Raw genomic sequence first — 122,488 nt, 5'->3', positions numbered from 1 at the left:
AGAGTAATGTGTTGAGTGCCATAGAAATGACTACAAACCAAATTCCAACTGAGGGTCTTAAAGTGCTTTGGAGGCCTAAATGAATGAAGCGTCACACCATCCGTGTGGGACAGGTAAGTGTCATGCTCATTTTACAGATGGGGGACTGAGGTATAGAGAGGCCAAGTAATTTGAGACCACACACTAATTTACTGGGAGAGCTAATATTAGGGCGTAGGAGTTCCTGACTCCCAACCCCTTGCTCCGTTCACGAGATTCTGCTGGCCCTCCTGCTGAATTTGTGTGAGCACCTACTGATTTTTCTTGAACGAACTTCTACCAGCGGCAGGTGATCAAGGCAGTCACCTTGCACACCAACATATGGGGGTGCACTTGGGTGCTCCGTTCTCCCCCCCCCCTTTTTTTTTTTTTATTCCTTCAACCAGTCAGGGCGCACCAAAAACATTTTCTGCCTAGGGTTTGGTCCTGCTTTCCATAGTCAGGTGAAAGGGACCTGCAGAGGCTTTTTACCTGCCAAGATCTGAATTTAGGGCTCTAAATGTTGTTTTTCCAAGAGCTGACAATGCCAGGCATTTTAAACAGTGTATGAGAGCTGTTCACAGGGGCAAACTGCTTCCAGCTGCATAGCGCATCCTGCAGGAGTGGACCCTGGCATTTCTGCCGGGGCAGGAGTGGGTTGCCAGGAGCTTGTGTGGTTCATTGCACGCTGCCTCACAGGTGGGATTCGGGGAAAGGGTAGGACATGGGAGCTCTCAGGGCAGAGCTAGTAGTTCTTTGACTGTGCAAATCTGCCATTCTTCCCATAGTGGCTACGGCATCCGTGGCCAGCTCCATGGTCCCAGGGACACGGATTCCTCCCAGTCCCACTCCCGAAGAGATCCCCAGCACATAGCCCCTTACCCAGACTTTGTGGTCCGTGACAGGCTTTGCTGCCTCCTAGGTCTCGGTGTTAGTGAAGTGATCGACTTTTGAAGAAGAAACAAACGCATCACCAGCTTCCTTCTTCTTGTCTTTTTAGGCCCCTGCACTCAACCAATTCAATTTCCCACAAAGGCTCCTCTGTTTCCTTCTCACTCAAGTACTTCTGTACCTTCACTCTACACTGGCAACATCCTTCCTGACCTATACACCATGTTACCACCCTCTCCTTCAGGCCCTGCCTTTAAACCCACCTGTCATTACATTCCTTCAAATACCTCCCCCAGAGGGACAGATAAAAAATGGAACCAACTCAAGGCACCATGTGTCACCTTAGCAACCAGCTACCCTTATTTTATGGGCTCTTACCCTCTCCCATGCTAGGGTGCTGTCCTGTCACTGTCATTTGATCTTAAAGCCTAACTTTGCAGATGCTGGTCCAGCTTCTCAGGTGGTGTAAATTGGTGAAAATCAATTACACCTGCTCAGTGGCGCTGGAGGGGTGCTGCCACACCTTCTAGCTTTGAAGTAGTAATAACAAACACCAAATACGTGGTTTCCGTGGTTTCCCTGCATCAGCACCCCCACTATAAAAATTGCCCCTGCACCTGCTGTGAATCTGGCCTAGAGTCTTACTACCAAGTCCAGCGTTTACCACTGTAAGCAATTAAATCAGTCACAGGAGTAAGCGCTACACCTGGTAGTAAGTGTGTGGGTCTTACAGTCTGACCCAGCACCAGTGAGGGGGGACCTTCCACTGAAGTAGTATGCAGGCCCTGAGTCTGCCAGCAACTCGGCAAGGGCAGACTCCCTGCACACACATGCAGTCCCACTGAAGTCAATGATGCACCATTGAGAAGCAGGGGAATCACCCCAGAGATTCTCATTGCAGGATCAGAGCTGTAGATGCTGGAGCATCCAGCACACCTAGTCTGCAGCGTCCAACATGCCCGTGGACTAAGATAGGAAAGTTAACTAAAAGAAGGATTTGAATGGCAAATACCCCATTAATCTGACAGGTAACTCTAGCTGGAGTTTACATGTAAAAAATTAACGTTTTAATAAATTGCAGTTTACCTACAAAATTCCTTTCCCTAAATTTCCATCCTCCCCCTAGTTGATTTTGCCAAGATCTTTGGCCTAGATTCTCAAAGGTACTGAAGAGCCATTGATTTTAATGGTTGCTGAGCATTTCAATGCCTCTGAGGATCTGGGACCTTGTGTTTGCGAAAAGGGCCCCGGTACCTGCTTGTTGTTGTTAGTACACGTGTCAAATCTGCCAGCTGCCCGGCCCACTATTTTCAGGGATATCACAGTCCAAAGTTGTGATATTATCCTTCCCGCTCATGGAACCACATCTCAGGAATGGTGAAATTTACCAAGCTGAAATTTACCTATATCTTCTCCATCAATAAGGAGAGGCCAGGGAAATACCCAGAGAGGACAGAGCAGTTTAAAGGACTTGTGTGTTTTTCTTTGTTTCCCCCCCAATGTTCAAAATACATTTGACTCACTGTACTAACCAGTGAGGAATTTGAGACAGAAATCTCTTTCCTGACCCAATTATACTGGCCTCCCCCCCACACACATTGATTGGCTATTGTAAAGTTGCTCGTCAGGAGTAGCCTGCCTGCTGCTATTTCCTGTAACAGCGCTGAATATAACTAAACAGAGATGTGTTGTCCCCAGAACTGCATGGACTTTGCAAACACACAGTGAAAATAATTGACTTAAGATGAAAAGAGCCTGCGGTGACTCAGATACTATGGTTGATGGGAATTGATATAATCATGAGGAGGACAATAGAAATACACAGACAGATAGATAGGAATTTTACCAGGTGTCATCTAGTGGGTACATTCCATTGGACTCTCAGCTCTTGTTCAGGCTGGGGGAGAAGGTGTTCTTTGGCAACATTTTGATCCAACTTACCCAGAGTTGGCTTTGCCCAACTTTTTCTTTCTGTAACTCGGTAATAGCCAATCAATGTGTGTGTGTGTGGGGGAGGCCAGTATAATTGGGTCAGGAAAGAGATTTCTGTCTCAAATTCCTCACTGGTTAGTACAGTGAGTCAAATGTATTTTAAACTTTGGGGGGAACAAAGAAAAACACATCTCAATTTACGCTCAAAAAATTGTTTCTGTACGATCTGGAGTTTCCTGCTTTGCTAACATTTGCTGTGGTTCTAAATATGACCATTTTTTCTACATCTTAAAGGTCAGATTCTTGTGAACAAATAGGCATGATTATTCTCTTTGCACAGTCATTCATCTCCTTCCTCCCCCCCCATAAAATATAATGCCTCTCCTATTCAGATCAGAAACAGGCCTCATACTTTCGGTCTCTGATGCGCTATCCTCTTTTCCAGCACATAACTCCCATTCATCTTGAAGGTAAAGAGAAAAAGCTCATATTCCAAATCAATAAAAACCAGCTCCAATCTTATACCTCATACGTTGAGATAACAAGCATGGGAGGGGCATAGGACTTGCGCTGGCCTCCTGAAGAGGGGTGACTGTAATGCAATTTATGCTGCATTGGTTGGTTACATTAGTCATCCAATCCGGGAAGAGAAACCAGGCCATGTGGCTGATGTAAGTAGCCAACACAGCACTGTTTATGAGTGTTCACGCTGAATTGTTAGTGAAGAATTATTTGGTGAAGAGGTACAGAATAATTCCAAATAATGAACAAATCAGAGAATTTTGTGATGTGTTCAACCTCACCAAAAAAGGAGGGGTGGGGGGGGTGACTGTCAAATAATGGTTGCTTGAGTGTCTAGGCAGCTGAATAAGATGGGGTATAACCAGTTGATTGTTGGCTGAGATTGTACACAGATTCAGCAGATACTCATTCAGTCAGCCTGTCTTTGATTAACAAAGCTATGTAACAGGGTAATAAAAGTTTGATTAGTGTGTTACTATTTGTATTACAGTAGCACCTAGAGATCAGAGCATTATTGTGTGAGGTGCTGTACATACACATAAGAAGAGACAGTCCCTGTCTTAAAGAGTTCACGCCCTAAACACGGAAGACATACTAAGTATGGGAGAAAGGAAGGATTACCCCCGTTTTAGAGATAGGAGGCTGAAGCATAGAGAGATTATGTGAATTGCCCAAAGTCACACAGGAAATTTGTAGCTGAGCCAGGACTGCAGAGTGAAGTTGATTTAATTTAAATCAGCCTTCACCCGCTGAGCTGCAGAAATCGGAGGAGCGTGATCACACCACGTGCATTGCATTGGTGGTTTGCGTCCCCACCAGCCGCTCTTGCATCGATAATCAAAGCAGTGCACCATGGGTAGCTATCCCACAGTGCAACTACCTGCAGTGCCTTTTGGAAAGGTTGCCATCCTCCCATGATGCAATGTGCACTCTCCCCCCTCCCCTATCCAAAACAAACAGACGAACGTTTTTTTGTGTGCCATTTTTCCAAACCCGTCTCTGCCACATGCACGCCATTGCCGGAGAGGCATGGAGCCTGCTCAGCTGTGCACTATCATTGTGAGCAAAACAAATACCTCATGCCTTATCCTGCAGAATTTTGAAGGCTAAGACAGGAGCCGCAGCGCAGAAAATTGCGATGAAGCTGCCCTGCTACAAGCCATAGAGCGAAACAATTCCCGTTTGCTGCAGGCTGTCACACAACATCTTCAGTCAGTGGTGTGCCGGTTCTGGTCCCAGGAAACAAGCACAGGCTGGTGGGATCACATCGTTATGAAGGTGTGGGATGACGATCAGTGGCTGCAGAACTTTCATATGCGAAAGGCCACTTTCACTGAACTTTGCTCAGAGCTGTCCCCAGCCCTGAAGCACTTGAATATTCGCTTGAGACCTGCTCTGACAGTGGAGAAGTGAGTGGCCATCGATCTATGGAAGCTAGCAACCCCAGACTGCTACCGGTCAGTTAGGAATCAGTTTGGAGTTGGTAAATCCACCGTGGGAGCTGCTATGATGCAAGTGTGCTGGGCCATTAATAGACTTCTGCTAAGAAGGATAGTGACTTTGGGAAACATGCAGGACATAGTGAATGGGTTTGCTGCAATGGGGTTCCCAAACTGTAGCGGGGCGATACATGGCATGCATATCCCTATCTTAGCACCGGACCACCTAGCCACAGAGCACATAAACTGAAGGGGATACTTCTCAGGGGTGTTGTAGGCCCTTGTGGATCACAGGGGATGTTTCACCAACATCAGTGTGGGATGGTCAGGAAAGGTGCATGACACGCACATCTTTAGAAATTCAGGTCTGTTAAAAAAGATGCAGGCGGGTACTTTTTTCCCTGACCAAAAAATAAGTATTGGCAATGTTGAAATGCCAATAGTAATCCTGGGAGATCCTGCCTACTCCTTGCTCCCCTGGCTAATGAAGCCCTACACCGGGCACCTGGACAGCGAGAAGGAGCATTTCAGTAATAGGCTCAGCAAGTACAGAATGGTGGTGGAATGTGCATTTGGCTGCTTAAAGGCAAGATGGTGCAGTTTGCTCACTAGGTTAGCCCTCAGTGAATGCAACATCCCAATTGTTATTTCTGCCTGCTGTGTGCTCCATAATGTGTGTGAAATAAAGGGGGGAAAGTTCTCGCAGGGTTGGGTCGTGGAGACTGATTGGCTGGGCCCCAAATTTTGAGCAGCCAAAGATTTCAGCGTTATGCTGACAACCAACCACGGAGCACTGCGCCTCAGGGAAACATTGAAAACCTGGTTTTGCAATGAACCGCAGTAATGTACATCTCTGTCAGTATTGTGCCTTCCCTTCTCTTTCCCACCCTCACACCATCAGGCCCCTCCTCTTCTTTCCCTGCCAACAATCCCCAAGCTCTCAATGAATAAAGAGTAATGTTTTTTAAAGCAGTATAGTTTTATTGGTGACCCATTACAGTGGGGGGAAAGGAAGATAATTTAACATTCCCCTAAGGCTGCTTGGCCATCCAGGGCAAAGTGTGACTGTGCAAACAGCAAAGCACGCACATTTCCAGTTCTTAAAGGGGCTGTCGCCGCTGTCTGCTCCCCTCCACCGCTGTGGAGTGGAGCACGTACTGCACCCTGCTTAACTTCCTCCTACAGTGATTGGGGGTGGAGCCTGGTAAGAAACAGCTTGTTGGTTGAGCATTTTGGAGGGGCTGCAGAGGGAATCTTTCCTGCTGCTGCTCTTCCTAGAGCTCTACCAGATGCCTCAGCATGTCAGACTGATCCCTCATAATACGCAACATCTCCTGTTGCGTTGCATGCTCCTGTGCTGATTTTCTGTTTTCCATGTCCATGTTCAGTTTTTCTGACAATGACATCCTCCAGGCTCTGAGCTCTGTGTCAGCAGCTGCAGAGGCATTCATTAGTTCATTGAACATGTCATCCCAAGGTTTGTTGTTTTTTTTTTTGCTTTCTAATTTGGGAAAGGCGCTTTGCAGGAGTAGAAGCTGGGGTGAAGGCCGAGGTGTCCACTGTAGGGCAAGCAAAGCACAGTGTTGCCATTGTTAGCTGGCCCCATGGGCAAAAAGAAATGTTACAATGTAAAAAGAACTCCCTTTCATATTCACAAGGCAAAGCCAGACCCACATACCAATCAGTAACTATTGCACAGGTCGGAGTGGCGTTCCAGCCATGGTAAGTAAGGGGCCCTTGCATCCATTATAGGGAAGTCTCTGTAGCACTAAGTTCCCCAGTCCACACTTAACCAAGGAGAAGGATCATTGGGATCCCCTTTGCCATCCAAAAGACCGGTTTGGGAGGAGGTGGTCCAAAGGGATTGGAGGAGGGTATGGGTGAAGTGTCGCTGGAGAAAACATAGGGGCACCCATTCCCGGCCCCTAACACCCATGCCAACAATATCATAGCTAGGAATTGTCTGTTTTGGAGCTCAGGACACCATCCACAGCAGGGGAATAACACACAGTGACTATATTGGTCGGATACTGTAAACTTGAGCCATCATCCCTAGGTGACCATGTGTGATATCAGTTTCCTGAGGGTAACGCAGATGGAAAGGGAAGATTTGCTGCAAGTGGCTGGATACAGGCCTGGCCCTTATGCTGCTATGCTGTGTTCCACAATGATGCCTCCTCATTTAATAGCAGAATGGTAGGGGAAAGTGTCCTACCACAGAGGAAGAAATAAGGCTGCCCTCCCCAGAAACCTTCTGCAAAGGATTGAAGAGTACCTACATGAAAGTTTCCTGGAGATATTCATGAAGGATTCTTGTAGCATCCCTGTGCACATAAATAGTCTGTTCCGGGGGTAACCCTCTGCTGAAGTGTACCAACACCCAGGAAGCCCACCCCCACAAAAACACAAACTCCTTTTTTCCCCGCAAATAAGAAGCGGGACTCGGGACATAACCACAGAAATGCAGTTTGCTATACACACTCACCAGATGTGCCTTCCCCAGCACCTCGGTCAGTAATGCTGTCCTGTGTCTGGCTGGGCTGCTCTGGGGTAACGAACAGGTCCTGGATCTCAGGGAGAATGGATACCCCGCTCATCTGCCCCGTGTTCTCCTCATCCTACTCCTCCTCGTCTACAGAGTCCTCATTCATCCTGGACTGGGATTCTTCGGAGATATCAATGCTGCATGATGGCACTGTGGTGGGGTCACCGCCGAGGATCGCATGTAGCTCCTCATAAAAGCGGCATACCTTTGGTGACAAGCCAGAACAACTGTTCGCCTCCCTAGTTTTCTGATATGCCTGCCTCAGTTCTTTGATTTTAATGCACTGCTGTGCGTCCCTGTTGTGGCCCTTCTCCACCATACCACGTGGTATCTTCTCGTAGATATCCAAATTTCTTTTGTTGGCTTGGAGGTGAGCCAGAACAGACCCTTCGCCTCATGGGCTGAGATCCTAGGTCGACTCTAGGCTGGTGCGTGTAGTCGCCATGATCAGTTGTGCTGGCAAGCTCTCGTCCCGTTGACCTAACAGGAAATAGGGAATTCAAAATTTCCCAGAGCTTCAGGGGAGGGGCTGTTTCCTCTGCATGTGGCCATGGTGCAGCAGAGTGCGACTGTCCAGAGCGCTCACAACAGAGCATTATGGGATACCTCCCGGAGGCCAATGACATCGATTTACCTTGCACTCTGCCTACACTGACGCTCATTCGAGCCATAGAATTCGATTTCAGCACAACGCCACTTGCGGAGGTGGTTTTATTAAGTCAATTTTTACCGTGATTAGGTCGGTGGAACTGACATGCTAGTGGAGACGCATACTTTATGTGGTCGACGTAAGCCGCATTATCTCGACCTACATTGTCAGTGTAGCCCAGGCCTTAGTGAGAGGACCAGAATTCCCCTTTGTGACCACGCAGTCCTCCCCCGAGGGTGACAAGCTGTAGCCAGAACTAGTTTTTATTCCTCCACCAAAACCACACTTGGTTTTCCAAAACTTTCTGGCAAATTGTGGATTGTGGCCTGATTTACCCATGAACCCTGATAAAAGCAAGGCAAGGAAGCTATAGGGAAGGCTGCTGAGAATTACTGGGCCAGATACTGATCTCAGTCACACCAGTGAGAATCCAGAATAACCACACTGCGGTCAGTGGACTCTAGATTTCCACCAATGTGACTGAGATAAGAATCTGGCCCCTGATCTCTAGCCCTCCCCCCTCCCCTAATGCTGCAAGGAGATTGTTGTGGGTAGTTCCCAGCTCCTATGCAAAAATCTCACTGAAGTCATTGCATGCCTATGTGGAGCCGCTTGCTCCACATGTATGTGGCCCACAACCTATAAAAGTGGGCTCAGAGCAATGTTTAGCCCGGGACAAGTTGGTAACACACCCCATCATTATCGGTTCCCAGGGGGGTAAAAAAATAGCTCGCAATAGCCCAACGGGCAATTGAGAAGTAAGTTTATTACACGGATGCCATCAGGCACCCAGCTGCTTCTGGGCTCAGTTGCCTAGCAATCCTATGAGCTCAAGGGGGGCAATAAACCCTCATTAGGGCCAGGTCTACACTAAAAAGTTAGGTTGGCCCAGCTACGTTGCTCAGAGGTGTGAAAAATGCACACCCCTGAGCATCACAGTTAAGCTGACCTCACGCCCCCAGCGACAACAGTGCTAGGTCCATGGAAGAATTTTTCCATCTACCTAGCTACTGCCTCTCTGGGAGGTGGATTAACGACAGTGATGGGAGAACCCTTCTGTTGCTGTAGTGAGTGTCTACACTGAAGCAGCTGCAGCCGTGCCCCTGTGGCGGTTTAAGTGTAGACATAGCCTACGTGGCTCCCTGACTGGTCGGAAGAGCCAGGAGATCACCAGGTAAGCCCTGTAACAACAGCAGCACAGTGGATGCTCAATGTGTTCCATGACTGGAATTGTGCCATGCCTGCCCCTGCCTACCTCTGAACTCCTAATTCCTGGCGCTGACCACTGCCTTGTCTCCTGACCACGACTCCGGCACTGCCATTGGGTTCTGTTCCGGTTCCCAATTCTGACCATTGGCTTGCCTCCGGACCACGCCTCTGGTTCTGCACGCAGCTCCTGCTCTGACCACTAGGTCACATTGCCTACACCTGCGTGTGTGTCAGACACACTTCACAACCTTCCTTCCACCTATCCTCCTTCCACATATTGGGCTAGTAAAAGAAAGGCAACAAGGTATTGATGGTTATGTCAGTTCCCCTAAATAACAACAACAACACAACAAAAGTCCTGCCAACAGGCCATTGTGGTGATCTAGAAGGTCTGAGGCATATGGGATACACAGGCTCTGCCACCTTGGGATATATAGAATAACCTGTCCTTTTTTCCTAGTATTTAGCATTGGCCAGATTCTCTACTTACTCTCACCAGTGTAAATCAGGAGTAATTCTATGGCAGTCAGTGACCTTATACTGGTGCCAAACTGGTGTAAGTGTAAGAAGAACTAGTTCTCTTGTCTTTATATTGCTAACACCAGCCTGTCTATTGTCCAAAATGTTATTAAAACAAGGATGTTTAAAATAAGTATCTCAAGGCAACAGAAGGAATTTCTGGTCAGGTTGTACATCAGTAAGTGTATTGATTTTGATCTGCTTAGCCAAGGTTTTGACTGCTGCGTCAGCCTTCCTAGGATAAAACTGTATCTCAAAGTCATACGTAGCTGTAGCAGTTCCACCCAGCTGGCCTGGCTCTCAGCGGGATTTATTTTAGTTTGTAAGGAGGAGTAATCCGTTCAAACTGTAGAATGCCTCTTCGAGGCATTTTGGGTTCCTTACGTGCATTACAAATGACTGTACAAAGGTCAGTCATTCCTGTTCAGGAGTAGCATACATTTGTTCAGCCAGTGTAAGCTGTCCAAACTCAGAAACCACTGGTTCTACTGCAGTTGGAGTCAACTCAAACCAGCTCTCTCTGCCTTAGCAGCAGCATCTGTCAGTCTACATAAAGCAAATGTGGGGAATCACAAAGAATAGCTTATTTTTGGTGTACAACAAAAAGCATTTGCTTTTTACTTACCCTCAAAAAGTGCATTTATCTTGAACTAGAGACAGCCCCCCGGCATGAAGTTCCAGATCTGGACCAGAACTTTCCTCAAGTTCAGTGGTGTTCGGACCCTGGAGGTTCCAGTTCAGGTCCTTTATGGAGATGGGTCTAATCCATGAAGCCTGGATCCAAATTTTCTCAAGCTTGAGGAGGTTTGTATGATGTATTGAGGACTGTGTTGGAAATGCACGCTGTCACTTTAAGGGGGGCTGGAAGGGAAAGAGTTCCTGGTCCTGCTTGCAGGCTAGATGACTCTGTGGGGAAGCCTGTGACCTAGGAGGTGCAGCAGAGCAAGTAGTAGTAGTCAGTCTGCAGACAGACAGCACAGCAGGAAGATAGGGTAAGTTGTGCCTCTCTGGTTTTTGGGTGATATTGTTCTGAATTCTAAGAAATAATGCAGCATTACATTGCAACCTTCCAACGAGAGTATTTTATGTTTTCATTTAACTTTCCTGTGTGCATGCCATGAACATAACAGTTTGGATCTGGGGTTCTGGTTCAGGTGCATTTCTGCTTTTAAACAGTTTGAGTAAGAGAGAGGCAATTTAGGGAAAATCTTGCAACACATTTGCTGTAGTATCTTGCAAGTCGAAGGAGAGTTCTCACACCTACAATGCAAGTTAAATGTGCTGTCTCACTGTTAGATACACCTCTATGGGACACAATAAACCTTAGTATCTATACTGGATTTCCTGTACAGATTTGTTTGTAGAAGGATATACCAGGCTGCCTTTAACTGTTGTTTATGATTTGCCTATTTCTTACCTGTAAACTGACTTCCAATGCTGTTTATTAAATGTTGTTTATGATCTGCCAATGTTTTATTTGCAAACCAACAGATCATCTAGGTAGACAATAAATATCTGAGGGCCTCTTGAGTCTTGAAATACGCCATTCACTACATTAATAAAAGCAGCCAGTGTATTAGCCTGTCCAAAATGAAACACATTCATATAATGCATACTTGGATCTAAAAGCTGTTTTCAACCCATCCCCTCTTTGACTGGGCATGCAGCACACAACAGCTTTGGAAAATATGTTAGTCCTCTGCACCCAAACAAGTCATGCATCAGTTGTTGGGGCAGGGGATGCTTGTCTTTAACAGCTCTGTAGTTCACACACCTTCAGAATGGCCCAGGCTCCTCATTAATAGCAGGCAAGAGGAGTGCAGCAAAGTGGTGACCTTGTTTTAAAGGATGTGATTTGCCCCAGGTCACAGCACAGGTCCCTGGCTGAGCTACAACTACATTTCAGAGCTCTTGCCCCCAAGCCAGTGTTCTGCCTGCTGGACTAAACTGATAAATAGGGTGAGTTTTGATGCTGGTTCTAGTTCAGTAGCAATGTCTATTGGGTGACGCGGGGGGATCTGCAGGAATGACATCTGTGTTCAACAGAATCGCACTGAATTTATGTTTTGAGCACATACTGAGGTCCCTATGACGTGGAACAGACCTTGCAATAGGACTGAGGAGCTGTTCATAGGTTTTTTTTTTTTTTCCGTGCATAGACAAAACAGTGTCTGGCTTGTTGGACGAGGGCACAAGTCATTGGTGTAATCAACCTTAGTCTCAGGTGCACACCTGGGCAGCATTAGACAGCTAGCCTGTTTTTGCTTGATGTTGTATTAGCCAGAACTGACCAGCGTTCCAATGTGGGTCCAATCTTTCTCCCATTAAAGCAGTGGTAAAAGTCCCAGGGGTTTCAGTAGAGACAGCGTCAGACTCCATACATCCTAGGTGTCACTAGGAAAAGATTCCCCAGTTCCATTACATTGCTTGGTCTGCATGGGTCTTACTTTTGCATGCCACGGTAGGCTCCTTAATCAATTTTGCTTGTTTACCCGTGTTCACCATCTCCACTGTCAGGTGAGAGAGGCCAGCAAAATCATCAGCCATTAAGTGATTTGTAGCTCCACTGTCTGAAAGAAGCTGAGCTTCTCGGTCAGATTATTTATTGACCAGTTTACTGACCTTTTGAAATCTCAGATCTTCAGTGGCATGAACAATATTAGCAAGGTCAAAAGTGAGTAAAGTTTCCATGGGTAATTTTGATAGAGTGCTTAGAATCTAACCTTGACCTGGGCAGGAAGGGATTGATTAACAGATTGTCCTGAATCCAAGGCACTAATTAAGACAACTATGCAAAACCTGTGGTGGAAGAAGGACCTTTTGGCTGTAATCAATAACCAGTGGAAGGGCAGGTAATTAAAAGGTAGAGGCAAGGTATGGGCTGCTGTTTCAGGCAGAGAGAAGAAACTGTGGTGCTCTGGTGGGGGGAGACTGATCCCAGTCTATTGACTCTTTGTATGTGTGGTGGGTGTTTGGTGTATCATGTGCTGGGTCTCCAGGCTTGTCAAACTAAGCTGGCTCTTTATTAAGAGAATTATTTACAGCAATGCTGTAACTGCAGCACATGTTCTAGCCAGGTGAAGGCAGATTGAGTTCCTTTGCCTCCTGCACCCGGTGTCCCACCCTCCAAGTTCCATGCTGGTTGCTACAGCGGGTAAAGAAGGGACCATTCAGGGATCTCTGGGGTAAGGGGCTTGTGTGCAGGCTGCCCATTGTTTAACACAAGGACTCTGTTCATTTGACTGTTTCCTAATTGGTTGCTTGATGAAAATCCTAGATGAGACTAGAGTGTCCCCTTACAGTTCCTCCAACCTAACCCCTGTGTCTTCATTCGTGAGGCCCTGGCGGTAGCTGTGTGATATGTGGCTCAATCCAAGGCATTAATCTGAAGTGAGAGTCTCCGCTTCCCTTGCTGCGAGGGGAGATGGAGTTATGACCGAAGCCTTAGGAATGATCATGAATGGCTTCCCCTCTGTGGGAAGAGAGAAGGAGCCAGTGAAGGGACTTAGCTAGGCAGTCAGTGACACAGATCAAGTTAGCTGCTGAACGTTCAGTAGATCGAAGGGGGGGGGGAGGTGGGAAACTGGGGGGTTAGAAAGAAGGGGATTCTGTTGGTCCAGGTTAAAGAGAAGCACAGGCCTTGCAGAGCGCATGGAGAGGAAAGGGGCAGATTTTAGAAGTTTTATCAGGCAGAATTTGGCAAGATCCTGGATGTGAGAAAGGAAGGGAGGCATCAAAGATAAACTAAGGCTGAGTGCTGTGTGGGGGAGTGGAGTGAAAGGGGAGCATGTAGAAGAGGGAAAATGAGATGATCTGCTTAATCCTGGGCTGGTTTAAGGACGTGGTGTGACATTGACAAGTAGGTGTATTGAAGAGACAGGAAGAGAAATGAGCTGGGGTAGGGAGGAAGATCCAAGAGTCACTGACACAGAGGTGATAAGAGAGCTCATGAGGTCACGAGGAAAAGGGTGGGAAAGGAGATGTCCAAGGACAGAGACGTCGGCACAGAAGGGAACCTGGGGAGGAGTAAGAGGACTTGCTGAAATTGCAGTCAGTGTGGCAGGAGGAGATCCAGGAAAGGACAGAGTCATAGAAACCCAATGGCAATTTCAATCAGCACAAGATAAAGAGGAAGGTCGTGGGAGAGGCTCCTGGTAGACAGAGATGGAAAAGAGCTACTGAAGTAGATAGCTAAGCCCATCCGTCTTGTAAGAGCAGCAAATAGGCTCCCGACAGAGGACGTTTCAGATATACCGCTGATAGGGTGTGTGATCTTAGCCAGAAGACCATCTGGAAAGCTTTAGCTCCTAAAGAAGAGAGCTCAGGTCTGAGACAATGAAGGAAGGGTGCTCTGGGATAAAGTGTCTGCCAAGGCAGTGTATGCCAGTCACCACTGAAGGGTTGGTAGAGGAAACTGACCGTGCATTAGATGTACTGACATAGAGCCAAATGCTGATCACCTTACTCACTGGTGTGCTCCTGTTGACCTCAGTGGAGGCAGCAGGGTCTACTAGACTTGAGATATCTGAACTTCTCCCCAGCTCTGCCACTGACCTGTTGTGTGACCTTGGGCAAGTCACTTCACTGCTCTCTGCCTCAATTTCCCCATCACTAAAATGACAGTAATGCTATTTACCTTCCTGTGTGAAGTGCTTTGAGATCCTTGGATGCAAATAACTAAATATTTATCTGTACAGAAGAATTGCCCAGCACTTCTCTCAAGCATCAGGTTCCCTTTACATGTAAACAATTTTAAACTAAACCAGTGTAAACTAAAATTAAATGTGAAGGCCTGATTCTGTGCTCCATAGGCATTGATGCAATGGGGGGGATTTTGTGTGGCTGAGGAGTGCGGGATCGGGGCCTAACAGATCATTCTGCATTGCCCCTGGAAACTCCGTCCTTAGAAATCACTAAACAATAACAGCCTAACCGCCTAACTTAAAAGAGTATTTTATTGGGCAGCCGAAGGTCCTATCATGCTGTTAATAGAACTCACTGCTCACTCCAGTGAGGGGTTCTTGGCCAGCGTTTCCCTACAGCCGTCATCTGCCACTCTGGGCAGGCCGGATGCTGTGCTGTTTTGCCCTCCCGTGTGTCCACTTCATGAGGACGCAGCAGCAGCTGTATCATTATTAAGCTGTGTGATGTCAGCAACTAATTCTTTACACCTACTGCTGCTTCCCTGCAGTGAGAGCAGCTGAGTGAGGGTCAGAACAGATTTTAAAGCAGGGGATGCAGTGGAGAGTACGGACGCGCTAGCAAGATTACAGTTCTTGGCAATCTGCAGTAACAGCCTTTTTTCTCTTCCCCCTCACCCAGTTTAATGAATACTCTGGCTTCATAAGCTACTAGATGAATAGGCTTAGTGCTCCAGTTCCCCAGGTCTTGCACAACAGATGCAGAGTCAGTCTAAACACTGCCTGTCTCTCTTCCATTTTTCACCCCCCTACAAGCTGGAGACATTGAGCCTTGTACATTGGCCCAGCTATATCTGTCTTGACTTTGTTTTGGCTGTCAGTGTTTGGCCTGCCGAGATACAGTATTTACATTCTGCAAGCAACACTCTGAAAGGGGGGGGGGGAAAGAGACATAGAATCAGATCCTCCCGGAGCAATATTGTTGAACAGCACTCGTCCACTGCGGCACTGCACCATAAAATACTACGCTGCAGTACGACACCATAAAACACCAATTCTGGGCATAATGACTGGTGTTTTATGGATCTTTGCGGGTGTAACTCTGAATTATTGTCTGTTGTAAAATCCTGCAGTCTGTTCAATGGTATTCATTCTAATGAAATGTGCGGCTTGCTTTCTACTCTGCGACCATGTTTATACTTCGCTGGGGTTTTCTTTGTACAGAAGGGAGGATGAAGATGGATCCTGATGAAGATGGATCACTTCTGGGGTTTGAACCTGATAACACTGAGGGTTGTGCAGATCCAGGGTGTTTAGTTCACTCCAGCTGTGAAATTCGGATCCAGGTTTGGATTCTGACCCTCTTTGCCCAAAATTCAGGTAGGTCTGGGATATGGAGTTTTGGATCAGATCATCTCTAGCTGCATGGGTCTGATCCTTCAGGCTTCTCCTAGCCCTGCTCCTGCAACTTGCTCTGCACAGCTGGATTTCATTGATTTCAGTGGGGCTTGAGAGGCAGGGATCTGCCCCTGCGGATGTTTACAAATTGGAACAAAAGCAAAGTCCTGGTTAGACCCTGCAGTTGGTGTGTCTCTCTGGCTCCATAACCTACTGTTTCAGTTTAGCCTCCCAAAATGTCAGGGGCCTTTTCAGACAGCAGACTACTAGCAACCTTAGGGGTGTCAGTCACAGAAAAGAAAATCGTAATTTACCAGTTCATAGGCTGCCATTTCTTTTGGTGGTGATGTCAATTGCCAGTTACATCTTCTGGCAAATTTAGTTTTGCTTTTATCCCCTAAAATCTACCAAGTTTTATTTTGGAAAAAAACAGGCATAAAATGTGGCTTAAGTTTGAACATTTGGCCTTTAACATGTAATTTGCTCAAATCTAACTTTGCCCCCCCCCCAACCCCCCCAGGCTACAGTTGCTTGGACTCACTATCAGGCTCAGAGCTGGGTGAATGGTTGCAAAGAATTCACACATGCATGTGAAATCTGAATTGTGATTTGATCCATCTGTGCTGTCTCCTTTTCTGCAAACTTTCACAGGGCAGTTTTCTGTCTGCACTAATATTTACAGATGAGCTTTTGTGTGTGCAGATATGGGTATTTGTGCCGGAAATACGTGCCAGCCGTTCTCTATATAAATGCAATCACTTGGCGTGCCAAGAGAATAAACGTGATACAAAGACCCATTGTAGCGTTCAGCTACCAGAAACGCAGAACACCATATAACTGAATGTACAACCTTCATACAACCTTTGATCTCTTATAATTTTTTATAAGGGGATCAAGAGTGAGAGGTAGCTAACCCATGAAATAATATGGCACTCAACAGATATAAAAACAAGGAGGCATAGGATTGCTGGAAAGTAAAATATAAGCCCTTAATCCAGCAGTGGGCTCTGGGTGCCCAGATTCCCCCATTGACATCATTGGGACTCCATGCAAATGCAGGGGGACTGTTCATCCAGACCTCCTGCAGGATCAGGGCATAAGATCCTGCAGTGGGCGTATCAACATGGGGAGAAGGCAGTGGGTGGAGCAGAGAAATTGTTGCTTGTAAAACTAACATGCAAGCTGCAGGGAAAAATAAAGTGAACTAAAATAAAATAAAGTGCTCACATGGCCAATCCTGCAATCTGCATGGGAACAAAACTCCTGGTGGTAGTTTCCGATCCCCACAGGTGTCTTGCTTGTGCATGAACTGCCGTGTCAGGCATTGAATCAGTGTTGTCAGTTCTTGGATGTGATTGCTAGTCTCATTTTTGGGGTGTTTTTCTTAAAGCCCCAGCTCCTGGAATCATGTGAATATGTGAGACACTCAGCTTCCATTTAAAAAAAAAAAAGAATAAGGTAAATTTCTAACCTCCATAGCTTCAGAAAAAAAGCTTGAAAATGAGATCTGAGTGTACCCCAAAGGTTCAAAAACCAGAAGGCAAGTAAAAGGAACCCCAGAGTTATTGTTTTTGTAATATCTTATTTTTGAGTGCCTGATTCATGGTTTTGTGGTTGGCAATGCTGAGTATGTTCTTTAAAAGAGAATCAAAAGCAATTGTTTGAACTGAAACACATCCAGCATTTTGTATGTTTAGAGCTTTGGGTGTTTGCACTAATTTGCTAATCCTTCAGAGAAACAGGAAGTTAAATGAAAATAATATAGATCCTGTGGAGCAGAGAAAAGCCACCAGTAGTTTCATTCATTACTGAATATACATGTTCGGGCAATGCGAGCATTTATCTGATTTCACACATACCTCTCTGATTTAGTATTTGCAGCAATTGTGACATCAATTTAAAGAAAATTCATGGGATCCTCCATTAATTTGCATTGCAGGATTAATTTATTTCTAGCATTTTTAAATATGGTTCTGCTCTCCAACATTTGTATATGAAAATATGTCAGAACGAAGATATTTAAAAAGTGGCATCATCTCTCCATGGAATCTTGTTCCGGACCTGATACTCAGAGAGTTTGGGGAGAAATGTGTTTGTATGTATGGGAACTCCATGAAGCATTAAGGGGGTAGCTGAGGATAAATAATAATAATCTCACATTTATATAGTATCTTTCCTGCCAAAGTGCTTTAAAGCCTCTATACATAGAGCACCAATGAAATGCAGCCACTTCTAGGGGAGAGCCTGACAACCACTTCACAGTACAGTGCAAAACAAGGAGATAGGTGGGGAAATGACACTTTAAAAAAGAGCCACTGATTTATCATGTCCATTCAGAACAGATAGTGTCTATGGGTTGGATCCACAAAGGGATTTAGGCATTGCAACACTAAGTGAAAAAAACACACCCCTGAGCTCCAGTAAGTTACACCAACAGAGGCGCCGGTTTGGGCAGCGCTAGATCGGCGGGGGGACGACTCGTGGAGCTAGTTTTATTATGCTGATGGGAAAGCTCTCCTGTCGGCATAGAGCAGCTACACGAGCGATCTTACAGCGGTGCAGCTGCATCGGTACAGCTGTGCCAGTGCACGCTCTCTGGGGTAGAGATGCAGCCTAAGTGTCGGGGTGCCTAACGTTTAGGCGGAGGAACACACCACGATCCCCAAAGCCAAGTTAGGTGCCTAGGGAGAGAGAAGCGCCTTAGAATGGGAACCACAAAAGCCAGCACGCTAGGGGAGGAGCCAGCTAAGTTACCCAAGGGGCGATGCTGACATGAGGGGTATGTGTGAAACCTTGCCTCTCTCAGAGACAGGCGCCTAAATCCGGGCTGCAGGGAGGTACCTCTCCCTGCTAGCCAATCATCCATGAACTGGAACCAGCTGCCTGGAGTTAGGCAGCATAAGGGCACCTAAGCAACTGGAGGAGGTGATGGTGCTGCTGCCACTGGTATTCACCTTATAACTTTTTGAGGTGGTTATGCTTCTGTAATCCACTGGTTAGGGCAACCCCTGGGGAGACAGGAGACCCTGGGCCCAGGCCGCCTGCTCCATTGTGGAACAGCTTAAACAGGAGCGATTGTGGGAGCCCCACCTCAGAATTTCCCATCGCTTGGGGGATGGAACACTCTCCCCAGAGGTGGGAGACCCCTGTTCAAATCCTTTCTCTCCTCTGCGAAGGATAAGTACTCGAACCGGGGGACTGAAAGTTATACGGTGCGTGGCAGCAGCTTCTCCTCTGGCTGGCTTTTTGGCTAGGCCCCGATCCCATGGGCGGCCCCTGCGCATGCTGGCCGGCTCGGACCAGGCATGTGACTTTTGGGCATTCGTCTGCCTGTCTTCCTCCGCTTGGTGACTCGCAGGTGGGGACAGGCGGCTGGGTGTCGAGAGAGGGGCCGTGTCTGTCTGGCCCTAGCAGGGTACCACGGGCCCGATCCCCAGGGCAAGCCGGGGCCAGGAACAACGGGCCAGGCCGGGGCCCAAGTTCTGTCTCCGCCTGAGAAAATAACCCAGACACATCGGGCCCCTCCCCAGGGCGTTCCCAGAACGGCCCCGATCCCGCCCAGTGACCTCCCCGCCGGGGCCGCTCCCGGCTCTGCCCCGCTCCGCGGCAGCCAGGTGAGCTGAGCTCCAGCTGCCGCCGGCTGCCTCCCCTCCGCCCCCCCCCGGAGCCGAGCCGGGCCGGGCCGGGCCGTGACAGCCGCAGCCTCCATTGGCTGGCGAGCCGCCGCTCACGTCAGGCAGCGCCCAGCCCCCCCTGTGCCAAGCTGCTGCCGCCGGCGCAGGGGGAGAGGCGGCGGCGACGGCTGCGGGCAGGGGCTGCCTCCCTCCCTCCCTCCAGCAGCATCCTCAGCCCCTGGTGAGCCGCAGTGCTCCGGGAGCCAGCCAGCCAGCCAGCCCCCGGCCCGGCCCGGCCCGGCCCCCCAGCTCCGGCGAGGAAGGGATGGGGGGGCGAGCGGCGGCGGCTCCTGCCCCTTGCTCGGCAGCGACGGGCGAGTCACTGCGGCAGCCTCCCCAGTGAAGGAGCGGCGGGCCACGCCGGCGCCGCTGGCTGAGGACGCGGGGAGGCTGCCCCCAGCCCCTCTCGCTTGCATTGCCGGCCTGCCCGCCCAGGCATCCCCTTGGGACGAGGGCAAGCCAGGCACCCCCCAGCGGCACCTGCCTGCAGCGATCCCGGCGCCCCCCCTGCAGCCCTTCCCCCCAGCAGTGATCCAGGCGCCCCCACCCCCGCAGTTACCCCCAGCCTCTGGATCCCCTCTGCAAGGCTGGGCCATGGGGGCGCTGACCAGCCGGCAGAACGCAGGGGTGGAGGAGGTGGACATCCCTTCTAATTCCGTCTACAGATATCCTCCTAAATCCGGTAAGACTTAAAGGGGGGAGAGAAGCAATTACGTGACCCCTGCATGCTCGGAGAGAAATCCAACTCCAACCTGTCCTGAGCTAGCGTCGCGATCAGTTTATTCCGTCTTGCAAGAGGAAAAAAAAGGCTGGTCTGGTCCTTCGGCTGGGTGGGAGGCGATGCGGTAGTTTCTGAAGTTGATGAGTTTTCGTGGAGTTTGTTTCGGGAAGAATGAGCTCCCAAGCAAAGCTGCTCACAGGTCTGGACGCCTTAAACCCTCTTTTATCTTGCTTGCCTGCTGATCCTTTGTAAGGCTGCAATATTTTGACAGGGCGTCTGAATTGTATCGGTGACATTCCTGGCACGGGGTTCCTGGGGGAAGACATGACCTTTCTATTCAATTTGCTTTATGAATTGTATATAGTATGGATGTAGCTATACTATGGGGCTAGATCCAGAGAATTTACCTGAGTTTTACTCAGTCTTTGCACAGGCAAAATTCCCTTTGAAGTCCCTAGTAAAAACTGAATTGAGACCTCAGAGTCCCACATACCCAACTTTGTGTGTGTATGTGTGTGTGCATGTAATGCACGTTAACTATAAATGTGGTGTCTTGCCTATGTTCACCTATGTTGGAATGTTTGCATGTGTGTTCCTTGCATTTTAACAGATGACCTGCATAAATGCTGGGTTTTCAGTAAAATGCTGGCCTATTACACAAAGCTGTTCTGTCAGTCGTTCTTGTGCATTGGTTGTGTGGCACAGAAAGGAATGGGTTAGGAACATTGCAATGGTAAGGAAAGAACTTTGGGTTCTGATAAGAACTTCAGTAAGTACAGGTCAATTTCCCAGTCTGCCAGCTTAATGATTCCCTTTTAAATAGCAGGTTGCATTGATAAATTGTCCTTAAACCGTGCGAACAATGGTTGGGCTTTAAAAACTCAGCCAAGTCATGTTCCATTTACTTTCTTTTTTAATCATGTGTTTTGAAGAATAATTCCTAGTGTGCCAAAATAACTCAGAGCACCTGGGACTTGTACTCCTAGATATTCACCAGTCCATTGCTGCATGTTATTTTTAAAACCACTGTTTAAATTCCCATCGGGTTCCTTGTTGAGCAATCTGAGACCAACCCTTCTCGCAAGGATTTAATTAGTGTGGTTTCTTAACCATTCTCCTAGCTGCTGAACCTGTGTGCTTCTTACATGATGGTGCGGACAGAATGCATGGTCTGGTTGAAACAACACAGCACTGAAAGGCAGTTCTGGTTCCAGCTCATCCTCATGGAAGAGTGACCTTGACAAACCACTGACTCCCTCTTCACATCTGTGCCGGGGAATACCAATCCTCTATCTTATGAGAGGCTTAATTCAGTAATAATTGTGAAATGTGTTGTGATCCTTGGATGGTAGGTGTTACAGATGTGCAGAGGGGGTGCGTATTTTGAAGATGTCTCGATCCACTGTGCATTTGTACTTGGATTGCAAAATGAGCTTTGCACTGTATGTAAGTAAGTATTTTAGCAGTTAAGTTAATGGGTTAATGTTAAATGCTAAGGGTGATCAGTGCTATAAGAAACCACTTCCTAATTACTAGCCAGGACCATTTTAGAAAGAATGACTTCCAACATAAACTGTGTTTCTGTCCTGAAAAATATGTGCTTGCCTTTGTAGCGGCCAGCACAGCTGGAATTGGTCTGCTGAAACATCTGTCTGGTTATTGGCATTTACGGATTTCTTTTCTGCCAATCACAGTACAAGGCGTGTGCTGGTGGGCTCATAATTTTAAACAGGTGATGCCTGCTGGTTTTAATCTCCCCTTGATGCACACATTAGAGTTCAGTGGTTTACATCAAGGGGCAGTCTGCGAGTCCCTGAGTACTGCAGTGGATACTGGGGGCTTGGCAAGGGCTGGGACTGCTGTAGATGATTCTCTTTTCCACTTTCCCATGAGCCCCTTTAAATGCTGTCATTTTTTGTTGCATCCTTTTATTTTGCCCTACTTAACTGTAACTAAGCTTTGCACTGGGAGCTGATGGAAAATCTTTGGGGGGAAGCAAGTGACATTTATAGAAGGTATCTAAAGTTGAGAAGGACAGCTGTGAAGAGGAGGAATCGTAGCTTTGTAGTTAAGGCATTGGACAAGTACTTGACAGATGTGAATTTAATTCCTGGTGCTGACACAGACTCCCTGTGTGACCTTGAGAAAGTCACTTACTCTCTGTGCCTCAGATCACCATCTGTAACAAGGAAAAAGATGGTGTTAACAGCACCTTCCCACCTCACAGGGGAGCAGCTGTGAGGATAAATTCAGGAATGATTGTGAGGTGTTCAGACACTAAGGTAACGAAGGTGCCATATAAGGACTTGAGAAGAAGACAAATGTCTTTACTCATGTGGGAGAATGGCAAGGTGGGTGAAGTAATATCATTTATTGGACCAACTTGGTCTCTTGGGTCTAAAATACAGGACTGGGGGTTGAGTTTGGGGTTTTCTTCCTGACTCTGTCATCCCAGGCAAGTCATTTAACCTTTCTGAGCCTCAGTTTCCCTACCTGTAAAATGGGGGTGATAATACTTCCCTCATCAGGATGTGAGATGCGTGATTCATCAATGTCTGTAAAGTGCTTTGCAGTCCTCAGATGGAAGGTGCTGAGGAAGGGCAATGGATTAGTTTAGTATTATCATGATGTGATGTACTCAAAATGTCAAGGACTGAATAGGCTGGAGTATGCAGTGCTGAGGATATCTTTATCCCGCTTCTAAAAGGAATGCCTTCTGCAAGAATGAGAAGGACTTTCTCATGTTCAGTTCAGGTGTTTGGGGACAGAGTTGTCTTGGCTGAGCATCTGCAAAGCTCAGTTCAGCTGCTAGGTGTTTTAGATTATTGGTTGGGTCTAGGTTATCAGTGGAGAAGTCAGCATTAATAGAGACACTTATACATGCTGTATCAAATCTGGTACTGGAGCACTCTGTTTCCAAGCCAAGTGCAGCATGGTGCAGTAGGGCAGGTCCCGGCACTGTCTGGCTTACACTGAGAAATCATCTGGGGAATCTCGGGTCTGAAGCTGTGAGGCTGCACCAGGGGCTGTAGTAGTAATTCACCAAGTCAGTTGTTGTATTAGGAGCAAATACAATTATCTGTACCTAAGATGAACATGGATAGTGACCAAGAGAGATTACAATTGTTCTGCCTGTAGTCTTAAGTGTGATTTTTCTTTCAATTTTGTGGGACAGCTGAGTTGGAAGACCAGTTCTGGGAGGGGCTCAGAGAGGTGTTCTTGGTGCTGATTTCTACAACTGCAATGCATCATTTGTGTTAAGTATAAACGAGGGCTGCCAATTAATCGCAGTTAATTTGCTTTGTGTTAATCACATGCGTTAACTAGATTAAAAAAATAATTGTGAATAATTGCACTGTAAAAAAGATAAACGAAAGAAATAGTATTTTTCAATTCACCGCATACAAGTCCACTCAGTCCTACTTCTTGTTCAGCCAATCGCTAAAACAAACAAGTTTGTTTATATTTACGGGAGATAACGCTGCCCACTTCTTATTTACAATGTCACCTGAAAGTGAGAACAGATGTTCACATGGCACTGTTGAAGCCAGTGTCGCAAGGTGTTTGCATGGCAGATATGCTAAATGTTCGTATGTCCCTTTATGCTTTGACTTGTAGGCTCAAAAATTTTACGTTGTTTTGATTTTGAGTGCAGTTATGTTAAAACAATTTTGTTTTTCTTCGTTTGCAAGTTGCACTTTCATGATAAAGAGAGTGCTTTCCGGCGCTTGCATGAAGTGAACTGAAAAATACTATTTCTTTTGTGTATCTTTTTTGCAGTGCAAATATTTGTAATACAGATAATATAAAGTGAGCACTGTACACTTTGTGTTCTGTGTTGTAATTGAAATCAATATATTTGAAAATGTAGAAAAACATCCAAAAATATTTATAATAAATTTAAATTGGCATTCTATTATTAACAGCGCGATTAAAACAGCGCTTAATCTCGACTATTTTTTAAAATCTCCTGATTAATTGCGATTATTTTTTAAAATTATTTGACAGCCCGAGTGTGTAAACATTTTCTACAATGCAAAATTTGGGACTGTAGATTTAGAAATGGGTGTGTTGTTAAAAGTAACCTTCTCCAGAGGTGGGGGAACAAGATAGCTATAGCAAAGAGGGAATGGCGGAGCTCAGAACGTATGCATTGTTCTTGGTTCTCTGCTTCAGAGATGCTGAGGTTTTGCAGCTCCCATTGCTTTCTCTTATAGTTTTGGGGGTTCAGGTCCTAACTGATCAATCTGGAGCGTGGTGCTAGTCAGCTGCCTTGTCTCTCCCTGGGTAAGTGTCGTCTTCTACCCAGCCATAGCTATTTCCTTGTTGACAGTCTGAGATGCCGCTTTGGCCAAAGTCATGGTTTTGCTGACTCAGGTGCCTTACTCATGCATGCAAATCGTCAGACCCGTGCAGCCATATGAATGAAATATGGCCATGTCCTCTTGCTTCTCATTAAACTGGCTCGGGGAGGTTATGCGAAGGACTGAAATGCACTATTCTTTACTGTGTGGAAAAAGATGACTCCCTGTCCCTACTCCCAGTTGCATCTAGTCTCTGCTGGCGATGCAAGTAACTCAGCTTGCCCCCCAGGTGTAAAGGTGAAATTTGCTCCAACTCCCACTCTGTGCTGGTGAAATGTGCAGGGGGCTTGGAGGGGGAGATGCACCCCCAAGGGATGGCTAACTTGCGATTCTGTAGCTCCTTTCCCTGCATTCCAGAGGCTGGCATAGTGGCTGTAGCTCCTCTTGCATCACTTGCGTCAGATGTTTAGAGCCAATGAACAGATGCAACTGTGGATTCTGTGCCTGTCTCCTCTAATTCACCTCTGCCATAGACCAACAGGGAGAGCACCACCACACAGCGTGAGTTCATAGACCTCCTGTGTGGCAGTTCTGTTGGCATCTGCTCGTGTGGAGACCCACCCCGGGACGTTCGCGGTGTAAAAGCCAATTTGAAGGCTGTATGAACTGGGGTAAGTGTATCCAGAACCCCAGTTTACACAACTGAAATCAAGTTGCATTTAAGAATGAGGGTACCACTGTTTGAACAGATCACCAAGGGATGTGGAGTCTTTAAATCAAATCAAGTCTGATGTCTTTCTAAAAGGGGCCGCGGTTTAGCCTCAGCTTGGTGGGCTAGGGTGTATCTACACTGCAGTCAAAGACCTGTGGCTGGCTCAAGTCCGCTGGCCTCGGGCCAGCCAAAGCTGTGCTGCCGGCCTTTTATCACAGGGAATTGTTGGGTGAAAGGAGTCAGGTCAGGCTAGATGATCCTAATGAACTCTCTCTCTTCCAGCCTTAAAATCTATGAAAGCTGCCACAAGCAGTGCAGAGATCTGCCTTCACGTCGGGTCTGAGAGTTGAGTGGTCACTATCAAACTGGGCCTCGCCCATTATGGAATCTGCTTCTGAAACCATTTGTCTGTCAAGGAGGCTTGTTTATCTTTACAAGCTGATTTCTCCCCGCCCCCTCTGGTTTTTATTGAAATGCATGGGCTGAGTCTTAGGTGTTCTGGTCATATGGGGTGGCTCTGACATGACAAGCAGTGAGGCATCTAATCAACTAGTGACGTGCAAACCAAATATTGGGGTTTGATGCTACCATTAAGGTGCAGATGTGCTGAGTTATGCTGGCGCTCTGATGGAATTAAGCATTCCATCCAGGAGAAATCAAGAGAAGAGGAGGTGTCATGGTACGGTCCAGGGGACTGGGTTAGGAACTGAGGTGTCTGGGCTCTGCTCCTGCCTTTGCCAATCCTTCCTGTATGCCATGGCCAAGTCACATAACCTCTCTGTGCCTTTGCTTTGCCTCCCACCCATTGTCGACCGTATCTAGTGAAACGGAAGATCTTCGGGGCAGTAACTTTCTCTCATTGTGCATTTGTCCAGCACACTGTGCAATGGGCCCTGTACTTGACTGCAGTCCTTAGGTGCTATTGGAATACAAATAACAAGAGCGGGTTCCACTGTTTCTGTTACCAGAGGTTGTGCCAGGGATGCCATGACTCCATATCTTTTTGCTTGTGGCTGCTTCTTTATTTATTTATTTTTAAAAAAGGATGACAGTGCAGACAGCTTTCTCCTGTTTTGGCTTTGTCTTCATTGTGCTTGCTCCTGAGTGCTTCTGTCTGGCTTATAGCACTAATCTAAATGAGCCATAACACACTGGTCTACAGGGTGGCTTTGAACCACTTCCCCCTGTAGGGATTGCAGCACTGCACCGTGCCAGAGGCAGCTCTTGGAACAGGGGTGACACCTCCAAAATCACTTGCATCGGTTGCACCTGACAGTGACCTGCTTCAGGTGCTTCTAAAATTTCTGCCCGGTCAAAAGATGGGGTGGAAGGATCCTAGTGCCTGAGCTCCTCCCCCTTCTACCCCTCTTCCTTGCATGTCTGCACAAGGTTGGACAATTATCTAACCTTAAGTTTGCAGTTAAAACACTGCTGACATTCTTCTCCACAGAAAAAAAGTCAGTCATGGGCGCAGGTTGATTACACACAATTTATGCAGGTGTGTGTGCCGGGGGCCGGGGCGGGTGTGGGCATTGCCGGTGACTGCTAGGGATTCCCTGCTACAGCCTAAATTACTCTGGCTAGGAAATCTTGCAGGGACTGAGATTTTGCCAGCTGTTTACGCAGGTGTGGAGAGCAGGTGGTCATAAGCAAAAGCTTCATTGTATAGTCAGAGAAGAATCCCTTATGTGTGTTTCTAACAACAGCTTAGATGATCCAGTCTGCATTAAACAAAACTAATTGATTTATCCCCATTTATCCTTTTTGCTCCACTTGGATCAGGTTGGACAGGGGCAGCAGCCTGGTCAGTTTCCCCTCTTTTTAATCAATTTCCCATTAGTACTGTAATGCACTAGCACAATCTACTTGTGTTTGGGGGTCCCAGTGTGATTATTTATGCATCACCAACAGAGTGTTAAGTGCTTCAAGACAAAGTATGAATCTGCCCCCTAAGGAACTCTCCTGTTTTCATTGTTCTTTTCATTTCAAACCCTTTTGTAAAAGTTGTCACTCTCTCGTCAGCCCTGTACAACTGGGCCTAAACTGCCCTGTGGTGTACCTTTCAACTGTAAAGTGGTTTCAGTCGTTTGTTCTTAAGGGATGGGGCGTAAAAAATGAGTAATCCAGAGTATGAAGTGTAATGAATGGTGTGTCTTGCAGGGAATGTTGTATAGCCGATTTGGAGCTGAAATCCAGTGCAAAGCTGCAGCCTCAGATGATCGTCAGCCGTAGATTCTAGAAAACCTGCAAAACTGGCTTTATGTGCATGAGTTCTCAAGATAGGCACACAGCTGCAGGGTGGGATTTGGGAACACGTACCTCAGCCCACTTGCTGAGGGAGCTGTGTAGGGTGTCAGTTGACTCCTGCTTAAACTGCACTGTTTTCTATAGAGCTGGATGGGTCATTATCATTCCTCACCCACCCCCTCCTCCTAAGCAAATTCTTCCTAATCAGCAAAATGGAAACAGAGTCGCAGCGCTTGGACACTTGCAAAGGGAGCGTTATTTGTGCACTTAAGTTGATTATCCCGGCTGCCATTAGCCTTGCATCGCACTGTGATGTGATGTACTCAGCAACTGGAAAAAGCTGCCTGCTGCTTGCCAGCTTCTTAGCCTTGTACTTGTCTGTACTGCACGGTGCAGTTCTTTGTCTCTGAGTATGCAGTATTGCAAAGGGACCCCTAATTAGATTTCTTTCTGGAACAGGACGAACCTAAGATTCCTTCTCTACCACAGTTCACCTGCACCGAAAAGGAGCCCCACAGCATCATTTGGATGAAATAAGTGCATTGTGTGCATCTGTGACTTCTCTTACATGAATGCATTGGCAGGCAGGGGGGATGTTGATACGTGAGGCCTGCCTCAATTTACAGGTGACATCGTGAGGCCTTGTTCAAACTTCTGTTGCCTGTTTCAAATAGTGCAGTTCCCTTTATACTGTATTCTTAATGTGTTCCTTGGGATCTCGGAAGTTTTAGATCTCATTAGAGCTTGGCTCTCCCTCAAATAATGTAATGGTCCTTGACAGGCTTTTAATCCTCTCAAGGCAGGTGTAGGTTAAAGAATTATAATTAGCCAATAATAGGAGGCTCTTTTCTCCCCTCCCCCTCCTTCCTGGCTCAAGGGTTGATCTCTGGTGTAATGGTCAAAGCAAGCTCTTCACCAGAGGTGGGACCAGAGCCTGGTTCGCAGGATTTCCTGCACCTGGGTGCCAGTGTTCCATGAATCTCTAGTCTTGTTGCTCGTGGCCTACATGCAGGCATGCATGAGTGACATAAAGAAGCAATGTGTTAATACTTCAGACCAGACGGTAAACTGGCGATGGAGGCTCAGCGTGGTAGAAACAGTCAGTGTTTCTGGAATCTGATGACATGTCGTGACATCATCATTTAACGAAGATCTCACCCGGCTGAAGTCATTTACTATGCACTCATTACAGGCTGATGGGGAGCCAGCCCTTCTGAGTAGAGACAGTGAGCTGCCTGCAACAATGGATTGATTTTTCTTGCTCCTCCCCCTTTTGCACCTAATTGGGTGGGGAGCATTGGACCAGCAGAGCCCGTTTGCTTTCTCCTTCTCCTCTGTCATGTTAATGAGACACAATTGTCAATTTACCACCTCTCTCTTTAATCTCCTCTGCCACGCCTGACGGCCATTCTGCAGGGCCTATGGAAAATGTATAAGGCTTTCTGCTCAATTATCGCTTGAAAAGCAAAGCGTTTTGTAGATGAGCAGTAGCGGGGTTTTGATATGCAAAAGAGGATTCAAGTATAGCTAGAGCCGAGACATCTTGCTGTTATCCAGGTAACCTGGAGAAAAATCCAAAGGCATGCATTGTTAGCTGCTTGCATCCAAATGACTGCACGGTAACTGGAGTGGAAGATACTGTGTTTTATATAGAACTTTTCCCTCTGGTGAGGAGCTGTTTATAGATCTTTTCCCCTGATAACAGAAAAACAAACAAGTCCTGGAAATGCTTTTATTTATTTTTTTTCCTTTTAATGCTTTTTCTTGTTCCATTTGCCAACTTATTTTCCGTGCCCTGATTTCTTTTGTCAATACCAATCGAAGTGACCCTGGATCAGTGACGGTGAAAGGAGAAGGGGTATTTTCACTCGGTTGTGAGCATAATGAAATCTGTCTGTCACATGCCCCCCAATACCATGGCATATGGTGTATTTATCCAGGTGGGGTACGTCAGTGTTATCCCCATTTTATAATTGGTGAACCGAGGCATAGAGCGACTAAGTGCACAAGGTGTCACAGGAAATCTGTGGCAGAGATGGGAATTGAACCAGGGTCTAGCACCATAACCACTGGGCAACTCTTCCCCTTCACTCCTTCTCCTACATCCCTCTTATACGTTTGGGTTGGGGGCAGGAGGCTTAGCAAACACCAAGGCTCACTTGACTGAGTTGTGTAGCTATTGATCAGTATTGTGGTGGTGCTTAGACGGCCCAGCTGAGACCAGGGCCGCCTTGTGCTCAGTGCTGTACAGATGCATTGCAAGGGACAGTCTCTGCCCAGAAGAGCTTACATTCTAACTAGATAAGAGAGGGGCCAGGTGTGGAACCCCTCTGTCAGGTACTGTCAGCAGCAACAAGGGCCTGGTTCAATACCTAGGGGCTTCTGCTTCCAATTATAAAACAAAAGCAGCTTGAGCCCCCACCCAGAAACCTGGGAAACCTAATACCTTCCTTGGGCACCCTTAATAGGCAACATCTCCCCTCTGGCAAGCACCGAGTCTGTCTAAAACAAAGACAATGGTTGTTAAGGGGAGAGGGAATGCAGCGTGAATTGGGGAACAAGCTGCAGCAATGACTCACCAGCGTGCGAGTGATAAGCTGCACCCCCATCCTCACACACTGTACGTCCATTTCACAGATGAGAAAATGAGGCCCGGGGAGATAATTTGATTTGCACAAGGTCATACGGGCCATCTGGCAGATCTGAAGACAATCGAGGGCTCCTGAGTCCCAGAGCCAGCTTCTTGGCCGTAAGACAACCCTTTGTCCCCACAGAGGGGGTTTAATGCTGAAGGTGGAGTGGCTTGGGCCAGCCACAGAGGAGACCGGTAGTATGATCTCCAAATCCCTCTGATCCCAGGTAAAAGACGGTCCAAGCCTGCACAAGGAGCTTTTCCAGCATTATTGCTCCCTTGGGAGAAATGCTGCCGTTGACTCCTCTGCCCATCCATGTGCACAGGGGGAGTAGGAGCGAGTGCTTGTCGCATTGACTGCTGTGTTGAGATCCACTGGGCTCTGACGAGAGCAAGCAGTGAAAAGTGGCTTCTCCTTCATTCCCCTTCCACAGAGTTGCAGTCCTGCAAAGGGGTTTCCACGTGCTACCCCATCTACACTAGCTTTTGCTTTCCTCTGCCTCACAGGTGGAGGGGACATTCTACTTCTTTGGACCTTCACCTTGAACTTCAGTTGCTCAGGAAAGCGGGAGGCTGCGGGGCACCGTCTAGAACCAGGCATTGTCGAGGCAGCTGCAACGCCAGCTTCCTCACACCGCTCTGCCTGTGCTCTGTCTGGAGTGCTGTGATACACCTCGCCTCTGATCTGCAGTACCAGCTCTGCAGAGAGCCCTCTGTCGCTTGTCAGGCTTAGTCACGTGTGGGGCGCGTGCTCACTGGGAAGTCAATGGAGACCATCGTTTTCCCTGTGGTCTAAGTACCCAGGCCAGTGGCGGCCTTTTCACCAAGCGTAGTGGGAAGGGGATCTGGTGTTAAAACAGGATTTGAACCCAGGGCTCCAGGATTGTAGAGCAGATGCGATAAATGACACTGCTGCTTACTGTAGACTGTCCCCTTTTAAACTTTCTTAGATGCCTAGGAAACACCCCTGAGAAGGTTTCATGGCACTTCTACGATTTACTCTTCTGCCCAAGTCACGTCAGCTGTCCAAGTAAAACCATGTGTCCTCACCTCTCCTCTTCCCCAGACATGTGCCCATAGCAGTTGTAGGAGAGGTTGAGTGAGGGCAGCTCACTGTTGGGTTCTTTCAGATGGCTGCTTTCTCTCTGTGAAACTATCTTACCTATAAATTATGCACATGGAAAACGGGGCCAGAAAGCAGCAGGCATCAATAATTGATAGTCGAGCCTTCCTCAGCTATGAGCCACATCTTTGTATCCACTTAGGTGTCCGGTGTCTGTCTTCTTTTAAACTGCACAGTGTAACTTTTTAGCTTCTGTTCGGAACTATGTCAAATGTTACCTCCCTTTCCCCCCCGCTCTGAAGGCTCTGATCCAGCATAGGTAGCCCCCTGTATCTGTATGGAGTCCAGGGGTGCCAAAGATTGCAAAGCATGCAAATGTTAGGACATGCAAGTTAAGGTTAATTAATTAATTAAAACAACTGTATTATTGTGTGTCATGGTAGTGCCTAGAAGGGCCAGTTTCAGGTGTGGCCCCATTGCATCAACCGTGAGAACCAGGCTTTGTGCCAAAGTGTTGACAGGCCAATAGACAAGACAGATGACGGGAAGCACAGCGAGGCGAAGTGACTTGCCTAAGGTCACACAGCAGTTCAGTGGCAGAGCTGGGAATAGAACACTGGTTTCCTAAGTCCTAGGCCAGTGCCCGACCTACTACACCATGTAATTATGCCACCTTGCACTCATGCTTCTGCAGTAGATGATTGCCCACATAGTATTTCTCAAATGAGATACCGTTTGACAGCCCTAGGTATATTTGTGTCTGTGTAACCTGTGATCAAGATTGCAATGTCTACATGCAAGAGTTTAAGAGTAGGGTTAAGATTGTGTGTCCCAATTTGATTTTTCATCTTTCCTGACTTTTTGCAGCTTAACTTTGCTCCCTTAGTACTGCGTTACTCTAGTTTTTGGCAGTTAATTTCTTAGTTTTTGATTTAAGGCTAATAGGCCGAGGTCAGCATAGGCAAATTTATGCCTGTACATGATACTAGTAAACTGAATGCTTGCAGGCATAGGGGGATATTTTCAAAGACCATTAGGTGTCCAACTCTCATTGCAAAGAAATTCGGTGGCTCCCACGTGTGCTTCTGAAAAATCTCTTCCGTAGTCAAAATATTGATCAGTGTCCATTTATTACAGGGCAAATGCATATTTCCATATCTGTGCCTATATATCCTAAATAAGTGGGTATGAGATAAGGTGATTCCAGGGCTTGCTGAATTTAGATGTTCAGAACTTTAAAACTTCTAAATGGATATTCTTCAAACTTGGCTTGATTTTTTTAGGTCTCGGATCTACGAAACAAGCCAAGTTGGGGTGGAGGAAACAGTATAGCAGTTCTAAATTTACAATTGCTTAATGTCAGAAAATCAGCCTTGAAATGTGTGCGTGTTTCTAACAGCTCATTGTATACACAGTTGTATTTAAGTGTGCATCTACATGCTTAGTGAATAAGTACCGTGTGCGCTCAAACCCACAACTTTCAAATAAGAAAAAAATGGTGAATTTATGAACATATTTTTTAAAGCAAAAGCATTAGTCCTCATTGAAAGCTATTCCACGGCAAGTACTGTCTTAGGCTGCAATTCTGCAACTTGTTCAGGACACCGATACCCCCACTGACTTTGCTGAATCAGCACTAGGGTTTGTCTTGTGGAACAGGTTTCAGGACTGGTGCTGTAGATCCCTGGCAGAACTCCTGTTGAGATCAATAAAAGTCAAATGTTTGGATGAAAATCAAATTTAGCCTTTAGTTTCTATCTACACTTGAACTCTCTAAGTACAGAATATTACTGGCTGAGAACAGGCAAAACTCAGTTCAGCTGGATGCTACCTAGCATATCATTTGTAAAGCTGGGGGTTGTAGGCAGTCACTGTTTTAACTGAACAGATATATTGAGAGACACAGGTTCTGAGTCTGATCCCACACCAGTTTTTAACTCGGTTGGCTACACCAGATTCATTCCTGAGCTAAACCGGAGTTAGTGAGAGCAGAAATGGGCCCAGTGTTTCTAGTGTGTTTCAGTATGTCATCAGTGCCCTCACTATTCCAACAGTGTTTACTGGCTCAGCAGAGCTAGACTGAGTCAGAGTCTGATCTTTAGCTGCTCCCTTTCCTCCAGTTCCCAGGGCTTTTGGAGACATCCCTGCATTCTGGCATGGCAATACTGGGGGGAATGCAGGGGAGAGAGGTTACTGCCACTGTATTCTCTAGCAATCCTAGAAATTAAATCAAGTCTATTAAAAGGATTAATACCTCTGTTTCTAATCCCCAACATTTATCTGGTCTCTCTCCATTTGTGACACTGAAGAATCATTGGAGAACAATCCTCCCTCTTTTATCTCTTGCAAGTCAGAGGCTATCCATTACTGCTGGTATAGCTGGGATTAAGGCGAGATCCTTGAAAGTTGTTTTGACCTTTTACTGTTAAATCTATGAGAGTTGGGCTAGAGTTGTTTAGAGGGCGAAGGGGCAGGTGTCAGGGGTCTGGGAAATGTTAATGCATCACATACTAACGCTGGGGATCTGCTCTTCCCCAGAGGCAAGTACATAGCTTCCATGAACAGTTGGTGTGCATGCTCTGAAGAGGGAATGCGCCGTGGGTCATAATGAGAAGTAAACCTTAATTGTACTTTTCACTAAGGTACCTGTACAGGTGGTGTCGATGAAAACTGACCTTAAGGTTTGGCCAGCACACTTAAGTCCTTATGCAAGCAGAGTCCCGTTGTCTCTATGGGGATTTTGCCTGAGACAAAAAAGTTACCCTCAGTACAATCTGCGTAAGAATCTCAAGATCTGACCTGTGGAGAGGGTTTTTTAGTTTAATAAAGGAGGGCTACCATGTAATACAACCTCTGTAACCAGTTGCAAAGAGAAGCAGGCTAAAACCTGAGAGGCATTTTTAAAAATCAGGCTAACATTTGGACAGGAAGCTGCCATAATGCTGCTCTGAGGTTACAAAACGGACCAAAGGGATTAGGTTTGCCATGAGAGAGCCTTAAATGTGGAGTTCTCTCCTTCCTACGATGTAATAATGGCTGCTACTAGGGTGGAATTCCTTGAGTTGAACTGAGTCCTCTTTTCAGAGGGCGAATCCAAGGTTTAAGTAAGTTCCCTGGGGGCTTAAGTGACACCTGCACCTTGTGCTGGCCCGTGGGACAAGGTTAATTTCTTTGTGGTGCATCTGATTCAACCACTGCTAATGCTTTATTTCACTGCGCATGTAATGGGCACGGTTCTAAATTTTCAAGATCCTGATGATTTTTTTCTCTGTCTATTGCTTGTCCAATTTCCCTTAGTGCAATTTAAATAACTAAAACTAGATTAAACAAAGCCGAAGGGAGTGATGTTGTAGATCCGCTTCTAAGAGGTGGTAAAGTCACTTCTGTCACTTAAAAACACCAGGGAGTTGAGAGGAGAGGTTTCCTCGGGTGAAATGACTTACACACTTTGTAGCAACTTAGTCACTGTCTGATTTCCAATGGAGAAGCTGATCCTTTCAGTCCAACCTTGAGCAGTTAAAAGGGGCCCGTCCAGGCTGTCAGTATTTGCCAGAAATAACCCACCCCGTGACCTGATGGTGATCCTGCTGGGGAAGCCATTTAGCCTTTTGCTAACTCCTGGGTGTAGCTACCTTGTATCCCCAGTAAGGGAACAAGGGACATGGGGACGGTAGGCATCCCGGGCAGAGAGAGCATGTCCATGCTGAGCAGGGGAGCGCACAGGTCCTGACGGAAAGAACCGTCTGAGCAGCACCACCTGGGCAGAAGACTTAGGCTGGGGTTTTGCGGAGAGTTATTTTGGAAGTTCATGGCTCACAAACCAGACTCTGGGATGGGGCGGCTTTTGACTCTGCAGTTCTTTTTTCAGTTAGACAGGAGCACTGTGCCCTGATGGGTCCCATTTGGGGGTGTGTCATTAAAATGGTCCCCTCCTCTGAGCTAAATAAGAGGAGATGCTGACACCAGGACAGGTATCTTTTAAAAGCTGCCTTAAATTCTCCTCTCTACCGTGACTCTGTCTGTCTAATCACCAAAATCTGATAACAGAACAGCTCCCTGGGGTTTTCCGTTCCGAATAGAGAGTTACCATGGATGGTGTGCTGACCCCAAGCAGAAGGACTGTATCGGTTACTCAGACAGCGTGAAGAATAGGGCTCCAGCTCCTAGAGACCTTGGATCATCCCTGCACGATGTCGCAGTTTTAAACAGGTCTCTCATCAGTTGCGGCTGTTTTTTGGTGGCTTCAGCCACCGCGGTTTAAGTGAAGCACTTTCACGGACAAAGCAAAATCTGTGTGCATTGATTAAATGCATCCATGGCGGCGGCTCTGCCCAAGCGATGTGTCATTGCCTCATTCCAGCACGGGACTGAGCTGGAAATCACTGTGACAATTTTGTTGCTCAGCAGTTTATTGAACCCGCTTTCCAGCATTGTTCCGTGCATTTGATAGCTCCTATTTTTTTTCTGTCCCTTTTCAGGGAGCTACTTTGCCAGCCATTTCATCATGGGAGGTGAGAAGTTCGATTCCACGCACCCGGAGGGCTACCTCTTTGGAGAGAACAGCGACCTCAACTTCCTGGGAAACAGACCTGTCGTGGTAGAGTGACATTAATTCCGCTGGGTTTGCCGTTAGAGTGGTGTAATCTGATATTGTGAGGCATGGGTCTTGAATTGCCAGCTGAACAGAGTAATCTGTTATGTTTAGGTTCTTATCCCATGCCCATCACCATGGTATCTGGGCCTGAGCTGCAAAACTCAGATCCCTAAATAAAAGCTTCCCTAAAGTTTGGGGAGGTGTTTGGATCAGCCCATTCTCGATACAGGTGTGGAAGGGACAGCTGTGAATTTTAGATGCACTTCTTCCAGGTTGGGTGGTTTCAGGCACATCCCTGCGATTAGAAAATGTCGAATTGATGCCCTGCTTCCTGGGTGAAATCCCACTGGCTTCAGCAGGGCCAGAGTTTTACCTTTGAAATCTGTGGATGACTCTAGTGCTCATGAAATGGAGATGCTGATTGCCCCGGTGCAGGCAGGGGCTCAGCAAGCTTCTCAAGGCAGCCGTGCCAGCAACTCACAGCTGGTTTGCAAGGTCCCTGGCCCTCCCACTGCTGGCTTTCTTGAGAACACACACTGCTAGTTGTGCTGAGCTGTGAGATGTACAAATGAGGCCATGGGCCAGAGACCACCCAGCTCACACTCACTTGTGATGTGAGTGTGTGTTTGAGCCCAGGCCTCAAAGACAGGAAAGACTGGTGCATGCACCCGTGCCACCTACCACAACTTCCCCCTGCCCTATCTTTAATTCCCCCCTGACACGTGACGAGGCCCGGACCTGACTGCGCAGCAGCCTTTGGTTTGTCCACGTACATCTGCACAAGCGTCCCTGCTGAGACCTGCACTCTGCGCACGGGAGGCTCCATTTCCAGACACTGGGCCCTAACTAGGCCATCCATGTTCCACATCTCAGTGCTCTAGCCGGGTCACCAGCTGGGTCCATAAACGTCCGTTTTCCCTGTGATTCTGCGTCCTCTGCACGCCCATCCAGATGCAGGATTTTTGATGTCTTCTCAGGCCCCTGTATTCAAAACTCAGACTCCTTGTGCATTGGGTGCAGGATATGGGGGTGGAGGATGGGTGCTGTACCTCCCTCCACCCCGAGAAGTGTGTGTAAAGCAGACACTCTTTCCCAGTGGCACGAGTGTGGTGGTTGTCACCCAACATCTTTTGCTGATAACGTCATTCTTCAGTGGCGGCTGATTTTTACAGCTTAATCAGCCCTATTTGCCAAAGTCAAAGGTTCTTAACTAGGGGTTAATGACCACCCTGCTCCTCTGTACAGTTAACAAGGGGGGGGGGGGCCTGGCCAAGGGGATCGCAGCATGGGAAAGGTTGAGAACCAAGTGTCACACGAGTGTTAAATATAAATATCGACATTAAAGACCACACCCACAACCCAGCTGCTGCTGTTTTACACTGGAGTTGCATGTGCTAATTGGCTGTGTGTGAATTTTATCTTTTTGGCATGCCCAAGTGACGTATGCACACTTAGAAAACTTGATTGCAGGTTGACTGACAAACTGTTGCCTTTCTGTGTTTCCCTTTGTCTTCCTCCTGGAGATATACCAAAATGTTAGAGGGCGAAGGGGGGCCCATAAAGCACCAGCTTGGATCAACATGTTTGAATGGGATTGTAAAGGGTGGAGCAAAAGGTTTGCTTTGTATGATAACGTCCCTTTATAATAGTTGAAAATCAAATACAGTCTCAGAACTTTTTAACTTATAAAATTGACTTGGAAATGAGAGAAAAAGAGAGAGAAATATTTTCCAAATAGGAAAGAGGAAGAATCTTGACCACATTGACTCTTATTGTAGGCATGTGTTAATTTCTGACTGTGTCATCTCTGTGAATCACCACTGCTGTGTCCTGTTGCTTTGCCGTGGCCATTCTTGCTTTAACAATTGGAGTGGAAAGTTCTGCGATCAGAGATTCCATCAGCCCCGTCTTGCTTTGTGAGCTGCCTTCACTTCCTGCCCACCTTTGGCACGTGATGAGTTTCTGCATGTCATACAAATTCTGGCAGCGCAGCTTTTCATCTCTGTCACTCCAAAAGGTGGGGGCTCTTTTTTCCCACGGTCATGGTTTTCTTCTTACTGACCCCACTTTTGGCTTCAGTGGCTTTCCTCCTGACTTACACCGGCATAACTCTGTGGTAAATCAAGCGCTGTGAATTTGCTTGTGTCCACCCGAAATACTGTATTTAAGTTAGTTCCTATCCATCTGAGCGCATATTCTGGTGGGGTTCATGTACAGCTGTGTGCAGTATTCCTCCATGCCAGAAATTATTCTTAATAATGGCAAAGTGGCTGGAGGTCTATTTGCCTTCTGCTTATGAAGGCCCCTCAATATGCTGTGTGCACAGTATGCGCTGTGCGAGTGAATGGAGAAGCTGAGCAAAGACACTTTCAGTTAAAAAAAAAAAATATTTATAATTTATAAAGCCACAAACGTGTCTTTCTCCCTGTTTTGAATTCACGGAAACAAAATGTGGATCTGAGCCTTGAGACGTTTGTTTCTTTATTTGATCACTTGCACATTCTGTAAGTGGAAGAGAAACTCATGAATGGTGTGCTGCTAATACTGGTTTGTTGTGGTTGGGTTGCTTGTGAGTGCTGGGTGTTAATTCCTTGTTTTTTATTCTATTTAAAGAGAGTTGAAACTTTTGATTTAAAGAGAGAAACGCCATTTAAGAACTACGTGGCTCTCACAGTTAGAGCTAAAAATGTTTGCTAGATATTTGGGTTCTTTGCATTGAGTGCCTTTTATTATTATTATTATTTATTTGTATTATCATAGCATCCAGGTGCCCTAGTCATGGACCAAACCCCACTGTGCTAGGTGCTGTACAAACACGGAACAAAGAGATGGTCCCTGTCTCAGAAAGCTTACAATACTGTCTCTTTTCATTTAAGCACGTAAAAATAATATGGATTGGAAATACTTTGTTCATGGCTAAATGAACCTATTAGGTGGAGGGAAAGCATGCCTGTCATGCCGTGCTGCATCACTTTGAGGTGTCACGATACCAATGCAATGCAGCAACGAGGGAGTTAAGGGTTGCACAACAATTTAGCTGCCTATTAAAATCAGTGGGAGTCACACAGATAACCCCCTCTCCTCCCGAATGAAAATTCAGTCTTAATCCCAGTGTATTTTTTCTCCAGCAGTGATTGCAAGAAATCCTCCCGATTACAGTAAAAGCCTATAAACTGCCCAACAGACGCGATTCCTTATACCAGGGTCCCTGACATCAGATAGTCTCTACAGTATTTGAGAGGGTAAACGACCAGCTTGGAAAGAATTAATGCAGCATTTCCAACTAAAGGAATTATATTATTTGCTCTTAATTAATGATGGACCGAGCTGCAGAGCGGTTTTTAAGAGCTGTGTTTCTCCAGGATTCGAGTGATTGGAGTGGGGTTCTGGTTTGACCTATTCGAGAGCCGCAAGCTAGTCACAAAGTTTGGCTCTAGGTGTGAGTTTCCCTGAGGTTGTGTGGGGTGTTCGGCTCAGGGAATTTGGTTCTATCCACTCTTTGGCTCAGATAGTTATTTTGTAGGACATTTTCAGAACACAGGCTATTGTCTCCCCGAACGTTTTTTGCAGAGCTCTGCTGAATGAATGCAGGCGCAGAGGAGAAGAGGTGCTCTGAGATGGGATTTTGAAATAAGACGGCACCATCTAGGAAGGCACTTCCTGGTGGCAGGAGATTCAGAGAAGAAGGCTCCTGCACTGAGGGTCTGTCTACACAGCAAAAGCCGTGCATGGGCTCGCTTGAATCCAGCTAGTGTGGGTAACAGTAAGCAGTGAAGTCAACACAGTGTGGGCTTCAGAGTAGGCTGGCAAGCCAAGTACATATCCAGGTTCTGTGTTGGGCTTGCACTGCCCGTGCTGAGCTGTCTTCGCTGCTATTGTAGCTGGATTCAAGCTAGTTCAGGTAGACTAGCCCGTGCACAACTGTTGCTGTGTAGACAGACACAAAGCATGGCGAGCCTGGGCGGTAGGAGAGAGGGCAGGTGTGTGACAGGCTGGCCTAGTGGGTAGATCACAGGATTGGGTTTGATTCTGAGGCTCAGCCCCAAACTTCCAGTGTGACCTTGGGCAAGTGGTTTAATGTGCTGGGTGCCCCAGTTCCCCCATCTGTAAAATGGGGTCGATAATCTCTCCCTCTTTCACGGTGGTGTCAGTAATTGTGAGGCACGTGGCTGATATGGCGATGATGCTCCTTAGGCAGATAGGGCTGAGCAAGTTCCATGCAGGATTTTAAAAACAAGGAGGGTGGTTTTGAACTGGATCCTGAAATGAATGGGGGTGGGGGGTGGGGTGATATCGCTGAGTTCCTTTGTCCATGAAATCCACAGTCCATCTGATGACCAGGAGGGGCCGTGTGCTTATTTGGTTCACTCTGATGGCGTACGCACCACTGACATTGAGCGACCCTGCCATTTTGCAGTTGAACATGCTCCACACCATCCAAAAAGCCAGGCACAGGATGCATTGCTGCAGTGTTCCTCTGAAGGCTTTACAGATCGCTTCTCTGGACCCTGTGAGTGGCTTACAGTAGAAATCCATATACATCACATCTCCACCTGGGTCCTGGCAGCGCTGTGGTGAATGTAGCTGAGATCTAAATCCCGACCTCCTGTGCAGACTGGACCTAGGATTCAGGTTTGTGCCCGCAGAACTCATGTTCAACGGTATCTGTTGGACGCTGTCATGAACTCGTTTCTACACTGACAGGATAAATAGTTCATCCTTAACATGGAAGCAGGAAGGAGGCTAACAAAGAAGCCTGACAACTTGATGCAGATTAGTCTAGACAAGCTTTTGCTTTCCCCTCCTCCCCCTCTGCCTCCGTCTTTCCTTTGACTCTGTGTGTCTGGGTTTATTTATTTCAAGACCAGCCATGTTCTGTGATCCTCTCCGAAGGCTCTCGGAAGCGTTGCCAGTTTGCTCAGCAGAGCGTTAAAGGTCACACGCTATTGCGAGCCTCCTGGACTTGCGAGACACGAGTTGTGGGCAGTGTTGTTGGGTTGGGTTTTTTTTCCTTGCATGCAGAATGTTGTGTGCTTTCTGGAGTGACTGAATGAAAGGTGAGTTGTAGTGGTGGCCTAAAATGAGAGGAGGTGAGGGCAGAGAAGAATCCCTAGGTGGGATGTTAGTGGGGACAAGCGGATGTTGGGAGGAAACTGGCGGGCAATAGTTGCTCTTTAAATGGTGCATGAATGTAGGTGGGGTTCTTAAAGAAATTTTGGCCCAAGGAGTGGTTGGGGAAAGGTGCTGGTGAAAAGCTGAGTGGTCTCTCTGCTGCCATCATTTCCACTGCCTGATGGAGGCGCCTTATTGGCGGCCTGCTTAGACTCACAGACTGTAAGGCCAAAAGGGACCATCACAGTCCTCTAGTCCCTTCACCTCTGGCTGGGTTATTGACGTCCTTAAATCTTGATTTAAAGACTAAGTTACAGGGAATCCCCCATTTACTCTAATTCAAAGCAGCATGTGACCATGGGCCCCATGCTGCAGAGGAAGGTGAAAAACCGCACGGTCTCTGCCCATCTGATCTGAGGGGAAATTCCTTCCTGACCCCATGTAGTTGATGCTTTGCTCGTCTTGTCATTAGTGCGTAAGGTGATAAGGAAGTTGAGGAAATGGAAGATGTCTTACTAAGAAAATGCTGAACTAGAAATCTAAGACTGCGGAGAGTACAGTGACAAAATAGGAAATATATTGTTAAAGAAGATGTGCAACATTTTTGCAGTAAAACTGAGAACAGTCAGGATGTGCGTGTCTCTGCGTTCCACTGCAAAATCAGAAGCTGGTCTATTTTTGCACACACAACATTTATCGAAGGTTTTGTATGTTTTTCTTTGATGGTCACCTGTTTCAGGAGGCTATTTCTGGGACCAAAAAAAACCAGGCAAAGTTTCAAGTGAAGTTATGCTTTTGTTAGCAGAAGTGGCTCTGAAAATAATAATTTAAAAAACCCTGTGAAAAGCCCCCTTTTGACATGCAAATGTAGGTTGTAAAATTTCATGAAAAGTCCAGCTATTGGGTGTGTGAAACTGCAAACACTTTCACAAAGCAGCTCGCCCACAAAGCTTCCTCATTTCATCCACTCTGAAGTGCTAGCATCCTTCCTGTTATAACGAGTGCCTCTGAAATTCACAGTTGCTGGACAAATCACTGTCCAATTCTCTTTAGCATTTAGATAAGTTCATGGTGGATAGGTCCATCGGTGGCTATCAGCCAGGATGGGCAGGGATGCAAAGCCACGCTCTGAAGTGTCCCTAGCCTCTGTTTGCCAGAAGCTGGGAATGGACAACAGGGGATGGATCACTTGATGATTACCTGTTCTGTTCATCCCCTCTGAAGCACCTGGCGTTGGCCACTGTCGGAAGACAGGATACCAGGCTAGATGGATCATTGGTCTGACTCAGTCTGGCTGTTCTTATGTTCTTATTAGCCCTTCAGCTGGGAGAATGGTGACGCTGTCTTACAATGCGTAAGAGAGAACCATGTAACTTTCAGAGATGAACCCACACCTAAGCCCGATCCAGATCTGCAGTTTGCTGGCACCAGTGTCCTATAATGGACTGATCCGAACACCCCTGAAATCAGAGATTTCACACCCGGAGCTGAATTTTGTGGCTCAAATCCAGCTCTGTTGAGGTGGGACTTGAATGTGTCTCTGTTCTGCATGTTCCCATGATACCTTGCCAAGGGTATCCCTGCTCTGCAATCAGAGGTGTGACTGCAGCACATGTAGACACACCTGATCTAGCTTTGATCTAGTTGGCTTGAATGACAACAGCATTGAAGCTGTAACAGCATTGAAGCCGTGGCAGCACGAGCTAGCCACTCTCACACATACCCAGGCTCCCTTGCACTGCCTGTGTACAAGGGCTCGTACAGTCCGTAGTACTGCAGCTCACTGCTGTTGTGATTTGAGGTAGCTAGATCACAGCTAGCTTGGGTGTGCGTACAACATGCTGGAGTTGCCTCTTGGATTGCAGTAGAAACGTGCTAGTGCTAGAAAACAACATCCCTGCAGCTTCCTCTTGCTCCAGTTCCGTACGTAACATTGATTCCCCGTGTCTCCTTTTTGTGACGTTGACTGTGACTGGCTGCCCTGACCCAAAAGCATGCGCTGACTCCTGGACCTGAGACAGACTGAAAATGTGCTTCCCAGCTTGGAGAAGGGCGCGCTCTCTTCCTCTATACATTGGAGATGAAAAAAAATCCTGGGGGTCTGCCGTCCGCCAGACATTGCTTTATCGTTTGTATTCACCTCTGTTTGTTCACTCACTAATCAGATAGTTCTTGGCAGCAGGAAGTTCGGGCCGGATAATTGCTCACTTTCCTACAAAAGAGGCCACTTGGTGTCATTTGTCAACTCCTCGCTTGTTGCAGCTTTTTGTCTCAGCGCTGCCTGAGGGCGTCAGATGGATGGCGCGCTCTTCTCAATGGCCCTGCCTGGGCCATGTCAGCAGCGCCAACCATCCAAGCTTTGTCCTTACAGCTGTGTGTGGGAAACCCTCCTTGACTTGGCAGCTTGTCACCTATCTCTGTACCCAGGCGTTCTGCATGGTAATGTGAGCAGTTCTTCCCAGGGATTCTTAAAGTTGACCGGTCTTACCTCACTGCCGTCCGCTTTGGGTCCAGTGCGGTAGAAGGAAATCCTGCAGGGCACTGGTCTACCTGCAGATCAGGTAGTCTTGGAGTAAGCAGAGGTAGCTCCCACCCTCTGAGCAGAACACAGCCACTCTGTGTATAGTCCAATTCTACCTGCATTTGTAGGGGTTTGGCTTTTTTGATAACTCCTCTAATATCACCAAACAAAACTCAGCCTAAGCTTTCCTCTCAAGCTTGGTTGATCGTAGGCTTTTCCATGCATGGCCTCTCTGTCCCAGATCCGAGCTCCTACCTAGAGAGAGAGACTGGGGTTAACAAGATTCACCAGCTAATGCTTCCGAAGGGAAGAGGCTGGATAGGTTCTGGACAGGGATGCAGGAGACCAGCGTTGGATCCCTGACTCTGCCACAGACTCCCTTCGGAACTTTCGGCAAGTCACTTCATCCACCCGGTGCCTCAGTTCTGCATCTGTAAAATGGGACTAATACACCTGTCTGAGAGGGTGGTGTGAGAATAAAATCCGTGCATGACTTGGTGGCTCTGAGCTACGACAGTGCTGTGGGCGTTGCAGGTTCCTAGCCAGCTAGGAGTAATTATACTCTGCCTTCCTGCAGAGCCCTAGCACCAACCTCAGGGTGGCTCTGGAGAGTCATAGATTCTAAGGCAGTGGGTCTCAACCTGCGGGCAGCTTGGGGCCCATTTCACATCCTCAGGGACATACAGGTAGTAGATGTATTGTGTGGATGGGGCCCTCATGACACAGAGAGAGCTGCATATGTGGCCCACAATGGTAAATAGGTTGAGAACCACTGCTCTAAGGCCAGAGGGGATCATTGTGATCATCTGGTCTGACTACCTCTATAACGCAGGCCAGAGAGCGACCCCCACATTCCTGGGCCGTGTCTCTTAGGAAAAACATCCAGTCTTGATTTAAAAATGGTCCGTGGGAGAGAATCCACCCCAGCCCTTGGTACATGGTTCCAGGGGTTAGTTACTCTCGCTGTTAGAAATGTATGCCTTATTTCCCATCTGAACTTGCTTTGTGCCATTGGGCTGTGTTAGGCCTTTCTCTGCTAGATGGAAGAGCCCACTGTTAAATATTTCTTCCCTGCGTAGGTATTCTAGACTGTACTCAAGTCACCTCGTAACCTGCTCTTTGTTCAGCTAAATAGAGCGCGTCTTGGGGTCTGTCTACACAGCGAGCAGGCTGACCAGGCATGCTTGAATCCAGCTCGCAGTGAAGACAGCCCAGCGTGGGCAGTCCAAGCCCAGCACAGGCTCTGGGTACATAACGTGCTCGGCTCTGAAGGTTTCCCAAGTGGTGTGTGCGGGCCATGAAACTATACACTAGCTGAATGGATCTGAAACATGCTGTACTTGAAACCCTGGTCTTGCTCATGGGTATCCTTGGCCAGCTTAGACCAAGCCAGACTGTCCTCTAAACCATTTGACAAGCCATGGTCTAAACTAGATAGGGGACGTAGGGCCCAACCCTGCAAGATACTGAGCGTCTCCTGACGAGTGCTGAGTTCCCTCCGTCCCACTGATGTCCATAGATGCTAGAAGTCCATAGCCATTTTGTCACCACCTGTGTCCTTGCAGATCTGTGGCTGCTCGTATGTGGTACCAAAGACCTGGTCTGCCCGGCTAGGGATGAATTGAGCCCCTCCCTTTTGCTGTTCCACATCCCCATGTTACGTTTGTACGAAGGGCCCCTGAATGCTTGCTGTTGGGATGGGAGATCACTACAGATTTCCAAGGCTTTGTCCATGCAGCCAGACTAGCAAGTGATAAACACAGACCGTTTGCAGGAGGGCCCGAAGGGTGGAGACAGGCTGTCACAGTACATCAGCACAGGGGTGGGTGTTGAGCGGTAGCTGAAATCCGACTGTTACATTGGTGTAGGTTGGAGTAACTCGACTGACTGCAGAGCTGTATGCATCTCAATCGGTGGACTTTCCTCCCTCCTTCCGTGGGATCTGACTGCAATCCAGGCCGCAGGGACAAGAGGCCCTTTATTTGTGTGGGAGGAGCCCATTCCAAGGTGTGGGGGAGGAGTGGGATTCGGGGTGTCAGTGAGGGTGCTTTTGTCCGTTGGGCTCAGGCAGGGATAGTCTTACCTTTGATTTAAAATCACTCCCTGGGATTACCCAGGGCTTAGAGAGGTGCTTGGAGGTATTCTTGGTGCTCCGTATGCCTGCGGACTGGCAATTTATGGCTCTGCAGAGCTTCTCCAGGCGCCCTTAGCTACACAGCTTCTATTCGACCTGGAGTCCTGGATGTTGTGTGAGTAGACCTGGGTTATGTGGACACCAGCTTAGGAAGCCTCATTTGTTAGGGAAGTGAAAAGGGGACGGTGATAATCCAAAACCTTGGCTCCAAACTCCTATGAGCGCTGTGGATTTTTTTTCCAGAATCCAAACCCTGATCCAAATGTTCAGTCTCCTCTTTCTACAATGGGTCAAAACCAAATCTCGGGATCCAAAGCCTCCTGAATTTTGTGTGGCCAGCTTCAGAATCTGAACCCAGATTCAAACTTTGTAGCCTGGGCCCATCTCTAAGGATGACAAACTCAGTGCGTGTCGTGTGTCTGTGTTTGAATGCGACTCCATCCTCCGGAGCTGGCGTGTTCACAGCACACCTCTGCAAGGCGTACTGGACCTGTTCCAAGTCAAGGAAGCGAGAGGCTGAAACCAGCTCTGTGGCCTGAAATCATCCATCATGGGACAGTTTTTTCTGCTGTTCAATTGAGGGAGATGCTCCATGGACCATGTTCTGAGAGGTGCTGAGCATGCACGACTCCCACTGAAACGAACAAGGTCACGGTAGGGAAAAGGGTGCGGGGGAGGAGGGGCTAAGCACTGAAATGGCCCCTTTGTTTCCACGTTAAACATCCTGACTAATAAAATATATTGGGAGGGGTGCACAGACTAGGTGCACTCACGCGAGTGATCGTCTCTAGAGAACATGTTAAAATCTTCTAGAAAGATGTTTCAACAGCTCTTTAAATGCAGCCACTGCTCCTGCAGATCTGCTTTTTCCTATAGGAAGCTCCTGTGTGGATCTGGTGGCTGCAAAGCCCCCTCCAATCAAAAGCTTCCCTGCCGACAAAGCTAATTACCAACGAGTGTGAAAAAGGCCCTGTTGAGACTAGCCAGGGGAGCTGCATTAGCGACCTCCCTGGAGGAAAGGTGACTGGCCAGAGACTTGCTACCCTGGATTCAAACACACTGGGGGAAGGGGGAGGTTGGATCCAGATCTGTGGTGTGGGGTAGGGTTTGAGCCGGACTCTACACTAATAGGCTGACATGGCAGCTCCTTTTTTCTAGAAGGCTGTCCTTCCTGGGTTAGAAATGTAACACGCTGTCTCAGGTGTTGATGAATTGGTAGTTACAAAAGGTAGGAATGCAGACCACACAAAGGGATTGAAATTGCTTGAGGATTTGCTTTACGGGCCATGATCCCGTTGCACCTGGGCTGGTCTCGCTAAATTGCCTACCCTGCCCCAGGGCTAGAGAGGAGTTTCCTCAAGACCTGTTCATGAAGGCGTTGAAACCAAGCGTACAGCTCCAGTCACATGCTTGTTTCCTGTCCTGATCGCCCACATGCTTGTTACGAGAAGACTGTATTTAGTTGCTGTGCCCTCGGAGTAAAGCTGACAACTTCTTCCAGACTCCGAACATTCATGCAGCTTTGTCTAGTGCTGGGCTGGCTTTTCAGATGTTACAAACATTGATGTTTGTCTTTAAAGTCGCAGGGCTATTATTTTGATTTGCTGAGTAATTATTATACCACGTGACTAAACTGATTAAATAACCAAAGCTGCCTGTTCTTAGGACATTAGACGAATTTGTGAGCACAGAGACATGCTATTTAACAAAAAGGAGAACAAACCCAAGATCTCCTTTTTTTGTTCAAAAAAAAGTAACAAATCCATGATAATTTAGGTATTCTGTGTCGTCCCTGTGCTGTAGTTCATGACCACTTGGAACTTCCTAGTGATGCAAGGGAGAGAACTGCAATCCCACTCCAAAAGAATAGGCCCTTGGCACTTGAGCTAACGGAGATCCTTCATTAGCTGTTAGCAGTACAGGGCCTTTGAAACACTGTTGAGTGGTTCTGATAAGGGCTCATCAAAAATCTTCCTTTACTTTTTTTTTTTTTTTTTTTTTTTTTTTTTTTAATAGAAACTTGGGTTTCTGACTAAACACATTTTTGGTGTGAAAAGCAGCTGCTGCCTGGGAAATTTTGATAGTTTGGTTTTTGATATTTTTCTGAAAAATCAGTATTTTCTGAGAAAAACTTTGATAGACATGGTCAAAATCTTCTGGGGGAAACTCCCCCCTAGTTTCCAGCCAGTTCTAGTTCAGGTTCTATCTGGTAATACAGTCACCGTAGCTAGTTCAGTACACAATGGTAACTTACACTGCTCCTGGCCTTTTTAAAAACCTTCATCATAAGTAGAGCTGGTCACACAATTTTGGGCAGAACAATTTTCTGTCAGCAAATGAGGTGTCCTCAAAATCAGGGAGTTGGGAGCTGTGTTGGTAGTTGTGAAATAGCTACCCAGGGGTCTGTGCGGCTGTAGTGCTGTAGCATTAGCATAGGTGAAGGGAAAAACTGTAATGATGATGGAGCTGTCTCCCCCTGTTGAATGAGGGGCGCTGGGCTGTGAGGGGGCCGGGTGGCGGTGGGGTCCCCGGCGCCTCACACGGGCAGCCCCAGGCAGGTGTTGGGGGAGCCTGAGGAAAGGAGCGGAGGCGGGGGGAGAGGCTGCTGCGGGCGGGGGGCCCAGCACTGCTGGCAAAGCAGGGGACAGAGCTGGTCCAACTCCGCGCTTTGCACAACTGCTTCCGTCTCCAGTCGGAGTGCTGTGCCCAGCAGCTCCCCCGCCGCTGCTTCGAGAGATCACCTAGCGTGCGTCAGGCGCAGCGCAGCTTCGGCACCGCTCTCCGGGTTTCCTTGAAGCCGAGCCGTGAGAGAACCGAACAGATGTCCAACAGCGCTGTTAAATCACCTGCAGTGCACTCGTTCCAGCCAGGGCGCCCAGGGACTTTTATATTCATAGCCGGGAAGCCAGGGGCACCAGTCAGGCAGCACAGATTTCTCTCTTGTATACCGTTTTGTTCCAGCTAAAATTAACAATTCTGCAGGGTTTCCATTTAGTTCTCATGACTCATTAAAAAGCTCATTAGCTTGAAGTTAATGATTCAGCAAGCTTTTGCCTCCTTAAGGCTGTGTGTGTGGGGAAGGTGGGGGTGGTGGAATGTGAAGATGTCAGATTCTAAAAAAAAAAATAATAATAGTTTGCTGACATTGTCATTGGCTCGGAGCCCTGCCGTCTCGTTGGCTCCCGGGCCGTCTGCCCTAAAGAGTGCCTGAGCGCTGATACTTTATCACCTCCGACTAGATCTGATTCTGAAGTCTCTACTTCCATTTTGTGCTGATCATCGTGAACACGTTTCCCGTTTACGGCGGCAAATCATTTACCAGCTGAACAGAAAAAAAACTTTTAATGCTCTCTCCCCTGCCTCCCACAACCATCACCCCCACCTCTCGACATAGCTGTGTTAGCACAGAGCGGATTTAATGCAACAGATTAAAGGACTGGATTCTGCTTTGTTACGGTGGTGAAAATCTTCATGGAGATCAGTGACCTTACATTAGTGGGAATCTTTCGTAAGGGTGGCCAAAATCAACCCCAGATGGTATTGACTGTGGAACATGCAAGCTGTCAAACTGTAATACTTACTCTTGTCTACCGCACCATCAGACTTCTGTGGAAGCCATTTAGTTCTGGAGTCGCTGTAGCCTGTTCGAGGAGATGCGCAAGCTATGTTTCTCTCAGGCTGGCTCTATGGCTCTTCTTCCTCTGTGCTGGTTCAATCTAAGATGAAAGCTAGTTTAGCCTACCTACACAAATCTGCCTGGTTATGGATTGGGGGTAGCTCTGCAGAAGTCAGAGGAATTGGAAAGTGTAACACTGAGGTCAAGATCAGACCTGAAGCAGGAAGTTGCTCTTTGGATATGGGGGGAAGGCATGAACTAAATAGGGCTGCATGATGATTGCTTTCCAGGTGAAACCATGTTTCAGAATGTGGAGGAAGTAACGGGGGACAGCCATTTTAGACTTGATTCTCACCAGGAGGGAGGAATCGGTAGTGAATCTAAAGTTAGAAGGCAATTTGGGTGAAAGTGATCACAGAATGGTAGATTTCACGATTCTAAGGAAAGAAAGGAATGGGAGGGGCAAAATAAGGACAATGGACTTCAAAAAATCATAAGAACAGGCCACACTGGGTCAGACCAATGATCCATCTAGCCCGCTATCCTGTCCTCCGACAGTGGCCAATGCCAGGTGCTTCAGAGGGAATGAACAGAACAGGCAATCATCAAATCCAATCCCATCATCTACTACCAGCTTCTGACACATACAGGCTAGGGATACTCAGAGCATGGGGTTGCATTCCTGCCCATCCTGGCTACTAGCCATGAACAGATCTATCCTCCATGAATGTATCTAGTCCTTTTTTTTTTTTTTTAAACCCTGTGTATAGTTTTGGCCTTCACTACATCCCATAACAATGAGTTCCACAGGTTGACTGTGCGTTGTGTGACGAGGTACTTCCTTTTATTTGTTTTAAACGTGCTGCCTATTAATTTCATTGGGTGATTCCTAGTTCTTGTGTTACGTGAAGGAGTAAATAACATTTCCTTAGTCACTTTCTGCACACCAGTCAAGATTTTGTAGATCTCTATCATATCCCCTTTCTTTTCCAAATTGAAGAGTCCCAGTCTTTTTAATCTCTCCTTGTAGGGAAGCTGTTCTATACCCCTAATCATTTTTGTTGCCATTCTCTGAACCTTTTCCAATTCTAATATACCTTTTTTGAAGCAGACTTTCATAAACTCAGAAAGCTGGTAGGTAAGGGAAACAAAACTTAAGGGAAAAAAAGAGTTCAGTAAAGCTGGCAGTTTCTCAAGGAGACGTTATTAAAGGCACACCTGCAACTTTTGTGATGTGAAGGAAAGATAGGAATAATAGGAAGACACAGTATGACTCCACGAGGAGCAATTTAATGACCTCAAAATCAAAAAGAAATCCTAAAACAGTAGAAACCGTAGACAAATTACTACAGAGAGTAAAAGACTAGCACAAGCACGTAGGGACAAAATCAGAAAAGCTAAGGCACAAAATCAGTTGCACCTAGCAAGGGAGTAAAAGGCAATAAGAAGTTCTTTAAATACAGTAGGAGCAAAAGAGAGACAAAGGGAAGCCTAGGTTCTCGACTTAGCAGGGAAGGAGAGCTAATAACATCAGGAAGGCTGAGGTGTTTAATATCTGTTTTACTCAGTCTTCACCAAAAAGGTTAATGGTGACCAGATGCTCACTGTAATTAACATTAATACCAAGGGGGAAGGAATGTAAGCCAGAGAATGGGAAGAGCAGGATAAAGAATATTTAGATAAATTGGATATATTCAAGTCAGCAGGGCCTGATGAAAGTCACCCTAGGGTACTTAAGGAACTAGCCGAAGCAATCTTGGAACTGTTAGCAATTATCTTTGAGAATTCATGGTGGATGTGTGCGGTCTGAGGACTGGAGAATAGCAAGCATAGTCAGAGCCGTCCGGAGGGTAGGGCGAATGGGGGCGACCACCCTGGGGCCCATGTTTTGGGGGGGCCCCGCGCTGGACCAGGCGGGTGGCTGCAGCCCGCCTCCTAGCTGTGTGCTGGGACTGGGCGGGAGGTGGGCGGCAGCCGCCAGGGTCCTGACTTTGTGCCAGGACCACGCAGAGGGCCCACACTCTTCTAGGGATGGCCCTGAGCAGAGTACTTATCTTTAAAAAGGAGAACAAAGAAGATCCACGGAATTATAGATTGATCAGCTTAATCTGATATCTGGAAAGATACTGGAACAAATTAATATGTACGGACATAGAGGGTAATAGGGTTAAGAAATAGCAACATGAGCTTGTAAGAACAAACCATGCCAAACCAACCTCATTTCCTTTTTTGATAGGATTTACTGGCCTGATGGATAGGGAGGAAGCAGTAGAGGTACTGTATCTAATTTGTAGTAAGGCTTTTGACACAACCCTACAAGACATTCTCATAAGCAAACAAGGGAAATGTGGCCTAGGTGAAATTGCTATAATGTAGCTGAACAACTGGTTGAAAGACTGTAAAAGAGTAGTTATAAATGGTTCGCTGTCTAACTGGGAGGGTGTATCTAGTGGGGTCCCGCAGGGGTCAGTCCTAGGTCCGGTGCTATTCAGTATCTTCATCAGTGACTTGGATAATGGAGTGGAGAGTGTGCTTCTAAAATTTGCATGTGACGCCAAGCTGCGAGGGGTTGCCAGCGCTTTGGAGGTCAGGATTAGAATTCAAAATGACCTGGACAAATTGGAGAATTGGGTCTGAATTCAACAAGATGAAATTCAGTAAAGATAAGGGCAAAGTTTTTTGTGTAGGAAGGAAAAATCAAATGCACAGCTACAAAACGGGGAATAACTGGCTAGGCGGTAGTACTGCTGAAAAGGATCCGGGGGGTGTACTGGATCACAAATTGGATGAGAGTCAATAATGTGATGCAGTTGCCAAAAAGGCTAATATCATTCTGGAGAGTCTTAAGAGGAGTGTCCTATGCAAAACAAGGACGGTAATTGTCCTGCTTTACTCTGCACTGGTGAGGTCTCAGCTGGAATGCTGTGTCCTGTTCTGGGTGCTGCACTTTAGGACAGATGTGAATAAATTTGAGAGAGTCCAGAGGAGAGCAACAAAAATGATAAAAGGTTTAGAAAATCTGATCTATGAGGAAAGGTTTAAAACTGGGCCCGTTTAGTCTTGAGGAGATAACGAAGGGGAAGTTGATAAGTCTTCAAGTATGTTTAGGGCTGTTATAAAGAGGATAGGGATCAATTGTTCTTCATATCCGCTGAAGATAGGACAAGAAGTATTGGGCTTAATCTGCAGCAAGGGAGTTTGAGCTTGCATATTAGGAAAATCTTTCGAACTCTAAGAGTAGGTAAGCTCTGGAACAGGCTGCCAAGGAAGGCTTTGAAGAATAGGTTGGACAAACACTTGTCAGGGTTGGTCTAGGTTTACTTGGTCCTTCTTCAGCACAGGGGGCTGGATTTGATGACTTCCCAAGGTCCATTCCAGCCCTATATTTTTCTGATTGTGTGAACAAATTTGGAACCACTCCACATAAAGGTTAAAGGGGCATAGCCAGATCTCAGACCTCCATTTAGATACTCCCCTTTCGTTGGATTACAGCTGTGAAGGATTCCAGGGCATGATGGATCCTTTTGTAGCAGCGAATAATTCTGAATAGAAGAACATTTTCAGGGCAGACCGTTTGTTTTGATTCTGATTTGCCTTGAAAGTGTCCCATTAAATGAAGCAAGAATAGAGTTTTAGGCCAAAGCTACATTGATGTGTAACAGCAGCCTGCTATCCCAGCAAGGTTTGCCAAAGAGGCCTAATGCCCCTTCGTGCCCGTCCCATTGCAGCTTCATGGCATCAGTCAAATTCTGCACCTCTTGGACTGGCTGGTGAAGGGTCAGAGCCCTTTAGTCGGTTAAACTGAGTGGCAGAAGGTGGAACGCCACTGACTTCAGCTGGATCTGTCCCACTGCCTGTCGCACCAGCCCTGTTGTAAAAGATGTCATGCCCGATTGGTGCTGTTGTGTGGCTGATTTAAGGTAACAATGCAATTTCACCACTTGATGGCGCCAAAATATTTCAAATAAGGAGGTGGTTTGCACCATGCTCCAGGCTCTCTCTCTTGGCCTGGGAACATTGCCCCCGCAGGCTTGTCTGAAGATCAAGCCCTGCTGATGCCGTTCCTCACTTTAAACATTCCCAGGGGAGAGTGAGTCTGTGCAAAGGAAAAGCTCTCGGGCTTGGGATCCCACAGTCCGAAAGCTTGGGATATTTTGCCAGCAGGATCAGGCTCTGATACATCCTGTTAGTCTCACCAAGGAGGGGAAAGAGGATCCATGCTTGGTTCAGGAGTTTATAAAAAAAGAGGGGATTTTTCAAAGGTACAAATGGGAGGAATTAAGTGCCTGTCTCCCATTGACTTGCACTGAGAGTTGGGTGTCAAATTTACACTTAACGGCTTTGAAAATTCTCCACTGAAGTTAGCAGTGTGACACTCGCTGCTTTGAACTGGCGGCAAGCGATGGCTGGGAAGAGTTAAACTCCTCCAATTGTAAGCACTCCAGGGCGAGGACTCTCTGGTATGTGTGTGCAATACCTGGCACAATGGAGCACCCATCCCTTAAAGGAGCCTCTGACTCTCTCACCAAATCAGTAGCAAAGAAGAAGAAAGGCCTCTCTCTCCAAGTTCGTTAACTCTGTGTTTCCCCAAGCGGGCGTGTCCCCTGAATATAGCGCTCCCACTGCAGTGCAGGGAACATCAGGCCCTAGCCGGGGTGTTTAGCAACCACAACTGTATGTGTCTGCTGCGTGTACCTGCTCTGTTGCTCAGTGGTGCAGTTCTTGATGGAAGCTGAAAGGTGAATGTGGAGCATGGTCTCTGGTTTCCTTTTGAACAGCGTCACAGTCAGAACAAACAGAGCACTGTAAAAAGCCTCTTGCAGCATGTGAGCTGGCATGATCTGTCTTCCAGAACAAAAGGGAAAGTGGGTGCGTGCGTGTGAGACACGGAGAGAGAGGATAGTGCAAATCTTTGAACTATTCAGGGGGCTGATTCTGTTCTCACTTACCCCAGTTTCACAGTGGAGTTACTCCTGATTTACACCAGTAGGTGTGATCAGAATGGGCCCCATTTTTTCCAAGATTTTTTTTTTTATCCGAGAATTGAAATCAATCCAGAACTGTCTGCAATGGTTTCAAAACCACCAAGAGCATCCCTGGGTCAAACTGTTCGGTTTGTGACTCCCGCCAGCCCTTGTCTATGGTGTTTTGATGCATGTCTGAGTGTGCTGCCAGAGAGCTGGCTTTCTAGGAGAGAAACAGATATATTGGCAATATTAAAAGAGCGACCGCAGGGTCTGTTAGGACCCCGGAAACAAGATTAGGATGTTGCAGCTGCATGGCACAGGTGTGCTCGGTGGAGCTACTGAATGGCCGCAGCCCTGGCTATGGGTAAGGCCTGGCTTTGCTTCCCTACAGGATACAAAATCGGTGTAAATTACACTCCTGTTGTGTCCCCACTGTGCGCCAGCTTGGTGCATCGTACACTGCTTTGCCCCCTTGATTTGTTTTTTGATTACACCTCTCGGCTGGCCTGGGTAGGGGAAGCTGCAGGAGGGATTGTGCTAGAAGATAGTCTTCTCCAGAGTTGCTGGCTACACTGAGGGTGGCCGTTGCTCCAATGCACAGGATGGTGTAGCATGTGCCCCACTCTGCATCGAGCCAGTCCTGCAGAGGGGAGCTGGACCATGACCTCGGCTAACCCTTGTACCTTTTGGAGTGGCTTGTGCCCCAAGGGGCGGTGAGGAGAAGCAGACCTCTCAGGGGAGTGCATGGCAGAGCTGCCCAAGGAACAATGCAATCGGCTTCCAAGATACACTAGCATCTCTGGCATCATTTTCACCCCAGTGGCTGCTCCCTGGTGATCTGAGACCTAGACGAACTGTCCTGACCCGTGGTAGTCTCTGCAAATGGTCCCCAGCATGGCATCAGGCAGCCAGCCTGAGCACACAGCTTGTGTGCTCAAGGTCACCTCCAAGCACGGTGGTGATGTCTGCTGTCCCCCCAAGCATTGATTCTGTGTGAATCCGGGTTGCCGTCGTGGCCCCTGCTCTTCCTGCATCAAACGTCTTCCCGAGGGGGTAGAGCACTTTCTCGTCACCTTGCAGTGTGGCTAATAGAGATCAGATGCCACTTCTTCCGACAGCCACAATCCCATTATCTCGGGGGTGCAGCTGATTAAATGGGCAAATTTGTATTCATTCCATAGCAGTCAGGCAGAGAATAAGCTCTGTCCCCCCGATCCTCATTAGAGTGTGTGTTCCACAGCATCAGCAGTCTAAAAATACCCACCATTAGCAGGTTGGACACATTAGACTCCAGCAAAGGGCCGCGTGGTGGCGGGGGAGGGGAAGCGAGGGGACAAGGATCTCAAAGGTGCTTTATCGCCCCATCCAAAGAAGCTGGAAATCAAATGCAGACCCCAACCCGCCTTCATGGAACTTTATGACCAAACCAGCGGCTCATTTGAATGCAAAATCTCAATGTCCTGGTTTCCCGGGCGGCTGTAACCAGCTGTGCTGGGCATGTGGGGCACTGAGGGCTGCTGGTTGGAGGGATCGCATTCCTCCATGAACACGTGACCGAGGAGTGGGAGATGTTAGGGACGGGGATGGCTTGTGGGGGTCGTTCGCACTGTTCCGTCGCAGCCGGGGCATGCGCTGTGTTGCAGTGGCTGCTGTGGGAGCCTGTGATTCCAGTGATGTCAATTCAGAGCTGCAGTGCTAAAGTCAGCAGAGTTAGGGCCCGGTCCTGATCCAGGTAGCGTCAGAGGCAAAACTGCTGCTGAATTCACTGAGGCCAGGATTTGGCCCTTGCTCTGGATTTATGCCAGTTTAACTGAGATCAAAATCTGGTGCAGTGTGCACGCTCCTCGGTAACTTCAGATGACAAATGCTCTGGGACAGAGATGTCATTTCGTTCTTTGGGTGTAGTTCCAAGCAGTAAAGCGCCATGGGCCTGATCCAAAGCCCAGACTCCCCTTGACTTCTGTGGGCTTTGAATCTGGCCCCATGGGTGCCTCTGGCCCTGTGTTCCTGCCCTGGCGGGTGCCAAACACCCATGGCCCCCACTGACTGTGCTCTCTGCTCTCTATGGGAAGCAGGTTCATTTCATTGGGGGTGGTGAGTTCCTGGCACTATGACCCATTTTCAAAGGCTGTGTGGCCTGGGGAATTAGGTGCCTAATTCCCCTCAGTGGGATTTGGGTGCATCGCTCCCTTAGAGTCTTTGGAAAAGTCTAATCTAGACCAATAGCAGCTGATAATCTCAGTGCTCTTCAGTCCACCCAGAGAGCTCCCCACTGTGCGAGCAGGGCATGCTGGAGTTAAGCCTGTCCGACTTCTTTGCTCCTCGGCCCAAACATAATGGAACAAGTATCCCTCCCTGCGGCTGGCGATACCCACGGGCCCCTTTTTGGAGTCCTGCGAGTGCACTGGAAATAGTTGACGCAGCCTGGATTTCACTTTCATTCCCCTCCTCCTCACCCCCCACCGGCTAGTACAGGTTCCTGACTGGAATTCGACTCGGTGTTCTCGCTCCCCTGGGGGCAGAGAACGAGTCTGAGAAATGTAAACCCAAAGGAGCATGTTTCTGGAACGCTGCAAGTGTCATACTAGAACCGCAGCCTCTCCTTGGCAATAGCTCTAAGCAGAGAGCTGCAGCCGCTCTGCTGCTGTCAGTCCAGAGACAGATGGGCCATTATCTGATGCCCACAGGTGCAGTGACATGGGATTGTCAGCACTTAACAGCACTGTCAGGCGAGAGAACTCCGGCTGGATTCTGATCTCAGTTACACCCATGTAAACCTGGAGTAACCCACTGACTCCTAGCTGCAAGCTGATGTTGCCGTGCAGCCTCGAAGCCCATAGCACGGATCCTCTTGCACCCTGCACCCCCCGGTTGGTGAGACTGTACGGGCAGGTTGAGCGGTGATGGATGTGACGTTGTCTCTTCTCCCCCTGTCTTACTCTCCCAGGCCTTGAAGATCTTCAGGGTTCTGTACTTCCAGGCCAGGCCGGCTGCCTGGAGGAAAGGCCATCCTTCCTCCTCCCGTTCTGGGTGGGCTGGTGTGAAAGGAGAACGTGCACATGTATTGCAAGGAATTTGGTAGCTTTGGTCAAAATCCATAACCAAAGCCACCCTACAACATGGTGCCGAAGCCCAGATCTGGGCGGGCTCTGTTGGCAGTAGACTGGCGGAGCCGTGTGCGGGAAGGATGCACGCTGCCTGTGCGCACACCAGCCGGCTCTGGCCAGTGTTGTCAGTCACTTACTGTCGTGAGCATCGGGAAAAATCAACCTGATTTGTAAAAACCAGCCCAGGCTTGCCCTTGCAGAGCAGGGGGCCTGTGTGCTGCTGCGCGGGTCCGAGCGTCTCACCAGGCAAGCGCATGACGTGCCGTTGTTGCAGGTGTTTTGGAAAGGTCTGGCCCACGGGGGCCCTGACCCGCCTCTGTGCATCCACAGGAAGCATGCAGGCTTGCCCGCTCTGCTGCAGACGCTCGGAGAATGGCCTGATGCAGGTTGGATGGGGCTTGCTGAGATCCGTGCTCAGGGCTCGACCCTCAGAGCTGCTGGGGCACAGGGCTTCAGCAAGATTTCCAGGTGCTCAGCATCCGAATTCCCTGACTCCTGGTCCTTGTGGCTTGGGCAAAAACTGGAAAGTTTGACCTTGGAAGTCTCGACTGCCAAAAAGCAAACAGAAAGATCCAGGACGTGTTCCTAGTATTGTAAAAATCTCATGACGTTTAAGCCAACCCCATGACGTTGGGGGGTGGTAAATCATGACTTTGAAGTTGGGGTTGGTCATAGTGGGAAAGGGGCTCTGCCCTGTTGCAGAGATGAGGTCTGTGGCCCCTGACATGACACATGCGCTGACTCGTGGCCGGGTGATGGTATCCAGGCCCGCCGCAGGCTGATTTCTACCTAGGCGGTGTCTCGGATTCTGCGTGCTACAAAAATCAGCTGTTTCATTTTTCTCTCTCTTGTCCCCTTTTAACCCTAGTTTCCGTATGCCGCCCCACCCCCCCAGGAGCCGGTAAAGACACTCAGGAGTTTAATCAATATCCGCAAGGACACCCTGCGCCTAGTCAAGTAAGTCCCCGTTTGCAGAAGTGGGGGGTTGCGGGCTCTGACTGGGAACCCTGCTCCAGCGTGCAGCAGCACAATGGCGTAACCTGTTAGGTGCCTGCATCAGCTGAGCAATGGCGAATCCATCCATGAAGTAACGTTCCGAACCACCTCCAGAGGGAGCTCTGCACCTACCCGTGTATCTGGGTTAAAGCCAGCTGGGTTAAAGGGGATTTGGGATTGCAGGGAAGGGATCTAGCAGGACTGAACCCTGAATGGAAGGAATAAGGGGTGCCCAGAATCCCATCTACATCTGGTTGGCGAGGGAAAGCCCAGGAGTCGCTGCTGGCGTGGAGGAGACAGCTCCCCTCTGGCATGGTATGCCGGCGGATGGGCAGCTCTCGGCGTACCAAGGGAACTAACCATGGTCTGAGAAGATGAATGGCAGCACCACGAGGCGGCGTACAGCAGAGATGCCCCCTAACTCCTGTTATTAGACAGATGGCTGGCCTCTTCGATTTTCACCTCCCCAGCTGATCTGCAGGGTCATTAGAGGTGACAGCAGAAGCGAGACTGAGCTAATCCCACTCCCACTGCCAGGCTGGAACCAGCGATTTGGAGCCAAATGAAATGCAGCAGCGCAGAGTTCAGGCCTGCAGGGGAGAAGTGACCTAGTAAAAGCCAGTGTGGGCAATGCAGCAGCGGGGCCAAGGGGGTCGCAGGCCAGCCACTCTCTAACCTGCTTCCCTTTCTGGGGACATACTGCAAACGTTATTTCTCCTCGCCCTGCTCTTCCTGCCTCTCCAATTTGAATCTTTCTCTCGGGCCGGGATTCCCGAGGAGGAGGGAATCATGCGGAAATGTGCCTATGCCGTTGCCCTATGCAAATGGATAGCAAGGGGTCTGAGCCCCACTAACATACACCGTCGTGTGTGCCTGCAGTGACATTGTAAGCGTTCAGGGCCCACCTTGTGAGTATTTGAGTGCTTCGAGATCCACAGATGGCTGACGAGAGGGAGTGGGAATCGGAGAGAAGGGCACGTGTTATTTGGGTCCATGGAGTACAGACCTGAGCCTGTTCCACTGGGATCTCCCCCTTCCATCCCTCTGCTCTCTCACGGATTCCACGTCTTTTACCCTCTGCTTAGATCCGTGGCCAAGTAGCCGCCAGGTTTGAGACTGGGTTGCAGGTGATTTCCCAGGGTAATGACCACAAAGGGGGAAGCGGCTTGAAGTCACATGGGCAGTAACATACCCAGGGGACTCTAGATGCTGTGTGGTGCAGATGGGGGTGCCCGGCCAGGAGAGTCTGAAGAAGGGGGGCTGCTGCTGAATACCTATTTAAAAAAAAAAAAAAGAGGGAGAGGAGTTTAGGTTTGAAATTAGGCGAAGGTTTCGAATCATCAGGGGAGTGAAGGTCTGTACCAGCCCTCCACGGGGAGCAGTGGGGGCAAAAAAACCGAACTGGATTCAAGACTGAGCTTGAGAAGTTTACGGAGGGGATGGTCTGAATGGACTACAGACAATGGCATATGGCCCGTTGGCGACTGCCTGTAGCAGAAATCCCCAGCAGCCGGTGACGGGACACTAGATGAGAAGGGCTCTGAGCTACTACACAGAATTCTTTCCCAGGTGTCTGGCTGGTGGGTTTTGCCCACGTGCTCAGGGTATCTCTGATCGCCACATTTGGGGTCGGGAAAGAATTTCCCCCCCCAGGTCAGATTAGCAGAGACCCTGGGGTTTTTTGCCTTTCTCTGCAGCATGGAGCCTGGGTCACTGGCAGGTTTAAACTAGTGTCGAGAGTGGATTCTCTGTCACTTGACATCTTTAAACTGTGTCTTGAGGACTTCAGTAGCTCAGCCAGAGGTGAGGCATCTGTTACAGGCGTGGGCGGGTGAGCATCTGTGGCCTGCAGATGTGCAGGAGGTCAGACCAGATGATCACGATGGTCCCGTCTGACCTTGACGTCTGAGTCTAAAAAGGGGCAGTGAAGCGTGAGGGTGGGAGGGAAGGAAAAGAGAACGGGAAAAGAGAAGAGGGAAATGGGAGTGATCAGGTGACGCCATTGGCTTGAGCACCTCGATTCTTCTCTGCTGTGGCCCTGCTCCTTAGGGGAGGGTGTGCTGGGCCATAAAGCAAACATCTCTCTTGAGGGGGAGGGGAGAAAGCGTGAGAAAGAAAAGGCGGGGGCGGGGTTGCAGGTGGAAGAGGTGATTGCCCAGGGCAGTGTGTCTAAACTTGCAGACCTCCCAACGGTTCAGGTGGGATGCCCTCCTCCAGGGTTCTCTGCCTTCCCTTTCCCAGGCAGCTCCCCCATGCAGGCGCTCCGCGTGGCGCCCTGCCCAGCGCCAGCCGTTCTGGTTCAGGTCCCGCTGCAGGAGCCAGCCCCATGGCAGTGGCAAGGAGGAGCAGCGCTGGCTGCGACAGGGGGCCCAGGGCCAAACCTGAATGGGTGATGGGGCAGCCAGCGCTGCTGGTGCCCTTGCTACTGCCAAACTGGGGATGGCAGCTCCAACGCCCACTGGGAGCTTGTGCAGAGGGGCTGCATGTGCCCGGGAGGAAACTAAGGACCTGACAAAGCTGCTGCCCTTCGGTCACTGAGGCTCAGCTTAAAGTTTAACGTGGCAAAGTTAGCACGGACAATGTTCTGCTTCAACCAGGACGGGGACTTGGGGAGACAAAGCAGGACAACCCTGCGAAATCTAGGACTGTTGGGCAGTATGAACCTGAAAAGCAGAGTGGAGATGGATTAAAGGTGAAACTGACACTTGACGGCATCAGCTTTTGGTCTCTTCCAAACCACTTTTTTATTCCTCTCTTGCATCCTCCAAATTCCAAGAGCGCACAAGTCTCTCATGCAGATCGCGTGGCAAACAAAGGGAGTTCTGTAACATTCTGTATCCAGTCCATCGTATTCCCGACATCTGCTGGATTATGGGGAGTTTACTGCTGCCTTTATAGTTATTTTTCCAAAAGGCTTTATTAGAAGGAGGGGCGGGAATATGGTCTAGTGGTTAAAGCACAGGAGAAGGGGTGACACTTGGGTTCTGTGCTCAGTTCTGCCACTGACTCATTATGTGACCGTGGGCAAGTCACTTCTCCTCTGTGCACCTCAGTTTTGTTCTCTGTTAAAAGGGGATGATGATATTTATCTACCACACAGGGGCATTGAGAGGCTTAGTCCATGGGTGTTTGGCAGGTGCTTTGAGATCTGAGGATGGAAGGCACTATAGAAGACTGGCTGCAGTTCGTCAATTGATTCTCAGAATGATGACCAAGTTAATGTTCATATATCTCGGGTTTTGTAGAGCATAACTGATCCAGACCCATTGCACTGGGGAAAAGGTAGTCACCTCCAACTTGGCCTCAGTTATTCCCCCAGAGGCTAAATTTCAAATCTCAACTCAAGAATGCTTGACGCTCCTTGTACAGTGTGGAGTTTGGCACAGAACTGGAACATAAATGCTGTCCAACATCTTAAGCATACTGTTTCTCGCCTGCCGTGTATATTTGCCTGATCATCCGTTAACTGCCTCCAGCACTGCTGCTTTTTACATCTCTGGCTGGCCCAGCTCCTGGGATAATTTTTCTCCCAGCAGCATGGATGCAGAGCAATTCAGCATGAACAGAGGCAGAGCCTGCTCTTTGAATGCAAAAGGGGGTTTCGTTCCAGCACAATGCCAGCGTTTATGGTACCGGCTCCAGAAAGGGCAGACAATGCCTGAGCCGGGGAAACAAACCAGACAAATCCAGTGACGCAGTACTTTGCCCTTTCACCCCAAACGGTGCAACACACACATTCTCCTGATGACATTGGGCCGGGAGTGTGATCTCATTTACCCTGACGTTCATCTCGAGTAACTCTGTTGACGTTACTTCAGATTTACACTGGGGTGACTCAAATCAGAGCCTTGCCCATGGCGCCTTTATCTGCCTTAGAAACTTCTCTCAATCACCAGAGCATCCGAGCACCTTGCAATCTTTAATGGATTTATCCTCACAACATGCCTGGGAGGTCGAGCTCGCAGTGGTGTTAGGGCCAGTTTTGCAGATGAGGATCTGAGGCACGGAGAGGCTCCAGGGATTGCCCCAGGTCACACAGGAAGTCTGGACCGCTTCGCCATCCGCCCATCTTCCTTTGTAGTCCTTTGTACTTACCAGAAGGGAAAGACCATGCCAGCCTCAAGCTTTCATTAATGGGAAGGAGTCACCCTTCCTTATCCCTAGGTCCTGAGCCTCCTTTCTGATGTTACGGGGCACCATCAGCAGCCGATCTCTTACCTCCGTCGGGGCGCTCTTTGCGAAAGCTGCTGACTCGCTGGAGTGGTCTCCTACAAATTGCCTGCTACGGCTTGAAAGATTCCAGCTGTCTTGTTCTCCATGGGGTTTCCGTATATGACCCTCATGCCTGTGGATCCAGATCGAAGCTCAGAAAAGCCTTGGCTTCCTCCCCGAAAAAACTTCTTGCCCACGCTTGCTGGGGCGCATCAGCCCTCGCACAGGACGCAGGGTAGGCATGGGACGGGACGGAAGCGGATTCTTGTTGGCGGCTGGTTGGCTTTATTCCATCTCTCGCAGTAACTCCCCAGGTGTTATACAGTATTGGAGACCACTTCATCCCCTTTCCTTGCTGCTGTCTGCGCTTCTGGCACGTGGCTGGGATTTGTTGCCCGGTCAGTGCCAGTCGTCGGAGGCAGCTCATTGTGGCTCTGTCACTTATTGGCTTTCCCAGATTGGAGGGAGGGGGATGGAAGCTCTTGTTTTTCCCCACAGTAGGTATTTTGTGCCCCAAAGCCTTCCATGGGGTTCCTGTAAGGGGATTCTGGATTCAGGGTGAGTTCTGTCTCCCTCTCTGGTTTGTCAGGTGTACGGAGGAAGTGAAGACCCCTGGCGAGGAAGTCAGCAAAGCCAAGGTCCGCTACAATGTGGAGTTCACCTTTGACACCGACGCGCGGGTGGCCATCACCATTTATTACCAGGCTACCGAAGAGTTCCAGAACGGAGTAGCCAGGTGAGAAGGGTGCGGGAGGCACAGGGGGAGGCATTTCCTCCATAAACTGGAGGGGCTGAAGAAAGGAGCTTCCCTCTCTTCCCCCCCCCCCCCCCCCGGCTAGTACGGCTTCCTGTATAGCCGGGCGACTCCTCAGCCCGAGTGTCATGGCCCTGGAAGCCTGCTCCAGACATGGCCAGCCCAGCACCCCCTGAGGTTTTCTTTCCCTCCAGTGAGTTGAGAGTCCTAGGCTGCCTGAGTCTGTCCTGTTCCACTCCCCCAGCTCCTGCTGTCTCACCTCTGTGCTGAGGGCACGTGAGAGGAAGGAGTATGGGCTCAGAGGCTCCCCTGACCCAGGGCTGAGGAGTGCTAAGCAGGGGGGTCCCCTGTTAGGCCTTGACAGAGTGTCACCACCTTGCCATGGGGCATGGCCACATGTTGATCTTTCACCATCCCGGATGACTGGCGGGACATCAAAAGGTACCTGAAATACCTTTGACACCCCCCTCCCCCGGGGCTCCCAGCCTTCAGCCCCCCCGGATAGGGAGTGATGGGCTCAAGCCCAGATCTCCCACAGAGAATGCACAGCCAGGCCCCTAACTCTGTCGCCCTCTGCTTGGCAGCTACCTCCCCAGAGACAACAGCTGGCAGTCCGAGACGGTCCATTACAAACGAGGGGTGTGTCAGCAGTTCTGTGTCCCCTCCCACACTGTCGACCCTTCGGAATGGGCAGAAGAGGAGGTAAGCCAGCCCGGCGCGAAGCCACGGGACGGTGGTTTGTAAGCTCTTCTCGGTCAGCCAACGCCCGCTGAGATCTGGGCTGCCCCTGTGGGTGACTCCCAGTCGCTTGCATGTGCTCGGTGGCTTGGGACGGCTCCTGGGTCGTCGCAGCAGAGTGCATGTGGGCAGCAGTGACGTGCTGGGATCCAGCCCGAGATTCATCGTTGCAGTGAGGAGGGGAGAAACCTGGAAAGCCAGCCACAAAAGCCTGAGGGACCAAAGCTAGTGATGAACGAGCGGCTGAGACTCATTGATCAATAGCATTGATTAAAACACACAAGCTAAAGCAGGGTCACGTGGAGCCTTTCCACGCTACTGAAACATGGGCAGCTTAGCAGAGCATTCTCCAAAGCATTGAGAGCTGCGTGGCTCTCGCTCCCTTAGAATCTGGAGCTGGGATCGTGTGTTCTCCCTTTGTTTTCAGCATAGAGATCATCTGGTTTTGGGGAGAGAGAGACTTTAGGGTATCAAAGTGCTTTGCAACCATATAATTCTCTTCCTGTTGCTTGTGTGGCATCTCATTACTGGAGGTTTGCAACCATAGTTGCCTGTTCTGTACGATCCTGTGCTAATCTCTTCAACTGATCTTTCTAATGTCAGTTTCACGTTCTAATGGTGTTTATCATGCTCTTTCCACATTTGAAGCCATATTTCCTTTGCTTATTTCCTTATCAATCTTTCCTTGTATTTGATCTTGAACAACTCGCAAAAGTATTTCAGAGGCTGATTGTTTTGTAGGCTTTACAGTCCATGGCACTGGGTCTTTTGGGGGATTTGGATACACAGAGATGTTGTCAAGACTTCTGGCAATTCTCCTGTCTCAGACATACTCGTCATTACGTCTGACAGAGCTTTCAAGCCTTCATCTCCTACGCTTGTTAACACTTCAGCCAGTATTCCATCACAACTTAGTGCTTTTCCATGTGGAAATCTTTTTATTGCTGCCATGATTTCTTCGTCCATTATTGGCATATAGTCCTAGTCAGATCTGAAACAGAAGAAGCCTTGGCCAAAACACAAAGGAAATTGGCAATGATCAGCCAACAAGGTTTCAAGAAACCTGGCCCATGGAGGGGTAGGAAACAAACACCTCTTCATTGTATGAAGCTCAAAACATTCTGTAAAAAAACAAATAGGGGACCATTACCAGTATATGGAACTGCAGGTATTCCAAGTATCAGCAACTGTACCCCATAAAGGAGAGAGCAGAATGTGCTCTGGTGATGGAACGCTGTCTTTCTCACCCCGTTGCATGACATTGCCTAGATGCTACAGTGGCTGGTGCTATAGGACTAAGAGAGGATTTTTTAACCCCTTTGCTCTAATGCACCAGAAAAGCAGCATGATCTGGTACATTCTGTCCCTGGTGCCTTGTTAGAATATCATGGGGTGTGTGGGAGGGCTTTCGTTATTTTCAGGCCAGCTTTGGGTTAACTCAACTGGTTTGCATGGTTAAGCAGTGACTGATTTGTGGTGGCTATGGAGCTGCATGGAGCTGCTGAGTAAACTTCAGTGCTTTACCTGAAATTGAGGGTCATTCACATCCTGGGCCCTGGAAGTACCAAGATGTAATTGACACCTGGGAGGAGCTGAGAGCTGGGAGCGGCTTATTTCCATGCCTCGGTTTCTTGCACTTTCACTGAAGAGAAACTTCCCTGGGTGCATCTTAAGGATGCGTTTGATGTCATGGACCAGATCCATCCCTCGCTGATGTAAATCAACATAGCGCCATTTGCATCACTGGGCCTGCTCCCCCAGCTGGCATCGATTGGTGTAGCCCCACTGAAGTCAATGGGGTCGCATTGATTTATACCAGCTGCGACTCTGGCTCTTCCTCTCCTATTAATTGTTGGTTTCCTTCTCTCTCTCTCTCTTTACAGCTGGGCTTCAGCCTGGACCGAGAGGTGTATCCCATGGTGGTGCATGCTGTTGTGGATGAAGGAGATGGTAAGGACAGACCCTTGGGGTTACAGGGCTTTGTTTCCCTAATTCAGCAGGGATGTGGGTGAGCCTTAAGGCTCTGGGGCCCAGCGTGCCTTGCCCTGCAGGCGGTGACTGTGTTCTTATGATGCAGCCTCCCTTTGCTCTGCCACGTGTGCATTGCTCCAGTCCCCTGCGCTAGGACAGGACAGCCCAGATGGTCTGATAAATGGATTTACTTTGCTCTGGCTGGAGAGAGAAAATAAAGGCTTGTTACTGATCCCTCGGCAGCAGTTTTTCAGCCTTGTGCTCAAGGCCTTTTAGATGATCAGCTCTTAGGGACAAGGCCTGTCCTTTATTATATGTTTGTACAGCACCTAGCACAACGGGCCCAGCCTGGCCAGGCTCTTTAAATATTACTGCAACATCAACATTAAATAATGACGACAGGCCGTATCAGGCTGGACATAAACCCCGGGGCATGGCACATCCTGGAGCCGCTTCATGTAAACTGAAAAATGCAGGGTTTTTAGTGAATGTAAATGGCTGATGTCCCCTGGCTAGGAGCCCCCGAGTCATTGGGGTTGATATTCAGTTCAGGGCCCAGGACCCCGCTGCGAATGAGAGCACTTTGTTAGAGGGCCCAAGGCAAAGCTCACTGGGTGGAAAGCTGCCCTTGGACGCCCGTGGGCTTTAGATCAGACCCCTAGGGAAGGACAGCGGGTCCTGATAACTCCATAGAGGGCCTGATCCTGTGTGGCACTGAGCACCCTCTGCTCTCATTGAAACCTGTGGGTGATCAGGGCGCTCAGCACTCCGCAGGATCAGGTCCTGTCTGGAGATGGCTGGGGGGGGTTGTAGACTCTCCCCCCTCTCCCGGCTTGCAGCGTTTATGCGGCACTGGGGGCCATCAGGGACTTAGTTCTGAATCCAAGGAAATGCATTTCCCCTGCACTCCAGCTGGGGCCTCCTTTATCTTGCCCTATAAATATTTGACCTCGGCTTTGATAAAGGTCACTCAATTAGGTGGCGGCTCCGCTTTCTCTAATGCAGATGAGGAGGCGGGCGCAGCTCTGCTCTTCCTGGGGAAGGGGTGGTCCCTGGTGTGTAACGACAGCAGCTGTCGTGGGGAGCCCAGGGCAGGCCCCCCACCAGCACGGACTGGCCAGGAACTCTGCACGGGGGCTCTTTGTAGGAACCCCTCTACTGCAGAAGGTTTGTCTTGGGTGCCAAGAATCCGAGCACGAGCCTTTCTCCTTAGCCCACTGGAATCTGCAGACTCTGAGGAATGGGCTGACATCTACCCAGGCTTCCAGAGCTGCCTTGTTAAAAGCCCTTGAGCTGCCCCTGGGGAATACCGTCCATCTGAGCAGCATACAGATGCGACGAAAGATGTGTCCTTTTGTAACCCACGCGTTCCTGTTCCTTGTGAACTTTCCGGTTTGTGGCATGAAAGGATTTGGCCCATCTCTCAGACCATTCTTGGCCAGGGGTCGATACGGTCTAATGAGAGTCAGCATGGATTAGTGGGACTGGGAGCCAGGAATTCCTGAATTCTAACTCCTGCTCTGCCGCTGACCCCCTTTGTCAGTCATTCAACTTCTTTGTGCCTCAGTTTCCCCACCGCACAGGTAGGGATACGACCTCCCAGGGGAGCTGTGAGGATTAGCCAGTTAAAATCTGTACACTGCTTTAAAATGTTGCATGCTGTTTGTTACTGTTTTGCCATTGGGCTTCTGGAGGATCCTGTGTCAGGGATGTGGGAAATAGCCCGGTTCTAATAAGGTCGCATGGCAAATTAATTGCAGTCAGAGAAGTAACCCCAGAGATGAGTTCGGCTCATAGCTTTCCCAGTTCATTACCGTTACATCCCTGTGCCTTCTCATTGCAGCTTTGCAACAGCGTCACGGCTCCATGGGGACGAGCGAGCCTTTGCTGAACTCTTCTCAGTCCCGTGTGGGCCTTGGATGTTACTCCCTAGCCCAGATCTGCTGGGCAGAGGCAGCACATTGTAGCTTGTGCTGGCCATCTACAAAGCCATTTCCCCCCAGATAGAGGGAGAACCCTTCACATAACAGCTGCGCCTTCAAAGGGGGGCTGGGGAGAGGGGCTAGGAGACTAACACCCACGTGCTAAACCTATAGCGATCCCCTGCCTCCAGTCTGCAGGAGTTAAAGAGAAGAGACTGACCAGGACCTCCTGACCTGGCCTTGGGATGGGGGGGAAAAGTGTCATCTTCCCTGTATCCAGAGGTGGCACCTTTCCCCCTTGCAGTGCGCAGCAGGCAGTGGTCGTGCCCCGGATCAGCTGGACGTTGTGCTCTGTATTCCACTCCTGCAATGGAGTGACCTCCATTTCCAGCCGCAGGGCATCTTTCACCTCTCAGCCCTGCCCCTTTTGTGTCTTGCAGAGCATCTTGGCCATTGCCACGTGCTGCTGGCGACGTTTGAGAAGGTGAGCATTGGGTCTCCCTCAGGTCCCTGTATGGTACAGTCTGGCTTTCCTTTCCAGCAGAGGGCGTCTGTTTAACCTTCTCCCCCCAGAATGGATGGGACAGCAGCACGTACGGGACAAGCTGGCACCCCTAGAGATCAGCACCTAACTCTGGGTTTAAGCCCCTAGAGCAAAAAATGATCGAACTTATTCTAGCCCTGACTATCCAGGCTGCTGGCTTGCTATTTGCCTGAATATTGAAGTAAGAGCTTAACTTTACACTCTCGAATTGGAACGTTTCAGCCGCAATGCTGGGTCCACTGAAACAGGCGTGGGTTACATATTCCTGTGGCACAATTCTAGCTTTCCTATGGCTTGATAAAGTGGCGTTTGCATAGATGGAGAAAGGAAACAATCTTGATCAGATGGTTAGTGGAGGATCTGCTGTGTGTCTAGATGGTTAGCTATAGACAGCCTTGGCAGGATTCGATCTTTGCTTGTTTATAATTTTGACTGATAAATATCCATGTTTGTTTTTAAGCATTTTTTCTTTTTGATTTTTAACCATTTAAATGTTCAGAGCTGTGCAAAATTATGAGTTGAAGCATGTTTATCTATTTACATTTTCATGGCTGCGGGAAATTCTCAGGGGACAGACAATGGGGCGGCTCAGACAATGGTTATTTAATTACCGTGGATATTGACATTCAAAAAGTTCAAGCGTTCCATCCGTTAAAACACACATTGTCAGCATCGCATATCAAAATATACAAAGTAAAGAGCCTTCAATCAAACGCTGAGAAGTTCTCAAGTCGAATTTTTCCTACTTTGCCTCTGTGTGTGTTTCTATTACCAGCAGCGGCAACATTTTTTCATCAGTTGGCAGGTGTGTGGTGAAATCGACATTTACTGATAACAGTCTAATCCCTCCAAGCCTAGCTAGAGGTGTCGCAATAGACAGCATGTGATAGACGCACACCAGCTCCCTTCCTTCCCCCTGACGTCTATGGTGGTTTTGGATTAACATGGAGTACCATTTCCTTATTTCCAGCATGCAGATGGTAGCTTTTGTGTGAAGCCCCTCAAGCAGAAACAAGTGGTGAGTGGCTGTGGGGTTGGGACCAGCTAGCACTGGCCTAGTCCTGGGGGTTGTGGGGCAGTTGCTCCCTGGTGGTGGACGTGAGCAAGGCTGGTGGCCCGGACAAGAGCTGGAATCCAGGAAGGATGATGGGTCTGTTAGAATCACTGGTGCAATGAGACGCTCCCTTCGTAGCGTGGGCGTGACGTGTATACTGACAGCCTCCTCCCAGTGTAGGGCTCTGGGGATGGTGAGGGGGACCCTCCCCTCTTGGTGGGGAAAAGAGAGACATAGAAAGAGAGTATCTGAAATGAGCTGGCGGAGAGGCACTGGTGTAAGTCTCCATCACTCATGTGACTTCCCCGGTTTGCAGGTGGATGGAGTGAGCTACCTCCTTCAGGAGATCTATGGGATCGAGAACAAATACAACACGCAGGACTCCAAGGTAAGGGGTGTCCCCCCCCCAGGGGTGGGGGTGCCATGCTAGTCTAGTCTTGGGTTCCCCACACAGCCCCGGCCAGCTGCGCCAGCTGCAATCCCGGCTTCTCCCATCTTCGCAGCACTCCCAGACCCTGTCACCCTCCTCTTGGTCTAGTCCAATCTCAGATACCGCCCTGATGCCTTTTCCACCCAGTAAGCACAAGGGTGAGATCTCCAAATGCATGCTCACTAAGAATTTGAACCCAGGCCCCTGGAGGTAAAAAGCCAAAGTATTGACCCACTTCTCCATGGCCCTTCCTGTTAAATTGTCTCTCCATAGGGCTGCAGTGACCCTACGGGGTGAATCCTTGCCTGCCACGGGTCCTAGCTTCCCTGGAGCTGGTGCAGTGCTGGTTTGGTGGGAGCCGCACAGGGATGCCCCAGGCGTAGCTCCTCAGGATCTCCCTGCATGTTTGGGCAGCAATGAGTTAAGGGATGGGTGGGCCCGTTGCCTCCCACCTCTCTGCAGATCCATTGACCCCTGTGGAACAGGAGCAGCCCGGGCTACCCCAGGCTCCCATTGCAATGGCAATCACTCCAGGGGAGTGGCTCTCCCCCCTTCCCTCCCCCCCATACCCCTGCAGAGCCCCACTGTGCCCCGCCTCGCTGCTGCGGCTTGGTGGGACAGGATGGAGAGGCTCAGTCTGTCCCATGATCGTTCTCTCTCTTCCTGACCAGGTGGCCGAGGACGAGGTGAGCGATAACAGCGCCGAGTGCGTGGTTTGCCTCTCGGACGTCCGGGATACTTTGATTCTACCCTGCCGCCATCTTTGCCTCTGTAACACCTGTGCGGACACCCTGCGTTACCAAGCCAACAACTGCCCCATCTGCAGGCTGCGTAAGGCTCGGGGCTCTTTTAAAGTCCTGTGGTGGAAGAGGGCTGATTTCGATGAAGGGTGTCCAGGGGGGGGCATCGTCCCAAGTTGTTTTTACTCCTTAGCTCGGGAAAATCGACCTAGCACATTCTACACCTTGAGTTTAAGCAAGTCAAATCTCTTGGCTTCACCCAAACTGCTCATGCGATGACTCTCTACGTGGCTGGCACTGGCTTTTCCTGGGGAATGAGGGCAGTTGCTCCTAGCTAGTGAATATGAGCTGGGCTGGGCTGAAATAAGGACTTGGGTCTCTTAGAATCGCTGGTGCACTGAGACAGACATCTTCATCTGACTGCTGGTAAAAGTAGCTCCAGGCAAAAAGCTTTTCTCGCATAATTTTTACAGCAACATTCCTAATTTCATTTCAAGAAATTTTGCACCTACATTGTTTTCTTTTTTTTCAAAATGTTATGCAATGAGGCTTTTGCGTTGATTTTAAAAAGTACCCAAATTAAACATTTTTTGCAAATTCTGGGGGTAAAAATCTTTGTCTGACCGAAATTTCAGAGTTCAGACAATGTTAGTGCTTGAATATAGGTGTGTTCCTGCTTGAAAATAAAGTCCGTCCTGAGTGATGAGCAAGGCATTTTTTCCCCACCAAAGGCAGCTGTATTTTTAAGGTAGAAAAACTGAAATTTTGCAGGTTGTACACAAAATGAGTGAAATCGCAACAAAATGCGAAAACCTCCAATCCCGAATAAATGCAAAAGCCTCCAGTTCCATCCTGTGGGTTTTGTATGGCCTTGACTCGTGGGGAATAGAAGAAACACAATAACTCCTGTGAAAATCAGCAGCATTCTCCTTGGTGTTTGCGTCTTCTGCTTGTAATATGAGAAATGGATTTTTTTAATCCTTTTTTTTTTCCCCTCGGCTCTCCAGCATTCCGGGCCTTGCTTCAGATCCGAGCCATGAGGAAAAAACTCGGCCCTCTCTCCCCAACCAGCTTTAGCCCGATCATCGCCTCCCAAACGTCCGATTCCGAGGAGCACTCGGTTAGTATTGACCGTAGAAGCCAACCCATCAGCCCTAGCCTGCGCAGTCCTGATCCCCTCGCCCCCCAGTCGTGTAGTCACTGGGATGCAAAACAGCTCCCAGGCTTCTAAAAGGAAGGAAGGGGAATTTCTTCCATTTTCAGGCCTGATCTTGTGGGGTGCTGCACTCACACAACCTCCTGGATCGAGGTGCACGGCAGAGCTGTGTGGGGTGGGGAATCTGGGGCTGGATGAGGTGGGGATGTTGCAGCTCGGGGTCAAGGTGCATTGGTAGAGCTGAGGTGGGGGGCAGAGCTAGCATGGCGGGGGGCCGAGGGGTACTGGCAGAGCGGTGTGGTGGAAGCTTACACAGCCCTTACCTGCTGTAGGCCTCCCTCCAGTCTGTGGTATCAGCCCTTTGCAATCCTGGCCGCCATGCTTGCTTTGGAATGAAATGCCCAGCCAAGAGCAGAGGGTGCGGTTGTGTTGTGGAACGTGGGCTGTCGAATGCTCATTCCCAGGCCTGTCTCTGCTCCCCCTAGTCCTCTGAGCACCTCCCTCCCGGCTACGAGGTGGTGTCTCTGCTGGAAGCCCTCAACGGGCCCCTCACGCCGTCCCCGGCGGCCCTTCCGCTGCGCGGGCTTGGCGACAGCCACGGGTCGGGGACGCTGCCGACGTATGGCAGCGACGGCCACCTACCTCCCGCCAGGACGCTCTCGCCCCTCGACCGCTTGTCGGACTGCAGCAGCCAAGGGCTCAAACTCAAGAAGAGCCTGTCAAAGTAAGTCGCCCGTCGCCGCCTTTCCCTTCCGCCTGTTAATCGCTGCTCTTTGACTTGTGCGGATGGCAGCCGGGGGGGGGGAGAGGGACTCTGTCCTAAGCTTCCTCGTTGAGAGTCCAGGCCTCAGCCCTGGGCTTCCAAAACTCCCACTGGGGGGAGGGGAGAGCAGGGACAGCAGGATTGGGCCCCTCGCCCGTAAAGCCATGTGCTTCTGAAGACTGAGCCAGCTCCCATTGGTGCCAACGGGAATCCTTCCATTGACTTCAGCGGGCTCTGCATCAGGTCCCATGGCCTCGCCCTGATGGGTCCGACCTGCCCTGTGCTGCTTCCTTAATGGCGTGGTCCGGCCTAGCGTGCTTGAGGAGAAACATCCACCCTCCCACCCCCTCCATGCTACTCCAGGTGCCTGTTGCATCCTGATTCTCCAGGGCCACTGTTGGCACTTGGCAAAACTGCCCTGGTAGAGACCTGCAGCAGAGGGATGAATGTGCCAATGCCAACGATGCCCCAGTGCTGGCTAAAGGCTGGGTCCTGCCAGGTGTCAAATACCCTCAGCTGGAGTGGAGCAGCATTCCAGGGACATGAGTGGAGCAGCTCTGGATTTAGCTGGTATAACTAGGGGCAGATTTTTGGTCCAGGAAGCAGAAGCGATGGGAGGAGGGCCGCGTGCAGAGAACAGGCCAAAGGAAAAGACACTTCTTTCGCTGATACTTGTAAATATCACTTTTTATCTTGCCCTTCTGTCTGTCATAAAGGTGCCCTACTGACCTGATGTGGGTCTGGGCTACAAAGGGTTAACACCTGGCCACGTTACAGCAGTTGCTCCTGTTACACCCTCCGCTGCTTGCTCTGTTTCTGGCCAGCGGAGGCAGGTAGTTGCCGCTCCCATAGCAGTGGGTTCCTGGGGTGGGCTGTAGTCAGTTGCGTTTACAGCCTGGATTGCGCTAATGAACTCCCGGGTGTGATCTTAAGTTCACGGGAAGCTCCTTTCCCCTCCTTCCTAGGTCGCTGTCCCAGGCTTCCTCTGTCCTGCGCGAAGAAGATGATAAGTCGTGCAGCGAATCGGAAGTCAGGATTTCCAGGAGGAAATTTCCTCATCACCATGAGGAGGTGATGGTTTAGCAGGGTTCTGATCCAGGCCCAATTTGGGCCCAGCCATCCGCTCAGCAAAGAGACTCTGCTTAACTGGCAGTCCGGGGTTCCGTGTTTGTTTTGTTCTTCAAGTCCTTCCATGTAAAATGAGTCCAGTTTTCAAGCAAAGCTGGGTTGGTTTTTTTTTCTAACCGGCAACCCTGCAAAACTCAGCCTGGGATCTGAGAATCAAGCTGGGCTCTTTCTTGGGCATCATCACCAGCCATGAAGAGTCTTCAGCCAAGTGCTGACCCTGCTAAATTACCCCTGTGTAGCCCTCTGTTGGCTTGCACGGATTTAACTGAGGGCATAATTTGAAGAGGGTGGGGACGCGTGGGTGAACTTGGAGTTGGAGTGTAGCTAATCTTTTTGGTACCAACTTGAGACAGGAAAGGATCCTGCTTGCTGTCCCAGAGCTGTGTTGGTTCTGCAGGACTGACGACAGTAAAACATAGCAAAGACTAAGTAGGTTGGACTCTGCATTCCCCCACAGAGCAGATCTGCTAAGTAAGAAGATGCAATTTTCCACGTAGAGTCATCCGTTAGCCTCTCGTTCAGAGCCCCTGCTATCTAAGACTTTGCACGTTGAGTCAGACCCCCATGATACCCCTGAGATTAGCCCCATTGTATAGATGGGTAACAGAGGTGAAGTAAGGTCACAGAGTGTGAGTCGGTGGTAAGGCTGGGAATATCACCCGAGATCTCCTGTCTCCCAGCCCTGCTCTTAGACCAATGGACGATGCTGTCTCAACAGAGTTCTGCGGGTGGAGTCTGCTGGTGATCAATCAGTCTCTCGTGCATGGCCCAGAATCCTCCAGCTCACTCATTGGTGGGTTTCCACTCTCCAGTGCATTCAGAAAGATGTCCACGTCAGTCCGTTATTGACTCAGAAGCTGTTAGCAGCTGGCAGCAGTTTGATGGCTAATGAAGAGAGCAGTTGGGGAGTCTGAGTCCACGTCCTAATGTATAGGGAGGGGTCCATTTAGCAGAAATCACCCTGGTAATTGGCACACTGGTTGACAGCCTCATCAACAAAGCCCAAGGTGGAATTAGCACCAAGAGTTAAAAACCCTTCTTCCCCCTAGAGGTGGCCCTTGGAGAACAGGCATGTTAGTGGGAGGTTGTGACGACACCTGCTCTCTTTATTGTCCTGAAGCGTCAAAGACTTTAGTTTCCAGGGCTGCCAATTCCGAAACTGCCATGAGCCCCGAATGCCTTGAAAACACCAAATCAGATCCGTTGCTGCACCGTCAGGGACCTGTCGTCCTCTTACTCTGGTGTGTTTGCTCTCTTTCCAGGAATGCGGTGTGACACCAGAGAGTGAAAACCTCACCTTGTCCTCCTCGGGAGCAATAGATCAGTCTTCGTGTACAGGAACCCCTCTCTCCTCCACCATCTCCTCCCCAGAAGGTACGGTAGGAGAAGAGGGACAAGCAGCATTACAGTGCTCACTTGGTTTCCTGATCGTTGCTTTACGTAGCGCCCTCGGAGCCCCTGGCCCTTTGCATTTGAAGACGAGAGGACAAAGATCTTGTCACAAGATGCTTCCCAGGGCCTAATCCAGCTTGCCTTCGGCCTGTCTGCGCTTTGCTGGGAGTCATGCCTGGATTAGGTGAAGGGGATTTGAGCTGACGTGTCAATATCTTAACGGTCAAACCACATCATTTGTAGGTTTCAGAGATGTTAAGGCCAGGAGGGGCCATGGTGATCAGGCCGGAGTGCCTGACCTAGTGATTCCTGCCCCCAGCCCTGAAGCTGGAGGCTTAATGCAGGCTTTCCATGCAGCAGCAACTTCTTCCCATGGGAGCAGTTGAGAAGCACCCCAGGAAGAGCAGCGGTTTCTTTGTCGAGTGTTCGAAGGGAAGTTGCCAACTGCCGTCTCCAGGCCACAGGACATGGAGGCAAGCAGCCTGTAGGCACCCGTACCAGGGTTCAGTGTCCGTCGGTGTAGAATCTGTATTGCAAATTGTTTCCCTTGCAGTCAAACTTGTAGCTGCTTCAACCTGCCCAGCCACAGCTGCTCTGCCCTCTCTCATGCTGCCCTGCGTTCTCCGCTCTTTCCTTTCTCTCTAGATCCTGGCAGCAGCAGCCTGGCACAGTCCATCATGTCCATGGCCTCCTCCCAAAGTCAGCACTCCCAGATCAGCACGGACACAATGTCGTCCATGTCTGGCTCCTACGTTGCTCCGGGCACAGAGGAAGAGGGGGACATGCTCCCATCCCCGGCGGCTGCCAGCGGGATACCTTCAGAAGGAGAGGTAGGTATAGTGGACCTCTTCATGCATTGGGGGAATAAGCTGATCGCCATCTGGAGTCGGCAAGAAATCTCCCTCTTTGGGGAATAGCATTGCCCAGTATGATTGATTATTTGCGGGTAGGGCTGTATGTATGCAGGGGAGCAGTGATTTGTGGGCCCGCGGGGGAGTTTACATCTTCATCCAGCCTTGATCACTGTCCAAGACAGGCGATCAGGTTCAAGGAGCCGCTGTGTGGTGATTCCTTTGTGTATATGGAACAACACCAGAGACTCTCTTCCCCTTGCTTTCACTGCACTTCTGCTGTAAGAGCTGAGGTCCGGTTTTCAAAATGCCCAAACGACTTTGCTCCTTTGCGACTAATGACAAGTCAATCGTGACTTCGGCCCTTTGAAAGTCAAAGCAACTTAGATTAAGTGCCTACGTCCCTTTTGAAAATGGGATTTAGGCTCCTAAATCACATAAGCACATTGGAAAATGTGACCTCCGCTCTCCCAGGCTATTGGCCCATCTCTGGTTTGATGCCCCCTCTGGACCTGGCTGCACCAGCACTCCATCCACCCGAGCGTTAATGTCTTTGGAACGCATCTGCAGTCAACGATGCGCACGTTTGTCATTTCAATTTGGAGCGGTTACGTTTTAGTCTTTTCTAAAACCTTTTGCTCTCATAGCAATAGAAAGAAAACTTTCTGGCAGAGGAGTTTGAGGCCTTTCTCCCTTCCTTTCCCTTCTCCTCACTCCTTCCACTTTCCATTGTAACTATTAGATCAATTTCAAAAGTGTGCATGAGAGAAAACACTGTAGAAAAGAATTGGCTTTTGGGCCTGGGGAGTAGGATTGGGATTAGGGCCTGGGGCGGGGAGTCAGGAGGACCTAGCTTCTATTCCTGACTCTGCTACAGACCTGCTGGACAGCCTTGGGCAAGTCACTGCACCTCTGTCTCTCTCCTGTATATCTGCTTAGATTGTAAACTCTTCAGGACACACTCTCGCCCAATGGGGCCCTGACCTCAGTTAAGGCCTCTAGGTGCTACTGTTCAGCTTTTTGGTTGCCGGGGGTGATCCCAAACAGCAGCTTGACAAAATCACTTTCAAAACCATCATTTTGAAGCCCTCTATTTTAACCTCAGAAGTATTTTTCGGGCTCATGGAACATGGATTAGAACCTTTCTTGACATACATTTTTTTTTTTTAGCTCTTATTGTACAGCATCAAATAGAGTTAGTCAGCGAATGAGCCTTCCTCTGTCTGGGTCAGCCTTCACCTTTCCGAAACACCACACATCTCGCGGGCGGCTGCTATACCAGCTCCCTAAAGGCAGCCCCTGGTGATGGAGAATGCTAGCTGCATATTGCATTGATTCATGGACACGTCGTTCAAGTAGAATTGTCTGATTTCTCTTTGTCCTCCTTTTGCAGTCAACCCCTGTGGAATCTCCAGATAGCAATTTTGTCAGTATCCCTGCGGAGGAGCGAGACGCAGAGGTAAAAATCTACATTCAAAGGAAGGAACTTGTCACCCACCTTTCCTTGTGATCAATGAGCTATGCAATACATTCATGTGTGTGATCACACTGGTTGCTAACAGCTGGTCCCAGCTCAGTGCTTAATTTGTGCCAGGGCTGACCCCGGCACCTCTGGCCGCTTGCCGCATCAGTTATGAAAGTAAAAAACAAAAAGAATTGCTTGAGCCCCGGTATCTCTTTCATTACAAATTAAGCACTGCTCCAGCGAGTAGAAGACCTTGCTACTTAAATGATGGAGTTATTCCTTCACTCAAGTTTTAGAGGTGTGTGCTTTTGTGCTGAAATTCCTGGGTAGAGTTGTGTGAATGACGGAGTATTTGGCTGGCAACTCAGATATTTCTTTTAAAAAGTTTGTTTCTGCTCTAACAAAATGTGCCATTCCACCTGCCATGAAAGGCTTTGTTTCAATTTTGAACAGTTTTTTGGCTTTTTAAAAAAAATATTTTAAAAAATAACATTAAAGGACATTTTAAAACAAGTGTTTCAAATTGAAAAATTGAAAGAAAACGTTCTGATGGTTTTTCAGAATTTCTTCGCCATTCTTTTTCAATGGAAGCCAATTGCCAAAATGGGCACAAACTTTCAGAAAGCTTCAGTGTCGCAGACTCTGCTTTTTTTTTTCCACTTAAAAAAAAAAGTTTCAATTGAAAAATTGTGCCCAGCTCTAATCCTGGGTTCTCTCTCTGCTGATGACTCATGGTGGCTCCATAAAGGGGGTTAATTACTAGGGGTCTTAGTTTGTTTTCCTTGTCTGGGGAGACTAGTGTGAAACTCTTGGGAGATGAGATGAGTGAGAACGGCCATCATGAGAGTTTTGTCGTAGCATCATGATGTGAGGGGATTGTGCCATCCCTGGCGGTAGCTGTGGAAGGGGAAGATACTCTGGCAGTGATACAGATGATCCCTGGGACAGGATATGGCTAGAGTAACAAGCGCAGAGGGTGAATGTGCAGTAAGGTGCGCAGGACTTTCTGTTATGCGGAATCTGGGCCAAACTCACTTCTGGCACGAGCGGGCCAAGCTCGGCTGAATCTGTCGACACCGCACCATGCAAGTATCCTGAGGGCAGTCAGGAGAGTAAGAGGGGAAAGGTGTCCAGGTCTGGCTGCTGGTGCCTGGGGGAGCTAGGTAAGTGCGGGGGGGAGGGGAAGAGGGGACCGCATGGTTTCATGGCCAGGGTGCCCATGGAGAGGAAGCTGGCAGTGTTTGAAGGACTCGGGTCCCGGTTCTTGGACCGAGAGATCTTTGCTGTTCACATTCACTGCCTGTCTTCTGTGTCACAGGGGAACGATGTCATGGAGGAAGAGGACGGATCCCCCACCCAGGAAGATGGTAACAGACACGGATCATTACTCCCCTCCCCTCTAGTTCAGTTCTGTTTCACCCGTAGAAGGCGGAGCTTATGCTCAGGGCATCACACCTCATCAGAGAAGGGGAGTGGCCTTCCCAGGAAGTCTATCCTGCCCGATTATCGGGTGGGGAGTAGAGGGGGGGGGTGTCTTCTCTTCCATAACCATGAACTGGGGGGAGAAGGGAGGTTTGGCAGAGAGTGGGGGAGAGAAGGAGAATATCTGTGGCTTGGCAGTATGTCTGGGGAGGCGATTGAGTCCCTCGATGTCATGACTCAGGCTCCGAGGATTCTCTACATCTGTATCCAGTCCCTTAGGGAGGTGCAGATGAGGTTGTGTCTGCACAGTAAGTGGTGTGTAGACAGTACAGTTTGCAATGTCCTGGGATTCCCCCTTCTTCTCCCTTCCTCCTCTCCCCAGCTGGTTACCTGAGCTGCAGCTCAGGCCTTTAGATGGCAGCAGAAACTAGAGATGGGCCCCGAGCCAAAGAGTCAGGATTGTGAACATCCCAGAGACAAAGGAAGGGGTTTCTGGTTCCTCTGGAGCAGAAACCAAAGTGTCCTCCCCACGCCTGGCAGGGACGGATGACTCTGTCCGGTGAGCGGCTGAGAAAGAGTCGTGTTTAGGATGAGCTGTAGACAAAAGCGCGGAGCAGAGAGGAGAAACCCGGCAGTTCTATCCTCCTCCTGCTCTTCCCAGTTGTGCCGGTTTGCCAGGCGGCACCAGCTCCCGTGACAAGTGTGGCAATCCACAGAAAGGAGAAACTGACCGGATACGTTTAGGGTTTTACGAACACTGCCGTGTTAATTGCAGCCCAACTCAGCTAGTGCTCGGGAGCCAGCGACACTAGCATGGGAGACAGAAGCCGGGGGTGTGCTTGGGTGGCTCAGAAGGAAGCTGTACTTTAGGGCCTGCTGCAACGGGGTCCCTTTTCCTTTCTCCACCCGGCCCAGCTGCGCCTAGAATGCGGTGCAGAAATCGGGATCTGCAGAGTCTTTCCGGGCAAAACCCAGCCCTGTACAGAACACCGGCACAAGGCGCAGGCACCAGCTCACAATGAGTGGGGCCAGGCCTCTTGCTGACTCTCTGCACAGGGCTGAATTTAACCACTGCCGGTGAAAAGCGAACAGGGCAAAATTCACCCGTGACTTAAGCAAATGCAACTTCACTCCCTTCATTGGCGTTCCACCCCCTTAGGCCAGTGGGGAATTAACCCCGACATCTTCTCACAACACTTGTGTCCTCTTTAAGCAGCCTCTGCTGCAGGGATGATAGATGAAGCATTCTTAGCTGATATTTGCTGAAGGGATCAAAGAAGCCCGGTGTTGTGGATCCACAGAATCGGTGCTACGCCTCCAGCTTTGGAACAGCCTCTCGGAGGAACCCCTTTGATGTGCTCGCCACCTCCTAACATTGAACCTCTGGGGCGTCACACCCTGAGCTGTGCTTAGCGAGGCCAGCTGAGACCCTCCTAGTAGAGACTTGTATGCTCCCCAGAGACTAATGCATCTGCCCCAGTATCTGCAGTGACACGCAAGCAGCATTTTCAGAACAGCGTAGGGTTTATTAGGCAACAGGAACATAGCCATGGAAGTCCTTAGGATGGCGAAGAGAAATAAAGGTCCATTCTGATCAACCCAGAGCAACTGCCCAGCCAAGCTGTAGCAAACTCCATTGTCAGCCCCGGGTGTCTCTCATTTCCTTCCTTAGTTGATTCCCACTCCCCAGCTTCATCTCAGAGCCAACGCTTGCCCCCGCCTCACGCCTTCCAGTCCGTTGTTCTCGACTGGGGTTTCAGCTCAGCTTCCCTGCTGCGAGGAGAGGAAATCCTCCTCCCCTCTAGGTGTCTGAGGTCCTGGTGATTGGGTTCTCCATTGTCGTCTTGGATTTTCTATTGATATGGGTTGACCTCAGCCGCTCCTCTTTAATGACCCATTCAGGTAGCTCTGACAGCCAGGTGACACCCACCCACCTGTCTCTTTGCCTGCCCTCAGAGCAGACTCGATTCATTTTCCCCCAAAATGTAGGGGAACCTGAGGCACACATAGGATTCATTAAAAAATATGACAGAAAATTCCCACTTTGTCACACCAGGTGTAGACAGAAGAGTTCAGGGAGCAAACTGGACCCTCCCTACTCCATCTGAAAGACTGTCCTCGTGGATCAGCTGACATCCTCTCCCCTTAGCCCCACAGTCCTCCTTCCTCAGGCCGTAGCCTCTTCTTTAGCGCTGGCCATGCTTTTGGAATTTCAGTGGCCGTGCTCGCTTACCACATACGCAGCCCTCCGAGCGGCCGACCGGATCCACCTTCCTTTGCCCAGAGACTTCTGCCTCGGAACACTCCATTGGCCGTGGAGATCGGACAGTCTCTGAAGAGAGGTTCCTTTGCTTGAACTAGGTCTGTCGTACCCCAAGGTTTCAGTCATCTTTCACAACTCGTTTTATTTCAGGGGTGCATTCTCAAAGGCACAGATACAAGGGAGGCGCCTGATTCCCCTCTGGGAATGGCCTTTGAAAATCTCCCCCTTAGATATTATTGTACATGTTGGTTTTTATTTTTTTTTTAAGTAAAGAATCATCCGACGGGTTCTCTTGATTTGTTTTATTTTCCTTAATGTGCTTTGGGGAGTCAGCAGGTTTAGGTTTTTCTCGTGCCTCTCACTCGAACCGGCCCCTCCCGCCTGCCTTTCTCCCTAAAAAAAAGATGCTATAAAGAATTACCATTCTGAGGCCTCCACCTGTTCCCATTGAACTGCTTCCACTGGGATTGTCGATGAGGTCCCAGATCTCACCTTTCCCCCCCCCATTTCCATGTTTGTGTCTCTGGTTAGATGTGAAACAAAAAAGAAATCCCCAAACCATTTCTCTTCCCCTGCCAAGTGTTGCATTTTTCCATGCAAAAATAACAGAGCATGGACTCTGCTGGTTGTTTCTTTACAAAATAGAATCTTGCTAATTTGCCCCCGTGACTGGGAGACTGACTCATTCTGAGTGACTGAAACTTGTCAACAAGCAAATAAACAAACACACACACAAATCAATCATCCTCAAGGCCACAGCATCGTGAAATATCTTTTGTTCATTCATGTTAACAACTGCAGTTCAGTTTAATTCTAACCTGGCTTCATTATACACCAGTAGATAAATCAGCCATGAAAATTTTGCAGCTCAGGCACAAATGATCTGATGCCATTCTTGCTGAGGAACTGATCTCTTGCCCATGGGCATCAGTGGAGATACTCCCACTGATTTCACTGAGCATTGGATCAGATTCCTACACGTGTAAATTGGGAATATTCCTTTGGGAGTCAGTTTGACTTACACATATGTAAAATGGGCATAAGAGAGGAGAAACCGACCCAGAACTACTTGTTCACCCTTTATCTGGATGATAAGGTCATCATCAAAGAAAGATGGAGTAGGATTTTGCAAAGCCTGACCATTGTGTATTTTGTAAATTAGGTTTGATACCTCCTCCCAGCAGTTAAAACTGTGCTGACAGTGGGGAGAGGTTGCCAGCAGTCTGTATTTTGCGGGGGACGGCGGGGGGTGGCAGTGATTACCGCCGCTGATCAGCAAAGTGAGAATTGGTGAGATTCTGCTGTTAGTTTTTATTTTCCAACCCCACGTCCTCCTATTCATAAACGCATCAGATACAGACCAGAGACAAACAAAAGCATGGACGGGGAGTAATCTTACTAGCTGCTTTCTTGAGCTTTTCTTAGCTACTCTCTTCTCTGCCTTTTCACCTGCATAATTATTGCTCTTACAGATCTTTCTGTTAAGTATCCGCCTGTATTTCACAGCCCTCCTTGGTGACATCAGTTGTCATGGCACAAGAAAGGGGGAAGTTGGGAAAACAGAGCAGGATAGCTTGAAAAAAACACACGCATGCACACTGATCTGACTCCTTATTGTCCACTCTCTACCCTTGTAGTACTCGTTGTCATTTTTAGAGCTATATAATTTTGATTTGATTTCTTTTTTTTTTTCCGTCTCTCTTCCTTTATTTCGCGAGGGGGGGACCCAGTTGCCTCTCTAACTGCGTTAACTCCATTGCAGGCCAGAGGACAGGTGCTTTCCTAGGTATGGAGTGTGACAATAACAATGACATTGGCACCGCAAGCGTGAAAGCACTGGACAATAAGCTGTGCTCTGAGGTCTGCTTCCCTGGTGAGTGGCAGTCAGCTGAACATGAACTTTGGTTGGGGCAGGGGAGGGCGGGAGGGGAGGGGGTGCGTGCAGAATTTCCACTCTCCCCACCCCTCGTTCCCCACTTTTGTCCCACTGCAACAGGTGTGTATAGCTAGGCAGCTGGGAGCAGTAAATCCTCTGGAAACAGGCGGCAGAAGATGTTCTGCTGTAACGCCCACTTCCTGACGAGCACAGTCCTGGATCAGGACTGCTGGGGCAGGGAAGGGCTGCAGGTCTCCTGCTACCCCATCAGTTGTTACGGAAGGTTGTGAAATGAAGCCTTTGCCTCGGTTGGCCAGAGCATCCAGTAGGTCTCAGCCAGGCTTCTGTTGCTTGCTGGGTCAACCCTGAACCAAAACCCTCCCTGCCTCCTTTCCAAGCCACGCAGCACTCAGGTGAGAGGGCGGAACAGGGAACTGGGGCCTGGAGCACCATATTTTGTAGCCAGCCAGGTCTGGGCCAAGGAGAGGATCAGTGATTGCTCCTTTCCTGGCTGCTCCCAAAGCTGCTGCTCTGTGTGTCTCGGGAAAAGGGCCCCTAGAAATACACGGTAGGACCAGGCCTCTGGGGAGGCTGAGAGATGACGGGTCCTGCGAGAAGCTTTGAGCTTCTCCCTGTTTTATCAGCGCTGACTGAGCGTGAGCCAGGAGTGATGCTGGCATGCTGGGGGTTTCTACTTGCCTAGGCCCTTTTGCTAGTTTGGGGGGGGGGGTCATGGATGATTGTCATTTGTTCATTTACTGGCTAGTGTCTGCCTTGGTCCCATCTTCCCAGTGAGGAGCTACCGTGTTGCAACGTGTAGTTTTGCACCTTAGCCTGCAGCATGGGTAAAACCAGCTTTGGCCTGGTAACGCAGACAGGACCCAGGTTTTATCCATGCTTCTGAATCATGCTGCAGTCCTGCAAGGTGGGAACGTGATTCAAACCTGATTCCCTCCTGTGTATGTTGCAAAGCCAAACTGGGTTTCAACTGGGACAGGGGCCACTAGGTTTGTTAATGGTTCTTCCTACAGCACAATGACTTTTTGTAGTGTAGACAGCACCTCAGTCACAGCAGTGGGTCTGCTGGTCAGGTGCTGGACCGTGCGCAGCTTGTAAGCAGGAAATAGATCATTTTAGTGATACAGGGCTGACTTGGCTGCTGGAGTAAATTGGTGCAGCTCTGTTAGCTTCAGCAGAGCTGCACTGATTTATACCAGCAGCCAATCTGGCTCATAGTCTGTGACATCCAGTAGCTTTGCAAAAGAACAGCACAAAATCACACCAGGCCCTCTTCCTTCTTCCAAATAAAGAACCTGCCATGAGTGGCCATTGGTCAGTTGCTTCCAGCATCCTACAGACCTGTTCTGATCTAAGTACCTGTGCCTCAGAAAGTGCCATCCACAGGGCAAGTGAATAGTGGGGTAGCCAATGAATGGGTGTAAACACAGTCTAGTTATTGCTGCTTTTAATATTCCTCCAGTGGGGCTCCCAAAAGACCCATCCCTCCTCCCCACTTCTTAACTCTTTCTCTCCCTGTGTCCATTTCTGCCTTCCACATTTATTTTATACTAACTACGGATCCGTCTCTCCTGTATTTATCTCTTGAGTTTGTTTTCATTGGACTCCATCTGTGTGAAAGTTCATGTTCACTCTGTCCCAGCACAGTTTTCTCAAGCCATGCTTCTGTCCTTCCTGCACCCAGGGTTGCTGAACGGTCACAAATTTATTGATGGTCCCTGAGTATGTCTGGAGGGGAGAAGATGTGGGGCTAAAGGATCAGAATTTAGAGATGCTGTGTGATCTTTCCTGCTTATCAGGGTTGCTTTGTGTCATGGGGACAACATGGAGTTGTCAGTTCAGTGTCTGTGAAAAGGAAAAGAGTAAGAGGGTTTGACCCCAGTGCTGGTTCAAATTCATCCCTTGACACCACTAGACTGAATTTCGACCCCATATCAGTAAATTTGTGGACAAGCTGAATGCAACCCTGCCCTGCCTGTTCCCTTCCCCCACCCTTCTCCAGGTCTGTAAATCAGGTGGCTCCCTGATGGCTGTAGATCTGACATATTTGGAGAAACCTCTGTGTTTGCTTCCAGGGGACCTAGTTTTATCAGCTGTTGTGGGAGGGGGGATCCTTTCTAACCCCACCTGAAAATGCTGGTGCTAATAAAGCTTCCCCCTCTGCTGCCTCCTGCCCCTCTGCAGCCATCCGGTTTCTGTTACAATTTATTCCACTTGGGGAAATGCAGCAAAGAGGTTGAGACGATACAGTCTCCTGCCACAGAACAGAGCCTGCAGCAATTGCAGCAAATTGAATCCCCTTTTGTCATTAAAGAGCCTTTCTCCTGGGGCAGCAGCCGGTTTAAAACATCCGTGTGCAGGGATGGTGGGAATGATTGGGTCGAAGAGACACTCAGCTCCTTCCCTGTATGCTCTGGATCTGGTAAGAGGTGACTCCACATAGTAGCCCAGAGCTAGGAGCATCCTAGCTGAAGGTCTCGTTAACCACAGCGGTGCCCCGTTTCAAGGTTGTTTTAAACCACATTCCTGCGCTTGTTTCCTTTTGCTAATGGGTCAGCCACGTAGTGGCAGATAAGGGAGATCGAAAAAACACTCAGGGCCAGATTCCGCTGTATTCCACTGCTGTGAATCCAGATTACCTGCGTTGGATTCAGTAGTGTCATTGCGATGGTTTGCATCCACGTAACCGAGAGCAGAATCTGGCCCTGCAGAGCGTAGCTGCTGCTGTGTTTTAATGGAGCATGGAGAAGGCCAAATCTAAGGAGCCCTTGTGGAATAAATTGGGCACTGAATACGCAGGCGCCAGACGTGGTGTCCATCCTCCGGCCTGCATGGCGGCTTTGCTGCTTGTGAGTCCCGGTGTAGAGCTCTCTTCTGCCTTGGCCGTGGGGTGCAGCCCGGGCTCAGGGCACCCTGCATCTCTGCTCGAGTCCATCTCCTGCTTCAAAGCGGACAGCACTACTCACCGGGGGGAGACGGAGGTTGGGTGGGGAACGCATACGTGAAGCGCAGCAGAGCACAACACCTCAAGATTGCCTGTCCGCGGAGACACACAGTCCCTGCCGCCTCCCACGGGCCTGCACAGTGTCTGTCTAGGGGCAGAGGCTCTGAGCGTGTTCTGGTCCTGAGTTTCTTTTTCTCAACTTCTTCTCCAGTCTCTGAGCAATTTCCCCTTCCCCAGAGTGGCTCCTAACCCTCTGTGTAGAGCTCTTCATGGAAGCCAGCTGGTTTAATAGGGGCTGGGTTGTCACTTTACTCCAGGGTCCAGTCCTTTCTTCCTCCCTGCCTCCTTAGCTCTGAGTTTGTTCTCTGGGTTTCCTTCCTAAAATGTTCCTTGGGTGAAAAGCTGACTCTGAGAATAGATGCTGAGGGTAGGTCGTGTGGATAGAAACGCAGCTCTCTGGAGAGGGATAGAGGTGGTGTAGATGGAAGGGAAGTCAGGCCGGAAAGGAAGTTACATGATGGATCATGAGGGCGGGTGATTCCCGATGAAACCATTCGAGGAGGGTTCATGGTAGATCTAGGACCTGATCCAATGACTCCCATGTACTTCAATGGACATTGGCTCAGGCCCTTAGTGAATAGGTGATTGAATCAGCAGAGAAAAGGAGCAGCTCTTCGCAGTACAGCACATGCAGGCACAGGCCAGATTCTCGGCTGGTGTACATCTGCGAAACTCCACCAGAGTCAGTTTCCCACCAGCTGAGGCTCTGCCCCACGTATATTCACGTGTCGATCTTGATGCACAAAAAGAGGTGGAGACAATGAGAAGAATGTCTTGTTTCTTTCAGACATTTGCAGTATATGTTTGACAATACCCCTTCTGCTGTGGGGCTGGCTCTGTTGCACCTATCACAGCCCCACCTATCTTTTCTCTGCCTAATGCACCAGCAACAGCTAGCGCCTTTAATCTTGATGTTCCAACTTACTTTGCTTTACAACAAAACTGATCTTGAAGACTACTAAGCCAACAAATGCTACATTTTTTTTAAAAGGGGGTGCATTTTCCAAAGTTTCCATGCCACACATCAACTTAAAAATAGAGATTATGGATGCAGAAGGCAGCATGCACAGCAAGAAGCAACCAGAGATTTAAAAGGGGGGGCAAACCTGAGTTTCTTTCCTGCAGCTTTGATGCGGCCAACTGCTGTCTTCATGTGCATATGTCCATGCAACGATTTCAGGAAAATTGCATGTGTAGTTCTGATTCCATCCAGGTTGATTGAAAGCGGTGGCCACACAACCGTTGAACGGTCTAAGGCTCTGTTTGTCACAGTCATGGGTTTTGTGACAAAAGACATGCCCCTGATAGCGTTTTCATAACAAATTGTGGTCTTTCCACCTCCAGGCAGCCCACGGATGAGCAATTTCCTGTCAGTTCTCATAAATGTGGATTTGTAGACATCCAGTGTTGTGCAACCTCTAAGAATGACCAGGAGTTGAAATGGTGTAATATATTTTTTATTGAAAGAATTTTGCCCCAAATGGGGTTGACCCTGGGCCTCCCCTCCCTGTGTTTTCTGTATTTATTTATTTATTTATTTATTTGGAGGGGGGCTGCCATGTTGAACCAATGCCTTTTTCCGTGCTAAATGGTCAGCCTTGGAAATGATACATGAAAGCAGAAACATTTGATCACTCCTTTCACTGCTGCAGATGTCTCTTTAGAGCAGAATTAGGTAGGAGCATCCTTGGAAAGATCACAAGGCAGCATCCCGCGGGGAGACGTGATACAGCCCAAGACGGTCTCGGTTATGCTGCAGACCTCACAGCAGGGACAAGGTTTCAATAAACATGACAGGCTATTCTGAATCAAGGGCCCTTGTTATAATTGTGGAAATTACTAGAGGTGTAAGCATTTCTGCAGCCAACTTATTTCAAATGGCTAACTTGTATTATGGATGCTCTTCTAAGAGCTAGTCATTATGGATCTGATCAAAAGACCACTGAAGCAAGAAAGATGGAGGAAAGTGTAGGTAGTCCCTTTAGCAGGGAAGGTGAGCTAATAACTGATGACCTCAAGAAGGCTGAGGCATTTAATGCCTATTTTGCTTCAGTCTTCACTAAAAAAGTTAATGGTGACCAGATAACTCAACACAATTAATATTAACAAGGGGGAAGGAATGCAAGCCAAAGTAGGGAAAGAGCAGGCGAAAGAAAATTGAGATAAATTAGATGTATTCAAGTCAGCAGTGCCTGATGAAATTCATCCTGGGATACTTAAGGTAGTAACTGAAGCAATTATCTTTGAGAACTCTTGAAGGATGGGTGAGGTCCTAGAGGTCTGGAGAAGGGCAAGCATAGAATCTATCTTTAAATGGAGGAACAAAGAAGACCCGGGAATTATAGACCAGTCAGCTTAATTTTGATACCCCGAAAGATACTGGAACAAATTATTAAACAATCCGTTTGTGAGCACCTAGAGGATAATAGGATTATAAAGAATAGCCAGCATGGATTTGTCAAGAACAAATCATGCCAAACCAATCTAATTTCCTTCTTTGACAGGGTGCCCAGCCTGATGGATGGAGGGGAAGCGGTGGATGTGATATATCTTTAGTTGAGCAAGACTTTTGACACAGTCCCACATGACAGTCTCATAAGCAAACTAGGGAAATGTGGTCTAGATGAAATTACTATAAGGTAGCCAAACAACCAGTTGAAAGACTGTACTCAAAGAGTAGTTATCAGTAGTTTGCTCTCATACTGGGAGAATGTATCTAGTGGGATCCTGCAGGCATCAGTCCTGGATCAAGTACTGTTCAATATTTTCATTAATGACTTGGATAATGGAGTGGAAAGTGTGTTTATAACGTGTGGATGACACCACTCTGTGAAGGGTTGCAAGCATTTTGGAGACCAGGATTAGAATTCAAAACAACCTTTACAAATTGGAGAATTGGTCTGAATTCAACAAGATGAAATTCAATAAAGATAAGTGCAAAGTACTTCATGTAGGAAAGAAAACATCAAATGGAGAGCTACAAAACGGGGAATAACTGGGTAGGCGGTAGTACTGCTGAAAAGGATCTGGGGGTTACAGTGGATCACAAATTGAATGAGAGTCCGTTGTGATGCCGTTGCGAAAAAGGTAAATATCATTCTGGGGTGTATTTACAGGAGTGTCGTGTGTAAGGCAGGGGAGGTAATTGTCTGACTGTACTCGCCACTGGTGAGGCCTCAGCTGAAGTACTGTGGGAAAGATGTGAACAAATTGGAGAGAGTTGAAATGAGAGCAACAAAAATATAAAAGGTTTAGAAAACCTAACCCATGAGGAAAGGTTAAGGGGGACTTTTAGTCTTGAGAAGGGAAGACGGGATGGACCTGATAAGTCTTCAAATATAGTAAGGGCTGATATTGAGAGGATGAGGATCCATTATTCTCCATATCCACTAAAGGTAGGATAGAAAGTAATGGACTTAATCAGTAGCAACTGAGATTTAGTTTAGATATTAGGAAAAAGCTTTCTAACTCTGAAGGTAATTAAGCTCTGGAACCGACTTCCAAGGGAGGGTGTGGAATCCCCCTCCCTGGAGGTTTTTAAGAACAGGTTGGACAAACACTTGTCAGGGATGGTCTAGGTTTACTTGGTCCTGCTTCAGCGCAGGGGGCTGGACTTGATGAGTTCTTGAGGTCCCGTCCAGCCCTACATTTCTATGATTGGGGTTACATGAAGGAATGTATATAATCGATACCATTTTATCAAGTCTCCCTGTGGAATGCTGCCTTCTGATCTTTCAGGGACTCTCCTCACTCATCCAGTTCTGTGTGATGAGGCATTTTAGTGATGCAGTGTCTAGCTCTTAAAGTGTTTTCTCATCTAGTTAATTTTCTGTCACCTCTGGGTCCTGGAGATTTACTTGTGTAGCTCTTTAGATCAACCTTAAAATGAAAAACCAGTTGACACTAGAAACATAATTCCACAAAATGGCAAATAATCTTTGATGTAAAAACGTTGGCATTTGGATGCCACAGCAAAACTTTTAGAGTCTGTGTCTTCACTGTGGAGTTCACCTAGGTGACCGGCACCTGGGTCTGAGTCATCTGGTAGCTCAGCTCAGGTGTGAGCAGCTCCAATCCTCATGGTGTTGTGCTCCCAGGTGTGTCACTAGGCTAGTGACTTGTGGGGGTTTATCCGAATGGTGCTTTGTGCTGTAGTAACAGCTGTTCTATGATCGCTTCCCAGTTAATCATGCGAGAACTTGTCTGTTCTTCTGGGCACCTGGGTGGAATTCTGGGAAGGCATTGGAGGACTCTCAGCCCTCAAGTGGCTTAGCCTGCATCCTCACTGTAAAGTTGGGTGGGTTACTTCCCCAAGTGAAAGCAAACCCTGGACTCTAAGCACACCGGCAGCTGGGCCGGCTGTTCTGAGTTTGGATGAGAGGGTTTTGTGTTTGGACAGGAGGGGTTTTGGGGCGACACCCCAGTAAGAGCCTGGACTAACTCTGCAGTGAAGCAAGCCTTATTCATTGTTTTTACTAAAGCCCCTTTACACTGCCACAGCATTGTAAAGTGGGTATAAAAAGTGTGATGTAAATGAGAATTAGGCTCCTAATGTCAATTAGCAAAAGATAGCTCTGCTATTGAGGAATGATTTGAATGTACTGTACAAAGCCAGCAGGAGGTTTAATTGGATACACTTTGCAATATACGGTGTACATCTCCGTTAAATGGGGACCTCATTTTGCAGTGTGGGTGTCTAGAGATAGCACCCTGTATTAAGGGCTTGAATTTTCAAAATTGCTGATCAGTGGCAGCGTCCATTGACTGCATTGGGACGAAACTGAGTTCCTCAACACCTTTGAGTAATACATCCTTGATTGAGCTCTGAAGTCTTGTCAGTTTTGGCCATTGGCCCCAGTTCTGAATTCCTGTCAGCATGATCAGATGTGATTCCTCTGAAATCAGTGGGAATACACCAGTGTAAAACTGCACTGACATGAATTCAGAGTCAAGCTCATACTGTTTAATACTGTTATTTACTTTCAGAGTAATTCACTCAACTAGAGACACAGCACAGTCCTCCACAGAAAGCTGCATGGTGGTAGTACACCCTGTTTACATGATGCTTATGTAATTTTACTTTCTGCCATAACACTTCTTTCAGAAGAGCATAGCTACATTAAAGGCCAAGAGAGTGTGCGCGGTAAAATGCCCATTAATCAGCTTTGGACATTGTAATATAAAATGAGCATCCAGCAGATCTCATATGGACAAATACCTCTTGGGGAAAGGTATTCCCTTCCTCTCTTGAAATATTTAATATTGCAGCTCACTGTTTTAAAAGTCAGTGTGTTTTATCCCAGTCAGAGCTGTCATAATATATGGAATCACTGTCTTAAGCAAGAGCCATTTGTTAAGGAAAACATTACAAACTACACTTCCAAACAAACAGGCTTTCACCCAGCTTGAGTTCTAGCTTTGTCTTCCTTGTTTACCAGGACTGCCCTGTTTGGAACACTATACAGCAGAGACAGCTACAGCCTGAATAACATACTCTAAGTGAGCATATCATTATAGGGTCTGCAATTCACTGATCATGAAAAGGAATCCTCATGAGTGCTTCTAGCATGTGATCCAACTTCTATTTAAGTCAGCGGAAATAGGGTCAGGCCCATAGTTTCTCAATCCCTTGGGGTCTCTGGTGTAATACATGTGCTATAATACATTGTACAAACCAGTGTTTGACTACTTAGTGCCCAGAGGCCAGGAGAAAATGGCCCCAAGGCACTTCACAGACAAAGATTTTCCCAACAGTGACTACTAGGTTAACAAAATGGCGTGCTGCCTCATTGCTAGAGCATCCTTCCTGGTGAACTCCCTGGGTGATTTCACTCACTCTCCTTTTCTATTCACACAGCTTTTGTTGGGTGAGTTTCCTTCTCAATGTAACATAGCAATACTGCACTTCTTTGCCAAGTGCAAGCTCAGTTCTGACTGAGTATGCTGAAGCAGACTGAAATTTGGCAATTGCTCCGTAGGCTTTGGGGGTGCGAAGCACTTATGGAGGTGGTTAAGTCCCACCAAGTCACTGGGGCTTAAGCGCTTTGCTGAATCAGGGCTTGAGCCTCTCTTCTTTTTCTTGTAAGTGACTATCTTCATAGAATTCTCAGTGTGTGACCCTTAAAGGAGTGCAGACCAGAAGGAAAGCAGGAGATCCAAACCTAAAACACCAAGAAGAGTGAAAGGCAGGAGGGGCAGGAGCTGGAAGTGCAGCTACAAGACTATCCTGAGATCCATTAGGCCAGGTTTTCAAAGGTGGAGAGCAGGGGCAGGGTGGAGATCTAAATCCTGGAAAATAAAAATCAACAATGGAAACCCTGAATCCCTTTAACAATATCTAATCTGCAGTGGGGACTTGATCTTAATACTCTTCGAGGGTTGCAATGAACCCAGCCCAAATTAGCACTGTAAGAACATTGTTATATTGGGTGCATATTCTGGCTGGCCCGGGGTGCCCATGCCGATGTGGTTACTTTGGCCAGGATGACAAATATAGGATGGTGGCTATATGCTATGGTGATTAGCATCCTCTAAATCCATTAGAGAAAGTCCTATTAGTATTGTCCCAGCGTAATTCGAGTGGCAGAGGGTGCATAAAGGGAATCAAGGACATGTATTGTCAAAAAGTTCTACGTTCATTGGGTGCTAAACTTCCACTCCAGTTCTGCAGGACTTGGGCTTCTGCCTGCTTTAGGTTCTTTGAAAACACCAGCTGAAAACCCCTTGGTCGGCCTGATCCCTACACCTTGCAGACATCTCCCACAGAAAGCCTGTGCAGTGTCAGCTCCGTGGGTCCAAAGCCTGTTCTCACATAGACTAGGTTAAATCAGGACCATCTCTATTGACATCAGTGGAGATAAATTGGTGCAAAACCAGGGCAGGTGCGATCAGGCCCGCTGGGTTTTGTGGCAGGAAGGTTTGGGGTACTGCTGCACCCCCAAAGCAGGAGTCGTGAACCCATGCCATAACCTTTTATCACGAGGACACATCTGTTTCCTTCTCTTCGGCAGTCAGGAGGACAGATGAGGGAGCAGTGCAGATCCCGGGGGCCAGACGGGAGTTTGGGAGGAAGAGCCCACAGGGAAGTGGGGAAGTCGGTGTATCTCTTTCTAAAAGGAGCCTGGCTTGAAGTGAGCTGTCCAGCCCTGTTCTCACGACCTGTCTTCTGCTGTGCTCTCATGGATTGGATTTAACCATTCACGCCCGTCTGTGTTTTAATAGATGGAGAACTCCTCTGTACACCAGGGAGTTCATATGCTGTGGATGTGCCATTCAGCTCGTACAGCGTCGAGTGCTAAGGCCATGCTCGAACACGTGGCTTTGTTTCCCAACCCAGCAGTTTTAATGGCATGACATGTGAAATCCAGCGCCCCCTCGGTGCAACTTCTATCCTTTCTGCCCCCTAGGTAGCCAGTGCGGGTCCCTTCCATTCCTCCCTTCCCAGGCAGCTCAGATGGTCTCTAAGGAACGTCAGGTTAACACAGTCAGGGCGTGGCAGGGTTTTCATAGAGAGCTTTCTGCGGTAGTCTGAGAATCACAGTGTAACAAACCTCCTGTGTATTGCTAGTTTGGGAGGGGTGTGCGCGCGTGTGCGGATGGGCGTGTCTTTTGTTCACCATTTGCTTTTGGTCTTTTCTACTGAACAGCCGCGGTTCCGGAGTCCTGCCCTATAAACATTGATGAATAGGTATGAGATACACAAAGTCTGACAACCCTCACTCTCATTTGACTGTTTGATTTTTTTTTTTTTTTTTTTTTTTTAGTCTTTTGCTCAGCAGAGTTGCCCCATGCCCTGATTAATGAGAAAAAAATCTATCCTGTCCCCCATGCGCCTTGATGGTGAGCACGTCCCCTTGATAACGTCAGAGGGGATTTCCAAACGCAGTGCTCCTGGATCGCTCTTGCTCTGCACCTTGGGTTCTCATTGACACCAATGCACGTGGGTGCCACGGAGTGCAGGGCAAAGGAGAATGGGGCCTGCTGCTTGGATTTAGCATGAAAGACCGAACTTATTTTGGGGGCTTATTCTGAAGCTGGGCTGCTCTCCTCCTGTCCCCAGCCCTGGTTTTGTAAAGTAAAGGCTTCAGTGACTTCTGTCGGCGTGGGCTACCCATCCACAAGCAAAGGGAAACAGCCAATCCCAGTGCAGTTCACGTGCCCTTTGCAAAAAACCAACCAATCAAAAATAATACTTTTGGGTGATTTGTAGAGAACAAATTAGCAGATAAACTAGCTCTCAGTGGCATAATGGAAGATTGGTTTGGAGGGGGAGGGCAGGTTGTGGGGCCCGTATTGGAGTTAATTGACAAAATGGTTTCTCCCTAGAGAGATCTTCCTGTAGGGTTTTAAACTATTTGTCTCCTGTGGCCTAGAAGGGCCAGAGTTTGAAAGGTATTTAGGTGCCTGTCTCCCGTTGAAATCAACCGGAGATAAGAGCTTAAAATACCTTTAACAATCTGGCCTGAAATCCCTGTGCACTGCTTTGAAAACAGGGGTGCAAAGCTAAACAGAGCTCCCCCCCATCCAACATCCACATTTTAAATCCTGAGAATCCTGATGGCTTCTGTGTGTGTATTAGGAGTTAAGGTCTTTCAACCTCCCTTAACCTTCTGCATTTAACTGGTTTCTATTGACTTTATGCTGGGTGAAAGTATGTGTCGAACGAGTGACTTTTAATCCTGAAAAAATCCCCTGTGCATCTAGACCAGAGATAGGCAGCCTTTGGCTCTGGCTGGCCCAATGTGTGGCGGTGAGGGGCCCACACATCCGAGCGGAGCATCTCAGGCCCTACCTAGTCTCGGGCAGGTGGCCCGAGCTCTCCCCATGATGCACTCAAGGTGGTGAGGGAAATGCTGAGCCCTGGGATCCCTCTTCATCTTCCCAGCCGTCAGGAAGGAAGGGGCAAGCAGCTGATGGGCCAAATTCATCCTTAATGTAATTCCATGGCAGTCAGTGGCGTTACGCCATAGATTTGCATGGCCCAGTATTGCAGGCGCCTTGCTGACACCCAGAAGACAATCCCAGATGATGTCCTGACACTGCTTTTCCATGGTTGCTTTCAGCGCTGGCATCAGCACTGAAATCATGGCAGCGTAACACTGTGACTTAAGCATTGCCATTTCAGGGGGTCGCGCCCCCGTTAGGTGTGGGTCTCTGCAAGGCCTGCAGTTGCTGAGGTGGGAAAACCCCCCCTCTCATGGGATGTTTCTTCATTCTCTCAGCAAATAAACAAGATGGGTGGTGCCGTTTTGATTCTGGAGCGAAATACTATAAGGCTGGTGAAGCTTGATGCAAACTCCCAGAAGTTAGTCACCTCCTTTAGCATTGCGCTACAGGCGGGCTAAGCATTATACATTTCCTGGGCAAAAATGTTATACCTCTGGGCCAAATCAACGCACACACACGCTTCCTGCACTGAGCAAAAATCCCAGCTCAACCTAGGGGTTATTTTTTTTAGTTTTTCTGCAGCTGCAGGCTCTGTTTGAAAGCCAGGTAATTAAGATACACAATGGATGTTTGTTGCTGTTGTATGTTGTGACTGAAGAGTTTATCCCAGTTATTTCCATAGCAAGGAGCCGTTGAGCATTTGCAGGGCAATACTTGCCCTGCTGAAACCAGCGCCGCTTTGAGGCCATGGTTTCCTGTCTTCATTGTACGGTGGAAGCCAGTGTTGGAAAAAGATTCCAAGTGAGGATCGTTACCCTGCACCGATAAGGATTTCAGTCAGGACAGTCTCCAACAGTGTTTATTGTGCAGAAGGTCTTTCCAACACCAGCTAGAGTGAAATCATTTTTCACGGTACAGGTTGCTCTAAGATGAGGTTTTCCTCCAGCTGAAATCACTACTGGTAATTTGCAAAGTGCCGAAGCAATGTGAGGCGCGTTCTGTTTCACTTTACGTAGCGCTCCACTGTTCGTGAACTTACCTGTTTATCTGAAACTCTGCCCCTGCCCATGATCTTGTAGAAGTTTGGATAAATGGGGTCCAGCGAGGAGACCAGACCGCTGTAATTTTTCAAGAGTCCAAAACCCAGCTGCTGGCATTTGGCAGAGCTAATCCCCCTAGATTCCTGCTGCTCCATCCCGTCCATCTCCAGCTATATGGCAATTCCACTCTGGGCCCAGATTTAAAATATCAAGTGGTATGGCTGGGGGCCCCTGCTCTCTGTTGACACTGGGCCCCACTGTGCAGCGTATAATCACCGTTTTCTCTTCTCCAGGCATCAAGGGGTCAGATGACAATGACCTGACCCGTGGGCAAGTCCAGAGGTACCATCTATCTTCCAGCAGCATCAATATGGAAGACGACGACAATATGCAGTGCACGATGGGGGCACTGTCTGTCTGAAGAGACTCCACGCTCTGCAGGACTGCATGCTCATTCCAGCATCACCCTGGATGGAGGGCAAAGCCGCCCTCACCCCCTACACACACTTCCCTAACACTAAAGAAACACAGAGCCGCGGCTCTGTGGCCATTAACACCTCAAATACGGCGGACGTAGCGATACTGATTTTTACCTAATTTCACCTGGACGTCTGCACGCTCCTCGCTGTGGCCCCGTCCCAATATTTATGCTAAGACAAACTGGGCTCACCTTGGTAACAGCAGAAGGGGTTTCGATTGAATGAAGGAAGCATGGCTCCCTAGGTCTGAGGCTTTCCAGTCTCCTCCCAACAGCTGTCCATGGGCTGTGGACAAGGGCTAGCTGGTTCTTCTCCCCCTAACCCCCACCTTCAGTGGGGTGACCAGCTATGAGGGGAGGAAAGAGCCCATGTTTTGTACCCTCCCTCCACTCCTGCCTCTTCTTTCCTGTCTTTTCTGATGCTTGAGACTCTAACTTCTTATCTAGGCCAGGCCAGCGCTGCACGGTTGACGAGGCTGGGTGTGACCCTGCTGGAGACGGCTCCAGGGCCTGCAGGACACTGGCCCTCCAGCCAGGGAGGGGGGGGAGAGGCATGAGCGTTAGGCTCTGGGCTGGAGAGATGGGTGCTGCCTGCACATGGTGGTGGTTGGCGAAGGGCAGAGCATGACTGGGGCAAGCCGAGCTGTACAGGCTCGTCTGCGTGGATGGAGATGCTCACAGTCAGTGCATGCTCACCTGTGCCGATCTCTGTGCACGCACCCTTCTACCTCTTTGCAAGCAGACGGCAGCCACTTTGCTCGCTCAGCTGCACGCACTCTGCAGGTTAAGTTCCCCAAGGCGTGAGCATACGCCCACGTAACCTAAATCCTGATCTCATTCGAGTCACTGGGAATGTGCCCGTCTATGTCAGTGGGATCAGGATTTGGCTGCTAGTGTACGTGATGAGCCTCCACGGGGCAGGCTTGCACCCACCCATAAGGACCGCGCTGCTGGCACGTACAAGCAGGTGTGCTTACAAATGAGGGCTGGCCTCCCTGAATGGGTGCACTTAACTCTGCATAGGTAGACTGATGTACGTGCCGATGTGCATGTGGTTGTGCGTGCATATTCACAGTTGCTCAGCCCTTTCTCTTGCCCTGCCAGGTGGTGATGTCTTCACCCGAACTGAGATTGACTCATGAGGTTCAAGCCTGCAAATTTGTGCTTTAAATGCTGCTGCTTTTGCGCCTTCAAAACATCACCCCTGGCCCCCTTGCCCTCCTCCTGCCGCTGGCGTCCTCCTGCTCCAGGCCTTCCTTCCTTCTGCCAAACAAAACCAAGCAATAACCTAGCGCTGCTGCCCTGAGCTGGGACTCAGCAAGAGACCAGATGAAGAGCAATTATTGACAGGGAGGCGGGGGCTCACTTCTTAATCTTCAACCCTTCTGTCTGGTGTTTCACGAGAGGATCTGGGTCAGGAAAATGGTAGCCTAGTTCCCTACAATGAAAGCTACAGCGGGGGACTAACAGCCTATAAGAGACAGGTGAGGGACTTTTCCATCTAGTCATCCAAACTGCTGCCATGCAGGCTCCATTTGTCTCAGCTGGAGGGGTGTTCACTTCCTGCCGCTGCCCCTCGCTGTGGAACAATCGCAGGGACAAACTCAGTCCCTCTCTTTGTTCCTTCTTTCTAAAGCACCTTGCCGAGTGTCGGCAAACAAGGACGTGTGCACTGCTTCCGCCCTCCCTCGCTGGAACCATTCCTCCCCCACTTTTCACACCGAGATTTTCCTTTTGGGGGAGGAGGTGGGGGCACTAGGCAGACTCGTTACTGAGTCTTGGATCAACTTGGCGAAGGGCACAGATTGATTCCAGGGAGACGGGCTCTGTCTCTACACCTACCACGCCAGCTCTTTAAGGATGCAGGGTAAGGCGGGGCAAAGTGTAACAGGTCACCAGTAGGGTGAAGTGCTCACCCTGGACCATTCAGCTTGCCCTTGGGACAGAGGAAAGGCCTGGGCTTCTCCTGCAGTTACCAAGGGGTCCGTTGTAAAGCCCGAGGGCAGGTGCAGACGGGATGCCAGGAATGATGCAGCTGACTCAGGAAGCATCAGAGTGTTTGTTATATTCCTTACCTGAGAGACCCCCCCTCAATAAAAAACACTGCAGCAATCAAGAGTAGTAGTCACGCTTATTGGGAGCTGGAGCTCTGTGGACCGTTGCTGTAGGTTACGACAGACCGATGACCCAATCGCAGACAGAACCTCCCGTACTTCTGCCCTTCGCTCTGTTTTCTCCATGCTACAGCTGTGCGTCAGATGCGGCCTGAGCGTGATGGACCCTGCCTTCCTGGGGCACCTGCTCTTTCCAGCAGGAGGGGAAAGGCGCTCCAATACGAGGCGGTGCATGTCTGCGATTCTCACTCTGCAGGGACCAGAGTGATCCTTGGAGAGGAACGAAGGTGGCACAATCCCGACCTGCATCTGCAGCGTGATTCTGTTCCTGTGGTTGCATGCACCAGGGTGGGGGATGCTCACCCTTGTATACACACTGGTGCACTTGGCAATGATCGGGATGCCATATGTACTTATTGCTGCATGGTTCTAACTGTGAATAAACCTGTTGACATGGGACACGCAGCCACTAACTGGAAATGTGGGTTGGATTTGCACATGGAAGGGGTCCATTTCCTTTGCAGGTTCCTGGTCCATTTTTACCTTTTCTAGGGCACGAGGCCACGGCTCAGCCAGTGCTACTGCTGCTTCGTCTGTGCACAGAGCTCTTCTCCCTTCAGGGTCTTGAAATGAGCTGAACAGCCGCAACTTCCACTGAAGCCAAGGGGAATTGCAGGTGTTTGGAATCTGGCCCTTAAGAAACATGACCAGGTCACATCTCTCTGGCTGAATTTCTCCTTTTCCTGCGTGTCCAGCTCAGGCATGTGGCCGGGGTAAGGAATCCCCATTCTCTCCCAACACTAAAGATTGCCAGGCGGGGGACCCCGCACACCACATAAATTGTCACTGGTGGTCCTTGGCAGCTGTCCTGTAGGTGCAGAATAAGGGCAAAGGTGACCTGCTGCAGGGTAATGGTGGTGAACTCGGCTCCAAAAGCATCTCCTGTTCCTCTCTCTGGAAAGGTCCCAGTGTAGGAACTGTGGCTTTGGGCTTGAATTTTAAAAATCAGGTGGCTCTCTAGATCTGGCAACCCTGGGGATCTGGTAAGTTGCCATTGTGGCTCTCAGTCATCTGGTCTGTCTCTGCCCTGCCCCAGGCCCTCCCGCCTTTGGATCAGTCTCTGGGGCAGATTTTCTGTTCTCAACAGCGCGTCAACAGTTCAGTCTCCTTGTTGGAGACTCACCAGAGCCCAGTCTGAGCAGCCATACAGCTGGGTGCTGGCTGGAAATCAAGAGTCCCACTGAGCAGATGGTAAAGACCAGGCCTGGATGGACAAGGTGACCTGGTCAGGGTTTTTCCAGCTCATCTAAGAACAGCCATGCTGTGTCAAACGGTCCGGTCTGTGTGTTTCTGAGCTGCAGAACCACCGTGAAGGAACGGGAGGAAGTGGAAGCACTGCCTAAGGTACTTACATGAAGGAATGGCTTAAGCAGGCAGGATAGGGTGAGTCCTGTCTTCATCTTTTGTTTATTGCAACAAACTGAACACATGAATTAATGTCGGTGGCCAAGAGGGCCAATGTAGCAACCTTCCCTCTTGAGATACTTGGGTTCACATAATTCCTACTGGAACTCTGCCCATGTGATGGGCATTGGGTGCTCTGGAGAAGCCCAGGTGAGACCCTCTGGAAGAACCATTTGGTTCAGGATTGGACTGGCAGGTGATTTGCAGACAAGTGTGGGGGCAGGCTGGCAGAGCTCTGTGCGGGAGTTTACATAATCCCTGCCAGAGGTGAAGAAACACTCCTCCTAGCCTTTTGTAGCAGAGTGCTTCTCCAGCTGTGGGCCATGACCCACCAGTGACTGCAGGAATCCTTCTTGGTGAGTCGAAGGACAAAACAGTTTGAGCTGCCCACAATGGGGTTTGGAGGCGAGATGGGGCTATAGGGAAAAGTGGAAGAGCCCCCTCTCTAGCCTTCGCTCAACTCATGGGGATGTGCAGCACTGGCTCGGGAGTCCTGGTGCTACCAGCCACTCACAGATGCGCTTGCCGTGGAGCCCTTGTCTCTCACCAATAAGCCTAGCTCTTCATCTGGTATGAACTCGAGAAGAAAGGGAAACCGTTCCAAATCTTGCTCCAAGCATGTTCTTGGTTTTTTTAGTGTGTCTCATGAAGGAAATCATGCATCTATTGAGGGCCAAAATTCCTCTCTCCGTTACACTGAAGTAAATTCAGAATAACTTTTCTGACTCCAGCTGAGTTCTCTAGATTTACAGGGGTGCAACTGAAAGCAACTTTGGGCCCCTGTATCTCAACAGGCTCACCAGCCAGATAAAACCTGCACAGGCCAATTTTTCAAACACCTTTCTGATGTGGGCTAAGACGTTTGGAGTTATAAAGACGTATGCAGCATGAGGGAGTGTGAATGGGGCTGTTTTGCTCACACTTTTCTGAGCCGTGATGATCAGGGGGCTCAGCTAGGGAAGAATTTCATTCCCTGTCATCTCTGAATGGCTTATTTTCCTACGGATGAAATGGATCTAGAGATTTCATGTTCTGAAATCTGGTGTAGTGCAGATCTGGTGCAGTGTTGTCCAGCCATGCAGATTACAGCTGATCCATGATGACTCAGCTGCTGGGTCTACCTATAGGTCTGGGATATACTAGTGGGTCCCTGACAGAATGCAGTGATTGGTTACAATCAGCAGGTGGCATGCGTTAGCCAGAAACATCGCTACGCCACAGAGGATGAATGGGCTATGTAGTCTTGCACAAGGGGGAGAAATTATTCCCTTCTCCCTGATGGAAAGGGGAGAGGGAACACAAAAAAGGAGTTTTATAAGAGCTGCGGGAAGAGCATAAATGAGAGTCCAGAACGAATGCTGTGATCAACTCTAAGAAAAGTACAACTGAGGAAAGAAAACTAATGTAATGAGTCTTTATGTTTAGGGCAGGGAGTTTCATGATGCTGATGAGTAATTAATAAACAATTATTTGCATGTCTATAGCACCTGCCATCCATGGATTGCAAAGCCCTATAAAGACACTGATGGATGTTACTTAGATTGTAAGCTCTTTGGGGCAGGGACCCCAGGGGGTTGTGTTTGTACAGCATCTAGCGCAATGGGGCCATGGTCCATGACTGTGATGCCTAGAGGCTACTGCAATACAAATAAATAAAATAATGATCATCCCAATATCCCTGTGTAGCAGGTCTGTATTATTATCCCCCAGCCTGAGAAACTGAGGCACAGCAATTAAGTGACTTGCTCAAGGGTCACTGTGGTAGATGAAAGACTGAAGTCTAGATCTCTTTGGTTCCCAGTCTTGTCCCGTTGCTTTGATGCCGTATCACTGGGGTGGGGGGGCGGGAGAGCTAATTAGTGTGGCATCAAATTTTTTTTTTAAAGCTGGGTAGTTTATGTTAAAAAGGAATTATTAAAAAATGGGAACTACTGATTGTCATGACCCTCAGTAATGGATTTACTCTCTGTTGATTTCCATGACTCATCTTGCAGACTGGGGAACAATCACATCAGGGCCAAATCCAGGGAGCCTGGTTCACGATTTAACTTCCTCTCATTCAGGTAAGTTCCCATTAGCGTCAGTGGAAGTTTTCCCTCCGTACGGATGGATCTGGTGCAGGGTGAGGACGGAAGGCTTTCAACTGCAATGACTGGCTGGGAATCTGCAGGAGGCAAGGCTGCAGATTACTCAGGGCTCGTCTTCCTGTGCAGATCTGCCTAGGCACAGCTGCGCCGTTGTCGTGCTTTCGCAGAGACACGACTCCGCTGACCGGAGCGCTTCTCCCGCCGATGTAGCGCCGTCCACACGGAGGGTTAGGTCGGTATAACTATGTCACTCAGGGATATAGATTTGTCACACCCTTGAGTCAAATAGTTACACTGATACATGTTGGTAGTGTAGACCTGGCCTACCGTACCTTAAAGCTGTAAGCCCATGTGGTGGTCTCTGGAGGTTTAATGACCTCCCTGATTCCTAGGTAAGGAGCACAAGGAACTAGGGCTCTTTATGGTGGAGCAGGACAGGTACGTTCTGAGTGACACCAAGAGGAGTTGTGCTGGGAGCACAAGGGAGCGTGGAGTAAAGTGACGTCTGATTTCAGGGCGGTCCCAGGCCATACCCCCTCCTTGGTGGTTCCGTGGACTCTCGAACGCACAGATTCCTTGCTTGCCGGCCATGAAGCAGCTGCTGTAGTGAAGCTCTTGGATATTCGAGCCTTGAAGGAAAATCATTTTCTGGAGGATTTGGATGAAGTAGAAAACAGCCACTCGCAGGCTCTCTCCCAGCCGATCTGCTGCCCACTCTGGCAGAGACACATTTCCTCCGTGGCCCAGGAGACTTCATCTGGTTACGGTTAAAATCCCAGAGTCAGATTTTGCCTTAGCGCACAAAACTCCATACCAAACCGGGTACAGACTTGCACACGTTTAGCTGGGCACCGTGGCTGTCCATGTGGTTGGTAACCGTGCCTAGATGCCCCAAGAAAGGACTGAGAGGTTGTGGGAGCTCCCGAAACCCACTCAGTGGTAAGGTCCACAAATGAAGAGCTTTACTGATCGCATCTGCACTGCCTGCCAGTGTCTGCATACGCTCCCCTTCCCCCCACCTCAACAACTTCCCACCAGTGATGGCACCACTGGGAGCGCTAGTGTAGACAGGGCTGCAGGTTCTAACCACTGTCTTGTCTAATCCTACTCGGAGCAGCCCTGGATGACAGGGTGGTTAAAACACCCGCAGCTGCTAGTGCTTTGTTCACACTAGAGCTCCCACGGGTGCTAGCGCTGGGGGAGCTGAATCAGTGGGAGCAAAGGTGGGGACACACAGAAGAGATCTAAGAGCGTCCACGTGAGCATTCCCATAACACCCAAAGCCCTGCCCACTGCTAAACCTGAGATGGATTCTCGGCTGGGAAGCCTCCCCTTCGGTTCGTCCAAAGTCCTGGCCTTGAATCTGGAGGCGATGGTCCTAGGCCAGCGGTTCCCAACCTTTTTGGCTCGAGGGCCACAAATACGATTTTTATAACCCTGAAGGGCCACCAGACTCTGCCAGCAGCCCCTTCTCCTCCCCTCCCCTCCCCCTGCCCGCCCAATGCAGCCAGCGGGAAGGAGTTCAGCGAAGAGAATCTCCCATACCCCTGGCTGCAGCAGGGAGCTGCTCCACCTGGGTGCCTAGGCAGCGGCTCCCTTCTGCAGCCGGGGGGACGGGAGATCAGTGCTCCCTTCCCTCTGGCTCCAGCAGGGACCCCAGCACCTAGGGACCCAGGCAGAGCGCTTTGCCCTGCTCCCTGCTACAGCCAAGGGGAGGGGAACCTGCACCATCTTTCAGCCCCGTGGCAACATGCTTTGCCTGGTTCCTCACGCAGCAGCAGCTCCCTTCTGCAGCCAGCAGGAGAGGAGCACGGGCCATTCTGAGAGCCCCCGCGGGCCAAAAGTGGGAAGCCCTGTCCTCAGCTATCACAAGATGCTCTTTCAAAGATGTTCCTTAGCTGCAGCTCCCAGGTTGTTCATGGCATTGTAGGAGCTGGGCTGCTTTGGAGGCCTGGGGCACCAGAGCTGGTTTCCTACATGGATACTTTCTTTGGAAAATCAAGGATAAAAGTAAATGTATGTTGCCCTGATTTTCCTGCTTTGTTCTTCTGACCGGGGCAGCACCCTACGTGCCCCAGTGGCAACTCCACCCCCCACTGCCTGCACGGTATAGTGCAACTTGCACGGTTTGCTTGTGTAATCCAGTGGGCAGGGTGTGTCAGGACCCTTCCGTGCCAGTTCTGCAGACAGTGTGAGTCTGTTACAACCCCAGCAGCTCGTGCTTTTAGCTCTGCCGGCCCCCTGTGTGTCAGCCAAGACAGCAGCCGTCGCATTTGTATAGGAACGTGTTGGGCCCAATCCATCCCTGGGGTGACTCGGTGGCACGTGGCCGGCGAGGGCTCAGTGTGTGGTGATGTTGCATGGAAGTCGCGATGCAAACCTCAGTGGCACAGGTTGTTCTCTGGTTTCAGGAAGAGATCAGAAGTTGGTCTGGTCACAAACACGTGGCCAGGTGTAGCCAGCCAGCAAATATCAGCACTGACCAGCCTGCATCTCCGCAGTGATTCAGGGAAGGGCTCAGGGGCTGAAGGAAAACCAGGGCTACTACAGCCTCAGCTATTCCCAGCTTCCCTCCCCTTCCAGTCCTTCAGCGAGTGATGCAGGAGGGGAGTTGTATTCATTCCTTTCCCGTGGTGCAGCCCAGTTTCAGCGTCTGAGATGACTGATTAACAGGGACTTGGGAGGCCAGAGGTGTGTTGTCATGTTGTTGCCGTCCCATTGGAGGCTGGGCCCAGACCCAGGCAGAGCCGAGGCCCTTTGGCAGCAGCCCCTTGCATATTAAACTCCACCTCAGAGCGCTCCAGCTAGGAGGTGGAGGGCAGAGGGGTGGCAGTTAACCTCTCCAGGGAAGCGTCTCCCTCTGCCCCGTGTTGGCTGTACTAGGGGAATGTGCTGCCGAGGGCAATATGCTTTTCTCTCTTGGGCGGGGGTTATTTTTCATTAAGGACTCTTAGATTAACTGGTTTACTGGGGGAAAAGGGGGGCAGGGAGTCATTATAAGGGAATGTGACTATAACCGTCTTAATTAAATGAAGGAAGAACTCAGCAGTCCCTTTGACTGAGGGGTCTGTCAGCCCCCCCACACCCCCCTTCAGCTTTCCCCCTGAGCTAATACTTCAGGTTACACAGAGGTCACAGCTTCAGAGAGGCCAGACAGGTAAGAGAAAAGGGGCCCATTTCCTCCCAGGTGTAAACCCCACTGACTGCAACAGGGCTGCAGCAGGGGTGAGTTTGGCCTCCACATGCTTCGCAGCAGGAAAGGCTTGCTATTAATTCCTCCCACAGCGAGGCGAGAGGCTCGGGAAGAGTGGAGCCCTTTGCGCAAGAATGTTGCCTCCCCCTCCTCTTCATCATCCTCTTCCAGCAGACAGCCTGAAGCAGAGGTAAAGCCGGGTAGGCCGTAGGCTGTTGGAAGGAAGCCCTTTCGCCTGGGCAGCAAGAAGGGGCTGGTGAATGGCGGTTTAACCGGGCAGAGGGGATAGCGAAATTTGTTCCAAGCGAGCAGAGCCGACGGTTTAAATCATTCCCGGCTTTTCAGGGCCCAGCTCGTGCTGGTTGTGGAGCAGGCTTTTTGGCAGCTGTTTCATTAGCATCCCAACGAACAATGGGCATCTGTGAGCTATATCAACTGGACTTTAATTTGTCTTAATGAAACTCAGAGCAGTAATCCGACATGGCCCCGCTTTTGCTGGAACCACCTGTAAATCAGTGGAAGGTGATCCCCCCGCCTACCATCTCCATCCCCTTCGAAAATAAACCTGCCCCCGCCGTAGCTGGGGATTTCGATGGTTGCTGTTTCCTAGTCTCCAGATGCTAAACATTCAGATTCGTGAACAACAATTTACTAGGGAAAGGGGGAGAGAAAAGAGGGGGAAGGAAAAAAAAAAAGTTTGTGCAAAGTGGCAGAACTGCGGATGAAAACTGGCAAGTGACTGAACTCTCCATGGAGATCTTTGGACCAATTGCAAGGATGGAAGCTGTTTATGGAGGAGGAGCGTCTCCATAGCATCCAGTGAAGCCTTTTTGAGCAGCTACTTAATGACAGTCGTTCTGCTGCTTACAAATCACTGCAGCTCTGCAATAAAGGAGCGCTGGCAGAGCTTTGGGTAATAATTTATCCAAGGGGGGAAAAGTAGAAATTCCCTTTTTTTCCAGAACATTCCTGCTGAGCTGTGAACTTTGGAAGCTGTGGGGTTTCGAAAAGGATCAGGTACGGAACCCTGAAATATTTAGTTCGTTAGTTTTGGTGGGGAATGCGTTTAGCTTTATTGCTGCAGCACAGGATATTTGAAAGTGCAGATATTTTTTCTGCTGCTGATGGGGTCGTGCTGGCAACGTGAAGCAAGGCCGTAAGTAGGAGAATGTATTTGAAAGTTAATGTATAACTATGCCATAGTTGTTTGGGGTTTTTTGTTTTTTTTTTTACTTGCAGGTATATTTAGACAGAGCATTTCTTTTTCCAACTGTGCAAAAGTTTTCTAGAATTTTAATGCTTTGGTGTAGTGGTCCCTCAGATACTCGTTTAGTTTTGCATGCTTTTGCCTGTTTAAAGAGAAGATGACTCTGTTGTAAATCTTCATGTGTTGGGAGTTCCTGGATTATTACACTTTTTATTTCAAATCTCCAGCATTTTATTTTAACTATTTAACAGCTACAGCAGAATTTACAATTGCAGCTGGCTGCTAGCTTGCCAAGGAAGAGCTGCTACACACCTCTTTGGCCTGAAATAACATTTATAGTCTAATCATGACTGCATTTCTCTTTGGAAGAAATAAACACTTATGACGTCCAAGGCAGCTCAAGGGATTTAGACACATCTCCCATTAAAATTAATAGAATGCATGCCTCTAAATCCCCTAAGTTGCTATAAATATCTTTAGGCACCTGTTGTTTTCAAAGATGGCAGTGCTCTGCATAAAGAGACAAATGAAATGCACAGAGGAAATGGAAGTTAGTGAGCTAAGAAATACTTAGGCCAGGGCAATTTCACAAATGCTGGAGGCTATTATTTTGGCTTGTGGCCCATGGAATTAAAGTCCACCAAGAAAAGTGCTAGCACCCAGGAAGACGTACAAGTCTCTGGTTTGGTGTAATGCAGGGGTTCTTAGACTGGAGGGTCGTGACCCCTCAGGGGGTCACGAGGTTATGGGGGGGGTCGTGAGCTGTCAGCCCCAGCACATGCTGGTAAAAAGTGGCTTGGCATGGGGGGGAGGGATCATCACTTTTGGGGGGGGGGGTCATCAGAGCCTGAAATATTTTCAAGGGGGTCCCAGCCAAAAAACATTTGCGAACCCCTGGTGTAATGCTTCCATGGTAGTACTAATACAGTGTCAGTAGCATTAAAGCTACTTGTGATTCCGAAGACAGCTTGCTATACATGGCGCAAGTGAACTCCATCAGATTTTAACCCTCTTCTGAATAACGTCGCCTTGTGTAGGGAGCTGGATGGAGTAGGGGGCTCAGGCATCCCTGGCGTAACTCCAACGTCATCTGCAGAGGTACACCAGGAATAAATAGAGCCCAGGCTCTTTGTAAGTGTCAGGTTGAAAATCTGCTGATGTGCTTGTGAGCTGCCTATTTGTCAGGGATATTGAATCTCTTCCTGTTGTTCTTGCAGGATCACCCCTTTCCCCCTCGCTTCCCCCACCCCAATTCACCATACACCTCCTGAATGTTGGACCTGCCCATTCTGGCCTCCCCCCCAGACATGGCTGACAGCTGGTTGAACCTACAGTCAGAGGAAGAAAGAGGGCAGGAAAGCATCATGGGGGACTCTGCCAACCTGGACGACAGCTTGACCAGCCTACAGTGGCTGCAAGAGTTTTCCATCATCAATGCCAACGTAGGCAAGTCTTCCTCTTCTCCCAGCGGCTCGGACCCCCACGGCTACCACAAGATCCCTGGCTCTGCTGCTCCTTGCTCCCCCTTGGCTGCTGACCCAGCTTGCATTGGGATGCCCCACACCCCTGGCAAGCCCATTTCATCTTCCACCTCCAGGACTGCTCACCTGGGGATGGGCATGCAGGCCCAGCCCATGGAAGACATAGATTACAAAACCAACCCCCATGTGAAGCCCCCTTACTCCTATGCGACGCTCATTTGCATGGCCATGGAAGCCAGCAAGAAAACCAAAATCACCCTTTCGGCCATCTACAAATGGATTACGGATAACTTCTGCTACTTCAGACACGCTGACCCCACCTGGCAGGTAGGGAGCCCAAAGATCCATCCTCCCTCCCTCCCTCCCTCCCTCTCTCTCTCTTTGCACCTGTCCCCAGAGATAGACATATGCAGCATGCTGGGGGGGTTGGGGTGGACTTGGCCTAGGTGAGCAGATTCTACAGTAATGATGCCAGTAGAAGAACCTGGGCAAAAAAGATGAAGTCAGGTATTCCCCAAGAGCTGCTGGCACTCCAGCTCCAAATTGGCCCAGAGCAGAACAAGAAGGAGCAATGCAAACCATGTTCCAGCACTGTGCATCTAGCATCCACTACACGTGTATTTAAAGGAACATCCGGAACTGTGTTGCCAGTTCTAAATGGTTCTGCAGAAGTAGGTGTCTTCCTACTGACCTATTATCATTGGCAGCAGATCTTCTAATGGCAGCAGTTTCTTTCTTTTTTTCCTTCCTTCAGTTGATGACTTGTGGTGAGTTTCCTGCCAAGGTGTTTTGCCTTGATTGAACATCCAGTAGCACACAGAAGCTGCAGTAGATGAGACCATAGCCCAATATAAACAGGAAATTGCCCTTGTAAAGTTAGCGATTATCTATCACACCTCCAGTGCTGGACAGAGGCTGAGATGGGAGCTATTGCTCCCATAACCGCATTGGTCATTGGGGAACCATCACTGATGAACGATCAATGATGGTGCCCCAGTTGTCAGGAATGGAGACGATTGGTTGAGATTGGAGATAAAGGGACACATTCTCCTCTCTGTTACCTCAGTAGATTCATTGGTGCTGCACCTGTGTAGTGGAGAAGAGGATTTGGCACAGAGAGTTAAGAAAGGGGAGGAGAGGGACAGGAGGAAAGAAAAAGACGGGAGGGGAGAGGCTGAGAAAAACCTGAGAGAGGCGGGAATGATAAAGGGGGAAAAGGACGGGAGAAGAGACTGGGGAACAATGACAAAGGGGGGATTGGAAAAGAGTGAGAAAGAAGATGGGAGGGAGAAGAGAGAAGGCAAACGGGGAGAGAAAAGAGAAGTAGCAGTGGAGAGAGAGAGCTGAAGGGAGACAGGGAGGTCGATTGTACCCGACGTGTTTAACTTTTGTATCAAGATCAAAGACACCCGCGAGGCTCCCCTGTCCCAGAGATTGGAACCCCAACAGTGCCTTGACCAGGTGGCTTGGAGCAGGAGAGTGATTGGCTGCGGTAAGGCAGCCGTTATCCTGCAACTGGCCACTGCCGTTTTGATGAGAGTGAAAGGTACAAATTCTGCTGTAGGCGGTTGAAACTCCTCTCAGCAGCTTGACAGAGCTCTCGTTGGGAGGCATCTCCCGCCCTGAGCACCACCTCCTTGTTCTCTTCAGATGTCAGAGCTGGCAGCCCTAAGACAGAGACTCATTTCTTCAATCCCTTGGTGGATTAGTGAATTCATCAGATCTCTGAGCCAGCAATTTCTACGGCCACACAGGAGAAGATCTAGGGGAAGGGGAGATACCTTCGTGTGGAAAATCCCTGCTCAGGAGTGTTTAGATCAGCCAACACTATTCCTTTCCAACACGTATCACAGTGGAAAGCTGTGTCACCTTTCAGTACAGAGACTTGTATCCTTCAGGTACTTGTGGTGTGAGGAAGGGGAAAGGTTTCATCACTGTGATGAGAGCACTGAGACTCAGTGTTCCTTTGTCTTGATTTTCCTTCTGCCAATGGAAAATTTTGGCCAGGGCCAGCTTCCTTTGCCTCTGTTCTAAGGAGGATCAACTTCCCTAGATTGCTGGAGATCATCATAAAAACGATAGTTATAAGTAACACCCTGCATTCCTCTGAAGACCTGAACCATGCCCTAAGTTGGCTGCAGACTGGGAGTCAACCTGAAGATGTTCCCCAAGGCTGGTGGGTGGAATCACTGGACCAAGTTCATCTCTTAGAAGGCCTTAGGCCCCCTAGGGAACAGACCCAACACAGGGGCCTTCCCCATCTACACTGGCTCCAGGCCCTCTCCCCCCACCCGCAGGAACTCCTGGCACAGGCATTCCAAGGATGCATCATGGGTGAGAGGAGGCGTGGCCAGGTTGTTCCCACACCCCCGTGAATCCCAGTATGCTGCAAGGGGAATATGGGCCCTGGCAGGCAGGGTGCAAGTCGAGTACTGTCCTAGCCTGCGTTAGAGGCTGAGCTGGCCCTGGCAATCCCAGGAGAGGGGAGGTTCAAGCTCATCTTGGAGCCTGCGTGGGGCTATGCATCAGCCCAGGGGTGAATCAGGCCCATCAAACCCAGGTGCTCATGGCAGTGGGCACTGGCCAGCCACAGATCGAATGACTGCAAAATCCAATTACCACGGTTCAGCTACTTTCTTACCCTCTTAATGAGCCGGCTCGTTCTGGCTGTCGACCATCCTTTTAAGAACTTCGAGAGCAAGGAGCCCAAATCCGTACTGCTCATGCCCTGACTCCAGAACTGTTCCAGGTTTAAACAAAAATAAATCTGATAAAACAAGGAGGTGCCCCCAGGTGGAGATTAGCTAAGACAGTGGTTCCCAGCCTTGCAGTAGCCATGGGAGCATGATTATATCAACTGGTGCCCATTCCACTTCACCCGCTCTAAACCGTGGTGAATCCTGGGCATCTCCAACCCCAACCTTGTGCTCGTAATAGCTCCTCAAACTCCCTTCCGGGCTGGCACATGCACCGCAAAATGGGAGGGAGCAGCAGGAACTGGTTCTGTTCTTACTCCGTAAACCTGGAGCTGGCCAGGTTACACTAATGTGTGCGTGATGGCAGAACCATGAGACGAGAAGCGGGGAGTACCTGGCACAGAGGCTCTTTGCTGTAAGCATCGGTGGGCAAGGGAAACTCACCAAGCTAAAGAACCAGCACAAACAAGAGTTCTTGTCAGGTTACATCCCCTAGAATTAGCAAGTCAACGTTCTTGTGCACTGGGGAATACAAAAGAGCAGGCAACTAGAAGGCAAGTGCGAGTATTTGACTTCGCCTCCAAATTCTGGATAATTACCATATTTGCAATTAAGGGTGTTTGTTTAAAAAAAAAAAAAAAAAAAAAGTACTCAATCCCTCTCTGCAAAGATGCAGGTAGTTGGATTGCTTGTGGCAGGGAGGAATGATAAATATGCTAACTGGCTGGGTAATAATCAACTGCAAGCAAGCCAGGCTGAATGAAATTTGGGGGTGGGGGTGGAGAATTTGGCTTGGAATTCTCTGACCTTTGTAAATTTTCATTAAACAGTCAATTCTGAATCCCTGGAGTCTGGAATGTTTGCAGGATTTTTCCCTTTCTTTCCTGTTCTCCCACCGGAGCTGTGTTCTTTATCCCTCTACCCCAATTCCTGTAAGTGGAGACAGACTCAAAAGGTCATGCCACCCATACGCAGGGGGAGATGGATAGATTCCTGTGGGACTGCATGCTTTGGAGCGGTGCCAACATGCCCATGGAGTTTCAGCCTAGAGGAGGGGTGTTGGTTTTTTTTGTTTTGTTTTGTTTTTTTGTGTGTAAGGGCTCTGGGCATTCCAGCTTTGTTTTTGCTATCCGGCAATACGGATTATGGATGAATAAGCATAAAGATATCCAGGCAACATTAAAAAAAAACCCAACCCTTCACCATATCCAATCTCTTAACACCCTCTTGGCTTTGTATAGTGTAACACAGCGTTATTTACCCAATAACTGAGTTTCCTTTCTGATTATGCACATCACTCTAGACATATTCATGTTTTTCAGAGCAGCTCAACGGGAAGCAGAAAGTTCCCCCTTTTTTTTTTCTTTTTTGCAGCTGTTTTGCTTTGTGTTGAGGAAGATACAGACAGTGATTTCATACCAAACTTTCCAAAGCCTTGCAAACAAATTCAGCTGTGGTGCTCGAAATGGGACCAGTCAACGGGGGTGCAAATCCATTGCAAATGGGTGTCCGTGGCCAAGCCCAACGCCCTGGGCAATCTGTTTCTAGTCAGAGTAGGAATAATCAGCCCATGGGTCAGTGCATTGAGTCTATTTCTGGGTAAGGGAGCACACATGCTTAACAGGGATCTAGGTACCATGATGACACCATAGGTGATAGGATATTTATCCTTGGCTATTGTTGCCAATTCATGTCCCACTGTTGCTAACCCTGGCACAGCTCATGCCCCATCTCATGGAGGCAACACAAGGGGGGAGGGGGAGCATGCTGGGTCACATGCCCCCCCCATCCAGAGTCGGGGCTTGGCTTGTATTGAGCACGCTCACACGGACTGAGCATGCTCAGTAACGTCTGCTGAAGTCGCTGCCCTCGCTCTCCCTCCCCAACTATCGGCAGGTACAGGTCATCTCTGCCAACTCGCCTTTCCATAGGACTGATCCAAAGTCAACAGAAAAGACTCCTCTTGAATTCAATGGGCTCTGGATCAGGCCCCTTGGCGTTGGCTATTTGGGATTGCTTTGGAATGGAGGCGGCTGCCTTCCCTTTGGTACTGTCACTGCTTGCCAAGGAGGTTTCTGCTATGCTGCCCAGCTCCAGATTTGGCCTGGGTGTGTTTTCCTGTTTAGCTGTCTCTGCCCCCTGATTGTTGGAAGGTCCCTGGTGATCCTACGTCCCTTTACCCCGCTGGAGGGGGTTTGTCTGTAATGGATCATTCACATAATTGCATGTGTCCAACCTTGCTGTTTTCTTTTGGATTTAGAATTCCATCCGGCACAACCTATCCTTGAACAAGTGCTTCATCAAGGTGCCCCGAGAGAAGGACGAGCCAGGGAAAGGTGGATTCTGGAAGATCGACCCTCAGTACGCGGACAGGCTCATGAATGGGGCTTTCAAGAAGCGCAGACTGCCCCCTGTGCAGATCCACCCAGCCTTCACTAGCAGAGTCCAGCAAGAAGCTGGGACTGCCGCTAACCAGGCAGCATCCTCTTGGTCCAGCGACAGTGTCCTGAATGTCAACATGGAGTCTCAGCAGCTGCTCAAGGAGTTTGAGGAAGTCACGAGTGACCAGAATTGGAACCCGGCGGATGGGAAAATGGGTCACAAACGCAAGCAGCCGTTGCCCAAACGGATGCACAAGACAACTCGCCTTTCTAGCTCCCCCTTGCTCACCCAGGAAGAACAGACAGAGCTTGGCTCATTGAAAGGCGACTTTGACTGGGAAGCTATCTTCGATACTACTTTGAATGGCAATTTCTCCACTTTTGAGGATCTGGAGCTCACGCCTCCTATTAGCCCAATAACCAGAGATGTGGACTTGACTGTGCATGGAAGACACATTGACTGTCCACAGGAATGGTGCCCAGCTGGGCAGGATCAAGTCCTAATAGAATCCAACCAGAACAACTTAGACTTTGATGAAACCTTCATGGCCACGTCTTTCCTTCAGCATCCCTGGGATGAAGGGAGAAACGATTACCTCTCGAATTCTGTCAGCATGGACCAGTTGTTTGACCTCAACGACTCTTCTTTGCCAACAGACATGAATGACTGGAGCAGTATGGGATCTTTTTTATAAAAGGCTGCTGCTGGTTAGAAGGATGAAGTTAAACCCAGGTAGACTTTATCTATTAGCGAGATACTCCTATTGCTGCTGGAACTTACAAGGGACAAGCTCTCTAGAAACGGGGACATACACATTGACTTTTATCAGCTGCAAAGTATGGTTATTCACAGAAACTGCAGAAGAAACCCAGAAGATTTGGCTGGATATATCAGTAAGCAACACACCAGGAGAAGTCTCTGCCCATTGGGTTTCCCTACGAGAAGAAATAACTACTTATTTTGGGACTCTGGTTTTTTAAAGAAAAGTGGATTATCCTATTTTTTTGTGGGAATGGACGGAACATATGTTCCCTCTAGGACAAAGAACAGTTGCTAAGTTACATGCAAGAGCTGAGATTTCCTGGTGATTTAGGACATTGTAGAACATGTGCAATTTCCTTCTCCTCCTTCTCCATTTGTCTCTCTCTCTCTCTCTCTCTCTCTCTCTCTTTCCAGGGATATTCCCAGGTATAACATGAGATAATTAAGTAGCAGGCAAATAAAGGTCCCTTCTGAATTCTATGAGTTCAATCTCCCTCCTGAATTGGGGTAAGGAAGAAGATGAGCTCTGTAAAATCAGATGTGAATCAGCAAGTTGGCCTCTTCAGATGTTTTTGTATAGTTTATTATATATAAATATATATCTATTCAAAGAAACCTATATTTTTAGCACAATCAGTAGAGTATCTTTTTGGTGGGATGGTAGTGGAAATGGGGTTTTGTCTGTATAAAGGCTGTTAATTGTTCTGAAAATTAAAAATGAAGTGTGTCAAGTGTTTATTGTAACAAAATATGCAAGGGAAAATGTCTACATCAAAAGCAATGAATTTCTTTAAGGATCAAGAAAAGGATCAAGACAGGAGAGGAAGAGAAGGGACTTGACTTCCTCAGATTGCGGTCTTACTTGTTTTTGTATCCTGAACTCCTTGCCTCGGGTCACGAACGGCTGTATTTGCCGTAAGGCCTAGAAACTGTGTCACTGTGAACCTGCTAAACTTTTGAGTGACTGACAAAGTGATGATCAGAAACTGTGAACCGAAAGCATCCTTTTCATCTGCTTGCATGTGAGGCTCCGAACAGCCTTTGGGACCATCCAGGAGACAAATCAAGCAATGAATGATTAAGGACTGAGCTTTCCTCTCCATCAGTGAGGCAGCTGTAAGAACCACAGCAAACGTTGCTTTGTTTTGGAATGGCTGGGTTGGGATTTCCCACGCAGGGTGATGCTTACCAGCTCTTGGTGATTTTGTTCTTTATTTAAACTAATGTTCTTGTATGGGACTAATGAAAAATGAAATCTGGATCCAGGGCTCAGTCAGGGAGTCACAGGCCAAAGACTGTGTGTGCAACAGAGGCTAGTTGCAAATGAAAGCAGAGTCTAGAATCATTTTGTCTGCCTTACCATTACTCTGCTTTACTCTGCTACTCTCTTAAAGCAATAATCATTCTCAGCACTTACCATCTCCAACTTGCTGCACCGAGGTTAACCAGTTAATTCTCACAGAACCCCTGCCAGGTAAGTATTATTGTCCCCATTTTACAGATGGGGAAGACGAGGCAGGGATCAATTAACTGATTTGCCCAAGGCCTAATAGCAAAGCCTCTCTCCAGTCCTGTGACCATACTGCCTCTTAAAGGTGTGAAGGGGATGCCAGCAAGCTAAACATTTCTCCAAAGCAGTTAGAAAAGATCATGGTGTTTTTGAGTGCCTGGAAAGGCCGAGCAAGGAGAGACAACGTGCCCGACTCCTTTCTCAAGACTTTTAACAATCTGGGACCAGAGCTTCAGCTGGTGAAAATTGCTATAGCTCCACTGACTTCAACAGAGCTTTGCTGACTTACCCGCTGAAGATCTGCCCCTAATTGGTTTGCTAATGAGAGTGTGGAAGGGGAATCTGTGAAATATGCATAAGCAGCAAAAAAAATATTATGGTAGTTTAAAAATAAAATAAAATCTTGCTAAAACTTGAATTCAAGCGCTAGAGAATCTAATTCTAAGCCTCTCTGTTGGTACAGGTAATATAGTTAACGTAACGTAGCTGCTAGTTAGCAAAAATGAAGTTTCTTTGGAGTGCGTTAGAGTTGTTGAAAAACGGAAAACTATAAACTTTTTTGTTTGTTTGTTTAGAAACTATAATTCGAATGTAGGAACCTTGATGTGAGCAAACTAACTTAGCGGGAGTCTACTTGTAGTTTTTGAAAAATAGCCTGATTTTATGCTGGAAAAGAAAACCCTTGTATTAACTAATGAATTCACTTGCATTCAAGGTCACACAGGTCGGAAATGCAATGCATTGCATATGGGTTTTCGGGTACAGAGGGCTAGATCCTCAGCTGGTGCAAATCAGCCAGGTTCCCCTGCGATCAATGGAGCTACTCACACTTACAGCAGCAGAGGATATTGACCCATTGATCTCTAGTCAGGTGGCTGCTGGAGTGGGGTGGAACTCGAAGGATATGTCTACACTTCAGTAAAAGACCTGCGGCTGGCCTGGGTCAGCTGGCCCAGGCACAGGTTGCGGGGCTAAATATTGCAGTGTAGACGTTTGGGCTTGGACTGGAGCCCTGGCTCTGAAAGCCTGTGATAGGGATGGATCTCAGAGCCCGGGCTCCAGCCCAAGCCTGAACAGCTACACTGCAATTTTTAGCCCTGCAACCAGAGCCCTGGGAACCCACGTCAATTGATCCGGGCTCTGAGCTTCTTTGCCATGATTTTTTTTTATTGCAGTACAGACGTAACCTTAGGGTCCATGGTTTAACTTTAGACAGTGCTCCTCTGGGTCTGGCGGACAATCAAAAGAAGCAAGCTGCAATGACTGCCAAATGGCTCCAGAGGGACGGTCCCATTTGAACTCCATTAAATGGGGAAGTGGGATTGGAATTTTAACCATCCCAAGTACTCAGTGAACAACCGCCAAAGCTCCTCTGCAAAAACTTACGGGAGTGTCCTCCACCAGCATGCACTGCTTTGAGAGCTGGCTGCATTTCCAAACGGTGAACCATAGCTGCATGGCTTCATCTCCACTCCAAGGCTACCACCGATGAGCAGACCGGGCCTAGTTCCGGGTTTGGTTTTGGTTTTTTTTAATGCTTCGGTTTTTTGTTTCTTTCTCCTGTTTTGGGGCCTATTTCATACAGATGCTGGAAGAGCTGCAAAGATAAGTGTGCAATTTAACCTTTTTCATGGAAAGCTATTTACAATTAAAAAACCATGTAAAATGAAAACCCTGGTTTTGCCTCCTTGTTTCCTCACAGCAGCGACTGTTAATCTTTTCCTGTCTAATACATCTGTGACCCCCATTTACCACGGTAGCTGAACACCCCACAATCTTTTTATCGCATTTAGCCTCCCCACACTCCTGTGTGCTTGGCCAGTGCTGTTATCCTCCTTGTACAGATGGGGAACAGTGGCACAGAGAGGCTAAGTAACTTGCCCAAGGTAAGACAGAAAGTCTGTGATGGACCAGGGACTTCACCCCAGGTCTCCCAAGTGTAGAGTAGTGCCCTAACCGCTGGACCAGCTTTCTTCTCTTTTCATGGAGGTGTCTGGTTTTTAGGACTGGGCGAGGGACGACGATCGGAGGGGTCAAGATGTAAAATGCAACATTATTATGATTTGTGGTATAGTAACAGCTAAAGGCCACCTCTGAAAGCGAGGTCCTGCTGTTCTAGGTGCGCTCATCGCAGCCAGAGTGAAGCATAAACCCGCTAGGCCCATTCTTCGTGCCCCAGTTCCTGGAATCGTACGATTACACCAGAATCCAAGCTGTCAATTAAAAGAAAACGTGAGTTTTTAGCGCTCATGGTTGAGCAGAAGAGCTTGGAAACATGGCCTAAAGGTGCCTGAATCTGCTGTGAACCTGCAACCGTAACTCTGGGGACTGGGAACTGCCCCATTCATTTCAATGGGGGTGTTAACACCAAGACTCACCGTGCTGGTGTACCCCACCAACACTTCCCCAACAGCGCACTGTGTCTGTGTGTGCAAGGGATGCCAACAGTGCAGCAGGCTCTGCCCACCCAGCCAGGTATGCCTCAGTTACTGGGGTGAGTAGTGGGAGATGCCTGTCTGTCTGAGGGTGGGGAGAGGGGAGCAGAAACCCTGCTACCCCTCCTGGGAGAGAAAATGGGGCCTCATGTTACTGCCCCAACCTTTCTGGTATGGGAGAGAGGCCCCCATGTCACTCAAAGTGAGGGGGTGAGGCCACAGCATGGGGGGTGGAGCCAAAAGAGGTCTTGTGTCAAGGTGTGCCTAGGCCCTCATATACCCTTAATCGGTCTCTACAGTATAAACACATGGTAAGAGTCAGCGCTAAAAATGTGACCATCTAACCAGACCGAGGAAGGATTATGCTTGCTAGTTTTCAGCTGGCGAATTGAGGCACAGAGAGGTGAATTGACTTGCCCAAGGTCACAAATGGAGTCTGTGGCAGAGCTAGTCTCTGAACCCAGAGCTCCTGAGTCCTAATCCCATGGCTTAGCCCCCAGAGTCCACGTCCTTCCCACCCTTTCTCTTCTCCTGATAGGATCTGTACTTCTACTGATGTACAAGGCCATCAGGGTTGCCTGTAATCAGAGCTTCTGCAAACCACGTATGAGATATCTGGGTTTCATTGCTCCAAGGGGAAACATTTTCATCCATTCTGTTCTGGGAACTTTCACTCCTGGGGCGAACGGAAGAGGCAATTGTCAGAGCACAAAGCACTAGAGCCCTTCGTCTTTACACAGGCAACACTTCCATTTGGTCAAATCCTGGGGTCTTTTTACTCAGTCCTTCCCCTGTTGAAACATCCACGCACCTCAAATAGACTTTTACCGGAGTATTTGCCCCACATTTTGCACACACATATTGTCGCGAGACACCCATGAGACCTTGCATTGGAAAATAATCTCTTAATGGTCAGTTGATTGAGGGACTCACCCAGCTGACTGGAAGCACCATATACACCTTCTTCTTTTACTACTTTGATGGAGAGGAAGGACAAGAGAAGTTATCCAGGAGATCTGGACCACCAGGAATGTGTTAGGGACGTCCATGGAGCAGGGGGAAGGCGCAGTTTTGGTTGCTGTAATGGTGTTTTTCCAATCTAGACATTTTGTGGTACAGAGATGTGCGGCTGTTTCTCGGCAGGGGAATTGTAAGACACTTGGGAATAATATGACTTAAAACACTTCTAACAAACAATATTTTGGAACAGAGGCTATATGTCCTTGGTACATTCAAACTGTCTCCTACAGGTTCCATAGCTGCCCCTGGGGAGGAGCCGTTCACCTAAATGCTAGGGGCTCCCGCTGAGATTTGCCCCGATCCCACTTTGTTTTGCCAGGGCAGAGAAAGGCACATTTAGCTCCCCACATTCTCAAAAATGAGCTGGAGGGAAGTGGGGGGTCAGGGGTGAGGCCCTGGTCCCCTCAAAAGCCCCTGGATCTGCAGCAGCATGTTCCAAGGGCAAGTGTGGTGGAAAATGCTTGGTGGTGCCCAAAGCCAGCAAGCTGTTCAGAGCAGGAGACCAGCCCCAGCGGCCCAGGGAAGGAGGCCATGAGCTGGAGGGGAGCTGAACAAAAGCGACGGTAATAGATGAAACCACTTGAGGTTAATTACGCTGAGAAGAAATTGGCTCAGCAAGGATGTTAGAAGCAGGAAAAAAAAAAAAAAACCTTGAAAGGTTGGGGAGGGTGAACTCTTAATGACCTCCGAGGTGTGCAGAGGCAGAGCATGGGGCAGCTCTGAGCCCAGCACATGGGGGATGGTGATGCTATCTTTGGAGCAGAGGAATGGGCCAATAGTGGGGAGAGAGAACAGCCAACCTGCCAGCGAGAGAGAGGGAAAGAGACGTGGATGATTCTGCACAAAATGTATTCAGTATTATTTCAATCTGCCCTGGCCACATTGGCTGCGGTCTGATCCCCGGGACCCAGTGCCCAGTAGCTTACGCTCTGATCGCTTGCCTCAAGGTACGCTTTTTTTTTCTTTTTTTTTTTTTTTTTTTACTAACTGCTTTCTAGGTTGAGTGGATGGGGGGGAGCAACTCTTAGTCTCAGCCCAGGCTAATGCGCCCCTGAAGAGCAGTGGGCATTAGAGCCGGGAGAAGGGGGACACACAAACCCTGCTTGAGGAAAGCAAGTGTCTTCGTTTTAAAAAAAAATGTTGATCAGTTGCGTCTGCCCAGAGGAGAAGCACAAAGCAACCAAGAAGGGGCAGAGGGAAGGGTGAGGCCAAGCACATGGTGTTGCTCACCACTGCCGTGCAGGTAGCCCCTGTTCAGGTCTCTAGGTTTGTGCTGGTGGACCTGGGAGCACTAGTGGCTCGTCCAGTTGCTCAGCCGTGCCCCGCAGTGCTAATGGGCTCCAAACAGAGGCCTGTGCAAGCCTCCCTGGATGGAAGGTGGATGTTGGTCACAGACGGGCCTTGAGACTGGGGGGTAGAAGCAGGTAAAGGGGATGTGAAAGGGAGCCTCAGGGCCCCGCCAGAGATGGAGGACCTCCCCCAGAATACAATGGAAAGCTGAAGTCACGGCAATTGCAATAGTCTTTGCACTTCAATGTCTGAGGAGCCCAAAATGCTTTCCAAACATCCTGGGCTGGCACAGCCAAGCGTGGGCCTGTGTGATAACCAGCCAGTGGCTCTTTAAACCTGCCTTTAAACATCTGTGTTCCTGTTTCTTTAAAAAAAAAAAGTGTATCAGGCCCAGAGCTGCAAGGTAATGCACACCAGCTGCTCCCCCTACCCAACCCATCCCAGCAGCTGGGCCCTGTGGAGTGGTAGCAGCTGAGCTGTTACTACCGGCCGCATCCTCCTCCCTATTGCCAGCCGCTTGTCCCCCTTGCAGCACCATCAAAACCAGAATCCCAGATGAGTGTCTTGGTGGTGGAGACTGGTGTACCCAGGGGGTGCTGGCCTCTCCAGCGCCCCCCGTGTGTTGTGAAGGATACCCCTCTCCCCCCGAGGCCAGAGGGTGAGGCTGCCTCTCCATCCGAGCCGGCGCCAGGCTGCAGGGCTGGCGCAAGAGAGGCGGGTGCCACGCAGTGGGTAAGTGTGGCAGAGCCAAGCCTGCATTTGCACCCCTGCCCAGACCCCTCCCCCTCCTCGGGGCAACGGGGGGTGGTGCCAGGACTTCTCCTGCCCTGTGCAGGGAGCCTGTGAGGTGCCAGAGACCCACGGTATGCCACTGGGGGGGAGATCAAGGATGTGCATGCATTGGATACTGATAGGAGGGTGCAGGAGGGTCTTTAACATGGTCTGGAGGGAGTGCTAGGCAATGGCTCACACACTAGATGACTTAAGCTACCAGAGCCCCTTGTTCATCTCAAATTATCCTGAAGCATAGAGCTGGAAGAGACCTTGAGAGGTCATCAAGTTCAACGCCCTGTGCTAAGGCAGGACCAGACAAAGCTTTAGACCAGCCCTGATAAGTAACTGCACACATGCGGGTCCCACTGAAATGCAGCTGTCTTGGGGAAGGGGCAGCTGCTAAGTAGTACACAGCTGCAAAAGGGGATTTTGGTCAGGACTTTGGCTGTTCTTGGGAGAAGATCCATGAGGACTATAATGTCCATGCAGAGCGGACAAGAGCTTGGTTTGTAACTCTCTTGATTCAATCACAAGTAAGATTTGGTGGGTATTTTCTTAACGCCCCAAACTGGTGGGGGTCCTGTGATTGTGTAAGAATCTCAGCTTTCTTTTTTTGTCGGTTTGTTTTTCTCAGTGAGTTTCTAGTTCTTGTTGTGGAGAGAAGGTTGAAAGTGTGACCCGCAAAAGGGTTAAAACCCAGAAAGCAAATAAAAAGATCCCAGAGTTGACTGTTTGTTTCTTAAAATCTCATGAGTTTGGGGGGGGGAGGCCTGATTTTTGACAGCTGAGTGTGAGCCATGCTGTTAGAAACAGGGCCATGTGAAGCAGCCCTTTTTAACTTTGCAAGAAGCAACCCACTTGCTTTCATTCAGACCCCCTTGAACTAGACGAGCATTTTGCATGGATGTGGAAAATGTAAAGGGCTGACAAATATTTTGCACCAGTAGGAGACCTGCCTTTAAAGTGGAGTGAGGGAGGGGCACCAGGCGAGCTCTGGAACAGCCACATTTAGTTCGTCTTTGAAATCAACAAAACAAACTTTCAAGCAAAATTTTTTCAATGGGTTGTGGTTTTTTTTTCCGTTTTACAGCAGCCAGAAAATGTCTGACTAATGTGTGTGTAGGGGGAGGCCGTGGGCGGACGGGGACAATACTGTAGTAACCAGGGAGAGGGGAGGGCTTGGAGGTCTTTTCTTCCATCAAAGCTTGAAGCTTTCTTCCAGCCAAGGAGACTGAGAGAAAGAATGCAAGACAATAAACTTTCTCCCTGGGTTGTAAACTTTGCCCTCCAATGCAGGCTATAGAGACTGGGCTGCCTTTTACAAAGCCCTGTGTGTACTCAGGGAGAAAGGGAGAGAGAAAGAAAGGAAGGTCAGAGCCCCTTCAGTGCCAGGCCTGTCCAGGCTTGTCTGGGAGAGTGATTTTCAAACACCGCAGCTTGCAGCCTGGCCTCTTTCTCTCCCATAGATCCCACTCCTTCAATCCCTTCCCGGCAATCTGTGGCGCGTTGTCTCCGCCCCGCCCCCTCCCCTTGCACAAATGATACAGTGAATTGCAAAACTAACCAGCCAAATTGGAAAGTGGGGGAGTGTATTTGTTTATTTAGCCAGCCAGGCTCCCAGGGAGGCTTGAGACATCGCTGCAGGGGCTAAAAGAGGCTGCTTGCCAGTTTGCGAGTGTATTGGCACGGGCAGGAGCTGGTCAAAGAAAACTGTGCAACACACGTCCCGATGCAGTGACACCATCTAGTCTATTCTAGAGGTGCTGCCCAGAACAGGACCAGAGCTGGACGCCCCCGTCAGCTT

At 49.0% G+C, this 122,488-nt stretch overlaps 2 protein-coding genes and 1 long non-coding RNA gene across 9 annotated transcripts in view; all 3 read left to right on the top strand.

Moving 5' to 3' along the window:
* Positions 1-18,763: 18,763 nt before the first annotated feature.
* Positions 18,764-98,317, top strand: RNF157 (ring finger protein 157). 7 transcript variants are annotated; one of them, XM_067547596.1, is made up of 20 exons: positions 19,131-20,118; positions 35,594-35,712; positions 58,035-58,123; positions 62,964-63,110; positions 63,713-63,830; positions 65,750-65,816; positions 68,200-68,243; positions 69,274-69,321; positions 69,674-69,745; positions 70,459-70,618; positions 71,535-71,647; positions 72,169-72,407; positions 73,412-73,517; positions 74,837-74,948; positions 75,612-75,796; positions 77,211-77,276; positions 78,601-78,649; positions 82,730-82,840; positions 93,512-93,552; positions 96,085-96,204. In XM_067547596.1, the coding sequence occupies exons 1-19, from the start codon at positions 20,031-20,033 to the stop codon at positions 93,550-93,552; spliced, it is 1,974 nt and encodes a 657-aa protein (XP_067403697.1). In that variant the 5' UTR covers positions 19,131-20,030; the 3' UTR covers positions 96,085-96,204. The 7 variants fall into 7 exon arrangements, with proteins under 7 accessions (XP_067403698.1, XP_067403697.1, XP_067403695.1 ...); XM_067547597.1 differs by lacking the exons at positions 19,131-20,118; positions 93,512-93,552 and adding an exon at positions 18,764-18,974 and having other exon boundaries at positions 96,085-98,317; XM_067547594.1 differs by lacking the exon at positions 93,512-93,552 and having other exon boundaries at positions 96,085-98,317.
* Positions 98,318-106,012: 7,695 nt separating this feature from the next.
* Positions 106,013-116,816, top strand: FOXJ1 (forkhead box J1). Its single transcript, XM_067547847.1, has 3 exons — positions 106,013-106,144; positions 107,552-108,142; positions 112,772-116,816. Exons 2-3 carry the CDS (start codon positions 107,606-107,608, stop codon positions 113,585-113,587), a joined length of 1,353 nt encoding a protein of 450 aa, XP_067403948.1. The 5' UTR covers positions 106,013-106,144; positions 107,552-107,605; the 3' UTR covers positions 113,588-116,816.
* Positions 116,817-120,424: 3,608 nt separating this feature from the next.
* Positions 120,425-122,488, top strand: part of LOC137152724 (uncharacterized) — a 13,590-nt gene continuing 11,526 nt past the window's right edge. The window contains exon 1 of the long non-coding RNA XR_010919575.1: positions 120,425-120,642. This is a non-coding gene — a long non-coding RNA (uncharacterized lncRNA). The remainder of the gene's footprint in view (positions 120,643-122,488) is intronic.

Source organism: Emydura macquarii, unplaced genomic scaffold (genome assembly GCF_026122565.2).
Source record: "Emydura macquarii macquarii isolate MOO-44397 ecotype Brisbane River unplaced genomic scaffold, CSIRO-AGI_Emac_v2 contig_1230, whole genome shotgun sequence".
Taxonomy (NCBI): Eukaryota; Metazoa; Chordata; order Testudines; family Chelidae; genus Emydura; species Emydura macquarii.
Note: the sequence above shows the minus strand (reverse complement) of the source record. Positions and strands in the feature narration are given on the sequence as shown.

Excerpts from the sequence above, each read along its gene's own strand:
- FOXJ1 (XM_067547847.1), top strand. The coding sequence starts at position 107,606 with ATGTTGGACCTGCCCATTCTGGCCTCCCCCCCAGACATGGCTGACAGC. Across the intron at positions 108,143-112,771 it reads ACGCTGACCCCACCTGGCAG|AATTCCATCCGGCACAACCT; the intron begins GTAGGGAGCCCA and ends TTTTGGATTTAG.
- RNF157 (XM_067547594.1), top strand. The coding sequence starts at position 20,031 with ATGGGGGCGCTGACCAGCCGGCAGAACGCAGGGGTGGAGGAGGTGGAC. Across the intron at positions 58,124-62,963 it reads GACACCCTGCGCCTAGTCAA|GTGTACGGAGGAAGTGAAGA; the intron begins GTAAGTCCCCGT and ends CTGGTTTGTCAG. Across the intron at positions 73,518-74,836 it reads TTCCTCATCACCATGAGGAG|GAATGCGGTGTGACACCAGA; the intron begins GTGATGGTTTAG and ends CTCTCTTTCCAG.